This window comes from Pecten maximus, chromosome 3 (genome assembly GCF_902652985.1).
Source record: "Pecten maximus chromosome 3, xPecMax1.1, whole genome shotgun sequence".
NCBI lineage: Eukaryota > Metazoa > Mollusca > Bivalvia > Pectinida > Pectinidae > Pecten > Pecten maximus.
The window spans coordinates 6,212,194-6,342,230 of NC_047017.1; the positions used below are offsets into that span (position 1 = coordinate 6,212,194).

Consider the following 130,037-nt stretch of genomic DNA (forward strand, 5'->3'; position numbering starts at 1 on the left):
TACTCTCAATAACCAAGAGGCCAAGGGTCACGATTTTCGTTTGTTCAATCCACAAAAATACATGCCAAGGTCATAACTCGCAGTCATATGTCAGGTAAGTAGGCCTGTATGTCAGTGTCAGTTTTGTATCTTTTCACCGATAAACATTTTGTTGTGACATAATGAAGTAGAGTAATGTTGTTTGGAATGAAAGAAGGAGTCAACTCACCAAGGTCATAGGTCAAGGTTACACAGTGGAAAGTCAAGGTCACCCTTGTCACTTTTTTCCCATTGAGCATGTTGTAATGACATTGAAACAGAGTTAGTCTGAATTAAACATGAGTTAAGTGATTATAGGCCAAGGTCACTGGGTCAAATGTCAAATTTTGTATTTGTTTCACTGCTTTACTTTTTGTTATGACTTTTTGAAGCAAAATTAAAAGGAATTAAATAAGACGTCACCTGGCCAAAGATCCAGGTCACGGGTCAAAGGTCAAGGTCATTTGGATCGAAAGTTCAAGGATAAATCGGATTTCTGACAATTTTAACCCTGGCTGCTATTGGTATGAGGTTTGTAAGGATGGATTTGGAAAGACACAAGCTTCACATTAGCACATGTATATGCGATATACCATAAATGACAGTCTTAATGTTTATTGATGAATAGTTGGTACATTGACGGATTGTGATGATAATATGACTCAAACAATTCATGTCTTAGAAAGTTACACTCAAATGGCTTTAAGCTGATCTACTTTAAAGTCACAGGGATGAGATATGTTTAATGTTGGTTTAAAAGCAGAACGTCTATCCGTACGGGTACACGTCATATCTTATGTAACTATTAAAGGCCCCTGGGCCACTTGTTTACCATTGAACTTACTCCAACTTCTTGTCAAACAACCGATTACATACACTGGAGAAACTAACTACTATCCTGACTGGATTTACTCGACATTTTGATGTTAAGTGTTAAACGCTTGAGTACGTGCTAACTGCAATCACTGACGTTATTTCGAAGAAAAGTAAATTCGTACTTTACAAGACAAGACCACTGAGTCAATACACAACAACATCTAAGACCTCAAAATCAATATAAAAAGAAGCTCGAACAAACTAGTAACGATCCCAGAGTGATTGGTATTATATGGGACCGACGAAAACATCCAGATAAGGACGTTGGACACCTAACATTAAAATTCGGTCGAGAAAACAAACAGAACTGACGGGGAAATTATTGAATAGTGAATTTGTTTTTTTAAACATAGCGATTTGACGAGCATGAATCTTAGTGTTGGAGGTCGTATAGGCAATGAATGTAAAACTGCATCGCCGGTTTGTAAATTTTAGAGACATTGGTGTGAATCTTGACGTGGATAAAAACTAAATCGGTTCTTTATAACATGTAGCTATCAGTGTCAACCCGTGAACCTGCAAACATTTAGAAAATGGGGCAGTTCGTAATAACTAATATCTAAGAAGCGATAAAATCAGCGATCAGATACCATTGTTCTGATTCCTTAAGTGGGTATAGGACTTTCTTCAAATCCTATTCTGTAAGCATGTATGACAAAACAAAATCCTATATCTGAATATAAACTGTAAGAGATACACAAGATATAGTTGTTGTTTGAAAATGATGTGCCGAAACGAAACTTTTTTGGAAATATATAGATAAGTCCAGTGATCCCTTTTATTGTAGAACAAACTGCAAATACATGTAAAGGAATCGCAAAACTTAAAAGCACAGTCTGAAAAAAATCTCTCTAATTTTGTTATGCAATGATGTTTCTCTTTGGCGTTTTGCATTAATAAATTATGTAATATCGTATTGTTATACGTTCCACGACACTCCAGGTATATTTGGTCCATGCTGCCGCCATCATCGACTGTCTTATCGATTCAATTAATTTTATTTCCGTCCATTTCCAACACGATCCAATACGGGTACATATACGTGTTTACGCTAGTAAGGGGATTTCCCTACGCGGATCATGTTTATTTATAGATTTACCGAGCTATGACTCAAGATCGAAACTCGACGCTGTAAGTTCCATGTCATCAGATCTAGAGGTGTGCATACATGTATATTAACACTGGAAAATCATGTTAACGTTTATTACCAATTAGGACGAGACAGAAACGATCATTTCACAACAACAGCGACATGGACAACGAGTAAGTACCCAATAGTAGTCATGATTGATGTTTATTAACGTATTATTTGCTCATAAAATAGTTTTGTTTTGAAATGTATTGTTTCGTTGTACAGATACTTTTCGACTCAGAAAACATCATTTTGATTATACTAAAGTGCTTGAATACAACTTTATAATAAACCACATGCGTCTGCATGCATATCTGGTTATTATTTATAGAAAAACATTAACGTTACGATATTGATATTTTTTTCTGAAAATACTAACCAAATGCCGACGCGTGTGCTAATACTAATCAAATCACAATTGAATAACGAATATAAGGATAAGGACGTCATTTGTTGTTTAAGTTATTTATATTTATTGTTTAACTTAACATAATCATCATGTACGTTCACTGACTTTACATTGTATTTAATTTGTTTGTTTCCATACTTCAAAATGTATTTTCTTTTCAGTCATTATGACTATCTATTCAAGTATCTGCTGATAGGGGACTCCGGTGTGGGCAAATCTTCCCTGTTACTGAGATTCGCGGTAAGTTCTGACGTCAACAACAAACAACAACAAACACACAATCAAACACACAAATAAAAGTAAATAAAGTTATGAGGTGCACTAATTACATTTTCGATTATTCATATATGGAATCACATTTCACGGTATTTTCTATGGAAGTACATATAGCGTGTTCTAAAAAGCAGTGACATCAGTTTTGTACATTCACATATTAAAGGGATTATTACCTTATATTTCAACCTCAGGAATTGTAGAATTGTAATTTTTGTAATTAACAGAAAGTGTTAGTTTTGTAACATACTCATAGAAAATATAACGTTTTATATCCTTTTCTTAGTGTATTTTAACCATATAGACCCTTTAATGTTATTCACATGCTTCAATCAATGTAGTATACACAATATTGTGTTACTACTTCATTACACTGTACGCTTGAAATTACCATATCATTAATATTTACAGCGAGATGTCATAGATATTTATAGACTACAATTAAGGATTAACATCAATTATTTTTTCTGTTATACAGTCATAACAGAAAAAAACAGGAGTGTACTCTAAATAAACCGCGAAGCGGTTTATGAAGAAAGTACACTCCAGTTTTTTATGTTATGACTGTATAACAGAAAAAATAATTTATGTTAATTCTTATAATTTAATTTCGTCTTATACACACCAAGATATTTCACTTTCTTTGGCGAACTCTTTTCTGTGATAAATTATTACGCAACGTCATCAGCCAATCAAAAATGACGTTACATTTCGCAACGTCAAACATTTTGTTATGGAGGTATAACAAAATTATTTCAGCCAATGAACATGCGTGTTTTATACAAAATTAAATTATTACATCGTAACTCTATTATAATGTACCCTGTCTTCCATATCTATTGTTTTCTTTGATTGACCTATTGAAGCACACGTACATAAACGTCTACGTGTACCCAGGCAGTAATAAAGAACCTTTCTTTGATATTTTTCTACATCAAATAACATATCGATTTTCAAAAAATGAAATGATTATATTTGAGTATCACTAATTCTGCTGTGCCTTTTCCCTACAGGATGACGTATTCTCGGACACGTATATCTATACGATAGGAGTAGACTTCGTAAGTACAAAACATCTTTGAATCTTTATTTTAAACAGTATATATAGCTTTCATTCCAATGAAATATTGATTTGGGATTTTTTATCCATAATTTGATGTTTGAATTCTTTGTTTAGATTAATAAATAATAGATTAATAGGTAGATTAATAAGAACGTGCAAAAACGCTGTACAAAATATTTTAAAAGAATATGTCTAATGCCAATCAGTCTACAAATTATGTATAAATAATATTAAATTTGTAATAAATATTGTGAGATTGATGACCTAGGGTATATCTTAAAATTTACATAAACAGTAGAAAGTGTGGAAAGATGATTGTCTTTTTTTAAATAATTCTTTCTTTTGCAGAAAATCCGGACAGTTGAAATTGACAGCAGCATAGTGCGACTACAAATTGTAAGTATATTTACGTTTTCTAAACTTTAGGTCCAATATGATTGGGACTATATACTATACACTGGTAGCTGATAACACTGTGATACTATTTCGCAGTTGTCCCAGTCAGAAGAAGTTCACGGGTTTTATATTTCGCGCAAAATTTAGGCTTTGTAAATAATTATCAGTTATAGACCTTTGGTGAGGTCAGTGTGGTGTTATATCAACCTTGTGGAAACATATTAACCGAGGGCGAAGCCGAAATCAAAGGTCCTTAATTTTATACTTTGTATTTCATTGGTGTGTATTCATCAGTAATTCAATAATTATCTTATATGAATAGATACTATTTTAAATTTAAATTACTAAACGAAATACCTTATAATAATTAATTGTCTATCTCAAAAAAAAAAAAAAAAAAATCATATAAAATTTTTTTCAATTAGAATTTCACAAAGTATCTCAGACAAATATACCATCATAACCCGCCATTCAGGGATTATCAATATACATGATTTGATATGAAAATGTAGCCCGGGGTCCATTTGGTCCATTGCTCTTGATTTAGAAATATGGAGTCCATGTATGTGGCTGTTTGTAATTTAGAAACATGATGGATTTTATCTCGCAATGTTTCCTTTCACAAATTAATATAACGCAAAAAAAAAAAAAAAAACCCAATAAATAAATGAATGAATGAACAAATAAAAAATTAAAATAAAAAAGATAAATAAATAAATAAATGTCAGAAGTGTTTACTGCAGCATGTTTAAAATGTTGCGCGAAGTCTAGGTCCAATTAGGACAACCGCGAAATATAAACCCCGTGAAATTGAACAACTTTACAGTAAGGAATCCAGAAAATGTATCTAGTTAATGAAAAATTATTAATCATAATAGCGAATACATTAAGTCAGGGGGAAATGACGCAGAAATACATTTGATAGTCCTACGTACTGATCAATTTTCGTACAGTCATATATAGTAACATTACAATACTCACAGGGTTTTCTTCTTCAACGGAATTCCATTTTGGTGACAGGCATTACAACAACACGCCCTTATACTCCTGGGCGGAAAGTTGATCCCCTCGTTTTAGATCATCGTTTTTTTCTGTATGAATACATATATCACATCCTGTTTCATTTTCCGTTCTAATGTTGGGGTGTTTATCTATCATCCATACAACAATAGTTTTTTACCGATGCCCCTTTCCTGCTCTAATTTCCTTCCCGCTTATATATAACACAGAACATTATCATATATTCCTTTATACTCCTGAATGTTGAACTCATATGAGTTTTATTTCATTTCATATGCTATTTCTTTTAATGAAGAATTTAATTCATTCATTAAAATATTTTCTATTTGACAGTGGGATACGGCCGGACAAGAGCGATTCAAAACCATTACGTCATCTTTTTACCGTGGATCACATGGTATAATGATTGTTTATGACGTCACTGATATGGTAAGAGACCATAATAAAATCACCATTCCCTAATTGTTTACCAGCTTTTCCTGACGGTTACTAGGTATAGTTCTATGACGTAATACTATATTTCTACACACGAATCAATTAAAGGGATATGTCCTTCGTTTGAATTAAGTTAAGGTCGTCAAAATTAAACTCACTGGAAAATATATATTTTTCCAAGTAGTAAAAGTTATAATTTTTACATAAACAAGGCAGTTTTACGCTCGAGATAGGCCAAAGTTTTTCGAGTATTAAGTCCTGAAAGTTCGACCCGAAGCATTAAAGATATACGGTATTTGTATACGATACGCCCTTTTCTTGTACATTTTGACGTTGCATTACCTGTAGGTACAAACACTCATATAATCATCGTTCGGACATAGATTTCATCAATAGAAATTGTGCATGTTTCTGATGTTCGAACGAAGGAATTCCCTTCAAGTGTCTGTATATATACTAAAAACAGCTCAATTCACCCAACTTCAAAAGAAATTTATAATTACGGACGATTTTCTTCTTTTTTTTTATCTGTTATGAGCACAGCAATACTGAACATATTCTCAACAACTGTTGTTTTTGTTAAATTAGGAATCATTCCAGAACGTGGAATCATGGATCCAAGAGGTTGACAAATACGGCAGTTGCAACAGCTCAATGATTCTTGTGGGGAATAAGTCGGATATGACAGGCAAACGGGTGGTGACGTACGCCATGGGCAAGGTATGAGAGTCTGTTAATCTAGTTTCAACTGATCCGGTTATTGCAAAGTCCTTAATTGGTTTGTTACACTCGACAAATTTGCGTTTTTTTTTTAACCAATATCGTTCTTAAAATACCAAACATCTTAAAATTCCAAACCACCGCACGAGAAGAATTAGGCTTACGAAGCACTGTTATAAAGATATATAGTGTATCGAACTATCAATAAAGAACAGCTGATACAACAAAATTATCGGAAGATTTGTTAAAGTTAAAACTTGTCTTATTGACATAGTCAGCATTCATCAAGTGCTGGACGATTTGTAAGTACAGCACGCTGGATTAAAAAAGAAAATAAATAAAACTAGATCAATATTTCATGATGATGCATGATTTTGAAGTATTAATCATGACAAATATAAAATAACATTAATAATATAGTATGAAATATAAGGTGTTATATAAATGACATTTTGTATGATTGTTATTTCGAATGCTTTGGTTTTATTCATACATCATACATATATAAGAAAATAAATATTAGTTTATTTCTGCATGTTGAATATCATTTCTCCTTTTCAGGAATATGCTGACAGATTAGGTATTCCGTTCGTGGAAACCAGTGCCAAACGTTCTACCAACGTCGAAACGTCATTCATGACAATGGCATCCGAACTAAAAACAAAAATGGTCGACGGTAAATTAGAGACGACTGGCGTTGGAAATGTAAATGTCCGCAACAGTACACCGGTCACCACAAACTCATATGGGCCATGTACGTGTTGAAAATTAATGTTGGGATTTATATAATATAGATATAATGTGCAATAATCTATACTGAAGATATGTAGGAAGTTTTGACGAACGTGAATATTTACATGTACAATGCACTATATATGCATTGAAATGTTCGTCGTGTGTATTCATAGGGCGGTTTTTATTAGTATTGTAAACGGTTTTAACGACGAAACAACTACAACAGGAAATTCAAATCTTTATCTTCGGATCACCAACACAGAGTGTATATGATACATTGTGCTAATTATTTGTTATATAACATAGTAACACAAATGACGAAAGAAGACAACTTTATGACTCGTGCCCTGACCGGGCCTCGAACTCACGATCTATACGGCATCCGTCTACATATATATACAAAAATGTATATAATAGATTTTATTGGATTCGTGTCATCGATATTAGTGTTACTAAAACACATTCCTTTGTTATAAACACAACAGATTGACATATATAGGTTGTGATATGGTATACAACAATTGTTCTAAGAATCGACATCAATACCAACCCAGGGTACTGATAATGACATTCTGTACAAAAGGCCCGTATTGAAATTGACATCACTTCCAATCCAAGTTACTGGAAATGACATTTCGTGATATACATATATATATAAATATGATATATGTACAAAAGACGTGATTTTTGTCTAGCTTATTGCTTGTTTGATAAAGGATGTGAATTAAGTGTATATTCATGCAGTATATTTCATGCATAATGAAAATGACAACCGAGAATGCTGTAGTCTACATTTGTATTTATATAATGTATATGGATATACGGTTATCTTGATATACAATATACATGGATACATGTATATTACGCTATACTGAGGATCGATCGATATCAAGATCAGCTATTTACCAATGGTAGATGAGTTAATGAGTATACACTGTATCTTATTTATGATAATGATATATACATGTATATTATACTCTACGGTATCTGTGATAAGGACTTTTCAGGAACGAATGTTTGTGAAAGTAGTTTATTATAGAGATTATTATATATGAAGAATTCATATAAAATGTCTACATTTCTTAATGTAAACTGAATAAATTTGTACATACAACTTTATTTTTTAAAAAAATATTACGAAAAGTTATTTAATTATAGATTACAATATATAAAGAATTCAGATAAAATGTCTACATTTTCATGTAAAATCATATTTGATAATTTTGTACATATACATTTTGTACATGTAACATTGTTATGAAGAGAAATGTTACAAAAAGTTATTTGATTATAACGATTATTATGTATAAAGAATTCAGATAAAATGTCTACATTTTTTAATGTAAAATCATATTTGATAATTTTGTACGAACAACTTTGTTATTAAAAGAAATGTTACGAAAAGTTATTTCTTTCTATCTATCTATTTCTAATGCGGACGTAACATATACACCCCACCCTATCAATGTCTCAATGTAAATACAGAAGTCGTATTTTTAGCCCTCTTTTGTCTTTACAACCCAAATAATCGTAAAATCAACATATCTTTAAAAATGAGCAAGAGCCAAAATTAAAAAAAGTGTTTCCGTTAAACGATTCTGTACGATACAACGTCCGTCTTCCTACTAGTAGTCACACAAAAAAGCGGGATGAGGGATAATCTGTACGGATAATCCATGGGGATAATCCCACACTCCGAATATGAAATTATATTTCAACAACGCAGAGCTAATGAATTCGTGTAGGAAAACATATCAACGAAATCAAAATTAAAGCTCAAAACTGATCATACGAGGGCAAAATATAAGCAAAAATATAGAGTTGTATGGAGACTCCTGAACGAGTACAAGGAGGAATGCTCCGGAAGAGAAAGCGTCTCCTGCTTCATTGACGACACTAGCTATACAAATGGAGATCAAATCCGGGTTAAGTCACAATATGAAATTAGTTACAGGGTGGTGAGAACGGAACCATCAGGCATATCAACATCGAATACGCCTGACTTCATATCGCATAACTAAACAAGATATTTCCAAATCGGGTCATGTCGACCATGGGTATGCCAACAGTCCATTGGAAGATCTGGTTACCAAACTCCACAAAGATTTTGTTGATAAGATATTCAATCATTATCTTTGAACCCTAGTCGTATGTTTTATGAAATACTCTTCCGTATAATTTACAACTTCACGTATATTCCTATAAAGCCATTCGCCTTTTTTGGAAATGAAAACACTCATCACTAGAGAACGAAGGCGTTCCTTATGTTAATGGAGAATGGTAGTGTAAAGAGTAGAAAAATCTAAATCAATTATTTTGATGGAATAAAGGTTTTGTAAGAGCGGATATTCAATGTTTTATTCTTTCGAGTTCAAATCCGTGGAGTAAACAGTATCCCAATAGGACTGCAGCCCGATTTAAATGTACTAAATTGATAGTAAGACGTTTAGATAAAGGCTTAGTTGAACCAATTTTACACAGAATGTTTGACAGACCCATCGTATTCAATACGTCAATGAATTGCATGAGGTGGTATAGATGATAACGAATTAAGAAATAACAAAGATTTTAGAAGGTGAAATCAGAAGTCTCATGCAAGTGAACCCATGCCGCCTGAGTAACAAGTTCCGAACATTTTTCTTTGACGAAGGCCAAAAATAAAAACATTGGTCAGAGTGGCCTTCTTCTGTAGCATGACACATCGCCTAGAAGAGCCCTTGGTTGAAATATGAAGTTCCACTGACAGTAGTGTATAAGATAGATCCCGGGCAAGTGGCATTGAGGGAGGACGAATGGACACCACTCAAACTGTAACCCCCTCCCGATTTACGATGGGGGACTAATAATGCAGCGAACAAACACAAGTTCGAGGCTCTATATATGATGAGAGTACGTGTGCCATAATATTACTAGATTTGTTAATGCAGGCGAAATGATGGGACAGACATTCTGTCAACAAACTTTGAAGTAAGAAATGAAATGTGGTTGCCGTGATATATCCCATCAAAGAGAGAAATAGAGGATATTGAATGATTTGATATTTCGCACTCGTGAAAAATATCGAAATATTCTGTCATACGAGTTCGATGAGGTGAATACAAAGGTAAGCTCTGATTGGTCAAAAACGGAAAACTTACGTTTTCACTGCAAAACTTATATAAGTTTTGTTATTTTGATAAATTTCTATATTTCATTGGCAAAAATGCAATAAATACAAATATTAAACAAAATCATTTATCTGAAAGAGACAAAATCTTCTTCATACTAATACTGGCAATTATGGGGTGCAATTCCTTGAAAACTTTGTGTTGATAAGGAGTAAGATGGTACTAGTATTGGAATACTACGAATAAACAAATCCAACATAGCCAACCAGTGTAATATTTTGCTTTTGCAACATGATGAATGTTCATGTTAGTTTGTTGAGTACAATGGTAGGACTAATTTTAGAAAATCGATCAACTATGATAATAAGTTGAATCGACCTGAAATAGGATATGTTTATGGTCATGATAACACTACCATGGCCTGACCAATTTTGAGAGGTGAACATATCTCCACCAGTCAGCTAATGGGTAGTCTTCACTAGTTGAATCACATGAAAAATAAACAACGCTTTGTCAAGAATGTGAGGAATGAAGTATGAAGTGTTAATAGGACTGCTGGAAATGTAGTAACGGTAAAATAAAAATCAAATTAAAACAAATCATGTGAAACAAGGTCCGTTATTTGATCTCAGCTCTTACAAGTAGTCATAGGGTAACCTGTAGAAATAAAGGGATATTGAAATCATCACCTTAAAGAATAAAGTAATACAAAGGTAATACCGGTTATCAGTTCTTACAGAAATACAGGGGCAGTGAAATAAACATCTCGATGAATAAAGTTACATGCAGGTAATACCGGTAATCAGTTCTTACAGAAATACAAGGGCAGTGAAATAAACATCTCAAGGAATAAAATCACACGCATGGAATACCGGTTACAGTTCTTACTGAAATACAAGGGCAGTGAAATAAACACCTCATGGAATTAAGTCAAACGCAGGTAATACCGGTAATCAGCTCTCACAGAAATACAGGGGTACTGAAATCAAGGAATAAGATATCCCAGAGGGATCATATGGTGCCAGCCATCGAATGGCCTTCATCAGATCTCTGTAAAACTGACCGTTTCTCTGCTTTTGTCTTCTTCCTCTGACTAATTTGGGAATAAAAAGAACAAGAACCTTCATAATCAATTCGAGAAAAAACAACCAAGAACTCTCTGAGAAATAGGAATAACACACTTCATCTAATACAAAAGGAATCCAAATGAAATTCAAGAAATATCCACCAATACCATGCACAACTAAGCACAACCGGGAACCTACAGGTTCAAGGAAGAACTTTCTGAGAAATAGCGATAATAAATTTCAACTGTAAAAATCAAAAATGGCCGCCTATCGGTCAACTTGTTTTCCGATCAGTCGCAAAATGGAACATGCACGACTGGGGACCAAGGGGAACCTACATATGAATTTCAAGAAAGACCCATGGAGAAATAACATTACAAAAATGTTTAAAGGACGGATGGACAGACGCCGGACGAAGAACGATTTGAATAGACCACAATTTGATGAGTTGGCTAATAAAATGTCACACAAAAGAAAATGTCACACAAAAGAAATACTTATTTCATCACCATGTCCTTCGCCAGTTATCTCTTAAATCATTGTCTCCTCTCATCAGACGGACTTTCACCTAACAGAATTGATGATCTGCTCTGAATAAAATAAACATTTTCTATTTACTAGCATAACTGTATATACAATTAATATACCACAGTTGTTTTCTTGGCCAGAATCTTTATGGTATTTTTTTTTCATATTTAAGAGTTCAGAACATTTGACTCTTGATATGATGTACAATTCAATAATCTATTTTCCTATTTCCATCTTAGACGTACTTGGTTTGATGAATTTATTCCTATTTTGTAATTTTGTTGACAGGCTCTTTATCTTTTAAAAACGAACTGCTGATGTAACTCCTAATAGTGTGTTATTTTGTTTTTATTTACACACACCGAGACTGTATACTGTTATCTCATAGACGCCGGAAGAGATGTGTTCTAAACCTAAGGAGACATTTCCTGATCTTGTTACATGCATGTACAATATAATTTAAGTTAAGATGGATTAAGTGGAGTATTAGAAAAGGCTACATGTCCACACTGTCAACACGTAATTACTATATATAGATTTAAAAAATAACACCCAGCATATATTGACTTGATCGATATTTCGGACTATCATATTGTTATCAGTCATATATACCATATATACTACTTATCAACAAACACGGATGTCCCCCATATATCTATATACACCTATGTGGCTATTTTGGACTATTATGTCGATATTAGTCATTTAAATCCATATACCAGTTATCAACAAACAGGGGTGCTCTCCATATCTATATATACACCTATAGATTACCTCTGGTATACTATAGTGTATGTACTAGTATTCAAAGGGGGGAATCCCCTGTACGAATAATGTATATATATAGGTATAACGGTATGACTCACAATCAAAACCCAACGCTGTAAGTTCCATGTCATCGCTCTAGAGGTCTACATATAAACACTGCCAAATCGTGTATAGGTCATAACACAGAAACATAGGCACAGAAGTAGACGGACACCCCACGGAAATTAACAACATTATCATGGAAAATCAGTAAGTGTGTGGTCATTTGACAATAACTTAATTGATCTAATTGGATATTAAAATAACTAGTGAGGATTTGTCTCACATGGATACGTTTAGCATTAAAAATATACAGAATTAACAAATCATGTCACATATTAATTAATTAGATTGTATACTAGACTACTCCTTAGTCCCTAGTTTGAAATATCATTTGATTAGATTGAAAGTGTTATATAAAGTCTAGTAATATATTATAATAATTTATTTTTATATTATCATTCATAATTTTATTCTTTATTTAAAAGAATACCGAATACAGCATTCATACAGGTTCTTACGACTATTATTTTTCTATCTTGGATTTCCTTACTTATTTAAATGTATTCTCTGTTTCAGCGACTATCTATTTAAGTATCTGTTGATAGGGGACTCGGGTGTAGGAAAATCTTCCTTGTTACTCCGGTTCGCGGTAAGTTTTATGTCACCACGTTTCGTTATTTAATAATGTATATTTAATAGGAAGGCACATGGTGATATTTGTTTAATGATTACCAGCATGTCTGTACTCTTACAGTGATCAGCAAAATATGTTTAATATACATAAATATATGCAAGAAAGTACAATGAAAGTGATTTAAAGAAAACACACATCACAAGAGTGCAGTATATTACCATTCAATAATAAAAATAAATCCAAAACTTCTAAACATTTCAGTCAAATTATCAGGAAATGAAATAATATTTCTGAATTATTTTGTAGTACATGTAAACAGTTAGTGAACAATAGAAATAATTCTTTGATACATAGGTATTGTTTTTATGTTATTTCGTGAATATATATATATAATATATTTCTACATACATATGTAGTAAAAGAGTACAAATAAACTAAATTAATAGATAGGAGAATTTTTATAATACAGTTATACATGTTTCTATTTTTAATTACGTTTTCTAAAAGTGTAAAGATTGTTATCCATCAAATTAAAAATCACCACATGGATATTTTCATCTTTATTTTACAGGATGACGTATTCTCGGACACTTACATCTCTACTATTGGAGTAGACTTCGTAAGTACATAAGTATATTTATACATACATATTGACATTTAGTGTCATTCCTTCTATAGAGGTAGACCAGTTTTTATCTTTTTATTTATTGTACTACTAAATCCATAATTATCGGGACTTTCAATTGTGGCAACTTCTCCTACACATAATAAGGTTGTACAAAGTTATCTCAGTATTTAAACAAATTGCATGAGATTGTTATAGTGGCATTCCCTATTTTAAGAGAAGAATAGTATTTTGTACAAATTTTATAGAGTGAACCACTATTCGATTGTTTAATATTTCTCCTGTGTCCAATGGAAATCATTCATAATTTAAAAGCTGTGTCTGTCACAGAGCGAGATAAAAGTGAACAACACGACCACGATTTATGACCTAGAATATCTATTTGTTATTCTCTACATAACGTACTGATGAAAAGTTTATCCTTTCTTTTGCAGAAAATCCGAACGGTGAAAATTGAGGACAAAACAGTACGATTGCAAATAGTGAGTATATTTTACATATTTCAGCAAATAATCATTTCATTTTTGGCGAAAACATTTTGACATATATACTTAAAAACGCATTGATGCATTTACTTGTGTTGAACATTGAATACGATAAAGTTTTTACTTTTGCCAAGTGAATTCAAACAAATTCATCGTATGAATTTTTGAAATAGTCAATTCACATCTCGTGAATTACAAACGAAAGAATACGTATTTTCTCAGTTTAGAGTACATATAATACAAATGTACGTGGTCAATAAAGACAGGAAAGAAACTCTTATTCTTATAATTATGACCTTCAAATATCTATAATATTCCAGTGTTATTTCAAGGGTTTATCTATATGACGTCGCTTAATAGCACCGATAACATGGTACTTGAAATCTTTATCAAGTATTAGCTTTAAAATCCAATCGTAAACGCTTTAAAATCTTGCCTACTTGACAGTGGGACACAGCAGGACAAGATCGCTTCAAAACCATTACGTCATCTTTCTATCGCGGAGCTCATGGTATTATGCTGGTCTATGACGTCACTGATATGGTAAGTAAATTGTACCTTTTACGGTGTATAAATGTACGCGGCTCTTGCAACAAATACACGGGGGTTGCTTAATGAAGCCAAATACATCAGCTATTATTAGAAATATATTGTTGTACACCTTGGTAATCCATGAGTATACTGTAAATCACCTGGTTATTTTTTTACGATTATATTTAAGTTTTCTAAATGTATGGTAACTTTTTTTTCGTGTTTTTGTTTCAAGTCTGAAGATGATAATACTCCCAATTTAAAATGAATAATTGATAAAATGTATAGTAAACATCCTTTTTTTTTTTTAAAACTATTAACGATTGTTAATTGTTTAATTAGGAATCATTCCGGCACGTGGAGACTTGGATTCAAGAGGTTGAAAAATACGGAGGTTGTGACAGTTCCATGATTCTTGTGGGGAACAAATCGGACATGACAGGCAAACGGGTAGTGACATACACCATGGGCAAGGTAGGAATATAATCAACTTGTTGGTCAAGGTTCCACTAATTCTGACTTTCGTCAATCAATGATTTGTATATTTTACCTCTATATTTTATCTATATAAATCTATTGAGAATACAATTTGTATAACGTTGGGAAATATTGACATACACAAAATTCAGTTGTTCCGTTGTTGTAAGATGGCGGCTGGAAACTTAAGTTCCACTTATATAGAAAAGGTGTCATATCCATTACAATACATACTACACACTTAAAATGTCTAAAAGTAAGAGACAAAAAAAATATTTAAAAAACTTGAAGGCAATTTCGTCTCGAAAACTAAGCATAATATAATACCAATTTTCTTCACTTTCAGGAATATGCTGAAAGACTAGGTATCACGTTCTTGGAAACCAGTGCCAAAAGTACTACCAACGTTGAAACGTTATTCTTGTCACTGACATCCGAAGTCAAAAGCAAAGTTGTCGAGGGCAAATTAAATACTACTGGTGGCGGTACAGTGATTGTCCGCAACAGTTCGCCGGTCAACAAGAAATCGTCCTGGTTATGTTGCTGAAGACATGGAAACAGGAGTTAACTATAACGGGTCATACATATAATTAGAGGCTACTTGTCACAACCCACCTGATTCTGTATTAATACAGATAGTGCCTTTATATAAGTGGTGCCAAAATGAGCCGATTGACTTTGAAGTTACTAGGGCACACATTTCTTCATATGACATCAACATGTTGTAATTGACAATGTTCACGTGATTTTTAAAAGGAAAAATAGTTCAATTATGTTATAAAGAATCCCCAACTTGTAGACAAGATAATGAACCTCGGTCGATATTACTTAATCTGTTATCACATACTGCAGATATTTAAGGCGGATTGTACATCAGTGTAGAGTGCATGCTAAGAATCGACATCAGTTTCAATCCAAGTTACTGGTAATGACATTCGGAGATGCTGCTCTCAATTATAGCGATCAAATTATAAAAAAATTGTTGGGATGAAAATGAGGTACATATACTATATTTAGAGAATCGATATCAGTTCTATATACAAGTCACTGATAATGACATTCGTCAATACTTTATTGTACATCATTATCTTTTTCAATGTGATAGAGATATGATCATACTCGGAATCGACACCAGTTTCAATCCAAGTTACTGGTAATGACATTCGGAGATGCTGCGATCAAAATATAAAAAATCTGTTGGGATGAAAATGAGGTACATATACTATGTTTAGAGAATCGACATCAGTTCTATATACAGGTCACTGATAATGACATTCGTCAATTCTGTACTGTACATTGTTATCTTAACATTATGTGATAGAGATATTATCATACTCGGATTCGACACCAGTTTCAATCCAAGAGACTGATAATGACATTCGGAGATGCTGCCCACGAATAGGAGCTCAAGAATCTTCAGCATGGAAACGAGATAAATATATATACATACACAGTATATATATTTTACAGAGATATTCAACATCAGTCAGTGGTAATGATATTTAGTGTATAATAAATGTATAAAAATATATGTACAGTATATTAAAGATGTAAATTTAACATTTGTACAGAAGTAAAATGGATTTTTAGCAAAGTTGTTCAGAACAAAGGTGTTTAGCACTCTAATTACATTTGATATACATTATATATGTTAGTACACGAGTAATGCTGATTGATATTTAATAATTATCTAATCAAACACCGATAGATATTTACACTACTCATGTGATATTTTAAACAAAGAAGTGTTAGCATAATTTACCATACTGCAATTTTACAAAACACTAAGTTTTCTAGTAAAATAATTTTTGCATAAATTCTTGGTAGCCACATGGTACTATCTTAATGTATTTGCCAAAAATTAACGCAGGGCATTTGTCCTCGTTTAGTAGTTTCTGAATACATTTCTATGAGGTATTAAATCTTATAATCAATGTACTCGTGTGATCGCTTCTTGTCATGAAATGACACAAAAATACAGGTGGTCTTAATAGAGAGACTTCGCTGTAGTTATTACGCGAAACTTATGATGTAGATTATTTGCTTATCCAAATGTTAACTATTTTTGTATGTTTTGATAAATTGTTATCCATCGATTTGATCACAAGAATATGATGGGTTTTTTTTTTAAATGTTTATACTTTTGTAATTATACCATTGTTATAATAAAATGTTGCACAAAACTTGATGCTTTGATGTTTTTGTATAATGGCATTTGACTATTAAACAAATATATATTTACAAACTGATGGACAAAGGATATGGCAAATGACAAATAACTAGTAAGATTTTAGTACCGTTCGGTACTGAATCAGAAACAATGGAGTGAAAAATTCATTGAACTACACCATACAGCTGTTTTGTCCTTAATTCTTGGAGACGACTGAAAAAGCAATAGTCCATAATAAAATAAATGTCATAATTCTATATATTGGAATAAAAGGGAGGACAAGAACGCCGGTTAATTCAGAATCGTGTCAGTATTGAAATTAATTTAAACGTGACATACACATTATAGCGATTTGTCGATATACGTTCCAAATCAAGAAACATGTAGACCACGTGCTCGGGTTGTTCTAAATTTAGAAACCAAGCGTTCATATGGTATACCAGTATATCGACCAGCATGTGACCACCTCTAATACAATCAAAACAAGAAATACAGGCATATGTAATTATATTGTCCAGTAAACCAAAGGAAACTCGGACTGTTACAAATAGATATAATCAATAAACACCCAGCATATATTGACTTGATCAGGTCCATAAGATATTTCGGACTATTATATATACCACCTATATCTATATTACACCTATAGCTTACTATTGATATACTATAGTGTTCGTGAGAAGGGGTATCCCTGTGCGAGTAAAAACCCATCGCTCTAGAGGTCTACAGTTCACGACAGAAGTAGACGGACACCCCACGTACATTACCAACATTATCATGGAAAAGCAGTAAGTGTGTGGTCATTTGACAATAACTAATTAGATATATAATCGTTCTGTCGTTTAAAATATTTCCAATCCTTTGATTTAGCTGCAGCAGTGCAGGTGGCAGAGTCTCGATCGTATATAATGAAGGTAGATCTATTTGTACAAGACTGACCCAAAAAATGAACACAAATACGGGCTTTGGAATGATAATAAGACCAGTGATTAGTTTTCCTAGCCATTTTATGTTCGGCCTTGCCACTTAGTTACGCTCTTGTTTACCTGTGCCTGGTTCGTCAACAAGACAGCATATAGTAATGCAAGGGAGATAAATCAAACGAAAATAATTTTTCCGATTATAGCAAAAATACTATTAGGCCAGGAACGTCATGAACGGTTAACCGCTACCAACCCCAATAATGATTCATTATTTTTCATCATTCATATTTGTATTCCTAATCAAAAAGGGTTATGGATATAATGACCAGTTAATCCTCATATTGTATCTAAAAATATACAGAAATTATTTAGCCTTTGATGTAACAATTTATCTTTATATTTTAAACTTTATATTTCATCTTTATATTCGCATGTTCTAATGGGGGAGAATATTGCGCTGAAAGTGTTCATTACAAAATAGGCACGTTTGGAGTATAAAATGATAACTATATAAACTGGCATCGCTTTAATAAAGTACCCTTGTAAATCCTATTAGCAATAAAACATAAGTGAATAGAGAACATTCACGGACAACCGAACATAGTATTCATGTATGTAACTACAACTATTATTTTTTTCCATCGTGTATTTCCTAAAGCCTTTGAACTTATTCTCTTTTCAGCGACTATATATTCAAGTTGATAGTGATAGGGGACTCTGGTGTAGGGAAATCTTCCTTGTTACTCCGGTTCGCGGTAAGTTTTATGTCACCAGGTTTCGTTATTTGATAATGTTGATGAAATAGGAAGTCACATGGTGATATATGACTACCAGCATGTCTGTACTTTTAACTTGATCAACAAAGGATATTTAATATATAATCGCAAGAAGGTAATGGAATTAAAGAAAACAAGCACCATAAGCTTGAAATATATTCCCATTCAATGTTAAAAATAAATCCAAAACTTTTAAATATCTTAAATTATCAGAAAATGAAACAATATTTCTTAAATTATTAAGTAATACATGTAAACAGTTAGTGAACAATAGAAATAATTTTTTGATCAATAAGTATTATTTATGTAATCTCGTGAATATATATAAAATAATATTATGTTTCTTCATTGTAATAGAGTAGAAATAAAATGAATAAATAGGGGATGTTTATGATACAGTAATATACGTTTCCAGTTTTATTCACATTTCTTAAATTATAGTGTTATCTATCAAACTGATCACCACATGAATACCTCAATCTTTATTTTACAGGATGACGTATTCTCGGACACGTACATCGCTACTATTGGAGTAGACTTTGTAAGTTCTCTTATACATACAGATTATCATTTTGTGTCATTCCTTCTACAGCAGTAAAGATTGTTCGAGATATTTCCGGTGCCCAATGGAAACTATTCATAATTTTTAAATATGCATTGTCTGTCACTAATATGAATTAAAGTGTGTACTAATGTACTTATGAAGAGTTGATCCTTTATTTTACAGAAAAACCAAACACTGAAAATTGAGGACAAAACAGTACGACTTCAAATAGTGAGTCTATTTTACATATTTTAGATTGTTTTTTTGGGGGTTTTTTTCGGCAAAAACCTATGGACATATGTACTTAACAACGCACCGACACACCTCTTGTATTGAACGTTAAATATGATTAAATCTCACTTTCACCCAATGAATCACCAAAAATTAAGAAGAGCGGTTATTTCAAGTCTAACGGTAATGAGATTGACAAATTCACCTAGTTAATTTTGATAGTCAATTCACAACTCTTAATAAATACCGTATAAACGAAAGAATGCATATTTTCTCAGCCTGGAGTAATCATCATACAAATTTACTTGGTCAGCAAAGGTCGGAAAAAAACTCTTCTTACTATAATGAAGACCATCAGGGCTGATATTTATCTCGGTGTTATTTCAAGGTTATATCAATATGACGTCGCTTAATATCCAATCGTACATGGTATTAAATCTTGTCTATTTGACAGTGGGACACGGCGGGACAAGAGAGTTTAAAAACCATTACGTCGTCATTCTATCGCGGAGCTCATGGTATTATGCTGGTCTATGACGTCACTGATATGGTAAGTAACGGTAAATCACAATTACCATGCTTAAATAGAATGTGTAAATACAAAATACATGGTCAGTGTCTTGAAATATAAGCTGTATTTTGGCAAGGGTAAAGGAAGACAAAAGTGGCGAGCTTTGGCGAGCTTATATTTTAAGACACTGACCTTGCATTATATTTATCCTGCAACAGTCATCAAAAACAATCATTTTGAAGTGAAACGGTGTCAAAACCGATAGAAATATGTTCGCCTTTTAACGTTGTTTCACTTTGAAGTAGGTCAGTCGAATTAACGCACGTGCTAAGATTCCAAAAATACAGCTGTTTTCCGTCACTGCCGTATACAGCAAAAATATATTTGGTTGGTGTATTCCGAAAATGCGGTGGCAGTTGCAGGATAAAAATATTTATTAGTTGTATATTTTACGGTGGTGAAACGTACGCGGCTCCTAACGTTAGACCTAGTACACAGGGATTTGTTTAATTAAGCCAAATACAGGAGCTAAAATACAAATATATTGTTATACTGATACGTAATCCATTAGGACACTGTATATCACTATTTTAATTTCTTTACTTTTAGATAAAGATTTCCCTATAAATAATACATATTTTTTTCAGGCTTTGTTGCAAGTTTGAAGATAGTCCATTAAAACTGGAAAAGAATAAATTTTAAATACGTAGTGAACATTTAAAAAAATATTAACGATTGCTATTTGTTTAATTAGGAATAATGTATTTGTTTAATTAGGAATCATTCCGAAACTTGGAAACATGGATTCAGGAGGCTGACAAATACAGCACTTACGACAGCCCTATGATTCTTGTGGGGAACAAATCGGACATGACAGGCAAACGGGTAGTGACATACACCATGGGCAAGGTAGGAATATAATCAACTTGTTGGTCAAGGTTCCACTAATTCTGACTTTCGTCAATGAATAATTTATATATTTTACCTCTATACTTTATCTATATGAATTTATTGAGAATACAATTTGTATAATGTTGGGAAATATTGACATACACAAAATTCAGTTGTTCCGTTGTTGTAAGATGGCGGCTGGAAACTTAAGTTCCACTTATATAGAAAAGGTGTCATATCCATTACAATACATACTACACACTTAAAATGTCTAAAAGTAAGAGACAAAAAAATATTTAAAAAACTTGAAGGCAATTTCGTCTCGAAAACTAAGCATAATATAATACCAATTTTCTTCACTTTCAGGAATATGCTGAAAGACTAGGTATCACGTTCTTGGAAACCAGTGCCAAAAGTACTACCAACGTTGAAACGTTATTCTTGTCACTGACATCCGAAGTCAAAAGCAAAGTTGTCGAGGGCAAATTAAATACTACTGGTGGCGGTACAGTGATTGTCCGCAACAGTTCGCCGGTCAACAAGAAATCGTCCTGGTTATGTTGCTGAAGACATGGAAACAGGAGTTAACTATAACGGGTCATACATATAATTAGAGGCTACTTGTCACAACCCACCTGATTCTGTATAATTACAGATAGTGCCTTTATATAAGTGGTGCCGAAATGAGCCGATTGACTTAGAAGTTATACTAGGGCACACATTTCTTCATATGACATCAGCATGTTGAAATTGACAATGTTCACGTGATTTTTAAAAAGAAAATTAGCTCAATTATGTTATTAGGAATCCCCAACTTGTAGACAAGATAATGAACCTCGGTCGATATTACTTAATCTGTTATCACATACTGCAGATATTTAAGGCGGATTGTACATCAGTGTAGAGTGCATGCTAAGAATCGACATCAGTTTCAATCCAAGTTACTGTTAATGACATTCACAGATGCTGCTCTCAATTATAGCGATCAAATTATAAAAAAATTGTTGGGATGAAAATGAGGTACATATACTATATTTAGAGAATCGATATCAGTTCTATATACAAGTCACTGATAATGACATTCGTCAATACTATATTGTACATCATTATCTTTTTCAATGTGATAGAGATATGATCATACTCGGAATCGACACCAGTTTCAATCCAAGTTACTGGTAATGACATTCGGAGATGCTGCGATCAAAATATAAAAAATCTGTTGGGATGAAAATGAGGTACATATACTATGTTTAGAGAATCGACATCAGTTCTATATACAGGTCACTGATAATGACATTCGTCAATTCTGTACTGTACATTGTTATCTTAACATTATGTGATAGAGATATTATCATACTCGGAATCGACACCAGTTTCAATCCAAGTTACTGGTAATGACATTCGGAGATGCTGCCCACGAATAGGAGCTCAAGAATCTTCAGCATGGAAACGAGATAAATGTATATACATACACAGTATATATACTTTACAGAGATATTCAACATCAGTCAGTGATAATGATATTTGATGTATGATTAGTGTATATACAATATATGTACAGTACATCAAAGATGTAAATTTAACATTTGTAAAGAAGTAAAATGGATTTTTAGCAAAATTGCTCAGTACAAAGGTGTTTAGCACACTAATTACATTTGATATACATTATATATGTTATTAATTGTGACTGATGATTAATAATATTCTAATCACACCCTGATATATATTTACACTATTCGTGTGATAGTTCATACAAATTAGTGTTAGCATATTTACCATACTGTAATTTTACAAAACACTTAGTTTTCTTGTAAAATTATTTTCGCGGTAATTTCTTGGCAGCCACACGTTTTAAGAATTTATTTGCCAAAAAAATAACGCAGGGCATTTGTCCTCGTTTAGTAGTTTCTGAATACATTTCTATGGGGTATTAAATCTTATAATGAATGAATGTACTCGCTTCTGGTCATGAAATGACACAAAAATACAGGTCGTCTAAATAGAGAGACTTCGCTGTAGTTATTACGCCAAACGTATGATGTAGTGATCTACAGTATTTGCTTATCCAAATATTAATTATTTTTGTATGTTTTGATAAATTGTTATCCATCGATTTGATCACAAGAATATGATGGTTTTTTTTTTTAAATGTTTATACTTTTGTAATTATACCATTGTTATAATAAAATGTTGCACAAAACTTGATGCTTTGATGTTTTTGTATAATGGCATTTGACTATTAAACAAATATATATTTACAAACTGATGGACAAAGGATATGGCAAATGACAAACAACAAGTAAGATTTTAGCACCTTTCGGTACTGAATCAGAAACAATGGAGTGAAAAATTCATTGAACTACACCACACAGCTGTTTTGTCCTTAATTCTTGGAGACGACTGAAAAAGCAATAGTCCATAATAAAATAAATGTCATAATTATATATATTGGAATAAAAGGGAGGACAAGAACGCCGGTTAATTCAGAATCGTGTCAGTATTGAAATTAATTTAAACGTGACATACACATTATAGTGATTTGTCGATATACGTTCCAAATCAAGAAACATGTAGACCACGTGCTCGGGTTGTTCTAAATTTAGAAACAATGCGTTCATATGGTATACCAGTATATCGACCAGCATGTGACCACCTCTAATGCAATCAAAACAAGAAATACTGGCATATGTAATTATTGTCCGGTAAACCAAAGGAAACTCGGACTGTTACATATAGATATAATCAATAAACACCCAGCATATATTGACTTGATCAGGTCCATAAGATATTTCGGACTATTATACATGTATATACCACCTATATCTATATTACACCTATAGCTTAATTACTATTGATATACTATAGTGTTCGTGAGAAGGAGTATCCCTGTGCGGGTAAAAACCCATCGCTCTAGAGGTCTACAGTTCACGACAGAAGTAGACGGACACCCCACGTACATTAACAACATTATCATGGACAAGCAGTAAGTGTGTGGTCATTTGACAATAACTAATTAGATATATAATCGTTCTGTCGTTTAAAATATTCCCAATCCTTTGATTTAGCTGCAGCAGTGCAGGTGCGATCGTATATAATGAAGGTAGATCTATTTGTACAAGACTGACCCAAAAAATGAACACAAATGCGGGCTTTGGAATGATAATAAGACCAGTGATTAGTTTTCCTAGCCATTTTATTTTCGGCCATGCCACTTAGTTACGCTCTTGTTTACCTGTGCCTGGTTCGTCAACAAGACGGCGTATAGTAATGCAAGGGAGATAAATCAAACGAAAATTATTTTTCCGATTATAGCAAAAATACTATTAGGCCAAGGCTTCTGATTACGTTACAATCACCGATGGGTATAATGACCACTTAATCCCCATTGTATCTAAAAATATACACAAATTACTTAGCATTTGATGTAACAATTTATCTTTATATTTTATCTTTATAATTTATCTTTATATTCACATGTTATAATGGGGGAGAAAATAGCGCTAACATTGTTCATTACAAAATAGGCACATTTGGAGTTTAAATGTATCAAATGATAACTATAAAAACTGGCATCACTTTAATAATGTACGTACCCTAGTACATCCTTTTAGCAATAAAAAAGAAGTGGATAGAGAACATTCACGGACAACCGAATATTACTATTTTTTCTATCGTGTATTTCCTGAAGCATTTCAATTTATTCTCTTTTCAGCGACTATATTTTTAAGTTTATAGTGATAGGGGACTCGGGTGTAGGAAAATCTTCCCTGTTACTCCGGTTCGCGGTAAGTTTTATGTCATCAGATTTCGTTATTTAATAATGTTTATGAGATAGGAAGTCACGTGATGATATATGTTTAATTACTACCAGAATGTCTGTACTGTTAACTTGATCAACAAAGGATATTTAATATATATACGCAAGAAGGTAAGGGAATTAATGAAAACAAGCACCATAAGCTTGAAATAAATCCAAAACTTTTAAATATCTTAAATTATCAGAAAATGAAACAATTTTTCTGAATTATTAAGTAATACATGTAAACAGTTAGTGAACAATAGAAATAATTTTTTGATCAATAAGTATTGTTTATGTAATCTCGTGAATATATATAAAATATGTTTCTTTATTGTAATAGAGTAGAAATAAAATGAATAAATAGGGGATGTTTATGATACAGTAATATACGTTTCTAGTTTTATTCACATTTCTTAAATTATAGTGTTATCTATCAAACTGATCACCACATGAATACCTGAATCTTTATTTTACAGGATGACGTATTCTCAGACACATACATCTCTACTATTGGAGTAGACTTTGTAAGTTCTCTTATACATACAGATTATCATTTTGTGTCATTCCTTCTACAGCAGTAAAGATTGTTCGAGATATTTCCGGTGCCCAATGGAAACTATTCATAATTTTTAAATATGCATTGTCTGTCACTAATATGAATTAAAGTGTGTACTAATGTACTAATGAAGAGTTGATCCTTTATTTTACAGAAAAACCAAACACTGAAAATTGAGGACAAAACAGTACGACTTCAAATAGTGAGTCTATTTAACATATTTTAGATTGTTTTTGTTGGGGTTTTTTAGGCAAAAACCTATGGACATATGTACTTAACAACGCACTGACATATCCTCTTGTATTGAACGTTAAATATGATTAAATCTCACTTTCACCCAATGAATCACCAAAAATTAAGAAGAGCGGTTATTTCAAGTCTAACGGTAATGAGATTGACAAATTCACCTATTTAATTTTGATAGTCAATTCACAACTCTTAATAAATACCGTATAAACGAAAGAATGCATATTTTCTCAGCCTGGAGTAATCATCATACAAATTTACTTGGTCAGCAAAGGTCGGAAAAAAACTCTTCTTACTATAACGAAGACCATCAGGGCTGATATTTATCTCGGTGTTATTTCAAGGTTATATCAATATGACGTCGCTTAATATCCAATCGTACATGGTATTAAATCTTGTCTATTTGACAGTGGGACACGGCGGGACAAGAGAGTTTAAAAACCATTACGTCGTCATTCTATCGCGGAGCTCATGGTATTATGCTGGTCTATGACGTCACTGATATGGTAAGTAACGGTAAATCACAATTACCATGCTTAAATAGAATGTGTAAATACAAAATACATGGTCAGTGTCTTGAAATATAAGCTGTATTTTGGCAAGGGTAAAGGAAGACAAAAGTGGCGAGCTTTGGCGAGCTTATATTTTAAGACACTGACCTTGCATTCTATTTATCCTGCAACAGTCATCAAAAACAATCATTTTGAAGTGAAACGGTGTCAAAAACGATAGAAATATGTTCGCCTTTTAACGTTGTTTCACTTTGAAGTAGGTCAGTCGAATTAACGCACGTGCTAAGATTCCAAAAATACAGCTGTTTTCCGTCACTGCCGTATACAGCAAAAATATATTTGGTTGGTGTATTCCGAAAATGCGGTGGCAGTTGCACGATAAAAATATTTATTAGTTGTATATTTTACGGTGGTGAAACGTACGCGGCTCCTAACGTTAGACCTAGTACACAGGGATTTGTTTAATTAAGCCAAATACAGGAGCTAAAATACAAATATATTGTTATACTGATACGTAATCCATTAGGACACTGTATATCACTATTTTAATTTCTTTACTTTTAGATAAAGATTTCCCTATAAATAATACATATTTTTTTCAGGCTTTGTTGCAAGTTTGAAGATAGTCCATTAAAACTGGAAAAGAATAAATTTTAAATACGTAGTGAACATTAAAAAAAATATTAACGATTGCTATTTGTTTAATTAGGAATAATGTAATTTGTTTAATTAGGAATCATTCCGAAACTTGGAAACATGGATTCAGGAGGCTGACAAATACAGCACTTACGACAGCCCTATGATTCTTGTGGGGAACAAATCGGACATGACAGGCAAACGGGTAGTGACATACACCATGGGCAAGGTAGGAATATAATCAACTTGTTGGTCAAGGTTCCACTAATTCTGACTTTCGTCAATCAATAATTTATATATTTTACCTCTATACTTTATCTATATGAATTTATTGAGAATACAATTTGTATAATGTTGGGAAATATTGACATACACAAAATTCAGTTGTTCCGTTGTTGTAAGATGGCGGCTGGAAACTTAAGTTCCACTTATATAGAAAAGGTGTCATATCCATTACAATACATACTACACACTTAAAATGTCTAAAAGTAAGAGACAAAAAAAATATTTAAAAAACTTGAAGGCAATTTCGTCTCGAAAACTAAGCATAATATAATACCAATTTTCTTCACTTTCAGGAATATGCTGAAAGACTAGGTATCACGTTCTTGGAAACCAGTGCCAAAAGTACTACCAACGTTGAAACGTTATTCTTGTCACTGACATCCGAAGTCAAAAGCAAAGTTGTCGAGGGCAAATTAAATACTACTGGTGGCGGTACAGTGATTGTCCGCAACAGTTCGCCGGTCAACAAGAAATCGTCCTGGTTATGTTGCTGAAGACATGGAGACAGGAGTTAACTATAACGGGTCATACATATAATTAGAGGCTACTTGTCACAACCCACCTGATTCTGTATTAATACAGATAGTGCCTTTATATAAGTGGTGCCAAAATGAGCCGATTGACTTTGAAGTTACTAGGGCACACATTTCTTCATATGCCATCAACATGTTGAAATTGACAATGTTCACGTGATTTTTAAAAGGAAAAATAGTTCAGTTATGTTATAAAGAATCCCAACTTGCAGACAAGATAATGAACCTCGGTCGACATTTCTATATCTGCAATCCCATACTGGAGGTATTTAAGGCTGATTGTACATCAGTGTACAGTGCATGCTAAGAATCGATATCAGTTTCAATCCAAGTTACTGGTAATGACATTCACAGATGCTGCCCTCAATTACAACGATCAAAATATAAAAATCTGTTGGGATGAAAATGAGGTACATATTGTATGTTTACAAGTCACTGATAATAACATTCGTCGATGCTGTACTGTACGTCGCTATCGAATAATGTCCAGTGTAATAGAGATATTATCATACTCGAAATCGACATCAGTTTCAATCCAAGTAACTGGTAATGACATTCGGAGATGCTGCTCTCAATTATAGCGATCAAAATATAAAAACTATGTTGGGACGAAAATGAGGTACATATACTATATTTAGAGAATCGATATCAGTTCTATATACAAGTCACTGATAATGACATTCGTCAATACTATATTGTACATCATGATCTTTTTCAATGTGATAGAGATATGATCATGCTAGGAATCGACACCAGTTTCAAGCCAAGTTACTGGTAATGACATTCGGAGATGCTGCGATCAAAATATAAAAAATCTGTTGGGATGAAAATGAGGTACATATACTATGTTTAGAGAATCGACATCAGTTCTATATACAGGTCACTGATAATGACATTCGTCAATTCTGTACATTGTTATCTTAACATTATGTGATAGAGATATTATCATACTCGGATTCGACACCAGTTTCAATCCAAGAGACTGATAATGACATTCGGAGATGCTGCCCACGAATAGGAGCTCAAGAATCTTCAGCATGGAAACGAGATAAATGTATATACATACACAGTATATATATTTTACAGAGATATTCAACATCAGTCAGTGGTAATGATATTTAGTGTATAATAAATGAATAAAAATATATGTACAGTATATTAAAGATGTAAATTTAACATTTGTACAGAAGTAAAATGGATTTTTAGCAAAGTTGTTCAGAACAAAGGTGTTTAGCACTCTAATTACATTTGATATACATTATATATGTTAGTACACGAGTAATGGTGATTGATATTTAATAATTATCTAATCAAACACCGATAGATATTTACACTACTCATGTGATATTTTAAACAAAGAAGTGTTAGCATAATTTACCATACTGTAATTTTACAAAACACTTTAAGTTTTCTCGTAAAATAATTTTTGCATAAATTCTTGGTAGCCACATGGTACTATCTTAATGTATTTGCCAAAAATTAACGCAGGGCATTTGTCCTCGTTTATTAGTTTCTGAATACATTTCTATGAGGTATTAAATCTTATAATCAATGTACTCGTGTGATCGCTTCTTGTCATGAAATGACACAAAAATACAGGTGGTCTTAATAGAGAGACTTCGCTGTAGTTATTACGCGAAACTTATGATGTAGATTATTTGCTTATCCAAATGTTAACTATTTTTGTATGTTTTGATAAATTGTTATCCATCGATTTGATCGATCACAAGAATATGATTTTTTTTGTAAATGTTTATACTTTTGTAATTATACCATTGTTATAATAAAATGTTGCACAAAACTTGATGCTTTGATGTTTTTGTATAATGGCATTTGACTATTAAACAAATATATATTTACAAACTGATGGACAAAGGATATGGCAAATGACAAATAACTAGTAAGATTTTAGCACCGTTCGGTACTGAATCAGAAACAATGGAGTGAAAAATTCATTGAACTACACCATATAGCTGTTTTGTCCTTAATTCTTGGAGACGACTGAAGAAGCAATAGTCCATAATAAAATAAATGTCATAATTCTAAATATTGGAATAAAAGGGAGGACGAGAACGCCGGTTAATTCAGAATCGTGTCAGTATTGAAATTAATTAAAACGTGACATACACATTATAGCGATTTGTCGATATACGTTCCAAATCAAGAAACATGTAGACCACGTGCTCGGGTTGTTCTAAATTTAGAAACAAAGCGTTCATATGGTATACCAGTATATCGATCAAAACAAGAAATACTGGCATATGTAATTATTGTCCAGTAAACCAAAGGAAACTCGGACTGTTATATATAGATATAATCAATAAACACCCAGCATATATTGACTTGATCAGGTCCATAAGATATTTCGGACTATTATATATACCCCCTATATCTATATTACACCTATAGCTTAATATTGATATACTATAGTGTTGGTGAGAAGGGGTATCCCTGTGCGGGTAAAAACCCATCGCTCTAGAGGTCTACAGTTCACGACAGAAGTAGACGGACACCCCACGTACATTAACAACATAATCATGGACAAGCAGTAAGTGTGTGGTCATTTGACAATAACTAATTAGATATATAATCGTTCTGTCGTTTAAAATATTCCCAATCCTTTGATTTAGCTACAGCAGTGCAGGTGCGATCGTATATAATGAAGGTAGATCTATTTGTACAAGACTGACCCAAAAAATGAACACAAATGCGGGCTTTGGAATGATAATAAGACCAGTGATTAGTTTTCCTAGCCATGTTATTTTCGGCCTTGCCACTTAGTTACGCTCTTGTTTACCTGTGCCTGGTTCGTCAACAAGACGGCGTATAGTAATGCAAGGGAGATAAATCAAACGAAAATTATTTTTCCGATTATAGCAAAAATACTATTAGGCCAGTAACGTCATGAACGGTTAACCGCTACCAACCCCAATAATGATTCATTATTTTTCATCATTCATATTTGTATTCCTAATCAAAAAGTGTTATGGGTATAATGACCACTTAATCCTCATTGTATCTAAAAATATACACAAATTACTTAGCATTTGATGTAACAATTTATCTTTATATTTTTTCTTTATAATTTATCTTTATATTCACATGTTATAATGGGGGAGAAAATAGCGCTAACATTGTTCATTACAAAATAGGCACATTTGGAGTTTAAATGTATCAAATGATAACTATAAAAACTGGCATCACTTTAATAATGTACGTACCCTAGTACACCCTTTTAGCAATAAAAAAGAAGTGGATAGAGAACATTCACGGACAACCGAATATTACTATTTTTTCTATCGTGTATTTCCTGAAGCATTTCAATTTATTCTCTTTTCAGCGACTATATTTTTAAGTTTATAGTGATAGGGGACTCGGGTGTAGGAAAATCTTCCCTGTTACTCCGGTTCGCGGTAAGTTTTATGTCATCAGATTTCGTTATTTAATAATGTTTATGAAATAGGAAGTCACGTGATGATATATGTTTAATTACTACCAGCATGTCTGTACTGTTAACTTGATCAACAAAGGATATTTAATATATATACGCAAGAACGTAAGGGAATTAAAGAAAACAAGCACCATAAGCTTGAAATAAATCCAAAACTTTTAAATATCTTAAATTATCAGAAAATGAAACAATTTTTCTGAATTATTAAGTAATACATGTAAACAGTTAGTGAACAATAGAAATAATTTTTTGATCAATAAGTATTGTTTATGTAATCTCGTGAATATATATAAAATATGTTTCTTTATTGTAATAGAGTAGAAATAAAATGAATAAATAGGGGATGTTTATGATACAGTAATATACGTTTCTAGTTTTATTCACATTTCTTAAATTATAGTGTTATCTATCAAACTGATCACCACATGAATACCTGAATCTTTATTTTACAGGATGACGTATTCTCAGACACATACATCTCTACTATTGGAGTAGACTTTGTAAGTTCTCTTATACATACAGATTATCATTTTGTGTAATTCCTTCTACAGCAGTAAAGATTGTTCGAAATATTTCCGGTGCCCAATGGAAACTATTCATAATTCTTAAATATGCATTGTCTGTCACTAATATGAATTAAAGTGTGTACTAATGTACTAATGAAGAATTGATCCTTTATTTTACAGAAAAACCAAACACTGAAAATTGAGGACAAAACAGTACAACTTCAAATAGTGAGTCTATTTTATATATTTTAGATTGTTTTTGTTGGGGTTTTTTTTCGGCAAAAACCTATGGACATAATTATGTACCTAACAACGCACTGACATATCCTCTTGTATTGAACGTTAAATATGATTAAATCTCACTTTCACCCAATGAATCACCAAAAATTAAGAAGAGCGGTTATTTCAAGTCTAACGGTAATGAGATTGACAAATTCACCTAGTTAATTTTGATAGTCAATTCACAACACTTAATAAATACCGTATAAACGAAAGAATGCATATTTTCTCAGCCTGGAGTAATCATCATACAAATTTACTTGGTCAGCAAAGGTCGGAAAAAAACTCTTCTTACTATAATGAAGACCATCAGGGCTGATATTTATCTCGGTGTTATTTCAAGGTTACATCAATATGACGTCGCTTAATATCCAACCATGGTATTAAATCTTGTCTATTTGACAGTGGGACACGGCGGGACAAGAGAGTTTAAAAACCATTACGTCGTCATTCTATCGCGGAGCTCATGGTATTATGCTGGTCTATGACGTCACTGATATGGCAAGTAACGGTAAATCACAATTATCATGCTTAAATAAAATGTGTAAATACAGAATACATGGTCAGTGTCTTGAAATATAAGCTGTATTTTGGCAAGGGTAAAGGAAGACAAAAGTGGCGAGCTTTGGCGAGTAGCCAAAAATACAGCTTATATTTTAAGACACTGACCTTGTATTCTATTTATCCTGCAACAGTCATCAAAAACAATCATTTTGAAGTGAAACGGTGTCAAAAACGATAGAAATATGTTCGCCTTTTAACGTTGTTTCACTTTGAAGTAGGTCAGTCGAATTAACTCACGTGCTAAGATTCCAAAAATACAGCTGTTTTCCGTCACTGCCGTATACAGCAAAAATATATTTGGTTGGTGTATTCCGAAAATGCGGTGGCAGCTGCAGGATAACAATATTTATTGGTTGCATACTTTACGGTGGTGAAACGTACGCGGCTCCTAGACCTAGTACACAGGGATTTGTTTAATTAAGCCAAATACAGGAGCTAAAATACGAATATATTGTTATACTGATACGTAATCCATTAGGACACTGTATATCACTATTTTAATTTCTTTACTCTTAGATAAAGATTTCCCTATAAATAATACATATTTTTTCTGGCTTTGTTGCAAGTTTGAAGATAGTCCATTAAAACTGAAAATGAATAAATTTTAAATACGTAGTGAACATTTAAAAAAAATATTAACGATTGCTATTTGTTTAATTAGGAATAATGTAATTTGTTTAATTAGGAATCATTCCGAAACTTGGAAACATGGATTCAGGAGGTTGACAAATACAGCACTTACGACAGCCCTATGATTCTTGTGGGGAACAAATCGGACATGACACCCCAACGGGTAGTGACATACACCATGGGCAAGGTAGGAATATAATCGACTTATTGGATAAAGGTTCCACTAATATTGTCTTTCGCCAATCAATATTTGTATAATTTTATTTTACCTCTATATTTTATCTATATACATTTATTGAGAATACAACTTGAATAACGCTGGGAAATATTGACAATGTTCCGTTGTTGTTATTCAAGTTCCACATATGGACAAGGTGTTATATCAGATGCAATGCATAGCTATGAATTTTAAATGGCTAAAACTAAGAGACAAACGAGAATACAATGTGTATAACGTTGGGAAATATTGACATACACAAAATTCAGTTGTTCCGTTGTTGTTATGTGGCGGCTGGAATATTTAAGTTCCAATTATATAGAAAAGGTGTCATATCCATTACAATACAGACTAAACACTTAAAATGTCTAAATTAAGAGACCCAACGACGAATATAAAACTTGAAGGCGATTTCGTCTCGAAAATTAAGCATACTATAATACCTATTTTCTTCACTTTCAGGAATATGGTGAAAGACTAGGTATTACGTTCATGGAAACCAGTGCCAAAAGTTCTACCAACGTTGAAGCGTTATTTATGTCACTGACATCCGAAGTCAAAAGCAAAGTTGACAAAGGTGAATTAAATACCACTAGTGGCGATACAGTGATCGTCCACAGTTCGCCGAGGAACAAGGAATTGCTCTGGTTGTGCTGTTGAAGATCTGAACACATGCGTTAATTATAGCGGGGCACACAGGGGCTCGGTTTCGGGATTCTGAGTAACATATGACATCAGTTAACAACCACAACACTATAAATTAAGTATTCATATACATTCTGAAACCTTACCTGTTACATCGATAACCCCAATTTTCAGAATTCAGAATGTATATGAAAACTTGATTTATAGTGTTATGGTTTGAACAACCCCACCTGATTATGTATTTACACCGATAGTGGTTCCAAAATGATCCTGTTGTCTTGGAGGCAACTAAGGCACATTTTTTTTTCAAACGACATACATATGCACTGGATGGATATCGTAGTCGACAATTTTCACGATATTTTTAAAAGGAAGATTAGTTTAATGATGATTTTTACGGAATCAGCAAGTTGTAGACAAGATACTGAACCTCAGTCGATATGTCTACACCTCCAATCCAAAACTAGAGACATTCAAGGCGGATTGTACATCAGTGTACATGCATGCTAGGAATCGACACCAGTTTCAACCCAAGTTACTGATAATGACATTCGGACGTGCTGGTCTCAAAACCTTAGTATCGCAATCAAAATATAAAAACTGTTTGAAAATGAGGTACATATACTATGTTTAGAAAGTTGAAATCAGTTCTATATACAGGTCACCGATAATGACATTAGTCAATGCTGTACTGTACATCATTATCTTGTTCAATGTAATAGAGATATTATCATACTCGGAATCGACACCAGTTTCAATCCAAGTGACAGATACTGACATTCGGAGATACTACCCTCGAATCCATTTATATACAGTTTATCAAAAAAATGTCAATTCAACATTTAGAATAAAGTAAAATGTGCGGGCTTATAACAAAATTGCTTGGCACAATGATGTTTAGTACGCCCATTTGTCAAATATCTAATAGATCATTATATATGAATGCATTTGTATATGAGAAATTGTGATTGGTTATTCTAATCACACCCAATAGACATTAACACGACTCATTTCTGTGATAGTTTATTCAAAGTGTTAGCATATTAACCATACTGTAATTTTCAAAAACATCTAGTGTGGTAAGGCACATGGTCTTGTATGAGTTTATTTGTCAAAAAATAACACAGGACATACATTGTATTACCCTTGTTCAGTAGTCTCTGAGTATATGCCCATGCGGTATTGTATTTAATTTTAAAATGAATATGCCTGAGCGATCGCTTTTGGTCATGAAATGACACAAAAATACAGGTGGTCTTAATAAAGAGACTTCGCTGTAGTTAATACGCAAAACTTAAAGTGATCTACAGTATTGGCTTATCCAAATGTTAATTATTTACAAACGTTTTGATATAAATATATTTTTTTATGTTTTATACTTTTGTAATTATACCATTGTTATAATAAAATGTTGTACAAACCTTTAAGGCTTTGAAGTTTTTATAAAATCACATTTGACTATCAAACAAATTTCAACAAATTCATTGACAAAGGATTGTATCAATACTACACACGATATTAGCACCTTTTCATAATTTAGTGTCCAAAATAAACAAACAGTAGGATACAGCATTATCCTTCTAGGAGGCGACAGGGATAACTCAAAATAGAGCGAAAAAATGTCAAAATTTGGAAGGGGAGCGGCAGTAGCCCCATAATTCAATAAACCAATAATTTTCAATATTGGATTTCATCGTCAAGAACACAGGTATATTCTGAATCGTGTCACTATTCAAATGAATTAAAACCCGACATACACACAGATTATACAGCAAATATTGGGGATGAAAGTCCATCATTAGACTCAGTCTCAATACTTTATGCTACATCTTATCTAACCATATATCCAGTTTTATTGTTTGGTTTTACAAACGTTTACTTTTATTGTCAATTGTATTTATATATGTTCAAGAAGTTAAATAAAATACAATATTCACTAAAGGAAAAAGATAAAAAGAATGTAATATTTGATAAAGTCTGAGAACTTAATTATGGGTCTCTTACAAAATCAAACAGAGATATATCATAGACTTTTACCACTAGGCCCTTCTACCATCAAGGGCGTCTGCAGGTGGTTTCAACAAACATGATATTTAGTTCCATGTATGCACATATTTCCAATAGGGAAATTTCAATGGTATCAAATGTAGCAATCCATTCATACAAGGCCGTGATGTAAAGGAAAAGAGGTGTTTCATTAAACAGCATCATCCCAGTATCAGGATCATTTGTACTGTCTTAAACACTTACAATATGAGCTTGTCTTTTGCCATCAATTTCACAACTGTCTTTTAACGGTGGAAAAACTTTATATTTCTCACTTTCCCAATCCTCGGTTGTTCATTTCCATATCTGTCTGTATGCCACACACACAGAGAATTCTTCCTTTGTTCCTATTGCTTGGCATCATGTACCTACATCTAACAATCAGAGAATGGTTTCCCCAAGATCTCTTGATAAATTTCATGTTACACTCTGATAAACAGGACTGACGTCTCTGTGATTCTCTGCATGTAATATATTTTACCATCTGCTAACAGTTTCTGTGCGGTTTATTCCTTGATACCTTGGTAAACCCTCTCAAAACAGAACTGTTTTTCTTTTCTCTGATTTGTTGTTTACTATCTTGTTCCACATTCATTGTAAGCAGTGAATAGATTCTCTGCACTTTAACTGACAACCAGAATGTCAATGCGATCCCTTGCCTGTTATCACAATGGACTTAGATAACTAAATCTGTGGTACTATATATATCACTCGGTCTGACAATTAGAGAATGATTTCTGCGATATATAATTCCTGCTATCATGTGACTCAGTCTGACAATTAGAGAATGATTTCTGCGAGATATCATTCCTTGTATCATGTGACTCGGTCACAGAATAGTTAATACTTTATCATTGTATCTAAACAATAGTTCCTGGGAGATATCTTGTCTGATAGCACGTAACTTCGTCTGGCAATCGGAGAATACCGGTAGTTTCTGTGCGATCTCTTGCCTGGTATCACATTACTTGGTATGACAAGCCAAGAATGATTTATCCGTGATCTGCTCTTGGACATCAAGTAATTCCAGGAATATTGTTGACCTTATCGATTACATCATCCAATAGTTGATTCTGTTCTCCACTTAGAGTTTCTCTCATCCTCTGTACAAAATTATTTCCTGAAAAGAAAATGTGTGAAAATAGTATAAAAGTATAAAAAAAAAAAATGATCTTGAATACAATAACATTGTAGACGGTTGTGGATTGAACCATTAACTTCCTTTTTCAAAATTTGGTGATTTATGATTCAATAAGAACATAATAGGAAATGCATACAATATGTATAAACAAGGACATAGACATAACATAGCATTTAGAATTATTACATGTATTTGTGTTCAGCCATCAAGTTCTTGAGAAAGTAATCAACATGACTAGTATGAAGTCTAACAAGCAAGTTTCATCAAAATCCGATCATTCCTTCAAAGGATATTGTGTAGAAAGCAATCAGCAAATCAGATCACAGCAGCCTCATTAAATATATACAGGATATATCGATAATCAAACTTGAGCCAGGGATTTAGGTAATAAGTATACAAAGCAAGTTTCATCAAAATCCGATCATTCCTTCCAAAGATATCGTGCAGAAAGCAATCAGCCAATCAGATCACAGCAGCCTCATTAAATATGCACAGAATATGCTGTTATTCAAACTTGAGCAAGGGATTTTGGTAATAAGTCTACCATACAAGCTTCATCAAAATCTGAGCGAATCCAGAAGGACGGATGGAACCCATTTGTATATCCCTCCGCCAACTTTGTTGGGTGGGGGATAACAAGAAATGATTAAAATTGTTCATATGGTTTTTGTTGTTATTAGCAAATTCCCCAGATCATTCATTGTTAATAACACGTACACACCAAATCCTCAATAATACAAAATCAGCACAAGTCTGATGTGTAAATGGCCTTAAATGGACATTCTGAAGTTTTGATGCTATTTAAGCATTGAACGGCTTTCAGTTGGCATTCATAGTCAATATGAATGCCAACTGGACAGAGGCAAATTCCATGAAGCGCGCTATTGACTATGAATGCCAACTGAAAGCCGTTCAATGCTTATATTTACCATCTGCGATTTTTTATTTGTCGTGCGATTTTTTTTTTGAAATTTTCAGTTGGCAGTTCATAAGCTGGTGAACTCGCAACTGAATTGGTAGGGTTATATAGTGGCAGTGCCATACAATGGTAAATATAACAGAATAGACAGGTGTCACTCTATAGAAAGATGTCATGATTGCATGAACAAGCTCACCTGGTCCATTCAACAGAGCAGCACAGCAGACTCGATGCCACCACATCTCCTGGGTATCTGGACCCACATCCCTTTCAGCCACGCCCCTTTGGTTTTCAGCAGCACTCTCTGCAGTGTAGGTGAAGTGATATGAGGGCCACCATGATGCCCTCGGGTTCCAGTGCAGCTTGATCATGTCTTGATCACCACTGGAAAAAAACGTTTTAATTCTTAGCCATCATTTTATCATGAATCTAGTGCGTTTAACATTCCTCTCGACTGTAATGTGTAATATATGTTTTTCATGTTTGAACACCTTGCTCTCGGTCTAGTGATAATTTTTTGTTTAGCCTATTGGTAGGACGTCCGCTTTTAGATCGCGACATTTCGGTCTTCGCTCTCCATTGACAAAATTGTACTGTACAGGTTATTTCAGTTGGTTCAAATTTTCACATTTCTAACGCAAGTTTAAAGCAAAAATAGGCATTTTTTCATGGAAATTATGAAGCAGGCCATTTACCCAACTAACTTATTTTTTTTTTCAAATAAAAAAAAAAAAAAAATTCCCAGGATTACACCATCCCTGAAAATGATGTAATATACAACCCCCTGACATTTACAACATTTGCAGTATATTCAAAATGCCTAGCAACAACATCATTATTAGCATATTTCCTCACCTTCAAAATGAAGGGCGTCAGGTATGAGTTTCAAATAGTAAATGACGATCTATAAAAGTTAACATCAAATGCGACAAGATTTAAACTGTTGGATTGCAAACATGATATGATAAAAGAAAACAGGTTTTATGATAATGATATGTAAGTAGAGTGTACATAAAGCCATACTTGGCCATTGCCAGCTGTAGAGCCGTAGACAAAATTCTCCAGGACCTCGTGTCATTCTGCCAACATCTGTAATCCTTCAACTCAAATATGTAAAAGAGCAGATCATTGATGTTTCTGTCTGAAAAACAGAGAGTTTTATTTTGATATTAATTCAACTGAATGTGATTCAATGGTCCTCATTTCATATATCAACCTGATTACCCCCCAACACCTTCGATTAATCAGTCACCACTAAAAAGAATTTCCCAACCATCCAGCCAGCAACAGACAGGTACCCATTAACAACCCACTACCATGAAAGGGCCAGATGCATTTAATAGATATGATGATCAAAATGTTTCTCACTCATAATTTTTTGGAATCATGTTTTTTAGCATGGTTGTAATTCCCTGTATATGTCAGTTTTGTACTATGGCTTTAAAATAAGAAATGACATATTACACTTTTTTTTTACATTTGATTTTTGAATTGTTATTTATCAGTGGGTAATTCACATTTAATCACAGCAAGATTGGAGGTACACACATTTCACAAACATTCTCCTAAATAGTACTATATTACCTATTATAATATACTTATTTAAATCCAGCTACTTCACATTCATAACATTTAACAAATAAACAAAAGGGCTGAATTAACATGGCTCGACAGCAAGAAATAATTTAATTGACATATTTACAGTTTACATCCAATCATTTGTCCTTAATTTTTTACACCTGGCTGTTATAAACACAGTCAAGGGCAATAACTCTGCCATCAATCAGAGGATTTGTCATCTGTGAACGTTTGTGGAGTGTAACACAATCAGAAGCCTTGGCTAGCAAAGATAAGGATTTGTATGCTAGTACACATCCACAAATTCCAGAAAAATGGCTTTTTAAACTAAATGTATCATGTTTCTGAGGATTTCTTGAGGTCTATAGATATTCATTCCTGAAAGTGGAAGGGGATCTTTTGTCATTATAATAATGACACAACAACAAAAACACATTTAGCATGAAATATAAACAAAAGTGGATATATTTACCTTCAATAAATCTGTCACACAGGTCCATCACCAGTCTATCTGAGGGGACAGAATCTGATACTGCCTGTTTTGTCAAAAAAAATTTAAAAAAAAAAAGGTTTTGGTTTGTTTTTGTTTTACGTCCTATTAACAGCCAGGGTCATTTAAGGACGTGCCAGATTTTGGAGGTGGAGGAAAGTACCCGGAGAAAAACCACCGGCCTACAGTCAGTACCTGACAACTGCCCCACGTAGGTTTCGAACTCGCAACCCAGAGGTGGGGGGCTAGTGATAAAGTGTCGGGACACATTAACCAGAAATAAATAAATAAATAATCAACATTAATCGACATTTGCATACTTTTGTGTATGTTTAGTGACATTTTAGGAATTTAGTTTTATATAATATTTAATCATATATCCTTATTTAACATGTATTTTTCATAAACTTTCTCATAGAATTATTTTGTTAAATGTACATATTAAATGCCTGCTATGATCATTCTAAATTTGTGTTTATCCCAATTCAAAATTGTTCTGAGAGTATAAAATTATAATTTCCAAAACAAGCGTTTATCAAATACTTTTATTTTTCAAATGTACATGGATGTTACCAATTAATATATTTAACTCATTTGGTAGTGAGGTAGTATTGTAAGAAAGCAACATACACCCTTAACAAATCAAGAAGTATAGTAACGACACAGGTACAATTCTTGTCAAATAATCTTTTTAGCAAAAATTGTGTCTGAATGTCACATTTTTCAGAAAGAACCATTTGTTAGAAAGAATCTGGAAACAAGTACCTTGAGAAGTTGTGTGAGGTCCTCTCTGTTTAAAAGTTTGTGTTTTTCACAGAATGTGTAGAGATATTTGTGAGTGTTTGGATTGTCTCTGTTTTTATCCCTGTACTTTTCCAGTATTGTTTTTGCCTCCTCCAGTCGGTAATGATGCTCCAGAATCTGTAACGAAATTCAGGATTTTACTGTGACCTCTGAGATAAAGCTGCGAGGATATTCAAAATGTGTGTTTTTTAACTAATATATGCTATTAGTATTAATATGGGTATAGCTTATATTATATTTAATTAGTAAGTACAGTCAAACCTGTGTATAAAAGCTGCTCAAGGGTAGACAGAAAAATGGTCACTATATAGACAGCTTGTCTTTATAGACAGGTAATAACATATCTTTGACTAACTTGTTCATTTTTACCCCAATAAAAGAAGGAAGAAGAAATCATTGTCTGACATACTTTGTATTCCAGATTTGGTTGAAATAGTACTGGCATTTCAAGTTCTGAAACTGAGCTAAAATACATTTTTTCTAAAAGTCCAGTTTACCAGCATCCCTTGACCACAAAATCTGACTGATATTCTACAAAGGACTGGTGTAATGAGCTATCTAATTTGTGACCTAACAGTATACTATGTTTGGTTAAAGTTGGATGTATATACTATGAGGAACAGATGTAAACACGAATCTTAATGTTCTTGAGTTACTGTTCTCATACTGTAAACATGGTTATTTTTGCGAGGGGTTAATTTCGCGATTTCGATATGTAAACTATACGCGTTCAGGTAATTTCCACGATCAATCCACATTCGTTTGTAGTTCGAGATTACGCAAATTGATAGCAAAATAATACGCGTGGGGGACATTTTTGCGATCAAAAGGACTACGTGTAATAGGCGTAAATTTCCCCTTTGCATAAATTTCCACGTTAACAGTAGTTACCGCCATATATCCCTTCAATACAATAATGTGCATAACACAACATTTTTTCTTTTTGCAACTTTTTCATATACAGACAGATTGGACAAGTGTGCAATATGTGTTCGGACATTTTTCAGAAATGAAATAGTTTGATCAAAGTCACTTCACAGAATATGAATTTCAATGTTTTTCCTCTCTGGACAGAACCTGAGTCTGAAGCTATTTGTAAAACGCGATCCTAATATCCTTTGCACTATGCCTACCTCTACGTGTTTCGTGATGAAAATGTCCCACACTCCCAGGTAATTGTAGAGGTGCGAGAAACAGGAGAGAGCTCGCTCTGCGCTATTCTGCAAGGTGTCCGTCTCAGTGTCGGAATAATACAGGCCTTGTCGGAATTCATCCCCTACAGGCATTCAAACAAATACTTCATCAAAAAGAGAATTTGACTGATCCTGAAAAAATCAGTTTAGCCTTTTCGCAGGATAATATAAGGAACTTTACAGTCAGAGCCATATTATCTGCTTGAGGCTATTTTTCTATGTAAACACATAATCTTATGAGTGAATTTTGTTCTATTTTTACATACATGTATACAGTATCTATCTATTCTGTTTAAATAGTCCCTCAACAGAAACACAGCCATGTAAACAAATTTTTGTTTAAATAGTCCCTCAACAGAAACACAGCCATGTAAACAAATTTTGAATTCTTTCAAAATATTCAAAATATAAGTCTATCATCACACTAATGACAAGTTGGAATACATTGAATATACACACTAGAAGAGAAACAAGATAAAATTGTATGTCTTGTAATATGACATGAGACAGTCTCTTTACCGTCCATCTGTGTGGCGATGGAGGCTAGACGCTGTTTGTCCAGGTTCCATCGCGTATAATACAGAAGTCCCTGGTAGGCCTGAAACACCAGGTCCTGGTACGGACTATTCCTTCTGTGTAACTTCTTCACCCCTCTGATCTTAGTCGTGTCCTAGAGGGCAAAGGTCAAATCATAATTTGTTTTGCTTCTGTCAATCAATTTAGCTCATTATGTGAGTTATCTCCCTTCCCCGTGATGCTTTGGGCTATTCTAGTCAAACATCTATCCCTACCCCAGGACTCCAGGTTTTTTAAGGGGTACCACCTATAGAATTTTTTAATTTTAAATTTTAAGGAAAGCAATCCAACCATGAATAGAAGTGATTTGTTTTGGAGTCAGGTAGATATTCAAATGTAATAGCCCTTATTCAGACAGCAGTTCCCTTATGATATGTGAGGTTATCTCCCATCTCATCACTTCTCACTCTCAATCTCTGTTTTGATTTGCCTGACTTGTTTGCGATTCTATTGTATTTGTATAAGCTAAATAAAGATGGCGTTGTTCCAGTTCAGTTAACATTGTTGACCCCTATATATATATAGTTTTCTTGGCCCAAACAGATCACTAGTATCTTCCTACCATACTTGTCTAGATCTAACTTCCTGATGAGGCTATTCTTTTACCAGTACAATTTCATCAATTATTAAATCTTAAACAAGTTATCTCCCTTAACAGCATAACTTGTTAAGCCAAATCTAGTTCCCCTCAAATAAGTTAGACATTTCTCTTGTAATAATGGTTCATTTTGCCAGATATAGCTTCCATATTAGCTTTCTTCCTAAATGGTATACAGTAGCTTGTTTGGCCAGACCTTATTAGCTCAAATGAGCTACCTCCCCTTCCTACAATGGTTCATTAGAACTTTATCTTACTAGCATAAAATCTAACTCTCTTACACCAAATTAGTTACCTCCCTTGCTACAATGGTTCATTAAAACTTCATTTTGCTAGATCTAGCTCCCCTGCTCCAAATGAGTTATCTCCCTTATCAGAAGAGATCTAGCTCCCATTCCCAGTTGTCTCCCTTACCAGCAAGGCTTGTCGGGCCTCATCCAGTTCTCCCATGTGTAGTAGATACATCACAAACTCCAGAATTACTTCTTTGAAATCTAAATCACTCATTTCTTTCAATTTTCTGAAGGAAAAATAGATTTCATACAATAAATAATAGCAAAATCAAACACAAAATATAGTTTTAACAATAACTTGTCTGTCGAAATTAAGAATTCTTGTCCGTGTTAGAAAATTTAACTATGCCAAATATCTCTTGAACAACACATTTGGAATAAATCTGTGGTACTGAAAATTATATTGCCATCAACTAAGAAATGTTCTCAGTATTGAATTTCAGACAGAGAATACCCTAGGACGTAGAAATATATTATATTATATATAATATTCTTTTTCCTGATTTTTTAGGGTTAATACATTAGGTACTTACCTAACATAATGTTCTATAAGGCCTTTGTTCTTCTCTGGATTGGAATACATGATCTCCATTCCTACCTACACATCAAAAAGATCAAAGGCCTGAAATACCCACTTAAATGACCCTGGCTGTTAATATAATAGGACATTAAACAAAATAAACCAATCCAAATAAACTAAATTACCCACTAGTGGTGTTTTAACACTGATAAAGAAAGTGTTAGGAATAATCGAATACCAAAACAGAATCTCAAATTCTATTTTTCATGCTTATGCATATAATCAATGTATATTAAATAGATATTTCATTGTTTTTTTCCCTTAATACTCTTCCATATTAGAGATAGAATAAAAGTATGAGTTGTATATATCCTCCAATAAATCCTGCCCTTGTGTATAAATTTAGTACCACATTTATCCTCAAATTTTAAAAAGCCCCATCTCCTGGTGTTAAAGTTTGGGAAGGGTTTATTTTTTAATCACTTTTAACTTTAATCATATGTACTTACTAAATCTAAAAATTGATGATTCTTCAAAAAAATGAAATTTGTGGGTGGGGGCTTATTTGTGGATACAAATATAAGCCGTTTGACATTCATTTAAAGTTTGTAGATCAATATGATACAATTATGGAAACTCGTCTCAGTTTCTGGAGACATGTTGAGAGATTAAAGCCTTCTGTCTGTTATCAACACACTGATCTGATGTAAGGCCACCATTTCATTAAAATTGATTTACATTTATTTGACTTGTGACCTTTGGTGACCTCTATATTGAGCTTTGGCATAATTTGAGCTTGATGATAGGTACAAATGATGGAAAGTACATTGATTATTTAAGTAAACACAACAAGACAATCCAGCAAATTACAGTCCCCAATCGAATGCGAAACTGTACGCTAAGAATGCGCATATAATGATTTCATGTTTGAACTAATTCTAAACACTGAATGTTTGACATGGACACCACATTCATTAATTCAAAAATTGTATTCGGTGGAATCAATGTGAATAAATTCAGTGGAATCAATGTGAATAAATTCAAGAAGACACTAATTTCATGCCACAAGTTTGAAATTCCAGCGAAAAAATGGTGTAGAAGATACAGCCCAGACAAACGTTTTCTTTGACGTAGGTCAAAGATCACTATGTAGGTCATAGTGACTTATTTCTGATGCATAACTCACCATCTCACTTAGGTAAACATAGGTCCCAAGGTGAAGTTTCATTTATTAGCAATGTTGGAGATACAACATGGACAAACTTTTTCTTTGATATAGGTCAAAGATCAAAATGTAGGTCAGAGTGACCTACTTTTGAAACATGACACACTGCTTAACCAAGGTGAACCCAAGTATGATGTTCAAGTGACAAGTAGTGTAGGTGATAGAGCCCAGACAAGATAAAGTGCAGAAGGATGGACAGAAAGACACAACACAAAACTATAGTCCCCCCCTCCATCATGGTTCCCAAATGAGGGACTAACTGAAATTGTCCCGACAACCAAATGAAATAATAGTGAATGAGTACACGTACCTTCCACAGAGAAACGGCAGAGTGATTGGGGTCATCGCCGAGGAGACGGAGCACAGTTAGACTGTCCGTCCATGCATGTGTCAGAAGATAGTTTCTTAGAACAGTCACCAGGTACGGCTGTAGTAAACTACCTACAATTACAAAACCAGCAATTCATTTGATTAAAACAAATCATTGCCAAATGAAAAATAAATTAGATGAAAGAAATTTGGTATTTGGTCAGTAAATGTGCTGTCTTTACAACAACAGACCCCGGAGGGATCTTGTCATCCATCAATGAATGATCTTTATTGGTTCTACCTGTGGTATTATAAACACTGATCTACTTTCCCCTTCTTTTCATCTTAATCATTTGATAACAAGGAAAATGTCTATATGAAATCTAAGAAAAATGTAAGAAGAACTTCTTTAGAAACAGTGACAACAATCTTCAACTGTCAAAATCAAAGATGGACACCTGGGCCCAGTTGTTCGAAAGGTGATTAGGCTAATCACATTTTAACAACGTTTTTCAAATCCCGATATAATAATTTCTGGTAGAACTAACTTGACAAAACTTAATGAAATTCTGTAATTCTTAGTTCTCTTCCAATTGGCATAATTTAAAGATGATATACTCACAGGTTTTGCAACAAATGAGAAATGAATTTTTCACTAATCAAGTGATTAAGCTAATCACCTTTTGAACAACTGGGCCCTGGTGGCCATTTTATTTTCTGCATCAGACTCAAATGAGCACAATAAGGGACTAAGGGGAACCGACATATGATGTTTGAGTTTGAGAAAAATTCTTCCAATAGTAGCAAATAGCAATAACAAGGATTGTTTATTTTACAGATGGATGGAGGGTGATTTCAATATTTCACCATCTGATGACTGAGCTAAAAATCAAAATCAGTTCTGGAACATTAGTTATTCAAATCTATTCATCATTCACTAACAAATAAAAGAAGAAGCATCAATAACGATAATAGAATAGTGTGCTATACACAAAATATTTATGCAGGACTTCTATAAGTATGCAATCCTTAGTCCTTGTTTATTAAATAAGAAACTGTCATCTTGATTTGAAAATGACGTTGATAGCTCAGATCTTGACTTCTTGTGTTTTTGACGTTGAGAGCTCAGATTTTGACTTCTTGTGTTTTTGACGTTGAGAGCTCAGATCTTGACGTCTTGTGTTTTTGACATTGATAGCTCAGATCTTGACTTCTTGTGTTTAAGTATTTTCTAAAAGAACAAATGTTTTGTATAAATCTTGACTCTGACGACTCCAGTGCTGGATGATAATGACCCAGGTCTCCAATTGATATGTATGTGGATTTAAGACAAATACAAAGCCTAATTACTCTGATCATTCTGATGTTGGATGGTGATAGCCCAGTTCCTGAACCAGTCCACTGCTGCTGATTCTGTCTGGTCTGTGGTCTCCAGTGTCATGCTCTCTCCCATCAATAGTTCACACACATCCTTCTGTAGAGAAACACAAACAACAATACACATTAATTACAATATGATCAGGGTAATCAGAATAAATTGTTACAGGACAGACCCTGGAAGTTGAACTACAATCACTACACAAACACGTCATATAAGCTCACCTGGCCCAGAATATAAGCTCACTTGGCCCTCTGGGCCAGGTGAGCTATTAAAAAACCCTGATAGCCTTGATAATTGGACGTGGTAAAAATTATTAAACAAACAGTTACTTCATAGAATCTGATTTAATAGCATGCACACTTCATTACAACTTCTGTACGAATAAAAAACATGACCCATGCAGCTTGCCTAGCATTTCAGAATTCATTAGAATTACATGTAGTTAATTTTCAAACACATTGGACACACACCCATTTTCTTAAAATATACTGGTACATTATTTGACTATATTGAGTTATGTGTTGGGAACAGAATAAAGTGAAAAGTTGTAGAACATTTATTTCAATATTTTTATTCTCTTTAAAAAATATGTACTTTTATGTTCTATAGAAGTGGTTGATTGAATCATTGATTTATCAGCAATGATAGGTCAGTTATTGGTTGAAGGGAGATAACTCGTGCTTCAAAGACGTGGTATTTTTTGTTGTTCGTCAAGAAATTACGGATCTAACAGTTTTACTCTCTGGGCTTTGACCTGCAGGTCAGTTGAGCTTTTAAAATCAACGAAACATTTCGTCCCCATAAATCACAGATTATACTCTTGGGTGTACTGTAAGACATGTAATGACAGAATGACAGGCACAGTTGTACATTCATTTGTGAATTTATAAAAGAAAATGCACTGGGGAAATAATCTTGTACAGATTCCTTGAAAAAAATCTTTACCATCAACTCACTGTCATCAATGACAGTGTTTTGCTGATTTTGATGCTCCATATATAGCCCCCCACCTAACGCTCCTCTAAAAGTTGTACGAGTTTCACGTGCCGTTTATTGTCCGCCACTTCCTGTTTACTTTTTTACGTCCGGCAGGTGTCAGGCCAATCGATGAAGTTCTTGTAAACGCTTAACAACAAAGAACTCTCCATAGTCGATTGTTTAAGCGCTTTGTTGAGAAGACCGTCGAAAATAACTGGTACACGTGTAACAGCTGATCGAGGTAAATATGCATTGATATTGAAAATATTTGACGTTATTTCCAATGATCAATGCACTTTATATGATCAATAGCATGCATTAGATGTCTATTCTCAATGCTGTTGTATTTTGAGATGATCATGGACATGTATCTGGGTCAGTTTCTTCCATAAGGAAACTATCTAGTTTCAGATATAATTTCACCATATGCCGGTTACAGGGCAACTGGGTAATGTAATGATGATCATGATGAGCAGTAAACTTTAAAAATCGTATTAATGATTGATAATAGAAATAGCGAATACCGAATACATGTAGAATAAAACAAAACATAATGTATATATATGTTGTTGTATGCACAGGTACTTGGGGTCAGGAACTAAAGTCATTATGGAATTGTCTAATTTTAATTTGTAACATCATTTAATTTCATGTCTATTTAATCACCGATACAACATTGGAATCGATTATAAAGCGCTTTTTAAAAAAAAAACACCCGTTTCTGGTTGTTATAAACGGGCGTTTTTTTTAAAGCGCTTTGTGATCAATTCCAATGTTGTATCGGTGATTAAATAGACATGAAATTAAATGATGTTACAAATTAAAATTAGACAATTCCATAATGACTTTAGTTCCTGACCCCAAGTACATATGGTTGTATGCACTAGAAGAGTAAGGGAAAACTTGTGCACTGATTTTGACAAGCAATGTAAAGTGTAGATCATGTAAGCCCCTCTCCTCAGCAGCAACATTTAGATTAAATATGGTAAATTTATGCATGATGAAAGTCTACTTAATTGCAAATCATGAATAAAATATACTGGAAATAGGTTTTATAATGTGGATCTGAATTTAGTACATGTACATGATATATCTGCTACTATGATCATTACTGTATACATCACTTATACATTTACTCATATATTATATTATGAGCCGCTTATAATTCGCTGATGTATGACCTATTGACCTCAGTGAAAGTCTAATTTTATTACTTCCTTACACCTTCTCAATTCATTTTATTAATGTTGACACTTTGAATCAATGTCAAACATAATTATCCCCTTAATCATCGTCATCGGTCTGAAATCATATGAGGCAATGATGCCCTCTCAACATAATAGATAAAAAGGTCACATGGACTTTGTGCAACTAGTTATATCCAGTTATACTTACAAAATTATCAGGAAAAAATAATATAATATATCTTTGCTTTCAGAATTGATAATGTTTGTGAGGTGTCTCTGTCTGATTTTGAGCATATGTGTTGGACATGTGACTTTACATGAGAGTTACCCACCAGGAATACCTCCACCCAATAGTCAACAAGCACATCAACACCAGGCCCCACCAGGCCATCAGCAAGCTAACCAGGGTCAACAAATTCATCAAAACCAGGGTCAACAGATTAATCAAGACCAGGGTCAACAGATTCATCAAAACCAAGGTCAGCAAGGTCAGAACCTTCAGTTCCAGGCTGGCCAGCAGCAGCAGCAGCAGCAGCAGCAGCAACAGCAGCAGCAGAATATACAGGCCAGTGGTCACTATCAAGATGTCAACGTCCAGAACATGCAGCAGGCCAATCAACAACCAGGTGGTCATGGACATCAACCTGGTGGATTCAGGCAGAAAGAACAGGTTCACAATGCTGAGTAAGTTACGCCAAGTTATATATAGTATCTGCTCCTTTTGAGAAAGGTATTCTTGCAGTTATTTCTCAAAATTATCACAATAAATCAAATAATTGTGAAAATTAAGTTGATTTATCATGATACAAGACTTCTACTTCAAAGCTGAAAGAGATACTGTAATAAAGTTAACTGGTTGTTAATTAATTTGCCTAAAATTGTATCCTCTTCCAACTTAGCTTCGTCCATGGACCCGCATTTCAACTTGCCCATGGTATTGCCTAAATGATTAGCTGCATGTTGTCTAAAGACATGGGAGTTATCTCCCCTTAGACCAGAATTGTTAAAATAACTGCTGAAATAACCAAGTAGTTCACAGTCACTAGACAATTTCTAGTACAAACCAAATTCCTAAATAAGTGAAAAAACTTAAATGGACCCAACTTTTTCACAATTATGACACCTTTTTGATATATGCAACACAATCATTGACTAGTTCTTTATGTTAAAAATCGCTGTAGAGGATAGGGAAGTATTTTCGATGATTTGATGATACAAGAATTACATGATTGTATTACAGACATATTAGGGAACATTTGAAGGAAGTGATTGACAAACCCAAGGAAGAGATGACGGAGGAGGAGTTAGAATTCCACTACTTCAAATTACACGATTACGATAGCAATAACAAGCTCGACGGCACGGAAATCACAAAGGCCATCACACATTTTCATGGTAAGTTGGCAGGCAACTGTAAAAGGATATGCATTGTGAATTTTTTAATAAAAGATAAAAATCAAGATAGTAATATACATATATGTTATCTTTTCTGTCAATAAAATCTGTTTTACATCTTGTTCATCTCCAAAAATATCAAAGTTATCAAAAACCAACAGATGAACTTTACAGAATCATGAAAATTAAACAAAAAATGAAAAGAAAAAATAAGAAAAAAAATGTCTTTCAACTTACATAATGCTCATAACTTGTTGTTTATGTCATAATGAAGAATGAAAAATGATTCACCAAATCATCGCAACACATAAACCAAGGGCTATTGTATTTATTGTGAAAATTCTGCTCTGTAATAATTCCAGTTAAGTTAATTCAAAATACAAACATATTCTGGTGACATGTGGTCGATAATAATACAAACAATGGATTGGATAGTGTGTTCAATGCTTTGCTGGGATAAAATGATTTAATTGAAAGTCAGATACATTTTGTACGGTAGGAAAGTGGCAATAGAATAATAAAGTTGAAAGTCAGACACATTTTGTAGCTGAAAAATGGGGATAAAGTTATATATTTGAAAGTGATAATTTTGTAACTGTAAAAAAATGGTGATAGAATGATGAAGTTGAAAGTCAGATACATTTTGTAGGTGTAAAAAATAGGAATAAAATTATGTATTTTCAAATACATTTTGTAACTGAAAAATGAGGATAAAATTATGCATTTGAAAGTCAGATACATTTTGTAACTGAAAATCTATAATACAACTATCTTAAGGTATTTGATGATTCTGATTGTTTAAAATTATTTTGAGACAGTATCTTCAAATTTGAAACTAATCCATTACTTTAATTATGGTGATGTTGTACAAGAACCAGAAATAAGGCAAATTGACTTTGGAATTATCACTTAAATAACACTATCATGGTGTTGGTATTGTGTGAAATGTACTCATACTTAAACACAAATGTACATTACATTACTAGCATAGATAATGTAACATTGGGATTTATAAGTCATGAATATTCATGACAATACCAGACAGATACAGAGTCATGAATATTCATGATAATAGCAGATTGATACAGAGTCATGAATATTTATGACAATACCAGATAGATAGAGTCATGAATATTTATGACAATACCAGATTGATACAGAGTTATGAATATTCATGACAATACCAGATAGATTTTACCTGTATAGAGAGATGATAATCATGTTCTAGTAATTACCGTATTTATCAACAAATATATAAGCCAGTGCCAATAAAAAGCCCCCTTCTTTGTTTTTGCAGAATTATCAATTTTAAAATAGTAAAGTAAAAGTGGTTCACAAACAAATTCTACTCCATCTCTAAACTGTAATTACTAAACTTTAACACTAAGGGTTTATTTGAGGATAAATACGGTACTTGACTTGAACACTAGGGGAGAGGCTTACTTGAGGATAAATATGGTACTTGACTTTAACATTTGGGGAGGGGGCTTATTTGTGGATAAATACGGTACTTGACTTATAAATACGGTACTTTACTTGAACACTAGGGGAGGGCGCTTGTTTGAGGATAAATACGGTATTTGACTTTAACACTAGGGAGGGGGCTTATTTGAAGATAAATATGGTACTTGACTTTTACAGAAGGGGAGGGGGTTTATTTCAGGATAAGGATGGTATAAGAATAATCTTGTTTGAAGGGGTTAGTACCAAATCATGCACATGATGGTTGTGTAGAGGGGAAAGCATGTGAAGTTTTATCACACTGAAGGTAGATCCCTATATATACATGTGCATAGAATTGCTCGGCATGGGAGCGCAATAAAATGTGATTTTATGTGCCAAGAGAGACTCAAAATTAAATGGAATAATCACCAGAAATAGGAAGTGCCTACCTTGTTAAATATTTACTTAGTTAATAAAGAAAGCTGAGCAATGGAAACTCTACACTATATGGTCATTCTGTCTGTCCCATAAGTACTATGTACATGTACATGTAGCACTAAAATTGATTTTTACAAAAATGTAAATGTTTGACCTTCAAAGACACATGGTCTTGGTAAAAAAATCCAAAACCAGGGTCCGTAGATGTTTTATATAAAATGTACTTAGACCATGGTCACTGGTTGGATTTGTGCCAAATCCATGTGCTCCAATACAACACAATACATGAAAGCTTGTATGTCAACTCGCTAAAGCCCTGTGACCATGGAAAAGTGTTTTGATTATTTGATCAAGTCAAAATTTCTATAATTTCTATAAACCAGTTTTGGATTATTGCATTTGGAAACCAGTTTTGATGCATAATTATTTATAACAGTATCTATATAAGTAGATACATTTTCAGCGTGATGCAAATAAAAAAAAATAGGAAACAAAAAATGGACAGACAGTTTCCTGATTTCCTGAGTCTGAGTTTTCCTCAGATGTGATTTTTGTTCTCGAATGTCTGTAGTGATAAAATAAAATGGAAATCACGGATTTGGGGCACAGATACATTATTTTTGTACTTTCCTTTGTATTCCAAAATTGTCTGGGAAGGTTACACACCCCTTGGTTGACAGAGCAGCCACTGTTTTATATAAATATATTAACAAGAAACAAAAATCATTATCCTGTATGTGAATATAGTGTGATTAAAATACGACCATTGTTTGTTGAAATGTAAAGGTAAATACGGGAAGTCTAAGCTGAAGGCTTCCTCGTTTGGTAAGTTCAGATGTATTCGTAGTTGTTTTGGAACCCTTCAATCCTTCACTGGCTGGAAGTACTGGAATTATTGGAAAGGTCCTTTTATATGCATGCTTTTGCCCAGTTTTGGTTTACAATTTTTTTTAAATTATTACTCCCCGTCTTATTTTATAATCCAATATATTTTGTTTTTGACTTTTTTTTATTCTAAGTATGTGTATGATATTCAGGTAATATTCAACGAGAAAATAACACTTTAAATCTGTGTTATTTTGTACATAATGACAGGGTGGTTGTCTGTTCAACGAAGAGGGGAAGGGTCGGGCAGGGTGTCACTGTCGATTGTTTTCAGATGATTCCATTTTCTGACTCAATATTCTTGTCTACACTTTAACTTATTTCAAAAAAATCTTTTGAAATTTTCTGTGTGGTATGTATTAAGGCTTAATAAAATTTCAGTTGGTTGAATTGTTAGGACCTTTTACATATTTAAATCAATTTGAACAGGTCACTGAAGGTGTCATAAATACATCAGTATACACTGGTGTGACTGAAGGTGTAATGAATACATCAGTGTAGACTGTGGTGTGACTGAAGGTGTAATGAATACATCGGTATAGACTGGTGTGACTGAAGGTGTAATGAATACATCAGTGTAGACTGGTGTGACTGAAGGTGTAATGAATACATCAGTATAGACTGGTGTGAGTGAAGGTGTAATGAATACATCAGTGTAGACTGGTGTGACTGAAGGTGTAATGAATACATCAGTATAGACTGGTGTGACTGAATGTATAATGAATACATCAGTATATACTGTGATGTGACTGAAGGTGTAATGAATACATCAGTATAGACTGGTGTGACTGAATGTGTAATGAATACATCAGTATAGACTGGTGTGACTGAATGTGTAATGAATACATCAGTGTAGACTGATGTGACTGAATGTGTAATGAATACATCAGTATATACTGTGATGTGACTGAATGTGTAATGAATACATCAGTATAGACTGGTGTGACTGAAGGTGTAATGAATACATCAGTATAGACTGATGTGACTGAAGGTGTAATGAATACATCAGTATAAACGGGTGTGACTGAAGGTGTAATGAATACATCAGTATAGACTGGTGTGACTGAATACAAAAGGGTGTACTGTTGTGACTGAAGGTGTAATGAATACATCAGTATAGACTGGTGTGACTGAAGGTGTAATGAATACATCAGTATATACTGTGATGTGACTGAATGTGTAATGAATACATCAGTATAAACTGATGTGACTGAAGGTGTGACTGAATACATCAGTATAGACTGGTGTGACTGAATGTGTAATGAATACATCAGTATATACTGTGATGTGACTGAATGTGTAATGAATACATCAGTATAGACTGGTGTGACTGAAGGTGTAATGAATACATCAGTATAGACTGATGTGACTGAAGGTGTAATGAATACATCAGTATAAACGAGTGTGACTGAAGGTGTAATGAATACATCAGTATAGACTGGTGTGACTGAATACAAAAGGGTGTACTGGTGTGACTGAAGGTGTAATGAATACATCAGTATAGACTGGTGTGACTGAAGGTGTAATGAATACATCAGTATAGACTGGTGTGACTGAAGGTTTAATGAATACATCAGTATAGACTGGTGTGACTGAAGGTGTAATGGATACATCAGTATAGACTGGTGTGACTGAAGGTGTAATGAATACATCAGTATAGACGGGTGTGACTGAAGGTGTAATGAATACACCAGTAGAGACTGGTGTGACTGAAGGTGTCATGAATACATCCGTATAGACTGGTGTGACTGAAGGTGTAATGAATACATCAGTATAGACTGTTGTGTGACTAAAGGTGTAATGAATACATCCGTATAGACTGGTGTGACTGAAGGTGTCAGTATACATCAGTATAGACTGTGATGTGACTGAAGGTGTAATGAATACATCAGTATAGACTGGTGTGAGTGAAGGTGTAATGAATACGTCAGTATAGGCTGGTGTGAGTGAAGGTGTAATGAATACGTCAGTATAGACTGTGATGTGAGTGAAGGTGTAATGACTACATCAGTATAGACGGGTGTGACTGATTGTGTAATGAATACATCAGTATAGACTGGTGTGACTGAAGGTGTAATGAATACATCAGTATAGACTGGTGTGACTGAAGATGTAATGAATGCATCGGTATAGACTGTGATGTGACTGAAGGTATCTCGTGTTATGAATAGATTACTATAGACTCCGGTGTGGGCTCCTCCCGTTGTAACCAAACCTGCCAATCACATGTCAGATGGCTGTGGTCTCCTGTTTGACGACCGTACGTGAGCCGTCAGATGACAATGATAAAATGTCACCCTCTACCCGTCATCCTGCTTGTCCTGTTTCTTCGGTCCTGCTCAGGTCGTCCCACGTCTTATAGCTAACGGCAATACGACATATTTTATCCCCTTTTATTGGACGTTACGTATTGATTTTTATGCGATCTTCATTCACTTTCCTCTTGGTAGTTTTGCTTTCAACACCCAAATACCCCAACTAACACTGATTTGTACAAGTCCCTGGTGTCCACAGTGCCACGCCTCCGTCGTAGAAACTGCCAGGTGGCAGGCTTTTAATTATTGACAATTGTGCGTTGGTTGAGTAAATACCGGTGAGCTTACAAGCCACTCGGGACTAGGCCTAGGTATGCAAATTACTCAGCATGATAATTTGTGCTGAGAGAAGTGGGAATAATGAAGTAACGAGTACGGACAATGCACCCCCAGTCGTGGGCCCGGCCTCAGCAGCTATCAGAATCAATTACAGCTATCGAGGGCTCTCTTGAGGAAATATTGTGACAAGCTTGGATCGAGATCTGCATAGCTGTGCTCGTCGGTCTCTGAACACGGGCTTTTCTAGTCTTTTTGTAAAGTGTTTCTTAGTCGACCATCAAAAGATTACAACTAGTTTTTAGTTCTTCCACTTGAAGGATAATGGTATTTGACACGTTCTTTTTCATTGGAACGGTCTTACGCTGAAAGAGCGTTTTCAACGGTCAGGGTTATGTTCTTATTGTTTTTGAAATAACAATAAAGATACATTGTAGTTCGTAACTACCATAATCTCATGAGAACTAATATATACGACACATGCATGTTAGTAGTCACATTCCCAGACTCATAGGATATAGTAATATTTTAATCAGAGTAACGAGCTCATCAGTGTTTTTAATTTTTGTTTATTTTATTGGGGACTTCATCAGTAGAAGGCTTTCTTTCTGTTTCGTAGTTCTATGTAAATTCATTTTTTATCGGAAAAGAAATGTTTTTCTCTTGATATTTTTGCTTTTAGTTTTACATGAGACAAGAATTTAATTGTATTGTTGCCATATTATTTTTCAGTAATGAAATTTTTTTTTTTTTTTTTTTAATTTATTTACACTTTTTTTGTCAGTATATGTTAACAAATGTATTGTTTATATTTAGTATATGTGCATACTTCTGTTTTAGTATTTTTTTATTTTGTCCCTTTCTACACGTGATGACGTTTTGGTATGTTTTGTCCATATGTACTGAATTTCGGAATAATTTTGTCCATGTATACTGGTGTTTTGATTTATTTTGTCTTTTCACTTGAAAGAACGTTTATATTATTTCTACTGATTGACGTGGCGATAATAATAAAACAACTTACTGTACTTAACAGATGATCACGAGCAAGGGAGTCCAGCCGAACAGGAAGCTAACAAGAAGGTGTTCAGTGACGACGAACTCAGTAACATAGTAGAAATGGTACTTAAAGAAGATGATCTGGACATGGATGGGTATATCACATACGCCGAGTTCGTTAAGGCTCAGAGGAAAGCACAGGCAACAGACAAATCGCAGCCATAGAGGTCACACAGAGAATAGGTCAGCGTTAAAATTCTCAATGAATAATCAGCAGGATTTGTTGGACGTTATTTATCATTTAAACACTGATATTTTTATCATCAATATTTTTCCATCACTCTTGTCATTTTAAAAATCTTTATTCCGATAACTTTTAAATTATATATATATATATATACAAGTTATTCGTATATTGATTATTGTTCTAGTTTTTTCAGATGTCTTCAATATATGTGTCTAGAAATGTTGTTGACAAGCTTAACTTAAAATGTTAATTTGTTTTCTTTAAGGAATATTACACTAGGCTGCAGATGGAATCCAATACAGATACTATGTAGTCAACACTTAAGACTTTTTAGCTGGGCATTTGATATTTTAGTATGCTAGTATTATAACAAACAACAGTATTCTAAAAGAAAACGAAATGAGTATTTTTCTGCTGAAATATTCTATAGTCTCCATTTAAGACGTATTTCTATCTAAAACTTCACTGCCCTCCAAAAGTTCTGTTACACTTGCACATCTTAAATAGAATGGCTAGCCAACAGAATTTGAGAAAAAGTGTTGTAATATCCGTAAGATAGTCCATTTGTTAGTGACGATTGCAAATTATTTGAAAAATACCTCACTTCTTTGAAGTTTCAGGGAGAGGGAATGGAGGGTCCTATTTTCCATAATGTTCAAAATGATAAAAAAAAAAATTCTGACACAAATAAAAGTAATTGTTTAACTGATTAACAGTAAAAAATGTAAGAAATGCATTTTTGAAATTTATATTAAACAAAGAGGGAAATTTCCAGAATGTTGCATTTTGAGGATTTCCATTGTAACAAAACATATGCACTGTTGAAAAATGAACATGAACATTTGAAATTATCAACAAAAACATCCTAAGAAGTTATGATTATAACAAATTGTAATAAAGACTTCGAGATTAACTTGGTTGTGTTTTAATTGTGACAGGACGTTTGGAGGGCAGTGTTGTTCATAACCATGTACCATGACTAAAAGACATCTTTGTATTATTTTGTCCCTAAATGTGGGCATTTAAATTAATATAGATATCTGCAATGCGCTTAAATGTATAAGTTGTACTATTAAAAATTAGGGAATCTTGGTGGAATATTACAATATAATTTTTATTTATTCCATTTTAAACAAATTGCTTTACTCCCAGATAGCTTTACAGATTATGACTTTATACAAGGTAAGGGATATATTACTTATTTCAATATGTTAAATTTTAATCAATTTTAATCTCTTTTCATATTTATTTTGTCAAAGTAATGTTTTGTAGAAATTGTATGTTTTTTGTAATTTAATGAATATTTCGTTCGCCTTAATATTTAAAGCCAAATAACTTAACTCGAACTCATTTACTTAATACAGGGCGATATGAAAGAAATCCATGGCAATATTCAGCGTAATGTATCATGTATAAATGCTTATTTTTTCAAGGTCACCTAGTGCTTTATATAGCATGCTATCTAAGTTTCAGGTATATTCGTTTTCGCGAGTGTTTTAAAAATCGCAAAAAAATCAATTTCCTGAAATGAACGAAATAGCCTAAGTATGTTTTCTTTTACATTCAATGTCTCCGAATGAATTTCCTAGAAATTGTGTTGCCAATTTCAAGGTCACAGTGTGAAGCACAAAGGTCAGCATTGTTTCCTATTTTATCATGGCACAAATTTACTGTTACGCTAAAATAAATATATCGCAAATATTAGTGTTTCAAAATGGTTAGTATTTTTGTAATGCAACTAGACCTAGTCAATCAGATATATAGAAAATAGCATCATTCGTAGTCTTTTCAAGAGTTTTGTGCTTGATGATTATAAAATGATGAAATATTTAGATGCCTAACTTATCCTCCGAATTATAGAAATAGCATTTTGATAATTTTTTATTTATAAATATTCTTTGTTAGTAGATGAATACATTGTAACAGTGAGTGTTTTCCTTATTTTCACGACAGCATCATGAGAATGATTCATTTAATAAAATCTGAGGTGTTGTAGTGTGATCTGTTTTTTATGTATGGACGTTTGTATTCATAAGTGAAATTTATTATCTGTTATGGAGATAATTATTTAATCAGAGAAGTATATATTTTATTTATAGCTTTCATGCTTCAAAAAGTGCTGGGTCTCCGGGAAAAAAATGATTTGAAAATTTACAGTGATATACATGGATATACATTAACACACTGTGTGTATATCTGATTACTCCGATCTGTATTCAGCGGAATCTCGTCAGACTGTTCGACCGTTCTAGGCAATAAATAATTAAAATCGTGAAAATGACATTACCTGTTGCGAGTTAATTTCCGGAAGCGACAGTGTTGGTGCTGTTTTACGAATTAGAATATTTCTCTCAGTATTCAGACCTACAAAGAAGTTTCCCTGTCTCCCCGTGTCACATTCCATGTCTGGACGTATGTATGTGTGTTTGTGATGGTGGTAGCTATTGTATACAAGTATGTGAATGAAGGAAATAAATTCGAAATATATGGTTTGATTTTGTTGTTATTGTTTCAGCTTTACCTAATTTAATACTTTTAATGTTACGCCTTTTGGGGCATATTTTTTTATTTTGGTGAAATAAGCAAGGAATACCGTCTTTACATAAAGATATACATACTGTTGATTTAGTAAGGCCGATTAAAATTTATCTTTTTTTTTCAAAAGATGAAAAACAAATATTTCACACAATATAAGTATTTACATATCACGAAAAAATAACAATCGTATGAAATGTGAATTTCGGTTTAGGCACACAACACCAAGAATCATTAAGACAATTGAGGCAGAGTCTGAGTAGAATATGTAGGTAGTGCATGTGTTGCGTTCAAGCAATTTGTACTTGCAAAACTTCTACACTTTCCTGCGACGAAAATGACATTTGATATATTTATTAATATAATGTCAGTGTGTTAGGTTTCCATTAATACCACACATAAAATGTACAAGGATAATAAAACCAGGTGTTATGGGAGGGTAATGTCTTCTGCTTCAATGCTATGTAAATCTAGGTCAAATCCAGGTAAAGCCATGTCCTCAATAAGAGAACCGGATTTATGGAAAAGCATTATCAGACATACAGCCTAAGATACGTAGCCATGGCTTTCCCATATAGAAACCAAAAACATAATACTGTCACTTTGACTTGAAATCAATTTCAGTTTAATACGTATGTCGGTTCATTCTACCACAATAAGTAGGTATTACTCAACTACCAAGGCATGAACTAATCATTACAACTACATGTATTACTATATCCGTTTATACCAGACGTGGAAAAAAATGCGGTTTGATAAGTTGACCGGGACTTTTTTAATAGCGTGTTTTAATGCGTTGTGATTGGCTTACACTTGAAGGTCGAGCTTCGCGAGGTCCCGGAAATAATTACGCACAAGAAGTAGTTTGCAATTGTTTTTGTCATATTTAAAAATATATATACATGTATATATTCGGAAAAAAACCCATACAACAAATCTTTGTGTAACATCTTTTTACCCTATTGACTGTACCTGGTTTTACACAATGTACAATTTACAAAGTACACTGTATTTAGGTCATATCGGAAGTTCAGAAATTTAGTGACAATAAGCATCACACCAATTCGTCTAGAAGAGTCTATTCCTAATTGAAGTACACTGATCATAGTGCATATTGCTATCATTTTTAAATTTCTGCGTTCGAAAGTACGCTAAGCATTTCATGTATATTGTCATTCCGGGATAAATGAAATAACATAGAGCGTTATCTTTGCGTGTCAATCTCTCAAAACGAATGCAAATGTAGGGTTGTTTTTTCAGTGATCAAATAAAATATCAAGCAGGTTTTGCACTATACTGTGTCAGGATGATTGGGTTGCACATTTATAACACACTTGCCTTTCACCTCGGTGGCTGAAAATCAGGACTCTATTCCTCGATCGTGAAAAGGTACAGGGGTTACCTGGCCGAACACGTAGATATTCTTCGGGTACTCCGGTTTCATCCTACAGTACGACCCCTCGCGCGCTTCCATATTGGCCAACGAGCAGGATTCACATAAAATGATATGACTTGCTTCGAAAGTGTTGTAAACTAATTTAAAAGTTTAAACTGTATTGCTAAAATACTACAAAATCATCACTTGTGAATATATTTCATTTTTGATATTCAATGTCAAATTTCAGACGAGGCAGTAATTTAAACAATGAATAGATAAAGCAATACATATGACGGATAGCAATATCATTGCGCAGATGTGTTAGATTTGCGATCCGACTCCAAATAAATCAACGCAGGAATCAGGCTGAATAGCAGAAAAGTAAAACAAAAGCCATTGATGTATTTCATCGTGTCTATTTCAAATGTCAATCTCCGTGATATGTACAATATATATTTGGCTGTTCACAAATGTACCAGCATGGCACACGTACGACACAGGATATCAACAAAGCCAGGAAATTTCCAGTTATACAATAATACCATTGTTACTGCTTATAGATACATACAAGTATTGATAAGAACGGGATTTTATTCATTGTTTTACGTAATTTTGAATCAAAATACAAACATCTTAATAACATGGCTTTACCGGATAGAAAATACCTTTTTGATAAACGTAATTTTGAATCAATTAATTTACCGGATAGAAAAGACCTTTTTGATAAACGTTGAATTTAATTTTAGGTGACTACATAGGTGACTATATAATTTGAATACTATCAATTTGATATGATATTAATGCCGGTGTCGAAAAAATAGATTATTGATTGTGTTCTGACGTATTAATGTATGATTTGGAAACTCTTGAATTATTCTTCAATAAAAACAGATAATGACAGAAATATTCAATATATTACAGTACGTGAATTATTGCTTTCATACACGTGGTATAAGAATTTTTACAATATCTATAATTGAACCATTTATACATATAATGTTATAATGATTATAATAATAATGATAAAATATGTAAATTATGTATATAATTCCCAACTATGCATCCACTTCATACGTATACAAAACAACAACTATATTGCATGTCATAAAATGAAGTCATACTGTATGTCAGTCGCCTTATGATTGTGATACATGCATATTAATTCATATTGATACAAACATTCATTTGGATACGAGGGTGTTCTATGTTCCATCAGAGTATCCGCATACTCTTTATCGCGACATTCAACTTCTGTAACAATATGGCACTTGTTTGCCACTATCTAAGGATGCATTGGCAGGGACATCAATTGTTTTCAAATATATACACAAGTCTTCCTCCTTCACTGGAAATATTGTCCGTGTCATTTTGGCAAGCACTGAAGTAAAGTAAATTTCTCCACTAACGATTCAAAATATAAAATTAATGTGTTATATCATCCAATTGTACAACTCCGGCGTTTCAATCGTTAGCAGAAATAGGTTTTTTTTCTTCGTAATACTGTTGAAGTAAGTTTTGATTGTCCACTAACGGTTGGAATCCGCGGCGCTAATGCGCCGATTGTCTATTGCTCACATAAATAAGTTGGCGCCCCGGCGCCGGGAGTCGCCGTGTCCGCCAGTCACGCTTGATACTGTAGAACGGAGTTAGACAAACCATGGTGAGCATTGTTCATCCGGAGTGCCGTCAAGCTTTTGTTGTACCAGTCATCTTCGTGAGATTCCTAAATTTAAACAAAATAAATACATATGAAAATGCATATTAACACGTGTTGTTGCAAACAAAATGGAGTTCATAAGTCAGTTGTTCACATCAATGTTTTGTTAACACAGCAACCCCCATCACCCAATTCCCCGTTTCATCAACGATCCTTAACTTAGGAAATTCATTAAGGGGAAAAAAAATCCACCGTAAAGCATTTTAGAATTTAAGGTTCATTAATTAAAATGTTCTACTTAAAACCAATATTAGTTTACTTTCGAAAATTTTGAGTTAATGAATTTCCTAGTTGAGAAAGATTGGTGAATCACAGCTTAATTTGGTTCAAACCAAGATAGATATTTTTTTATAAAATAGCTTTGTTAAATTAGCAGAGTCCAATAACTATACAAATGTATTAAAAGGTTCTATGTATGTGTGCATATAATTCGTTTTGATTCAAACATATCTTATTGTCATAACGTAAAAAGGGATTGGGCACAAGATTTTGCAACTTATCAACGCCCTTTCCCAACACAAATACAAAATTACAATATTTGACAAAATGTAGACTAAAATTAGTTCGTAGCAATAATATTTACTTATTTATTTGTCGATATTCTGAATCGTGGGGTGACTTTGCAGATACGTAAAATAAATATTAACATTTTCATAGAACACTTACCAAGTTGTAGTCTGACGTCATCTGGAACTGCTGCACCTGACGGGGCATCGACGCCATGTTTCCTGTGGGCATGCTACCCATACCTCCAAACTGGGCGACAGGTGGGTATGTTGTGTTCATCTGAGGGTAGCGTGTCATCGTGTTCATGTTTGTAGGGGTAGGGTAGGCCGCGTAGGGTCGAGATGTTGTGGGGTAGATGTTTCGCATCATACCGTTACAGGCAGGGTTGATGACCGGGGACAGGGACTTGGCCAGTTGTTTCTCCTGCTTCCGATATTTGGCTCTGCGGTTCTGGAACCACACCTGTACAGAGAGATAAATCACGTGAGATGGATTCAACGAGGTATTAACAACAACATGTCAACGAAAAATGTGAAGAGATAGATATGTTACAAAAAGAAGTATTCAAGCGTTTTTGTGAAAAGGGCAAAAAAACACCATTCAGTTAAAACCCAGACAGCAAGAAATATTAAAAAAACGATTTGCATGGAATAATGGACAAACGTTCAAAGCGTCAGGAACGTGCTGCTTTCTCTTGTTAAAGTCGATTGATTTTTTTTTTTTTTTTTTTTGAGAGAGAGAGATTCATTCATTTACAGTTCTCTTTTTATTTATTTATTTACAATTCTGTATTTATTTATTTATAAATTACGTCAATACAGAACCAAAAAAAAGAGATAAACAACATCTTACATAATGTATGTACTCTTCGTGTTTCTATATTGTATATCGTATAATTGTGTATACTGACAAAAAAATTAAAATGCAATACTTTATACGTCTAGGTTCAATTTACAAAGCTTATCGCGTTCTATATGTGTGTGAAATGACTGGAATCATAACCGAGTCGAGCTGCGGTAACGAGGTTAGTGTTGCTGCATCAATTCTGTCTGCATCGATAACGTAAAAGGTATTCCGAATGGGGCTAAACATTATATTCCTGCTAATGTTGTTGCTTACGTCAGCGTTGTGTCTGATTCAAAAATTCAAAGCGCATTTTAAATTGGTTTTCGAGCAAGAATTACTAAGCATTTCTTGAAGAGTGTTTTCAATTCAAATAGACTGTTCATTAAAAATGTCAACATGTATTTTTAAATTGATAAAAATACATAAAAAGCGTCTGTTGAGGTTTTTGTAATGTTTTGTCACTGGAATTACGACTGGTTCATTTAAACTACAGTCACATCTCGTACATTCGTGTCAGAAGAAATGTGGACAAAGCAACTTCGTGCAGTACGGAAGCGGAACCAGCTCCAGGATAGAGGGTTCTTTGCATACTTAATTGAAATCAAATAGACAGTGATGATACGTGTTATAAAAACATTCCATAGCGTTTAATGAAGCAGAAGGGTGCTTCTTGAAGCGCGCAGAACTGCCTACAACAATCGTCGTACGCAAACTCTGAGTATGCTTTCTAGAAAATTCCTTCCAAGAGTCAGTCCACATCACGCCAAGACGCTGAATTGATTTCAATTACCAGCCCGTCACAGAGAACGCAAGATTCATCAGTGCTGAGCTATAGTAATTGTGATTATAAAACCCGTACTTTCTATTCCAATACCACGCCACGAGATCTGGCATGCAAGGTTGGAAGTGACTATTTAGAGGTGCCTCGACAAGGGAGCTGTACAAGCACTCCCATCAGTCACAGAACACGCACGATAGACCACATGCTCATGCAAAGTGGGGCCTTTAAACAGACTCTACTCTCTCAGCCTTTTTCCAAATAACGGATATTCCGTAATTCAATTACTCTAGTAATGAATTCCTGTTCTGGCCACTAAGGTGGGCTTGTATTGGAGCAATTAGTGCGCTTTGTCATGTTTTCCGTCATCACTGTCCGTTTGTATGAAGAGCACCTGCTGACAAATCGATTGCAACTCCAGTCGCTTAGCTACTAGCCACTCCTCAAAATTTCTCGAATATCAGATGGTAGGAGCCGGACTATACACTTGCTTCTTCGTTATGCATTTTAAAATAATAAATCTTTCAGAATATGTATTTTGCTTTTTTTTCTATTAAATACATAATTTGGTAGAGTCATTGCAATTTGGCAGAACGTTGAAGATGTAACTAAATCGGCAATAATAGGTAGAAAAATCTCCTTGTAATACATGTAATTGGTGTAAAATATATTGATGATTTCAACAGGTTTTTAATTCAAAGCTGCTTAAAAGCGTTAATGTTCTAACTATTTTCATTGGGCTGATAACACGTGTTTGTCCTGTTCCGTAGGATACACGCGTTTAGAACATTAAATGGTGTTCCACTGGCACGTGTCGGACACGCTTCTAGCGTGTGCAGTGAGGTCATCCCGCACACTTCCATACAATCAGGACATTATCACCTCATAACTTGTCTGAATGCAGGCGGAATAGCAGACATACCACGACACACAGCTACCTTGATATTACGACATGTCACAAAGTGGGGGGAATTGAAGCGTACCTGTTGAACGTGGTCGCGGTATTCACACACAGAGGCTTTAACACTAACCTGACTTGTTTATGTGACTATGGGACATAGTAATTATGTTTAAGTACAAATTAATATAGTGATAAAATATTGCTACAATCCACAACTCTGATCTATCAACATTATAAATTGTTTAATGTATTAATGAAATACATAAATACCACGTGTATAAACGTTTACAGTTCGAAATTAGATCATTTATGACAAATATACAGTCAAACTTCGATGTTTCGAAGTTCAAGGGACTAACAGAAAAACTTCGATACAGCGGGACTTCGAATTATTCATGGTTGACAATAGATCGATGTTTTCTTGAAAATTAAACAGAATATGTATCGGTTACAAAACACTTATATCGCGTTTAACAGATAAAACAAAAGAAGTACAATGCACTCTTACGTAAGTCGTTAGGCTTTTCTGCTAAAGACACGTGCGTTTACGTTATGTGCATATAAAATACGGAATGCCGATCGGTTGGAGAATGCATGATTGAATGACAAATAATCGATTTACTTGGATATTTATGTATAAGTTTGAAACGTGACACTTTGAATATGAGTGAAGCCATCGCTAATTGTTTGTGTTTAAAAATGGTCCGGTTGTTTTACAGTTCCGTAAAATTTACTCACCGAACGCTGATTTCAATGGCGGCGGAGATTATCAGAGACGACTATTGAAATGTTTTACCGGAGTGATTAAATGTCATGGCTTCTAAATACACTTTTTATCTATCAATTTGATCTGATTATTAATAAACCCCATGACCGGGAGTGACAACACACGCTATCGTTATCCCTATTGTCAGTCAGGGCATTTGGGGGAGAGGTGTGAAATCTTGCCGCAGGGGTCACGACAAACACCTGTCCAGTGGTCAGTACAGGTAAATTTTTTGTTCGAATCATGAGATGTCAATTACCTATAATATCATAGCTAACGGGTCATGAAAAAAGTTCGATACATCGAAAACTTCGATTTATAAAAATTCGAATCATACATAGTTTCGTTAGTAATGTTATATAGTGAGAAAATTCGGGACCAAGCAAAAAGTTCGATACAGCGAGAAATTCGAATCAACGAAGTTCGAATCATCGAGGTTTGACTGTACCATGAAATGAAAATTAAAAACAGAAATTGAATCAATAGCTTAATTGCTTACAAGAAGTCCTGACTCATGAACGGTTTATATACTGCATAACATAAAATATCCGAGATAATTTTATTTTCTTGATTTCGAACTTGTGTAGTTCCTTAGTACAAACTTCATAAGCTAATTTGTCCAGTATATGTACTATAGTATTTCAATAAAATTTGTTGTGTTAATTTTCAAGATTCCGCGAATGTTCATACACCACGAATATTTCCTGTTACACAGTATATAGTTTTAAAGTGAAATTAACTGTTTCTACTTTCACACATTATCGTTCAGCATATTGGACTGATGGCATCATCTTATCCCGCAACAACATTCTACTAACAAGATTAACTGATCGCACGTGTCATTCATCCCTTAAATGGTGAAGATGGCCTTACTAAATAATATTAAGATAATAATGTCTCGATATTATCTAAGCTTTCGAGTGATTATATTATGGGGGGATGTCGGGGCCTCTAATGACAGTCTGCCGCTCTAGACTAACGACATGGCTTTATCGGGAACCAAAAGATTACTGAAAATTACCGCCGTATGTACACAGTCCATCTCTAATCTGTCCAGTCGGAAATTAATATATTCTATAACAAAATTATTAAAGAAACTGGCCGCTTCGATACTTAGGCACACTGCATAGACATTTCTCCTAAATTTAGTTTACTATTCACGATATTAGAGACTTGTTATTATACCAGAAGGCGAAAATTATTCAAAGAATCTGGCCGCTTCAATATTTAGGCAGACTGCATAGACATTTCCCCTAGACTTGTTATCATATACGGGGGCGAATTTTATGAAAGATTGACATAACGGTTTCATATATCATTTATTTTGATTTTTCTATGTTTACAGTATAGTATGTTAAGCAGGCTAAACGTTTTGGTACGCTTGTTCGAAGGTTTAGGAACTATAGGTCAGTACATACATATACATACATGTACGTATATTGTTTATATGTGTACTCTGTAAGACATTTTGGGTTGGTTAACAAAACATTGATAATTTATTTTTAAAATAAAAACAAGACAAAACAAGCAAAAAAAAAAAAAAAAAATTCAACTAAAATTTCATAAGTGGAAGAAAGTTGACGTTTTATAATCACAGTTATGACAGAAAACAGAGCAATTGTAATGCATTGTACTATAGAAACAAATTGAAGTGAATATATCCAAATGAATAATATATCATAAAACACATTGCTGTATAAAACTTCAGTGTTAAAAAAATAAACATACACCACATTATCTATTCAACTTATTATTATTATAAAATGTTCCCTAAATGAAAATGTCATTCTTTCTTGAAATGGTTTGCCACAGAAATGATGTTTTTCCCAACAATATTATTGTTGTGTTTTAGAATAGTTAATGTTACTACTTTCCTATAGCTATATACGTGGGTATAGGAAGATGACTGATCGACATCAAGCTAGTCAGAGGGATCAAGATGTTAATTTTTCTACATCAATGTTTAGAATAACTTGAGCGGCTCAGGGCCTGAGCGTAACCTCCTAACGATTTGGGTGCCAGCTTGGATTGCCTTTCGCCCGAATTCTTCTAAACTGAACACCGCGGAGACCAAACTGCGTCCTACAATGCTGAAACTCAACACTGCCTAAAGATACAAATTTGCAAGCTTTATGAGCCGTGAGACCAGAGCCAAATCAAGAGCATTTGCCGATCTTGCCGCACTGGCTGTTTGGCACTCAAAGTGTCTCTAGCTTGTTCTGGTAGCGTCTCCCAAGAGACCAGCGGCGTTTCTCGAGATTGACACGGCCGTTAATGGACTCTCCTCTCACAGTGGCCGCTCGCTGCATTAACAACACATAAAAATTCATCAAAGGAGATGCCGGGTTCAGAATCGCTTCTCGCCTGAATCATTTACGAAATTCAATTTCAAATCTTCCCCTAAGCTACTCCGTACGATAATGTTTTTACATAGCGAACATGACAACTTCGTTATATCAAAAATGGCTGCAAACACGTTTAAACATTTTGCAATTGGGCTGGGCGTATAGAAGCATTGGTGAATTAATATTGGTGTGAATAGTTAGGGTCGTATCTATAGAAATTGCTTTAGTTTCATTGCCATCTCCAAATGAGAACAAATGCGATTTACTATAGATACTAAATGCTGAAAATGCCTTACAGACCGGAAGCTGAATCTGTCGTTAGTTTGAACTTGTAAGTTCCGGTAAATGTAATAGATTTCACTAGTAATTCATTTGCAAGATGTCTTCAGGACGGTTTTCCATTTTATGTGTTTTTGGAAGGAACAAAGATAATATTGAACTCAATTTTTGCATGATAGGTTTTTTCTTTGTAGTACATGTACATGATTTGTTTTTAACTAGTTTCATTGCTTTTTCATATGAGCTGCAAAACCTAAAGCAAACTATTTTCATATTTTGAGAAGGAAATATATTGTACTTTAACAAGAGATTATTACTAACATGTTTTATTTTTGTTTTATTCCGTAGTTGTGAATAACTATTTCTAAGATTAGTAATGATGATATATTGTACAAAAAGTCGCGCAGTATTTTCACTGCTAATCGTGCATTATCTAGTTAATTAACTTGACGAAAGTAAGTTTTAATTAAAAATGTCTTTACTGGGACGATACGATATACATGTATCACCAACATATATAAAACAGTTACGATGGTTTGATAAATTGTTTTGCACTTCATTGATAATTATAGAAAGATTGTGGGTGTATATCGGAAACCAATGAAAAATATCTCCATGCAAACATATATGTATTTTTACCTGTTTTATATTTTTTCTTTGTTCACACGTGTACCATGTACCTACAGAGATTACAACATGAACACTTATGTTATTAAAGGCCATTTAAAGAGAAAAGTTTTAAATGAATACATAAAGGTTTCTTCGATTTTTATAGGAAACATTATACTTTAGAGCTATATTCGGTAGTTTTGAAATATTTTTAAAACGTTTTGTAAAATTGCTGTCTGTAATTTGAAAAAAAAAATCTTTCATTGATTTTTAAAGAGACGTTATAGTATTAAACTGTAACCTTCCTTTTGAAATTAAGGTAATAGAAAATATCATCGGAGATTGGTCTTTTAAAAACAATGAAACGATCGATTTGGTTGCGTTTTTGAAACCCTGGCAGTAATCGTCAATGGACAGATTTACGTAGCTTAAAAGTGAAATATATTTACTTCTTTATTTACTTATTTATTTAACGGGTTTTGGTTCTGCTATTACGGAAAAAAGGGAAAATGTTAATCCTCTTGATTTAAATGCAAATATGCTTATACTTTCTTCTCATTGTTTCCGCACAAAAAACTGAATGCAGTTATTACAACGTTTTTACAGCACTGTCGTATGATCATAATGCAACTAGTACATTTAGTATTCAAAGATGCTACATCGGCAATAGCGTAAAAATGGCTTCTAAGAGAAATGCATAAAATAGCACTTAGGACACAGAAATATATATAATTCAAGCTAAAAATTGGATGACAATACCAATGTCCTAAAATTATCACTTAATAAGACTGAAATCTACATACAAATTATTGAGAGGGGGCACGAAAGAATTTCATTGGGATATAATTCTTTTTCACTAAAAGTCCGTCAGATAAAACGAGAAGTTCACACTTGGATGGTAATAGGCATAAAGTAAGTAACGTATTGTGCTATATAAGAATACACAACAGCCTATTCTTGTTCTCAGTCAATTATGATTATTCTAGTTACTCTCTAGAATCTTTAATAGTTTATAAATCCGTGGAGTTGTGAGTTGTTTAATAATCCATACCGCATAGAAGAATACATTGGATTGATCTGTACTTATTTTATTGTTTAGACACAGTTGGATTGGGTACAAGTTTTTAACAACTTATAAAAGCCCTCTCCACAAATATATATTACAAAGATTGTGATAGCGACACAGTTTACTTATAGTGATTAATAAGAAAGAAAAGCAAAGAAGAATGACAGGAAGAAAGACAGATCTAGAGATCTAATAGTAAGATGAATATTGCTACATTAGGATATACTACAAATTAGGGTTAATAAACGATGTAAAGAAATATTCTAAATCTAAATTTGCTACAAACAACGTTTTACGTCTCTATTTACAAGGAGAAAGTCTGACCTCATCAAAGTCGACTTGAATTTACCACATAAAAACTAAAGGACAAGATATAAACAAAGAATGCACTTCAAATAGACATTGAATTATTCCAAAGTCACTCAATTTAAATAACAGGGTATCATATTTTCAATAACGAGAACACGGTCTGAAAAGATAGTCTATTAAACATTGGCCCGCATAATGTCAAAACTCAAAGACGAGGATTCAAAGTTACGACATCACGGGGGACATGGAAAAACAAAAATAAGAATAAAGACAACCAAACATTTTAATTAGGATTATCATCATGATTGTTATGACACAGACTACAGTTGTCATTTGTAAAGCAGATTATATCCTTGGGGTAAAACAGCTGACAGTGACAAAGATTGTATTATTGTAAACTGATTATGTCTGCGAGGAGATAAACGTATATCTAAATGTTCTCTGGACAAGCAAGTTGTAAATCGTGAGTTTAAAGAATCGAGCAAGAGCAATTTGTAATTGGTTTCAGGCTCAAAGGGGCATTCCTTCATTTGAATAAAAGTTTAGGTCTTCAAAATTAAACTTACCGGAAAATATGTATTTTTTTTCAAGTAATAAAAATTATCATCTTTATATTAATAATGCAGTTTTACTCTCAAGATAAACCAAAGTTCCTCGAGTATTAGGTCCTGAAAGTTCATAATTAATTCGACCCGAAGTATCACTAATTACCGCAAAGACATACGGTATTTGTATACGATACGTCCTTTTCTTGTACATTTAGGCGTTAGTTTCATTACATGTAGGCACAAACAATCATGTAATCATCATTTGGACATAGATTTCATCAATGGAAATTGTGCATGTTTCTGATGTCCGAACGAAGAAATGCCCCTTTGAATAACCATTGACCTTGAATGAAGGGTATATTTGTACTCAATGATTAAAACAGTATAACTCTATGTTTCATTCAGGCTACTGCATTTTGCTTCAAACCTATATAACTATTACTCTGTCAAAGTTGCCTTACGTTAGAATGGCTTGCCCTTAATTTACACGCAAACATTATCAAGCAAGCCTTAGAGGGAGATCTACGAAACATTTTTCTCTGATAATAAGCCATGCCTATAAATTCCTTTATTGATCCCTTTAGGGAAATTAAAAACATCACAGCTTCATCTCCAATGTGTGAAATTATTTTTCGGGGTATATTCAAATTTTTAATATTTGTGTCCTTGGGAGTCTTTGCGTTCCTAGAAAAATTATCATGTATCCAAAAATACATAAGATGTTTCAATTATGAATTTGCTGCCTCTCGCCTTTTATATCCAAACATTTAAGTCTCATTTTGTTTTCTCTAGCTTCCTTTTCGGATTCCCTTGCCTTTAAGAGTCATAAAGGGACGAAATGGCTGTGAGTGTACTTTTACATCCATTATTCGAAATATTCCGTGTCCAGTTTTATCATTCAAATGTGTGCATTTGGTATTTGTACAAACATTTCATATACAACTGCTATTATCAGACTATATTCATCAAAAGATTGTACGAAATATATTGGCACCTCTCAAAAGAAATTTAGACTTAGATATAGTAGATCCAAATGAATTACATTTTATCATACCTTTGTTTCGTCCTTCTAGGACAGGTTAGCAATGCTGAGAGCTTAAATTGGTCAAAGAAGGTGATCAAAACACTTTCTATGTCGAAAGAAAATGTCAAAATCTGGATGGGAGGGATCAAAAGACTCGAAGTTAAATATATCTTATAATGTTCAATATTAATTTCAAAAGAACGTTCAGTACATAGTTAATATAATTTAAGAATTGTTTTGATTATCATACTTATTATATTAGCTTGGTACATTTTTGTATAGTATGGACATAACTTTATCATTGTTTCCCATAACTATCTTCTTGTGTTTTTAGTTTTTAGGAAGATCATTGGCATTTAATTTGTTACCCAAATTATATTTGTAATAACGTATTTTTCATTTTTGTGCATCATATAGATATCTTCCGCAGATTGTTAGTGGGATGTTCCTAATATAATTATAAATATATTGAAATGCATGATGTAATGCAAACATGGTTATTTCCGCGGGAGGTTGATTTCGCGATTTCAATACTAGTAGTTAAATTATACGCGTGGAGGTTATTTCCGCGGGGGTTTAATTTCGCGATTTCGATAGGTAATCTATACGTATGGGGAGTCATTTCCATGATTTTTCTTCTGTGGTACCTGTTTCATAAATACCACACACATCACAAAATAGCACGCGTGGGCCGAATTTCCGCTCTCGTGAATTTCCATGTTTACAGTAACTTGTTTGACACATAAACTCGGTTTCAGTTTCTGCATTAGATTAAGTTTTGAAACTAATCACTTAACATTACAAACATGAATGATATATTTTATCCAGGCAGACTAAACAAATATTAATCATTTTTCATTTTAACTAAAATTGTGAGAATCTTATCCAGAATGTGGAAACTATATTACGTATGCACAGATGAAAATAATTTCAAAATAAAAACGTTCAGATGATTTTAAGATAATGTTAAAAAATATCTATTTCAGCTTAAACGAAATCAAGTGATATAACGCAAAATGAGTTAAACATATATACAAAATGCATGCATACTCATATTATTGATTTATTAATACAGAAAAAACTACTTTCACAGAAAATATAAATGCTATCTGCAAACTGTTAGATGTAAAATATTTTGATATATTCTGTAAATGTTTTTCTGTCTGACACAATGAAATGTTACCTAGCAGGAGCTTGATTATCAAAGGAGAACGATTAAGGAATGAGCATAAAAGGACAATGATAAGGTGAAGGAGCGTGCATATGTAGTTAGTTTGTTCCAGGCAGATATTATGTTATTGTGTGTAAATCAAATATTTTTGTTAGACATAAATTAATTATTGTATAATTATCTGTATTCCCTTCACTTTCCCTCTTTAGTCTTCCTTTTCTAATTTGTCAATCGTAAAATTAATGTAAATGTCCATTGTTTGTGTCACATTGTTGTAATAATGTTTGGAGGAGAGGGCTTTGATAAGTTGAATAACTTGTGCCCAATCCTCATGCTTATAGTTGAAGCAATAAAAATATGTTTAAACTTTTAAAAAAAAAAACTACTCATTCTTTTCAAAAACATTATCCGTCAAGTTCCATTTAAATGTCTTCCGTGTGCTCAAATACGTAGTTTTTATCTAAACTTATTTATAAGTAATTTAATGATATTAATATACTTGTTGGCTTCTATTTGTTTTCCTATTTTCTGTTGATGGTTTTAAACAAAATAAAGTCATTTACTGATAATAACTACAGAAGGTCGCCTTTACAAACTTTAAAGTTCGTTGTTATTGAAGTTTTTTAACGGAAATACTAAGCCGCGAATGAATGTTTTTCTCACTTTCTATTAGCTACAATATATTTAATTATTTGATCAAACAAATTCCAACTGATGTTTTCACATTAGACTCTATTGTCATTATGATACGATGTTGTGTTTTATCATGTCTATGCTGTTATGTAACGTCAATCAATCTATATATACAGGTGTCAGATTTATATAAGTGTCTTGACACTTGTGTCTGGTTGCTTTTTGTATAATATATAAGTTGTGTATATATTGTTAAATGGAAACTGACAAATAAAACACAGTTTAAATCATAATTCAACTCTATATTATGGAACACGTGTTTTTGTCTGTCTGACTAATTTCCCATCCATCGGATGTTGGTGTATACAAACGTAGTTGTTTGTAAGATATTTGAAAATGAAATTCTTTGAAGTTCAGCTTCAATTCTTGGGGTTTCTAATATCAAAATTATTTCGTAATCTTCTTAATGCATCCATCCACAAACAAACAAACAAACAAACAAACAAACAAAACCACAATACAACATATTTATATTATTCTAATGAAGAAGCTAACATACAATGATTTTCCCCCATTATTGCACACAAAAAAGATTTTATCATGATCATTAAATGTTAGTAATTGGGAAATATAATTTCCTTTAGCAAATATATTCAGGCAAATGTAGCTAATTTCAAAAACGTTCATTATTAGTTAATTATTTTGGAGGAAATCTTAAGATATCAATTTTCGCTAAATATGTAACCAACATGTTCCGGCATCTGGTACCAACATGAACTCGAGATATTTTCATCATTTATTATAAATATTTGATCATAGTACATCTACATATTATTAGTTTCTTTGCTAGAAATTAAAATAATTGTGTCCATTTATTGCATAGATAATTTTGTTCACTGTAACTTGCAGATTTAGACCGATTCGTCAAAATGTGAAATGACTTTGCCACGATTTTAATTTGGAAAATAGTTCAACAACTTATTTGCTTTCAGAGAATATAGAAATGTCCATGTCTTTTAAGTTTATTTCTCCAGGAATAAAGTCATGCTTCGCGTTTCCTCAGGAGCATATCCCTTCTACTTCAGCGAGGACAAGAGAAAAACAAAATCCTTTAAAAGGGGTGAACATCTTTTGTACGTTTGATGTGCGACATTCAGCCCTAAGATGCTGAATACATCTGTCAACATTTGATGTTATTTCTGGGTTTTAACTCTGAACTTGACGATGAGCTTTCATTTGCGACTCTTAACCACCATTTGTAACCTGGGGGTAAAGTGTTCCCGTTTCACTTGCGTTGAAAACAGCGTGATGCTGTGCTTTTATCTCTTCGTCTATCAACGACCTCGTCCTCTGCTTTCTGTAGAAGCCATAAAGGCCATTATTGTATCAAATATGGTTTAACTAGATAATGCATAGATAAAAAGAGGAAGTGTCAGATCCATTATGGAATCGCATATGCTTTTTATTCTCAGGCAGTTCGGAGACTGTAATTAATGTACATATACATGTTTGCACTTTCACATTAATTTTTTTCGTCATTTTCTCTTAAAAAGTTTTGATGTAAGGATTTACACGAGCTTTTAAGCCTGTTTGAGAAATTTTGTTTAAATTAACGCATGTAGAAGCTCTTCTCCCTTTTCCTATCAATCTTAATTATATCTTAATTTCTGTAATAGGTATGGTGTTATCTAGAGGTAAACATTTAAAATACCTAATTATGTTAGCGCTGTGTATCGAATATTAAGCTAAAGAGAAAATTCATCACTTTATTTTTTTCTAAAATTTAAATGTTCGGAATTGCTTTATGAAAAAAACTATATATGCATTCGAGTAATTTGTGTACGGAAATTTTGAATTGTATTGTCTATGTCAATGTACAAGACAATTTTAGAAAATTTTAAAAAAGATTAACTTTTAAGCAGTTTATCCTTTTCTTAAACTGAAGTGAATGATAAACTCCTGCAAACACTAGTACATTTGTATACATGTATGTTTGTCAACTCAGTGTACATTTGGGGGAGTATATACGGGCGCTAAACCCGTTAATAATAATAATTTAGAAAAAAACTGTGATGAATCAAATGTTAATGGATGAATCCATACGGTTTATTTTTATTTATTTATTTATTTATTTATTGCATTAAACTGAATAAAACTATCATACTATCTATTTGTACCATTGAATTACTTATTGGTATGACTGTAGATTGAGCAAACCAAAAATGAAAATATGGCGGAGGAACATGTCCCATAAGCTCACATATACACATGTCCTTCCGAAAGAAAAATAGTCCAAAGTAATAGTTTGATGAAAATGATCACATCTAGGTTTACCACACAATAAAAGTAATTGAACTAATCAAACATTAATTGACTAATTATATAAAGATATAACATTAATGTGTCGCAAGTTTGTTTGTTTGTTTTTGTTTGTTTGTTTGTTTGTTTGTTTGTTGTTTTTGTTTAAAGATGTCAAGGTGACGGATATTGGTCTCTACGTAAACTATAAATTTGTTTCTCAGTCAAATCTAAGTTATCCACAACACATGTTGAAACATAGGCAAATAACACAAGCATGAAGAGTGTAGAACATGTTTGTATTTTCTTGTATATAAGCGGCCTTGCATTTCGTTATTTTTAAAGAGCACACTAAAGTCAGGAGTGCATGCATCGCGGATAAACCATGACATAACATAAAGCTGGAAACATAAAATATGAACGTGACATAACATAACGCTGGAAACATAAACTATGAACGTGACTGCTTCTACCTATGTCACTCTTAAAGTCTACAATTTGTTGATATTGATATTGGGATTTGTTCATGTTTATTACGTATATCATTTATTTATAATTTGTAATAAACCTATAAAGTTCAGGAGTGACCCGATCAAGGATTTAAGGAATGTGTTTTTGTAGACAATGGATAAGTGATGTGTATTGGATGTGTAGCTAGAATGTGCCATGCATTAGTTGTTAATTAGTTTAAATTAAGTGTATTTAAAGATATTTATTGTGTACATCGTTTATGAACCCTGATTTGTAGTATATTCTAATATAGCAACATTCCTCTAACTCTTAGATCTCTAGATCTGTCTTTCTTCCTGTCATTCTTCTTTGCTTTCCTTTCTTTATAATCATTATAAGTATACTGTGTCGCTATCACAATCTTTGTAATATATGTATTTGAGGAGAGGGATTTTATAAGTTGTTAAAAAAATCAATTGTGTCTAAATAATAAAACACGTTCAAATCAAACCAACTGCTTCTAGTAGAACAATTATTATAACATGTCAACAAATATGCACGTGATACAGGCATGGATGTTATCAAAACGATCATATGTACAGATTGTAAAACGGCGTACACAAGAATATATTAATAGAAATGGTACCGTGATATTGTTTTATACAAATTAGTCAATAGAGAAGCCTGTCATTGAAAGTCAGATGAAAGTTATTCGGCACCAGTAAATCTCGTGCAGTATTCTCGCCAAGCTCGCTGAGGAACAAGACAAACAATTCAAAGAAATGTTTGAGTACCTTAAAGAATCGGTGGGTGATCATTAGCGGCGAAAAATCTGGCTTTTAACAAAACAGAAACAGTTCCGGGGTCAATGTAGCACGAAATATAACGGTACTGTTGTCTCGGTCCTGTTAAGGCGAGCTCTATCGACACCCCGTGGAGGCGATTTCACGCTGGAGAGTTCCATCTGTCTCCTAGAATCTGTTTGACGATTTCCTCGAACTTTCCCGATATCGTGCCGACAGACCGAGTTCGCGGGGGATCGGGGACAGTATTCTACTCAACATATACGTTAATTGGGCTATTGTTAAATTAACAAGACCTTTAATTGCTGTCGGTGGACGACAGGGAACTGTCACAACATCAGATGGACATAACGGTCCTATCTTACGGAGAGTCGATCGAACCTTTATATCAACATCGATATATTCCTAACAGATGTGGTCGAAAAGACGAAAGATAAGAAAATTAAGATTTTTAAAAGACGTTTAAAACTATATGAATGATTATGTTTAAATATATTAATTGATAAACCGGTGTATTTGACAACCATTTCTAGTCATAATTGGCAGGTTTTTGTTTTGTTTTTGTTTTCTTCAAAATGCATCTATTTCTTGGAAACTGACTCTCAAAGATTCAAACCATCGCTGGTTTGTAAAACAATACATAACTATCAAATTAATTTTAAATGATATTATGTTATGCTAACAATGCTGGTAAATGAAACCGAAGGATTAACTGACAGTATACAGGTAAGCGGAAAGCATGATCAGCTTAATGTGATATCAACTCGATGTGGCTGTGCAGTGTAAAGACACACGTATTTACCAAAAGGGTGACGAGTTTCAGTATTTTCGTAACAAGACATATTCTTCATATCATGAGGTTACTATTACCAGTCTCTATAAAACACCGGAACGTGCAAATAAATGCAACCGCTCGTACAAAAAAAACCTCCCAAAACAAATTGTGAATTAGGATAATGCCATTGTGATTGGGGAGGAGGGATGACATTGTGAATTAGGAGGAGGGGACATTGTGAATTAGGAGGAGGGATGACATTGTGAATTAGGAGGAGGGATGACATTGGGAATTAGGAGAGGGATGTCATTGTGAATTAGGAGGAGGGGACATTAATTGTGAATTAGGAGGGATGATATTGTGAATTAGGAGGAGGGATGACATTGTGAATTAGGAGGAGAGGTGACATTGTGAATTAGGAGGGATACCATTGTGAATTAGGAGGAAGGTACATTGTGAATTAGGAGGAGGGAGGACATTGTGAATTAGGAGGAGGGATGCCATTGTGAATTAGGAGAGGGATGACATTGTGAATTAGGAGGAGGGATGACATTGTGAATTAGGAGGAGGGATGACATTGTGAATTAGGAGAGGGATGACATTGTGAATTAGGAGGAGGGATGACATTGTGAATTAGGAGAGGGATGACATTGTGAATTAGGAGGAGGGATGACATTGCGAATTAGGAGGAGGGATGACATTGTGAATTAGGAGGAGGGGACATTAATTGTGAATTAGGAGGGATGACATTGTGAATTAGGAGGAGGGGTGACATTGTGAATTAGAAGGAGGGATGACATTGTGAATTAGGAGGAGGGGACATTGTGAATTAGGAGGAGTGATGCCATTGTGAATTAGGAGGAGGGGACATTGTGAATTAGGAGGAGGGGTGTCATTGTGAATAAGAAGGAGGGATGACATTGTGAATTAGGAGGTGACATTGTGAATTAGGAGAAGGGATGACATTGTGAATTAGGAGGAGGGATGACATTGTGAATTAGGAGGAGGGATGACATTTTGAATTAGGAGGAGGGATGACATTGTGAATAAGGAGAAGGGATGCCATTGTGAATTAGGAGGAGGGATGACATTGTGAATTAGGAGGAGGGATGACATTGGTTGAGAGACATTGTGACTGGGGAGAAATGAGGACATTGTGACTGGGATGAGGGGAGACATTGTGACTTTGGAACAGGGAGGACAGGGTGACTGCGGAAGAGGGAGAAAGAGGGGAGATAATGTAACAGAGAAGGAGGATAATGTGAAGGGAAGTGGCCAATGTGACATACGAGAAGGGGAATATTGTGACTGGGGAGGAGGTTGATATAATGACTGGGGAGGTAGGGGGTATTGTGACTCGGGAGGAGGGAGATAATGTGACAAGGGAGGATATTTTCATCGTTTTTTTTTTTAATTTTTTTTTATGAGAAAGAAAGGTATGTCACCTCACCTACTACGCAAGTTGTGTCCGTGTTCCAATGTACTGATCACTATAACATTACAATTCGTTATTTTCTATAAATAAAAAGGGGGGTTTAAGAAATAATAATAATGAAATTACATACCTGTATCCGAGCTTCGTTTAATTTGGTGATTCGTGCCAGTTCTTCTCGGCAGTAAATATCCGGATAATGAGATTTAGAAAAAGCAGCTTCTAATTCCTGTAGTTGTTCCTGTGTAAACGTTGTCCGGTGTCGTCTGCGCGCGGGGGTAGGGCAGGATGAGGGATTGTGTCCTGTCCCTGCCCCTGCCGACCCTACCCCTCCTATTGATGTTCCGGACCCGGATCCTGGTTCGTGCTTTATCTTTTTAAATGCCCCCTCCTGACCTGCAATCAAATTAATCATAAATGTGTAATTTATCAATGTCTATTTACACTGTATGTGTAAAGATAAATTTTACACGTCGCGGTTAAGTCAATATATATTGCCCTCTAAACAATATTCTTAGTTGGTGAAAATAAAGCACACCTATTAAATAAGTATTCGTTCGCGATATCATCAACCATTAATATCGCCTTTAAAATATTTCCCGCCAAGTTATGTCATTGCGGCGGACTCACCAAAACTGTCCATGTCAAAATCTATAAAGATTCCTTCGTCACCCTGATTGACATTACAATCCATAGCCGTCAATCACTTGTTAATTTCCTCCTAAGTAATACATTTCAGGATTTAGTTTTCCGTTCTAATTATTCCGCAATTTCAATATTTTTCATTAATGAATCATAATTTTAGAGGGTTTTTCTCCTTTTTTTTTCCTCTGCGAGAACTCCGGACACTGTTTATCAAATGTACCACATATGTCGGAGTCACCGAAACTTCTACTAGTTTCATATATAAAAATAGACCTTTTACACTGTTCTTATATAAACTAACAGATTGCGGGGTTTTTCGGCGGACAATTCCTAAATTATTTACGTTGACCACTGGTCAATGCGGTTGAGGTGTGAAGGTGATAACAGATGGCGAGAAAGATTGTGTCCGCTACACCTTCGGCCTGTGGTCAAACGAAACTGCTGTTTTGTCACCTGAGATCCAGTGTCCGGTAACTGGTCAGGTGGGCGACCTGTACGACCTTTGACCTCGAGTGTCCATGTTATAACAGCGATGCGGTAATCTAATTAATCGCACACACACACACATAAAAAAAAAATCTTGGCGGTCACTTTTTGACGTTTAGGCGCAAACCCCGGAAGACTGAAGGGCGATCTACAATTTTACACGGGAATAACAATCGAAATGTACCATATGTTTTATGTCATTATTTCGTTTGAAATTTTCACCCGAATGCCGAAATACATGTACTTCAGGTCATAGAAATCTTTATGTTGGTGTGAGCTATTTGTTTACGTTGTCTTGTTGTTTTTGTTTGTTTTTGTTTTTTTAACACACACAATATTACCAAAGAAGCTTACACAATAAGCAATAGTATGACCATGTATACTTCGATGATACAATAGTAAAATTTCACACATATATTTCAAGATCGGATAATCAATGAAATAAAATATTTTATTAGTAAGTTTAATATGAACTGAATTTATTTATTTATATATATTTAGAAATATAACATACACGCCAAAAACTAAAAGAATGAAATATATTCATGAAAGAGTTGTTTTAGAGGAAATAAACAGGGGATATATAGAAATCTTTAAAATATCTTTCTGATATATTTAACAAATATAAGAAATATATATATCAAAATGTGGCTTACCATATTTTTAGATTAAATATATATATATATATATATATATAGTATAAAAAAAACCCTCGATATTAGTGTCTAAATTATGAGATAATTAGTCTAACTTGCAATAAAACAAATATTCTCAAATATTCTCAATATAAAATCCACTGACATGTTTGTTGTTTTTAAATATAGATTGATACAAACATCAATTATCAAAAACTTGATGAATTATGTGTTTATGTAAATTTGAAAGTTGTAATCTGAGCACCTCAACATGTCATCGCATATTCATATTGATAGAGTAAATGACATTTAACCTATTAAAACACATACACGCAAAATCTGTAATTATTATTTACGGTACGGCCTACTCTTCTACTATTCATAAAAGTTCTTTTTGTGTTTAAAATATTTTTTCGTATTTAGTTCACGTGAGTAAACAACACACGTGCCATTTAACTATTCAGAGAAAATATGTCCGAGATAAAGGATTTCTCAAAGATGTTGTTTTACTAAATTTCATACCTGTACTTATTTAACGAACTTCTGTCATGCTAAATTGCGATACTATGACATACAATTGTACAGAATGTGTATTTGTTTAATTTCAATCATGTCGGAACAGCATATAAAGCCACCCGAAAAGTGCATACTATAAAAAATATTATTTAACGTTAAGATGTTTTTTTATACTTAAACGAATATCGTTTACAATTTTAGCATAACTCTTTATAAACGTATGTATGTAAGTAATTATTTATTGTTTCAAGAATTAAACAAACAAACACAAGCGATATAACTTTTTATAATTCTATAAGACATATGTTTTTAGATTTTAAGATTTCGATTTTGAATCTTGAAATTTTAGAAAAATATTGAATCTATAAGACATATGGTTTAAGTAATAATTATTTGAATAACAAAAACAACAATATAATATGTTAGCTGACTTATTAATAATAGATATATATATTACATGTATTTGCTAATATTACGCGTAAATTATTTCCAACATCAGAAATCGTTATGTATATATTCATAGTTTGATCAAGTTCCATCTTTTCTCGTCGTTACCAAGACTAATGAGTTAATGTTGTCGAAAAGGTTAACTTAAAGTATAATATCAACACATATAGAATATCAGTCTTTTCAAATAACATGTTATTATAAAAATATTAATAAAGATTCTTGTAAAATCAAATAGCTGGTATAACAGAATTATGTAATTGTTATTTAAAGTATAAAAACGCGAGTAAATTAAATTTGACAGATAATTGAATAATACAAACTATCTACAGTTATCGTAATAACGGCAGGTATGAAAGAAAATGTCTGAATTATGTTTGTTTTCCAGGATTAGAATTTTGTATAATTTTTCTCTACATCTATAAAAATCTAAAAAAAATTACGAAAAAAATAATACTCTTGCACCAATCGCCGTTTCCGATACATAAATTTAAACTTTTGTTGCAAACATTTATAATTCAAATAGAAAATCTGTTATCCTTATTTTTTATTATCATTATTTTATATACATTACAGCTACATGCTCAAAAAAATGCGTAATGCTATAGGTATATATAATCTACTCAGTATAGGAAAATATAATATAATTATAGATATAAATTTCTAAAATTTAAACGAGAGTTACAACTAAGCATTACGATCGTTTTAACTTACCGAAGCGGCGAAAACTGTGTTCAATGAAATAATATTGCACTTTAAGGAAATAATTTCCAGGGAATGCTGTATTTTTCCCGGAGAGAACATATATACAAATGCCGGAATCTGGAAGCGATGTTCCTGGTTTATATCCCGTTCTTGGTAATCCGACTGACCGATAAAATATACCCTTCAGAATGTTACGAACTTAAGACGGATTCCTAAAGCGAATATCTCCTCTACTTGACGATGTTAAAGCAGAGAGACGTTTCACTGAACGTGTCTTAATCTTGTTGGTTAGTTTTATTGTGAAAACTCTAGCCACTGAAAGCGTTCAGGAGAAGTAAATTTAGTTAGGGGAAAACAAAATTATGGCTTTAGTACAAATTACCTGTCCTGGTCGGAGGTGGTTAACGCCGGCAAATTGCTGACAATTGTATCAACGCACTTCTTAACATTATTTCATATTCTGTTGGTGTCCCTGATAACGAAGTCTTATTATAGTCATTTACTTAGAGCTATTGTAAACAAAATCACATTACTCTGGCAATAAGTAATAAAATTTGTTGTCTGTTCATTGTCTGCGGTTTACCTGATGATTCAATCATTAATCCATAATTTTTATTTCTATGCTTCCCTTCTATTAAGCGCCATGCTAGAAAATTGGGTTAATTGCTAAAATGAATTATTGTGTGAACAAATTTAATTTGCCTAGGGGTTTTATCTAATGAGTCTGTAAGAGTTTGTATACGTACCGTTGTCGACTAGACCCCGGGTCGACGAGGCAGCATCCAGGTTGTATAGAGCTGTGAAATCATCCACTTTCCTCTTGTCGCTTCTGTCATCTCCCAAAGAAACTCTTGTTTCATCTGTCATTTTGATGGGTTGGAAATTTGTGTAAAAAATAGTGTCGATTCTGAGAGATGATGTTCGAAAATTAAGTGACTAATATGATTTTCTTTCTCTATATTTATACCGATTCCGAGGACAAGTTCGTTCCTCGGTTTTCTTAACCAATCAGATTTGTTTTTATTGAAAATATTATGCATCGGTATCATATTATCTAGTCGCGTGCCACACTGCGTTCTGATTGGCTGCCGATGATCAGAAGCGACCGCCGTATGCATGAAGGCGTGACGATTTCTAGGCTTGCTGCCGTTTTTCGTCCTCTCGGTTGTTTTGACTTTCGTTCGATCCTTATTTATGATTCAGTTGATTCAGTTGATGAGTGAACGATCGATTTGGGCAGTGACGAGCTCGTGTCTGAATGTCGGATAATTACAGGAACAAATGAGATAGATAGATGTCGCTGATTATTATCTGAATGTGGAACGGAAACATGATAATGGTCGTGATCGTGTAAATAGATTTTACAGTCTACATAACCGTGTATCCTACCTATTCGTTTCATTGTATAAAATGTACATATATGACTATTGTTGCTGTCACATGGTTGAATTAAAGTTATGGAGGAGAGGGCCTCTATAAGTTGCCATAACTTGTCGGTCAATCCTCATGCTTGATTTTAAGAAGCAGTAAAATATGTTTAAACTAAATCCGTACATTAAATATATACTAGGTATTTACATACACATACAATTTTCCCTCTTATCAAAAACATTTTTTCTCAATAAAATTATTATAAATGTTAGAAACATTAACATGCATGAAGATATTGGACCGCCGATAATGTATATGCTGCTTCTCACAGAAATCCTTGAAATGGCATTCCATTGTTATCTAATTAATACCAACAAATGAAAATTAAATTAAATTAATAAATAAAATAACAACTTCATAAAATGACAACTTATGAGACCTAGAAATACGTACCCAATATAGAGGCATGGTACGATAGAAAGAACAGCTAAACATTTTGGACGATGATAATAGCGTAAAGTATGTAACATTTCATATTGTATGAAGTAAACAACAATCTGTTCTCTTTTTTTTCAGCCGATCATGGTTACTCTTTCTCGGAAGTGTGGCATCTATAAATTAATGAATTTCAAAAATAAGTAGAATTGTCCATATACATATATTTTGTTATTATCAACACAAGGCTTTCTATTTCGTTTCGTTCTTTCTATAACGCTTTAAATATGCATATACTGCAATATTGTTTTTTATTTGTGTTATCAAAAATAATACAATAGTTGAATTAAATGTTTCTATGCCGTGTTAAAGAATTAAAATGAATGGATAATTGTATTAATTCAGTGTATATAGCGGTATATCCTTGTCAAATTAAAATGAAAACATCGAACATATAACACAGCGTACCAATTATTGGGAGGGGCGGGGGACGACGATCGGGTCGGGGCGGGGTGGACGGCGGGGGATGGACGGGGCGGTCGGGCCGTGTGTTGACGGTGTGTATATAGAAGCGGACGGGACCGCGTGGTACTTGTGTACATAATGTAAACACAATCACTTCTTTGGTTCCGTTTGTTTTTTCGCGAAATCCGAAACATCTGTTAATAAAAGTGAGAAAAAAAAAAATCAAAGAAAATCATATTTTGAAAAAAGAAAATATTTTAATAAGGGGGAGAAAAATAAAAATGATTGATACGTGTGTTTTCCTATGTGTATACACAAACAAATTTAGTTATCTCACAATGAATGATACTGTAAATAGAAAATAATATGTAAATAAATATAATTATACAATACAATAGGATGGTAACGACAATTGACGATGAAATGTCATCCTAAATATTTCCATGTTCCTTTTGACCAATGATTGACAAGCGTATTTCATACGAATACGTACTCCACGAAGTAAGGGAGGTCCTAGCGCCTATTATGATTTATATATCAACTTCCGTAATTGGATTCCAGTTTGTGATTTATATTGCTCATCGAGCTGGTAACGAAGTGTTTATATCCATATCTATCCCCTTGAGTTTCTGATTAAACAAAATTTAATTACCACGAGTTGTATATTTTGTTTCTCTTCAAAATGACGTGACGTCACTCTTCTAGTAATATTCCTCAAACTTCTCTATCAAATTTAGGGGAGGTTATTCTGCTATAGAAACACAGGGACGTCCCTGTGTACTGAAATATTTTCGATAAAGACATACATGATTAAGATTGTTTTCTTTTGATTTCATATATGAAATTTCTACAGAGACACCAACAGATGAACACAGAATGAAAGAATGAAAAAAACAGATAAATATCCTTAGTCGTGCAATGAAGGCGGTATACTAGTTTTTGTGTTTCCATCAGCCCCTAATTGTTATCCGCCTCTTACAATCAATATGAAGTGTGCTAACACGGGACATCGACGAGAAACCAGCCCGATCCTGAGAGGTATACACATTTAGTCAATATTTCAAGATTTTTATAGACACCCAGACACATACAGGCACATGAATGATTTGCAAGTACAAGTATACTTGATAGCTGAGAGAATAGGTACTTCGTTTTACAGTCGGAAATCTAGTTGGTGATGTATATTAGTTTAAACTGTGTATTTTTTGTCAGTTTCCATTTATCAACATAATACAACATATAAATGATACAAAAAAGAATAAGGTTTCCATACGTATGTTTTTCCACAGACGTCTGCTACTAGTTAGTACTATAGTAGGAGCAGGGGCTAAACTTCTAACCAGATGCAGGCGCCTGAGATTATTCGAAAATTAAATAAAATACGTATTCTTGAATCTTACGGCGTGTACTGACGTAGAACAGACAAACTCACCGGCGTGGTTTGAACAGTGGAGAAAATAAGAAGGAATTTATGATAATGATTATCTATGTATATATTATACAGCATCTGTACACGATAAACGGCACAAAAATGTACTAAATATGTTGTCGTGACCAGGGGAGATAACTGACATTATGAATTCGGCTTTTGTTTTTTGCCCGAGTTTACTGGTAACCCTTTAACACGCAACAAAAACTTTTAGAATTTAGCTCTCGTAATCGCTCTGATCATATTTATAAAACACCATCGTTTAAACAAATTGTACACTGTCGTACCCGCGTCTTCATTTAGTCACGATATAAATATACTTATTACATTGTACCCAGCTGACAGAAAATAATATGCAAGAAACGGTCCTATCCTATATATACAATACTCGATGATTTAGGTAGAATTGTTTACATTTTGTATTTGCTGTTTTAAAGAATTGTCAGCTTATAAATTCCGGTTGAATTTAGAAAATCTTGGTAGCGGAGATGATGATAAAAAATTGTTTTATATAGATACGTATTTAGCCTTCAATCATCTGAACTGGTGACAGGCAGAGCTCGACTTCGCTTGTAGGGCCGTCCCCAACCCTTAGGAAACTCTGCCACACTGTGCCACATTGTCCAAATCCTGTCCCTTAAATCCATGTGATGTATAACTATTCATTCAAGTTGAAGCCCTTTACCTACAAAAAAAATATCATTATAATATCAATAAAATTCACCGAATTCGTAAGGAGAGCTATGGGTTTTAATAGTGTAAAATTTTTAGTTTTTATTTAAATGATGAATGTTTTGTCTAAAAATAATTATCAGATTCTTTTCTTTCAAACCTAAATCATAATCTTAATAGTAGCTAGGTTTCTGAGTATAGATGACAAATTATGAACTTTGATCTGATAATGTCATATACTTGTATGTTTTTTTTATGTTTTAATTTATTATGTAACTGTATATGTATTTTACTGTACGAGTCTGTTTTAGTTTAAACTGTGTTTTTGTCAATTTCCATTTAACGATATAATATTATATACAGCATGTAAATTATACAAAAAGGAATCCGAAACAAGTGTCAACACTCTTATATCAATCTGAGTCGGTTTTAATAGCTCAATAGAGCTAAAGTTGATTTGTTTTGACTATCAATAAAACTTTGAGAGAAAACAATAGACAAAACAAAACGAAAAATAATCTGAAATAACATGTCCATAATAAATTAATATTATTTGATAAAGACACATTCCGTGCCATCCTGCAATTTGTATACATGTGATGATATTTGTGTTTAAATTATAAATTAAAAATTGAAAAGTATACTGGCATTAACGGAGTTTAAAAATAAACAAATAATGAATTATGTGTGTATACAGCTAATGTTTGATGAAGTTCAATCACAGATGGTATTTGTTTGTTTAACGACCAATTAAAGTTGTTTAGGAATACTAGACAAACGGCACGCGCGCTAAACTCACACGAGCTATTGACGTGTGCCGTTCTGAACGGCCGGAGAACAGAATGTTTTGATTGTCAACAGTACGAATCTCATAACGTCACATCTTTGAAGATTCCGAAGAATCAGTAAATGGTAAATGAATCCCTAATTCGGTTGGAGAAAAATCAACAACAACAACAAGAAAAAAAAACCCAAAACAAACAAAAAGAAAAAAAATAAATAAAAAAGTTTTATTGCATAATTTCGAAAATTCCGAAAAACATGCATTCTTTGAAAACAGTAAACAATATCTGACTTTTTCTCTCTCAGATTTCGTTTTTTGCTTTATTATCATCTCAATAATGTAAATTCCAATTGAAGGAAGTGGACTAGTATAAGGTTTCAAGCTTGTTTCCATATCCTGTTTCTGTTTGTTGATACAAAATGTTGTCATATACTCTATCAAAAGAGACGAAATAAAAGTTTACATTAATATCTGATTCAGTCTTAAAATCAAAATCGTTTTAATTCTTTAAAAATGTGAGTTTTTGAAAATGAATATTTTGTTTTATCGGTGAATTGTTCAGCCAAAACATTGGCCAGACACTTTCCTCCCGGCAAAGATCCGTCTAATTAGCTTCTCTCAAGATCTAATTGGTGGTTGCTACCTCGGACAGGTCAGAAATAAATCTGGACACTGTCCAGTGTCCTGGGGCTGTAGAATGACCATCTGTAGAAGTGAAACAAGACTGAGAAAGTGTTTTAAGTATCGGGTACAACACATAACACGCAATGTTAAACAAATTCATCATTGTCCCAAATCTAGTGTTTTTTGGCTGTTTGTTTGTTTGTGTTTGTTTGGGTGTTTTTAATTGAAATATCTTGTCTAAGAATTATACGTTACACGATTTTAGGCAACTATGTATTTAGTTTAAACTGTGTTTTATTTGTCAATTTCCATTTAACAATATATATACAACATATAAGTTATTCAAAAGGAATCAGAAACAAGTGTCAAGACACTTATATAAATCTGACACCTATATTTATATATTGACATTACATAACAGCATAGACATGATAAAACACGACATAGTATCATAATGACAATAGAGTCTAATGTGAAAACATCAGTTGGAATGTGATAAAAAAATTCAAAGATCGAATTCTGTCCTAGACAGAAAAGCACAAATTGGACTAGCTGTCACTCGCTTCTTCGTCTTAAGGGTGTATGCCTCTTACACTTATCCAGATATGTTATATATAACGTATTAAGGCTATCTGTCCTGAGCTAAATTCTCATGATTTCATGGTATAGGACAAAAAATTAAATTTCTTGTATTTTGGATTTAAAGTCCGCAATCGCGAAGAATCGGAAGAATTATTCAACATGCCACGTGAATTTCTTATGAATAATACCACCGTGTCAGATTATGCTTACGTATCTCATACTTAAAAATTACCCAATTTTAGAATGATACGAAATTGGTTAAATTATCGGGCTATGTACCGCCCGGAATTTAAATCTTGATCCGTCCATTTTGATTTCCCCTGACTTTCTCTCTAGATTGCCACACTATTGGTCCCTGGTATCAGTGAGGAATCAGGCAGGGACGGACCACAGCTGTGTAATGTAGTTCTGTATACCATGTATACATACATATTCATCAATTTAATATAGCATTGTATCTTAAACGTTGTCTGTTGTAACAACATAAGTCATGAAAATGGCAGCGTATTGTGCTCGAAATGTAAATTTTCAAAAGAAGGATTTTAACAACAATTGGTTATTTTTTGTTGTTTTTTGTTGTTGTTGTTTATATACATCTAATTTACAGATATTTCTAAAATTAATATGGCATAAGAAAATAATAATGGGAATATTTCTACAACCGACTCCGTAACGTCAAGTTATATTGGAGATTACAAATCGTTTAAAATACGTCAGATTTCCCTTAAGTCCCCTGGATGGTTGTGTTTGGTTTTGCAAATTTTAACGCCTTATCAACAGTTATGGTCATTTAAGGACGAACTCTCACGTGGTTGGTGAGTGATGTGTGTGTTTTTGCGGTAAGCACGGAACTGGCGCTGACTTTATAGTGCTATCCCACTGAAGCATGCTGCCGAAGACACCCAGCAGTTCACCTGTCACTATGTACGTTAGTCATAGTTAGTTAAAAGGCAGAATCCTGCAATCAACGTCACTCAGTTGACGATGGCGCTAGATGAGGAATGGAACCGTATACCAATGAGGATGGTCAACATCCTGACCTATTTAATGAACAAAAAAGCCCGTGCAACCACTACATCTCATGAGGGACATACACGATATTGACCGACCCAGGACGCTGTCTTTTTTAGACGGGTACCCTAGATCAACCTGAAATAACACCTTTTTATTTCCCGTAGAAAAATGGGTAATTTCTAAGTGCGCTTCGTTTTCCTTTCAGTATACATATTTTATCGACATTTGTTAAAATTGGTCGGATAGACTGCAATCTGTGTTTTCGGAGTATGAACAAAATTCTTTTGAACCATCGACGGATTCGTATGAATGAAATATGTACAGTAAAATGTGAAATATCTGTACATTAAAAAAATCAGCTGATATACTCCAACAAAGCAGAACTTCTTTAAATATTCCTTCACAAACAGTGATACAGAGGACTAAATACAAATCTGACGTATTTTAAACGATTTTGGACATTCCAATAAAACATGACGTCACGGAGTCGGTTGTAGAAATACTCCACAATTCTTATTTTCTTATGCCAAGCATATATTGTTTGTGAATAAATGTATATTATCAATGTGATACTATTAATTGTGATAACGATAGCTGAACTCAAAATTATTTTGATTTTGAAACAGAAAATGCCGTCATTATTGACCTAAAATGGCAAGTGCATGTACTGGTTTGATTCTCCAGATTCCTTGATAAGACTAATTAAAACATTACTGTTAATTGTCAGTGTGTTTCAGACCACAACGTGTTATCTTACCTTAATAATGATTTGTTTAAAATATTGATATTTTAGATTCGTACGCCTTACCGCCCTTTAACATAAGCATTTTCGATTTGTTTTATCGTAAAGTAACCTAAACAGAGCATGTTCATTTCTTAACTCAAATGTAAATAACAATTAAAGGCGCCTCCTGAAATTTGACATAAATAAACCTGATTATATAACATGTAAATTTTATAACATACATACACACATCTGACTGACGGCGATAACGACACATTTTAGTTTTGTTAATATATATTTACATATGCGATAGCAGTCTTAGGAAATTCGATATTCTGGTTGGCTGAAATATCGACAACAGTTACAAAATTATTGGCGCAGAATACATAACTGATCCATACTCCTCAAATCAGTCTCTAAAAACGAGCCGAAATCTGAACTGATATTACAGATAATGTCATTTCAAACGCACATTATCTACAATTCCGATTCACGAGCGCCGACGTGGAGGTAATTTTCTGCCATTTGCGTTCAATTTCACGTTGAAATTAGATAAATTTCTCCATTGAATACTGCTATAGGACACCTATTGGAGCTGAAGAAGGGCTAGCTATTTTCATAATTTGTTCTAAACTCGGTAATAGGAATGTTTATTGGCGCTGGGTCTATTCCTGACTGGAGACAGACTGGCAGAGATTATGCCCCCTGGCAGAACTCTTCTGCGATTGATCTGATTTGGTTACGTGGCCAATTCGTCCGTCATAGCTCCATTAGAAGACCTGGCTAACGAGGGTCTCGGTCAAGTACCATGGCTTGTAATAACCCCCACCTCTCAAAAGGCCGAGGAAACCATAGATTTTAATAACCCTCACCTCTCTAAAGGCCGAGGTAACCATTGCTTGTAATAGCTCTTCTCCTCTCTGGATAGCCCGAGTTTTCTCTGGCCCTGTCACCATGTCTGGTGTAGGGCCAGAGCGCACTACTATATGAAAACGTGGAATTATCCGACACCGTTTGGTGTCGCTAAGAATTTGATGCAAAAACAATAAAATCGGGTGTGACATAACACCTTCCTTACATATATGGATAAATGAGATATTTATTTACCCCAAAACACCCATTTAGTCTCATCTAGGTGTTTTATTTCGTCCGTACAGGCCCTCGCTTTACGCTAGTCAAAATTTCATACTGTTGATCCGCCATTTTGTAAGTGACAGTACGACTAACCACCCAAATCGGAACGCAATGGACCGAAAAGACCACATATCATTTATTGTGTTTTTCTTCTTACAAAGTTTAAATTATGAAAACTAAGTTGATTATTTCCCAAAAGATGTTATATTCCATTAAAAAAAATCATTATTTATAAATTATAAGCGGTAAAATATATAAAAATAAATGTTGTATTTTTTTTTCTTTTCGCTCCATCGCGCACAGATTAGGGTAATTAGGCGGACCGCGACCTACATAGTTAGCAATATGGCGTCGAGTCAAGTATGAAATTTTGACTAGCGTAAAGCGAGGGTCTATACGGACGGAATAAAACACCTAGATGAGACTAAATGGGTGTTTTGGGGTAAATAAATATCTCATTTATCCATATATGTAAGGTAGGTGTTATGTCACACCCGATTTTATTGTTTTTGCATCAAATTCTTAGCGACACCAAACGGTGTCGGATAATTCCACGTTTTCATATAGTAGTGCGCTCTGGCCCTACACCAGACATGGTGACAGGGCCAGAGAAAACTCGGGCTACTCTCTGGAGGGCGAGGTAACTATGGCTTGAAATAACCCCTCATCTTTCTAAAGGCCGAGGCAACCAAGGCTTGCAATAGTCCCTCACCTCACTGAAGGCCGAAGTAACCATTGCTTGCAATAACCCCTCACCTCACTAAAGGCCGAGGTAACCATAGCTTGTAATGACCCTTCACCTCTCTAAAGGCCCAGGTAACCATAGCTTGTAATGACCCCTAACATATCTAAAGGCCGAGGAAACCAAGGCTTTTAATAACCCCTCACCTCTCTAAAGGCCGAGGTAACCATGTTTTGTAATGACCCCTCACCTCTCTAAAGGCCGAGGTAACCATAGCTTGTAATGACCCCTCACCTCTCTAAAGGCCGAGGTAACCATAGCTTGTAATGACCCCTAACATATCTAAAGGCCGAGGTAACCAAGGCTTTTAATAACCCCTCACCTCTCTAAAGGCCGAGGTAACCATGTTTTGTAATGACCCCTCACCTCTCTAAAGGCCGAGGTAACCATATCTTTTAATAACCCCTCACCTCTCTAAAGGCCGAGGTAACCATGTTTTGTAATAGCCCTTCACCTCTCTAAAGGCCGAGGTAACCATAGCTTGTAATGACCCCTAACATATCTAAAGGCCGAGGTAACCAAGGCTTTTAATAACCCCTCACCTCTCTAAAGGCCGAGGTAACCATGTTTTGTAATAGCCCCTCACCTCTCTAAAGGCCGAGGTAACCATGTTTTGTAATAGCCCCTCACCTCTCTAAAGGCCGAGGTAACCATGTTTTGTAATGACCCCTAACATATCTAAAGGCCCAGGTAACCATGTTTTGTAATAGCCCCTCACCTCTCTAAAGGCCGAGGTAACCATGTTTTGTAATGACCCCTCACCTCGCTAAAGGCCGAGGTAACCTCGGCTTGCAATAACCCCTCACCTCTCTAAAGGCCCAGGTAACCATGTTTTGTAATAACCCTTCACCCCTCTAAAGGCCGAGGTAACCATGACTTGTAATAACCCTTCACCTCTCTAAAGGCCGAGGTAACCATGACTTGTAATAACCCTCACCCCTCTAAAGGCCCAGGTAACCATGACTTGTAATAACCCTCACCCCTCTAAAGGCCGAGGAAACCATGGTTTGTAGTGACCCCTAACCTCTCTAAAGGCTGAGGTAACCACGGCTTGTTATAACCTCTCACATCGCTAAAGGTCAAGGTAACCAAAGGTTGCAATAACCATTTACGTCTCTAAACGATGAAGTAGCCATGTTCAAACGACCGAGGCTACCAACCATTTCAAAACTTCTCAGGTAACTTTACTTTCTATGTAACAAAAACTTGTTTTTACCTGTCCTTTAGTAAGTACAGAGACAACCAAAACCGTATACAGCAGCTCACGTGCCACTCTTTGAATTAAACAGGTTTTTTGTTTTCAAAGAACTCTCCTTAACGTTATTGCACTAAGATATACAGTGTATTTTCACATCAGTGGTGTCATATATTTACATCCATTCGCTGGAATGCGACAGGGTTCTTGCTTTTGGTCACGAGATTCACGTGTTTTAGGGAGTACGTGTATGTGTTTTTGTTTCATAGTTCTCTATACTAACTTATTGTTATTTTCTTGTTATTACATGTAATCGAGCTAATTAACATATTTCGACACATTTTAACAAGCAGACAACGCAAAACATCTATTTTCTAAAAAAAAAAAAACACCAAAAAACAAAACAAAACAAAAACAAAAACAAAAACAAAAAAAAAACTATAAAAAGGGCAAGATGAAAAATAAGGGAAGACATCATGCAAACCTTCATAGAAGCTGGATTTGAATTTGGATAATTAAACTGCGATCAAGTTTGACCGAGAAAATCCAGAATGATTTCTATGCTTGCCGGAATTGAACGTTACATGTCTGTTACATTCCTGTAGGCATGTTACAGTAATATGATTACACCGATGTCAATTGCAAATTATTGAATGTAAATGACAATCTGGGATACATTACACGGGCTCTACCGATCTCCGGTACACCGTTTTCTTACCCAATCCATATATATCTGTATTGATCAGAACTTTGGACCAATGAAATCAGATTATATAATACATACAAACAAATTGTACCTCATCTGTTCATTCCTTCCAAAACGTTCTTTTCGTCTTCCATTTTTAATTTCTTATTTTTATTCTCATAAATAGATAAGGTTTAGAACTAGAATTAATTCATCAAAGTTTTCATTCAAAACATAAGGTTGATTACGAATTTAGTTATCATCAAAACGTGATATCCGCCGTTATATTTTCCGGCGATAATACACATGTTCGAAAGCCTCTCCGGGAGCGGACGTAAACGTAACGTCAAAATTGTATAACGAAATGTCGTTGGCTTTATAATGCAGCTCTTGAAATTAAATAAATATTGATGTTTTAATTTGATTTCTTTTATTTCTTTACATTAACAATAGAAGTCAAACGGAAGAATTGGTCTGCAACGTTTAAACGAGACATGAATGCTCACTTAGCCTTTGGCACGATTGATCAGGCTACAAGGAAACTGAATATGTGTATTTTTGTATGTCTGTCAGTATATATTCATGTGTATGAGTATGTAGTATGATTATGTAGGATGATGATGATGATGATGATGATGATGATGATGATGATGATGATGTATGTTTGTTTAGGTGGTGTTATGTATTCATGCAATAAAATATCTTTGAAAATAATAAAAACAACAACAAAAAACAAGCCACAATTATTGCTGAAGTGGAAGTGGAAGCATGTATATAACCATATGTTTTTGTAAACCTAATCAAATGTAATTGTCAAATTTACTACAATGACAATGACAATTTGTTTACTACAACGGAAAAGTACAGATAATTCTATTCCTATACGCACCTCCGGTTTACATAAAATTTCAAAGATAGCTGGGTTACTATTAATTTACTGTAAAAAGTATCATTAAAAAATCACATAGAGTCTTTAACGAGTCAAATCTAATTGTCGAAGAGAGAATACTAAACGGTAAGCCTATATAGGACCAAGATAGGAAGTCTTGTCTGCAATCCCAGGTACGTACAGGACGGAAAAGAGACTCTGGCATTTAAATCAATTTTATTACTGACACTACACAAAAGGATTGGACGAAAGTTAGTACACCTTATCAATGTCCTCTCTGTAATATTATGGTGTTCCGTTAGGGCCAAATTTCCAATATGACTCCTTCGCTCCTTCGAAATAAACGCGAAGGAGCGAAAACACGATGACGAAGGAGCGAAAACACGATGACGAAAGAGCGAAAACACGATGACGAAGGAACGAAGGAGCGAAGAAGCGAAGGAGCGAAGGAGCGATATTGGAAATTTGGCTCTAACGGATCCCGAACACCATGTGTTTCCCGCGACTTATGTGATTTTCGGTAGCACTATGATTGATTTGGGGCATAGGGACCGAATTGTTTTAGCCTTTTCCCCGCATGGAACATTTTAACCGAAGTTAGGTTTAGTTTAGATATATTTAATTGCCATAAACATTGAGTAGAAGATTGAGCACAAGTTGTACCAAAATTATCCATTATCAGTTTTACAAATAATGACACAACTGGGTAGCTTGATTTAAACAATTTTATTGTAAACTCATGACAGAGAATTAAGCGAAAGTTACAATCTATTTACACCTTCTCAGATTAGTTATACAATGAAAACTTGCATCCTTCTACAATAATAAATATATGTTACTAGCGAAATTTGTTGCTTGACTTGATAAACGTTTGTCACATATTTTAAGACATTTGAATTCAGGATCATGGTAAGGTACAGGTCTCCAAACATAAGTTTTTCCAAACTGAATTCGACATTTAAGGAGTTAAGATTTGGGATAAGGATACCCTTATAAATAGGACGACATTGTATAGAGTAGTGAGAGACATTGTATAGAGTAGTGAGAGACATTGTATAGAGTAGTGAGAGACATTGTATAGAGTAGTGAGAGACATTGTATAGAGTAGTGAGAGACATTGTATAGAGTAGTGAGAGACATTGTATAGAGTAGTGAGAGACATTGTATAGAGTAGTGAGAGACATTGTATAGAGTAGTGAGAGACATTCTATAGAGTAGTGAGAGACATTCTATAGAGTAGTGAGAGGCATTCTATAGAGTAGTGAGAGACATTCTCATAAGGGTTACCACAAGTACATGCTGCATTATAAACTAAGTTCCCCCTAAAATACAATAAAGGGAACTACAATGGAGTTTAAGCCTGGTGTGCAAAATATTCACCCCAAAATATATAGGCCAGAGAGACTTATATATCAAATGTAGGTAGTGAACGAACTGACCATTTGAGGTATTTCATCTGTGAAGAGTAAAATGTATTATACAAATATATCATGGGTGTCTGTGCAATAGTCCAGAATATTTGACATGAGGTACCTCTGTTCTATTGCAAGAGGCCGAAGGTGTTCCATTAGTTCGCACGTGACCTAATTCTGAAGCGTCACAGGTGTTCAATAGTTCGCACGTGACTGTGCAATAGTCATTTTGGCAGTGCAATAGTACATAATAGACCTTATGCGTATAGTTAAGGAAAATCAAACGCATTATGTAATAAAAAAAAATAGATGGTAAGAGAAAGTCTTGATTAAAAAATTCTGTAGTTGCTGTGGAGCTCTCTACGTTTTCTACGGCTAACAAGAGTTTCTAAGTCTGTTTCATAATACAAGGCATCAATACCGGCATATGATAGAAGGCCCGTAACAATACGGATAGCCTCTCTTTGCGCGTTCCTATTCAATTCCATCCCGCAATTCGCAAACGTTTTATATACAGTAAAACTAGGATAAGTCGAAGTCGACGGGACCAAGCAAAATATTCGACTTATCCGATGGTTCGACTTATCCGTGTCCGTTTGTATACGGAGACAAAATATCATCGGTTGTATGCCGAACAAGTGCTTGATAACATGGTAGAAAATAAAAAAATAAATAATAACAAAGAAATTAATTGTACATAATAACAATTATATTGTTTATCTAATAAACAATATTAAAACAAAATTCATGGGTAAATTTATCTTTGCCATATACAGACACGCGATTTACACACGGAGTCGTACACATTATGTATGTATTCTCAAGAAAGCATCACGGCAAAGAATGTGTTTAATTTTCGTCAAAACAGAGGTATAAATTTCGTGGATATGATCTCACCATTTTGAATTAAAAGTTACACCTAAATGTTTATGATGATCAGTAGAGGTAAGGGGTTCACATCAAATATTAAATCTAAATCTTCAGCAATTATCACAGAATTACCGATACATAATACAGCGGTCTTATCAGGATTAAAAGTAACCAACCATATTTTATTCCATGCATTTAACTTATCTAGATCTCTATTCAAAGTTTCTTGAATTCCAAGACAAGACTATGATGACATTTAAAATGAAGTACCATCTGCAAATAGACAAGAGGCAAATATGTCACTATGCAATATCATTGATGTAAGTCAAAGCAAAACTGAGGCGAATTTAAACGTGAAACGAAAATAACGAACCGTGACAAATGATGAAATATAATGTATCAAAGGTTGAAACTTACCACAAAAAGTCCATTTTTCGAAACAAAAAATGTTACCATTGTTTATGTTTGGACAGAAATCTAGGAATACCACATAGTATGAATTTAAATGTATTTCCTTCGTTACTCAGATTTTGAAACAATTCACAACTCTACAATTAAAAAGAAATAGCTTGTAAGATTTAAGTCCTCTGCTCAGAGGAAAATGATTAATTGATTAAAGAAATTCTTGAAATAAACGTAAGAAAAAATGTATCCTAGTTATCTAGGTTTAGTAAGATTTCCATTTCTAATATTTTGATTGGTAAATATTCAAAAGTTTGGAAAAAAACAACAACACGACAACGTTTGTGGCGCCATGAGATCTTAGCACGTGATTCCAATGTTTCAACGGAACGTTATATCTACTCTGAAAGAAACAAGTTGATATTCAGCCTGTTTACGGCACATTTGTTGGTTTAATGCTTTAAATAACGAAAATCAAGTTCAGGTTTGCAGATAGGATTTCTAAAGTCGGGATTTTAATGTGTTTTTTAGGACAGTTATTTGCTAGGTAGGAATATTTGGAAAACTAGGATTATATAAGACGTCTATCTGAGATATGTCAGCTCTATACCTTCGGAGACGGAATGCCCCTTTAAAGACAATTTTTGTTTCCTAAATGTTTTCCCGTTTTGTTATTTTTGTTTTTGTTTTTGTTTTTTGTTATTTGTTTTTACGTTGTACTTAAGATTTTAGTCTAAACTGCCGTTTTATTGGTCAACTTTTTATTTAACGATATATATTAATAACATATAAATTATACAAAAAGAAATCAGAAACAAGTGTCAAGACATTTATATAAATCTGACACCTATATATATATAGATTGACGTTACATAACAGCATAGACATGATAAAACACAACATCGTATCATAATGACAATAGAGTCTAATGTGAAAACATCCGCTGGAATTTGATCAAATAATTAAATGCATTGCAGTTAATAAAAAAGGGAGAAAAACGTGAACGTGGGATTTGCTGCCTCCATCTGGTTGTAGATATATATTTAATGTGGTATTAATCTAAAATAATAGACGTACAAAACGTGTACATGATATGTTAACATTGAAAATCTGTTTGAATTTACCAGAAAAATTTTGCACAGCAAGGAATATCCTCGTGTTATCGTCGATGGAAAGAAAATCATCTCCAGCCAGTAATAAACTTACAGTTATGTTTTAAGGCTACATAAGTTTTTATGAGTATCTAATTTGAATTCTAATAATCACGAGAAATTTGTCTTTTTAAAACCGCACATTCAAGTTTTAAGTAAGAACCTCATCAAGAAAGGATCTTTATAACCGAGAAAGGTTGTCCGCATTTGACAGGAGATCTGGAGGCAGTGGAATTTGACAGCTGAAAGTGTTTTTGTAACATAACAACTTGTCATTGGAGTACCAGTATCATGTCTCCTTTTAGATATCACCGGTCATCTCTGGTCATCCCCGGTCACTTGCCGGACTCTTCACCCAGCAGTAGTTCCTCGCGGACAAGGGCGGACCACTTGACCAGCACTGGTCATCAGTTGCTGTGACGTAATTATCGCGTGCTCTTGATGACAATACAGCTAATGCCACGCCTTCTGAAATAGTCGCCCGACAGGGGGCGTGCGTGTCTCATGTTCTAATAAGGCCAAATAAAGATTACGGTCGACTTAACATCTGTCCAATGTTGATGTTGTCCACTTGTACCAGTGGCCTCAGCCGACACAAGGGGACATGTCGGAGCAGGGTAGTCTTAGGATGTAGTATAAAACGTGTTTAAAATTTCAATATTTATCAGTACATCTATATGATCCGTGTATAATTCTAAGGTATGGAGTTCCGAAAAGGTTATCAATTGATCGCACTGAGTTCCGAATGGGTTATGTTTTAATGGTATGGAGTTCCGAATAGGTTATGTTTTAATGGTTTTTAGTTCCGAATGGGTTCCGTTTGGTTATGTTTTGATAGTATGAAGTTCCGAATGGGTTCCGTTTGGTTATGTTTTGATGGTCTGGATTTCAGGAAAGGCTATGAATTGATCGCACTGAATTCCGAATGGGTTATGTTTGATTATGTTTTTTATGTTATGAAGTTCCGAATGGGTTATGTTTGGTTATGTTTTGATGGTATGGAGTTCCGAATGGGTTATGTTTTAATGGTATGGAGTTCCGAATAGGTTATCTTTTGATGGTATGGAGTTTCGAATGTGTTATGTATGAGTGTAGTGAATTAGGAATAGTTTATGTTTTGATCATATGCAGTTTTGAGTAATTTATGTTTTCAAGAAATTGATGCATGTAATTAATCAAGATTTAAATTGTTTGTACTCTTGAGAGGGACAGTAGCCAGGAACCCGTAATGCAGAATGATATTTAAATCTTTAAACTATATTTTTAAACTATAAATATTCATGTTTGACAAAAAATCATCTTAAATGCGCGATGTGAAATGAACAAAGTCGTTTTCACATTTTCTTCATTCATTATCAATTTGAGAACACTCGGCAACATACATTGCATATTTTCTGAATACCGATGTCACGTCAACAAAACCCGGACTAATTTGCTAGGATTTATTTTGTCGTACGACATATTAGGGGAACCATCCTAAACAATTATCCTCTTCAACACATAATTTCTTTTCCAGTATCGTTTATAGATACAAATTGCTAATAGTTTTCTCGTTTTATTTTCTCGTCCGGATTTATCGATTGGCTGGTTCGGTTTATTAGAATTCCGATTGACCTTTGCTGACCTCTGTAATTATCTCTCTGTGATGTTGACGGTCATGAATATTCACGGTTAATTAAGCTGACCTGTAATTCCAGCCAAGAATTGCTTGATATTATTCTTATTATTGTAGCGTTTAGCCCCATTACTGACTAAATATTCCGGATTTACAAAATGATTACCTTTTATACAGAAGCGTCGATTTTTATCATTAAACAATCAATGTTTGCACACTTGTATATTTCTGTTATCACTTCCCGTCGGCTAGAAAATCACTCTAAATACCAAGCAATTTTCATCACATGCCTAAAACACGCACTTTTACACGTTTTGACGAGGAGATTCAATTCTAAAGCATTACGCATTGAAAATCTGAGATTTTGGTCCAATTTGCCCAAGTCTGATAGCAATGGCTTACTGCCACAAATTGGTTCCTTAGATCCTCTGCATATATAGAAGAATTATTAAGGGTTATCTACATCGTCAAAACCTATTTTTTTTTATCTCGGAAAGTTAAACTATTATCTATCAATTCAGGATCAAGTTATGTAGCGGGAGACGTACTTACCGTTAAGAACAAAACATTACTTACCTAGTATATCTTATTACATAACTTTTCTAACCTGGCACTAAATCGCAGTCCTTCTCTTGTGTACATATCGTGCAATATTCGGCATTTGTTTGTTTGTTTTTTCTTCTTCAGATCTAATTATTTTTATAAGGCTCTATGTTTACTTTAACAAACGCATGAAAAGCAACCAAGCTATATGAGAAGTACTTGTCACAAGTAAATAATGTTACATGTATATTCATTGGAAAAGACTCGCGTGGATTGGCGTTTTCTAGTATACATTAACAAATATACATATATATTTAATGAAGTAAAACTTCTATTACTCGCTTGCATTCACAGGAACTTGGCACGACTTCCCAGCCCACGGTCCACAGGTATATATTATAGTTGGGAATTCGTGTCAAATCCCTGTGATTGTATCTCGTCAATAGACTCTCCACATTTCTAGAAAACGAGTGTCCAGTACATACATAGAGAATACATGGTCAGTGTCTTAAAATATAAACTGTATATTGGTGAGGGTAAAGAAAGACAAAAGTGGCGAGTCTTGGCGAGCCACCTTTGTCTTTCTGTCCCGAGCCAAAAATACAGCTTATATTTTAAGACACTGACCATGTATTCTATTTATCCTTCAACAGTTAGCCTATCAAAAATAATCATTTTGAAGTGAAACAGTATCAACAATGATCCAAATATGTTCGCCTTTTAAACTTTGTTTCGCTTGGAAGTAGGTCAGTCGAATTGACGCACGTGCTAAGATTCCAAAATACAGCTGTTTTCCGTCAATGCCGTATACAGCAAAAAATGCGGTGGCAGTTGCAGGATAAATAAATGATCACAATATATAATATATGTAAAACATCTATTTATGTAATGTGATATTATTGCGATTAAGTATGTACTTCGACGGCTGGTCAGGTGACACAGTGGTAACACGTTTCCCTTTCACCTAGGTGGCCGGGGTTCGATTTCCCGATCGGACGTGGAAAGGTATGGGGCCACCTGCCCGATCACGTGGGCTCTCCCCGGGTACTCCGGTTTCCTCCCACAGTAAGACCCTCGCGCGCTTCCATCCGGGCCAACAAGCGTGATTAATATAAGTTTATATAACTTGTTTCGTAATTGTTGTAAAATAAAACGTTTACATTCCTATGTATAACAACATTGTGATATTTGTCTTGGGTTCAATGTTTATTTCAGGAAATATAAATCAGTCAATTGCACAATGATCTGTAAGTCATTCTTCAGTTTATCATAATATGGTTACCAAGAAAAACTTCCTTTTTTCCATCTGTTATCCGACAGTCTATTCAATGCTGATTTACGTCGTCCGATAGAGCCTTCTTGTTACTGTCTATTTCAGCTAGCTAGATAAATGTCTCTGGCTAATTATTTGTTATATAACGCCAACCGATAAGGCGACCATCATAATTTTTTCGTCGTGTAATCTTTTCATGTTGTTGGAATAGCTGCTTTCAGACTTTTGGTATTGGCGGCCAAAAGGAAAGAAAGAAAGAAAGAAAAAAGAAAGAAAGAAAGAAAGAAAGAAAGAAAGAAAGAAAGACGTTATCACAAAACGAAAAATTGACATCTTGATATATAAATATATGTTGTATATATATCAATAAATGGAATTGACAAATAAACACAGTTTAAACTTAAATAAACAAAGCATTGTTTAGACAAGCATTAAAATGAACAGACTCGGATGCTAAACGAACGGTGAACAAGCGAATACATTGTACTGTGTTCAATTGTATTAACGATGTTTGTACATGTATGAATAAATCAACTTCGACAGAATTTCTTGCAAAAAAAAACCCAACAAAAAACAGTTAAAGTTTTGTTAAACTGGTGATGAAAAAGAAATGCGAGGAATTCGGCAGTTGCCTCCCTTGCTGTGTAAAACTTCAAATCTATCACACTGGTCGTTCATAAACCCCATCTCCTGCCAATCATTCAACGACATGACTTATTTCCCCCCTTTTTTTCGTTTGTGATTTACATTTCTAACTCACAAAGGTTTACACAATGACGTTTTCATATAAAATAAATATATACAATTTAATGCTTTATAATGTCTTTGTACTGTAAATGAAACAGGAAAACATGGAAAGATTCGAGTTACCTCCCTTCCATCGTTTTTCACTCCACCAGCCTACCAAAGCTGGTGGTCGCATAGCTATAGGCTTAAGGATTTGTAATATAGGGACATGGAACTTCGTTACGTTATTAGGGGTTAGATTAACATTGGATTAAAATAACATCCATCCGGTGTTCATTATATATCATGCTACACACACCTAGACTGTAACAAATGTTCAGGTCCCTGTGCCAAATACTTGTTGATATCAAATATTTTTATATATTAACACAAATGACGAGGGAAGACAATATTATGCCTTGTGCCCTGACCGGGCCTCGAACTCACGATCCATGGCACCTAATCGCCTAGCCAGAAATACCCGCAACTTATACCACAGCACTACATCCACGTTCTTTAAATAAGAACGTTTCAATGGCGCAGTGATGGTCGGCCTGATACCCCGACATGACCATGGCGACAAATCGTTTATTAGATTATATCAATACCTGGATTATAATGTATATACATACATGGATGCGAATTGTACTCATATAATATATATCAACCTCAGAACAAAGAAGGCAGGATATTATAGATATGAATATGTATTTATTATTGGTCGAAAAAGACAACAAACAAACAAACAAACAAAACGAAAATAAAAACACAAAATAATTCATAATGCTGTTAACACTTTTAATTTTTCTTGACGTTGTATGTTTAGTATAGAGATATAACGTCCACAATACTATCAGACTGAGCAAGGCTTGTCGGCCTAGATCCGGAGTCTTGGAGGATATGGGACAACGGCCATATATTTTCGTAACTGCATGCATATGGCGACACCTTAGCAATAGGTCCAAGTAGAGATTTGACAATTTAAAAAGTTCCAAGGACTAAAAACGTGACTAGATTTAAAAAAACCCAAACAACTCAAAACAATTTCCAAACCTCCTTAAAACTTAATTTACAGAGGACTTGTATCAAACGGATTCTATATATTTGGTATATTTAATAAAGGAGAATATCCTTGTCATAAACGTTCCAGAAACACATCAATACTGCTTGTCAGAAATTACAATATTTGTCTACAAATTCACACACGATTGAAAAATTATCTAAGTAAAGACTTTTTCGTCTAATGTGTACTGACTCCTTCAAAAAACACACCCTCTGATAAATTACAATAATAAAACATTCACCTCAAGTAGTTTGTCTCAAGTACGTGAGCTACTCAATACACAAACACCGTTTTTCATCTTTATAAAATCGTAATATTTTTATCAGAACTAGTTACATGTATGTACTTATGCTATACCTGTGTGTTGTACCTGTCTGACATACATATATGACATCAAATTACTCGCTGAATAACATACATGTATCGTGTTACATGTAGTTGGATTTTACGGTCCAAAATGCCGCTATTTTCAGTAACCCTTTCAATTCTATATTTTTGTGCTCAATCTGACGTTATTTGGTCATTTCCAAGTCAAAATTACTTATAAATATAAACTTAGTAAAAACTAACAACAACAAAAAAAAAATTAAAAAAAATGAATAAATGATTAGAATAAAAATGTTCCCGACATCCCTTCGCTGTTTTTCTGGTTTGTTAGCGAAACAAGTGTACTATTTTGTAGTTAGCGGGAACACGTGTATTATTTTGTAGTTAGCAGAAACACATGTTTAATTTTGTAGTTAGCGGAAACACATGTATTATTTTGTAGTTAGCAGAAACACATGTATTATTTTGTAGTTAGCGGAAACACATGTATTATTTTGTAGTTAGCGGAAACACGTGTATTATTTTGTAGCTAGCAGAAACACATGTAGTATTTTGTAGTTAGCAGAAACACATGTATTATTTTGTTGACCGTATATCTAGTATATGATTCCATGCAATTCAGTATAAGCCATGCCATTTTTGCCTTTGAATTCTCATATTGTGTCATCAGAAAATGACATTGAAATGACGTCATACCTTTACATGTTAAATCATGACGTCATAGTTTATATATAACGGTTTAAAAAAAAAACCCGATTTTTTTTTGAAATATTGAAACATGATTGTCAGAATAAATAATGTGCAAGGGGTTTGCTTGGCAAGGTTGTACCGCAAGTTCACAAAATAGCGTCATTTCAGGACAATGTCCATGGATGATCGAGAATCGAACGGACGCTCTTGTAGTGCTATCACACCGAAAAATCACAACTGGACATGGTGACGTCACAACCCACCTAGTGATATAAAAAAAAAAAAAAAAACTGACAACGGGCGAGGCGAGCATTCACTTTAAAGTTGAACTTAAAGCAAACAGTATCCATTTTATAGACTAGCTCTGGTATGTCTCGGACAGGGGGCAGAACCCATAAACTTCTCCACAGGGTCAAGGCCAAAAGTGAGGCACTGTCAATGTAGTCACAGGAAGAAAAACATATTGATGAAGAAGAGAAAAGAGATTCGCCTCTTACGAATCGTACAATTCTTACTTCATTCTTGAATGAAAAAAAAATACATGCAAGAATGTGGTGTTCAGCTTATGAACCCTTATCCTGTATAAATTACATTGTAATACGTCGTGTTTTGAAAAAATAAAATAAAAAATTAAACGATGTTTGTCTAGATCCCGGATTTGAGAAGATTATTGACAAGTGACGTAGTACATCCTTACGTGTTCTATCTGATTTATTTCAATAGTTTCGTTTTCGTTATCATATTGTGAGCTAAGGTTAAACATGATATTTTTGCGTTCCATATTCCGATTCTGCGGTCAAAGATTAAGGCTAGAAGGCAATAATACACAGAAAAGTTGATAAAAAGGGGAAACCAAAAAAAAAAGTTTTTTGTCAAACAGGCTCATTTCAGAACATGTTTAGCAAAGAAAACCACAGGGACTTGGGACGATCTCCCAACCCACGGTACAAATGTAGGTATTACATTTGTAATATAGTATGTGGACCACAAAGGCTAATAACAAAAATTATAATATAAAAAATAGAGTCGAGTTCTTTATAAAAGATGATAAGATTTTGACGATGTTTTTATATTATCATTTTATTACATGTGCAAGTCCCTGTGTGTAGATCGTCGGTAGGCAATTTGCGTCAAGTCTCTATGAAGAAAATAATAGATTTGACATGCCATCATCTAAATGCCTACCTTTTTCGGTTTGAAATATTTCTAGAATAATCGCAATATATGTTATAATTGTACACAACTGTGTCAAACCAATAAAAATCCTTTAAAAATCCCGACCAGTCACCTGAAGCAGACAACAAAGGGCAGCTAGACAGGGATATCAGTGGTTGGTATAACTTACGGATTACAAAAAGAGTCGGACAATCAGATGCAAAGAGGGCTCCATATGTCGACGTCGGGCCATGTTACTCTCTGAAATGGGCCAGGTTCACTGACAAACAATCTAATTGTTTACTCATGTTTTTGCGACAACAAAAAATACAATGTTATCCGAAAATGCCAAACAACCGTGTACCGTTAGCTTAATAGCGTGAACTTTCAAGTATATTGTAATTCAAACTACCCCGATAGTAATTCCCTGATATTTGTTTTCTCTGCTACCCGCTTAGCGGTTTCCCCATTTTCAAGACGACATTTCAATCCCAGGGACAATTTTATTTAAGTGTCTGTGCAGGTGCGGTATTTGTTGTTATGTCACAGGTAAGAGGCCAATTTTTGGAACTATGGAATTTGAAGTGGAATTACTTTTTGTCTTTAAATGTGTACACACTATCGACGAGCGTTCGTTCTTTTTACTGTGATTGCCTGTATTTGCTAAATTGAAATAGTGTATGTCAGAGGACAATCGAGATTTTAAAAGGGATGTTAGAAGAAGAAAAAACCATAAAGGAATAATTAAGTTTTATCGAGCCTAAAAGAAAACAATTCAGGCGAGAATGATAAATATCTGAAAGAAATGGATACACACCGAAAATAACTTTCGGTATAAGCTATCCCTGTGCCAAGATCGTATCAATATATTCATGTATTGTACACGGTTTTGTATTGCTACTTGTATTTTCATGTTTTGTTTTGTTTAATTTTTCAAATTAATGTCACAAGGACGTGACGTCAAGTCTTTTGCAGTTGAAAGGAGGCGATGCTTATAATGGTAGCATACATCATTAAGTATCAAGACCCATGCCACTGTAAATCAGCTTACAACCATTTCTTCATACAGCATTAAGGTTCCTTGTCACAGTAAGGTAACATAAAACCTTAAGTCTCAATATAACAGTAATGTAACATACATCTTTAAGATTCCTTGTCACAGTAAGGTAACATACAGCCTTAAGTCTCAATATAACAGTAAAGTAACATACAGTCTAAAGGTTCCTTGTCACAGTAAGGTAACATATAGCCTTAAGTTTCCTTGTCACAGTAAGGTAGCATACATCCTTAAGGTTCCTTGTCACAGTAAGGTAACATACTGCCTTAAGGTTCCTTGTCACAGTAAGGTAACATATAGCCTTAAGTTTCCTTGTCACAGTAAGGTAGCATACTGCCTTAACTTTCCTTGTCACAGTAAGGTAACAAAATATAGCCTTAAGTTTCCTTGTCACAGTAAGGAAGCATACAGCCTGACATCTCCTTGTCACAGTAAAAGTAACATACAGCCTTAAGTCTCAATATAAAAGTAACATACAGCCTTAAGGTTCCTTGTCACAGTAAGGTAACATACAGCCTTAAGGTTCCTTGTCACAGTAAAAGTAACATACAGCCTTAAGTCTCAATATAAAAGTAACATACAGCCTTAAGTCTCAATATAAAGGTAACATACAGCATTAAGTCTCAATATAAAAGTAACATACAGCCTTAAGGTTCCTTGTCACAGTAAGGTTTGCATACAATCTTATGTTTCAATATAACAGTTAGTGACCATACAGCTTTAAGTCACTTTATCACAATAAGTTAGCATACTGCCTTAAGTCTCCTTGTCACAGTGAGATAGCATACAACCGTCAGTTTCCTTGTCACAGTAAGGTAACATACTGCCTTAAGTTTATATGTCACAGTAAGTTAGCATATAGCATAAGGTCTATATGTCACAGTAAGGTAACATACTGCCTTAAGTCTATATGTCATAGTAAGGTAGCATATAGCCTTAAGTCTATATGTCAATTGCTCTTCTCACCTCACTCTCCATGCTCTCTCTTTTATTTTCTCGTCCCCCTGGTTGTTTTTTGATGCTTACCATCTCAACACCTGTGCTATTTAAATTGCCTACCTTTTTATACCTGCTGTGCTTTTAACACATACGACATTATTCAGCACAAATCATTGTCGGGAGGATTTCTCTGACAAATAAAAGAACAAAGTCAAAGCTTGCACTATGAAATTGATTTAAAAGTGACCCCCTTGAACCTTGTAATTTTATCCCATTTGTCTTAGAATGGCTAAGATGTTTAACAAACAAACAGATAAAGATCTTCTCCCCCGCCATCGCCACCTAGCGGTAATATCGCCATTGTTTTTGCACATGTTTTTGCAACTATAATGACAAAGAATTTTACCCGAATTGAACCTACATAATTTCCAACTTTTGATACTTTGTTCATTTTTTATTAGATGTAATTTTACCACGGTAACTATCACTAAAATACTATTGACCTTTTGACCCCCAAATGAGCCAAACACGTGCATAAATTCCTACTTGTCAATGGGAGGTCGGTCAGGTGGCGGTAATCGAATATTGATAAAACGATACACACTTGACATTTTTGCAGACAACACCCGTTACGCAAATGTTGATATTATCTCATAATTTGCACCAGTCACAAACAAACTTTTGACCTTACATGACAGTAATTTGTTTGATGGTAACTGTACGCGCTGACACACAGATATTTTTAAATTCGTAACGATCTTGTTAGCGGCGCATGCGTGGTAGTATTGTGAAGCATGACACGGCAGTTTTTTTGGTTTGCATGGAAATGCACGAAGGACAGGCCAAGCAAGTATGTACATATTTATATGTGCAAAGCTTGCTAGTCATCGTGAAGATATCGTATTAAAGGGCCATTCCTTCGTTTGAATAAGGATTAGATCGTCAAAATTAAACTTAATGCAACGTATTTTTTCCAAATAGTAAAAGTTATAATCATTACATCAATAGGACAGTTTCACTCTCAAGATAAAACAAAGTTCTTCGAGTATTAGGTCCTGAAAATTTTTAATTCGACCCGAAGTATCACTAATTACCGCAAAGACATACGGTATTTGTATATGTTACGTCTTTTTCCTGTACATTTTGGTGTTAATTCCATTACATGTAGGCACAGACACTCATATAATCATCGTTCGGACATAGATTTCAACAATAAAAATTGTGCATGTTTCTGATGTCCGAACGAAGGAATGCCACTTTAAGGGTTTGTTTGTTTGTTTATAGCACTATTGAATGGAAAACTGTTAAAAAAACAAACAGATATCGCTATGCAAAAGAAATTTTGTCTTCAAGTGGAAAGAATGATGGACAAAATGTCAAATTAGAGAACACTGTAACAAAAGCTCGAAGGATCCACAATAAAAAAAATTGATGTGTATAGAGACTATCGGAAAAGACGGGATATTAACCGTCGGCTGTTTCTCGGTTATTTGCAGAAAATACAAGCAACGTTCTGAAAAACAGAATCTGGAGAATGTTCCCTGTTATTGATTTTTGGTTGATACATAACTCATTTTGAAATAACGAGAGGCTTGTTTTACATTTTTATAACCAATCCAGAAATAGCGATACTTTACGTAAAAGAGGAGAATTCCCGTATACGGAAAAAGCCGGAAATTCCCGATTGACTTTGTTTTAATCCTTTGTCAAATAACGACAATGGCAGAACATAATCGGAATACCTCTACCATTTCATTAACGTTCTATAGGAACACCTCGCCTTCGTCTGTGAACGTAGGTTAAAAATGACGAGGGGTTCCGATTGATTAAAGTTATCACTATACAAACGCAGTCGTCCGAGGTGCTCCTAATGATCCCACCGGAAACCACTGCTATCTGTCGAGTCTTTCCCGAAGATGCTATCAATCTCAGGCTTTTTGAGTCTTACATAATATTTAGGTTATCGATGACGGACGCACGTTCTGGACATGGTTTGGTAGCCACTGTTAATTAAAGTTGGATACTGATACAAACACGAACCACAGGGATAAGAACGCTTTAAGGCAATGTATATTGGTTTTCCGTGTAATTCTTATCAAATAATAAAGATAAATTTAAACGCCTCGATAATTTTGCAGAAAGTAATTTATAGCTGTTGAAATATTGATTTTCCTGTACATCATGTTTCCTGTGACTTATCACTCCTGGTGGTGCTACACTGTCATTGTTAAATTAATTTATCTGGCTCATATTCTCATTCACTTTGATTGCAAAGAAACGCAGCTTTGATAATTTTATTTATGACAACTTTCAAACCAACCTTTAATGTTTTCTTTATATTTTGTTTATTAAAAACTAACCATTCGGGTTTTATTTATTTATTTTCAATAATATTTAAGTTTGAAAAATGAAATATGTATTTTTAATATTTTTTTATGATTCTTAAAAGAATTTTATATTTCAAGATAAATCATTATTCGAATTTTTACCACGCGATATTGTATTTTATGGGAGTGACAGGTCCTAGATTTATGGGGCTCCGGTAGGACATTTCGGAGTATGGAATAAACAATCGTCACGTGATGTTGGAATACAGTGTCGAACGAGTTTAATTTCTTTAGGTTTGGTTAAGTATTATTTAACGTCCTATCAACGACAATTGGTCATTTAAGGACGGCCTCCCCGTGTATTCAATGTAAGTAAGTGTGTTTTCGTGGTCTGCGATAAGTGCGTGCGAGTCTCCTGGTGATGTTTGGTGCTATTTTCCTAAAGTTTTTCCCTACGACTGATTTATGAAACAGTTAACATAAAAGCTACCAAAGAAAATCCCTAGAGCATAAAACAGAATGAAATCTCACTTTATTTAATATTCATATAATTTCCTTGCAGGAACTCTTTACCGACACTTAGGTAAATGTCCATATTGGAACGTGACAAGAGGAAATCTTATATAGATTGCCTCGTAATAACGTAATAATAATAATCTCACAATCCAGCCTGTTTTATTGTATACAAAGACGGCCGGTTTGTAGAGTGTCCACACTAATGTAAGTATCCGCCTACTAAAGTCCCAGAACTGAAGTAGAAACTGTGATGTCATTGACGTGCGTGCATTGCAAATCACAGCAGACTACACCGAATCCACCCTTTGTTTAAAGGGCATTGGACGATAAAACGAAAATCATAAAAAAATTGAACAAGCAGATATATTGCTATCTGTTGTTCCAAGGTAGTGGTGGTTTACGACGAGGCGTAAACACTACAGTTGTCGACGACAAACCTTTATGATATGCTTGACGTCACCTTTGATCTCGGCTAGGGTATACGGTGCTGGGCTATCCATAAATATCCTTCATTGCTGTTTTATCAAATTTATAGCTTATTCAAAGATTTTCTCAGCATACAAAGTGTGAATGATTGCTTATCGCTTTAAACGTATAAATGTCAGGCCGTCAATAAAGTTCTACCATGGTAGCCTTCTCATATGTACGGACTCTACGATAAAAGCTGAAGTTAACCTCAGTACGGCATCAATATTCTGTTCGATAAAATGTCGAGGATCAAACAGACACTAGACAAAGGGGAAGACACTGTAGAGGGATTCTGGTCCGGGGTACTACACTAGTCATAGTGCATGTTTAATGCCCTGTAATTGTTTGTCTTGTGCAAGTGAAACGTACGTACAAATCTATCTGTGGCTTAGAAGGGGAAACTGGTATAAGAGAAAGCTAGTTAAAGGTCATGTTTTGTATTTTGGAAGCGGAGATCAAAATATCTCTGGTCCAGAAGAGAAAGCTGGATTGCAGTCATGTTTCCTATTCTGGAAACATATATCAAGATATCGTCGTGTTCTAGAAGAGAAAGTTGATTTAGGAATAAGCTTGTTCGTGGTCATGTTTTTGTATTCCTGAAGCAGATATTAAGATATCTAGGTATCTGCTTGGTCTAAGAGAAAGCTGGTTGGTATTTTTTTTGTGTCATGGAAGCAGAGATCAAGACATCGTTGTGTTCTAGAAGAGAAAGTTGTTTTAAGAAAAAAGCTTGTTCGTGGTCATGTTTTGTATTCCTGTAGCAGATATTAAGATATCTAGGTATCTATTTGGTCTAAGAGAAAGCTGGTTGGTATTTTTTGTGTGTCATGGAAGCAGAGATCAAGACATCGTTGTGTTCTAGAAGAGAAAGTTGTTTTAGGAAAAAGCTTGTTCGTGGTCATGTTTTGTATTCTTGAAGCAGATATTATGATATCTAGATATCTGTTGGGTCTAAAAGACAGCTGGTTGGTGTTGTTTTGTGTCCTGGAAGCAGATATCAAGATATCTGTGTGGTCTAGAAGAGAAAAATCGTTTATGTTGCTTTGTATTCTGGAAGCATATATCACTATATCTTTGAGGTCTAGAAGAGAAAGGTAGTTAAAGAGGAAAAAGGTTGTCTTGTGTTCTGGAAGTAATGGTCGAGATATCTGTGTGGTCTAAAAGAGGAAGTTTGTTTGTAAGTGTGATTTGTATTCAAGAGGCGTATGTCTAGATATATATTCGAAAACATATCTTGAAATATGTCTTTGGTCTAGAAGAGAAAGTTAATTTTTGGCTAAGACTTGTACTCCGGAAAGCACAGATCAAGGTCTGTCCGTGTCCTACAACCCGGTGACATGTTTAGTATGCTTGGAACTTTGTGTTTATGGCGTTCTTGGTTGGGTGTTCTGTCTGTTTTGTTGCCATGCTTATAGAAAAGTGTATTTCTGGTTATCTGAAGAATAGATATATAACGTTGTTCAGTCACTCCTTCATGCATTGCTTCGGGTATATACAAGTAGCAGTATATTCAAGTGTCAAGAATGTGTCAGTAAATATAACAGATATACCACTTAGCTGCTAAGCCAGGGTTTCCTACCAGACTAAACTCAACCTACATCGAAAACTTTACGGTCGTCAGAAACACTGGTTGTTAACTACATATATTAGAAATCCATGATTTAGCAAATCTTTTGATTTTTCAATTTTGATATCGAACATCAAATTTGTCGGAGCAAAATGTTGTGAAGAAATGCTACAATTTGTATTCTACATTTAAAAAAAAAGACACAAATTGCGTTTCATAATGTTTTATGTATGCGAAAAAGTTGTCTGAAATTGACATCGGCAATGAAAACCGTGAAACGAACAAGGAAGTATCTAGAGAAAAAACACTTGGGTCAAAAAGGCTACTGTCCAAATATAACCATATTTAGGAGACGAATTCTGTCATTGAACATCAAAATGCGGTGAAATCTTTCGGTAGGTGGATCTTCACTGACTAGACAGGATAATTACTCGGTGGCGTCAGAAAGTTAAAAAAGTGATACCGTGTCAACTGTTAACTTTCCACCTTAAGTAAACAGTAAACATTACAGTGTTTTGTTAACCCAATAATAGCCGACACTACGCGGGTCTTCCTTCTAATGTAACCAAAAATTGTCTACGTAATTATGACCTTGACAGCATAGTGCTGTAATGTTATAAAAACCTTAGGCGCAATCTTGAATTTGCTGGTAATTACCTATGCATGAGACATAATTAGACATATATTTGACATATATTACATTCTAATGATATCATTTGTAAACAAATTCCTTAACAGTGTGTATCTTATGAGTATATGATTGATTATGATATACAATGATCTTCGAACGGCTCGCTGATGCGAAGTGACATTAAATTAACTAAGTCTATTGAACGGGAAGAGAAACCTTGCCACGGAGTTTATTTTGAACCGAGTTATTTATTCATGTACAATCCTATCTCATTTTTTGCTTTATCTATATTTAAACTTTCGATATCAAGTTTCTAACTAAATGCGAAAATAAACGTTCAATTGACGTGGGAATTTCAGTGAAAGTTCCTCCATTTATGATTGCGCGTTTAAATGAAGACTAATGGTGTTATTTGAACCTGGCGTCTTCTCATTTGTGTTAATTATACACCTAATGACCATTGTTACACTATTTTCTCGTTGTTTTCGGTAAACAATTATTTCACGCTACCCCACAAATCATCGCATTGTCGTAACATTGACAGTTGTTACTATATGTTGTCAAGGCAACACATGACAGTGCCGGGTACGCCTGCTATCGTTAAGGAATTGATGACGTCACTTTTACTCGGTGACATTTTTGTAACAAAAGATCAAAGTATTGGTAGCTTGGCAATTGTTTACCTTAAATATTTCAAATTCTAAATTACTAAATGTCAAATCTACGTTTTATTTTTCCTTTCTGCTAGATATATCTTTATGAATTTTTACTGCTAATGTTAATGTTATTTATTTTATTTTAAAGAAAAAGTCTATTTTTGAAAATATTCCAAATATACAAATATAAGATAGCTCGGAATCTGTAGATCAAGCTTTGACCGTACCTGTTGACACAACAGTATGCTGAGCCATGCATCCCAAGCTTTGATAACAACGATCAGTGTTTTAGACCGCAGAACCATTGAATTATCTTAAAAGTGAAACCATAATTAATATTTTAATACACATGAGTATGGATACGATCTAGATGACCATCCAACCAGATATAATTGAATATGATTGACATCAAAGTAAACTGGGCCATTAAATCAGGTTAATTATCAAGAGTACATCAGTACATTTGGGGTTAAGTAGGACAAAACTAATTTTAGGTCAGATCATCCCGTCCTCTCCATACAACCCTGACGTGAACGCTGAATAAAACATGAGCAGGTAAACTTCCATTAAATTGTACAAAATATGTATTACAATCAGAACCCTGATTTGTTACAATATTTAAATATTGTAAGAATATTGGCTTTGTCCAAATTAATCTAAATAATTTTACCAAGCTCAGACGACATTCATATGGACCATGAAATATCATGATCCGTTTCAAACATTATCTTTATGTTATACCTGTATTGGTATTCCTGAAATATCACATTAATTAACAAGCATACCTGATGCATACACTTTTGACTTAATAACAAAAGTTTAATAATTGATTAATGTTATATTTGATTAATACATATAACAAGATAAGATAAAATAGTGGGTAAGCTTATGCCGTTCATATGCATGCAAAATGTCTTCATGTCAGGTCAGGTCAGGTCAAATTTAGGTCAATTTCATATGAAAATGCTCAGGCCAGTGTGACCCGAAATTGACATGAAGATTTCTTAATGTGAAATTAACCTCAAATTCAGGTCAATACTTTTTCAGGTCAAATTTACCTAAGGACATTTTGCAAGTGTATGCCTTATGTTGATAAAAAGAATTAAAAGAAGTGTATTGAAAGGTTTCCAGATGTTATTTATATAAATTATGAATAATAATCATCAATTAAAATCATTTTCAAATAAACAGGACTTGTTTTACACAGACAAAACAAGAAAACAACAACAAAAACAGGTGTGTATGCAACCATGCGCCTATAAGGAGCAACCGTTTCCCGTACCACAGATAATTATCTAATAAGATATAAAACAAAGTATCTGTAGGTAAGGTAGGTAAGTCATCAGGTCACATAAAACAATAAGCACATTCTAAGTAGGGTAGATGCTAATATCATAAACTGCCATTGTTACTCTCTGCTTTGTCAGACCGTAATAACATCTACGTAGTATACCAGTTTGCTAAACTGTTCTAGAACGTTTTGACAACTGCTTGTTTTCATTTGTTTTAAGAGTGCACGGCTAAATAAGAGACCGTAATAAATATCTTTATCTATGACACTTTCAAAGTGTTGTATTTCAGAATCTCAAGTTTGTTAAAATGAGTGGACCAATGATATAATATTCATACACACCCCCTATTAACCTTGTGTTTTTTTTTTTATTATTGTTGTATTTTCAAAGATAGTCACTGACAGACGTGCTTTCTTTGAGTTTCGGAAGAATGACTGGTGTGTCATGTGACGAAAACAACTGTACATTGGGTTTTCATTATCTGTATGGTGTTTTCCCTGTTTGTTTTGATGTCTCTTTGGTTACCGACATTGTGGAAATTAATTGGGTTTTATCCATATATATGTATGTTGTCGTTATGGTACATTTTTCTTTATTATATCTTATTTATTTAACAAAAACATCAAATTCAAGATTATGCGACTTCGTCACCATATTTGAATCTAAATTGAAGTAAGAAATGTCCTCCGTCTTATTTTAAGAAAATATCGTTTAGTCTGTTGTTGCTATTCGTATTTGCTTGTTTTGTAAGAGTTAAATGACCTCGTATCAGCAGATCATATAAAGACGGATGGTTAGAGAGATATCACAAAAAAACATCCGTTGATAGAGCCTAAAATAGTTACAAAGTATTGGAGTGTAGTGACGCCTGTTGTTTACAGTGGCAATGTAAACAAGCACGCACAGTCAACGCCCTAGATACTCTGTTTATTAAGTTTGATATTAAGATTTAAAACTACTAGTTTATCTACATGTATACAACGTAGTCAACACCGGAAGTAAACAATGAAAGACAAATAAACAAAAAGTAAAAAGTAAAAGGAGATGATACAATATACGTTAAAATAAGTTTTAAAAAATCACTTAATAAAAGATAAACACAACGGTAACAGAAAAAAATATAATTAAAAAAAATCCATCTATGAAATGAAAATTAATTGATAAAATAAGGTTTCATCATGTTTGTCAGATAACTATTTTAGCTCCAATTGGATATAAAAAACAATAAAAGCTTGACCGATATATTAGTTAAAATATTGTTTTCATCATAAATTGATATGAAACGCAATTATATTTACAGGCAATATATATAAATATTTTTTATAATTTACTTTTTACAGATAATATTTGACCAGCTACTTCCCTGTCACTTGTTTGCGGACTAGTGATCCGTGCTGAAAGGGTAAGTGATAATATTGTATACCTGATTATATTAAACAGAATTATTAACGAAGATTACGTAGATACCAGTCTTAAATCCCAAGTGTCACATGTACACTGATAAAGTCCTGATAAATACGTAGATTACAATATCTATTGTAGAGAATACGTGTTCTGGTGCCCCTACTGTTGTATCGTCTTGGGTAAAGCATGGTATGCTTAATAATTAGATTTGTATAAATCACTCTCTAATTATCAAAATTAATAACATGAACTGTATCTATTACTAAGATATAAAAGTCGTATGATGTCCTTAAGAAATAATTCATCTTTTTATGCTAGATAATTTAAACACCATCGTCGTTTTTGAAGATTTGACTGATTATTCATCAAGCTGACAATGCTTTGGATTTCAGCATATTGTTGGTTTTGTGAGAGATACGCATACCTAGTCAACACGTCAATGGATCTTATTGATATTCACGACGCCTTTCATTGTTGCTAATTTTAGGTTTAGAGATCTTATCCATGCAGATTACTTGTTGATTATTAATTTGTCAATGATGGAAAAAGATACCATGGATTTTTTCAAGGATAAATTTCAGAGAGAATTTTCTTTCTGTAAATTTGACGATTAAGCTAATGAGATATTCAAAAAACGTTGAAAGGGATTTGTTTGTGTACCGTTTGTTAATGTGCCCTGTTTGTATTAAATCTTCTAAAACTGTGTTTTGCAGTGTTTTGGTTTTCCTCGAGTATGCCAAATTGTTTTATTTTTTTTTTATTTTTTTTTTATAAATATTATAATTGTATGGTCGATATCATTATCTCATTTCGAAATAATGTTTCAGTGGTATCCATGTAAATGTACATTTTGATGATACTTTGCCATGTTAAATTGATTTTTAATTAGAATTAGGATTTCGTTTACATGCCATTTTTTCAGTATTCGGAATTAATCAATTCAATCAAAATTTAAGTGATTGGTTTATCGTTTCCTCTTAATTACAATAACTAACTAATTATTTTTACGAAAACGAAATAGTCACTTTACCTACATTGTATGATGCTAAATATTGATAAATGCTATTCAGATAACACACAACAACAATAACGAAATAGAAGGGGGAACACCAAATTGAAAATGAAAGACAAAGGTAGCACGCACAAATTACCAGAAGGGAGGAAAATATACTATGAACGATTGGAACGACTTGACAAAATGGAAGACATTCAGGAACTCAAAATCAGAGCTCAACATTGGGTAGCTGAAATGTCATACTAAATCTTAATGGAATTATTCAGGAAGATTCATAAACGAGTTACTAGGAAGGAAGTGCACATGTCGTGAACTCATACTGGAAGTCTGGAAACACCCTTTAACTCACAAAAGAGGAGAGCTCCATGAGATACGGGTAAAAAGTCCCTGACGAAGGAGATGTAATTTTCCAGGAAACCCTTAAAGAGGAAAACTGGTGTAGTAGGAAAGTCCTGAACGGAGAGGATACCAAATTATCATGGAATTCTCCTCCAGGAACACCCTAAAGTAGGAAAAAGTCCTAAACGGAGAGGGTACCAAATTCTCATGGGATTCTCCATGAACACCATAAAAGAGGAAAGCTGGTGTAGTAGGAAAGTTGAATTTTCAGGTGAAATACACAAGAGAGCGTGATGTACATGTAGGCAGGTCCAGGGCGAAGAAGATACCAAATCATTATGTAAGTCTCCAGGCACAAATAAAGCAAGAGTAAGCCAGTGGATAGCTAAGAATGGCCCGCTAACTATACTATGTGTCTCCCAATAGGTAGTATTTTGTTAGGTTAATACCATATATAAGCGAAATCGATTTTTGGGGATAATCGTACTTTGAATAACTGGACCAGGTACTGAAATTGTTCGGTGTATGTGTTTCGTTGGTAATCTGCTTTATTTCACAATCCAATGATCTTTTTTTATTTGAATGTGTATTTAAACTTTATCCTACATTAAATCGCCAATATTAATAACGAACACTATGGATAGAATACACACATACAATCCTTATGACGTATTATTAGAATCAATATCATACTTTGAAAGGTAAATCAGGTTATTCAATGTACAAATAAAACAGAGTGCAACACTATTATTAAGTATAAATGATTTCGATTATGGCGTTCAAATCAATCGAAATAGTACGCTCAACAATTTGATTGATGTTTAACAATATCTTAAAGCGCAACATTAAATGATCTACACGGGTTATGTTATGAGGAGATAGGACTAAGGTCCGCCTTATGAATAGTTAGATCAATGATAAAACAAAATGCGTGTATGTATAAAAAAATACATCAGTTTTTTTAGAGCAATCTACTTATTTATAGACAATTCAAATGTCAATCACATCTTATGTGTCGTCAATATAAATGTACATAGACTGTTAAGTGCCACTCCTAACGTCAGTGCAATTTAATGTTCGTTGACTAATTACACATTATATTTTAATTGAATGCATGTTAGTTATTTTGCCAGTAAAAAGATAGTTATTCATTTTCTATATAACATGACAAATAAGAAATACCTCAATCTGATAAATGACAAACTTTTTGACGAAAACATCTCGAATCCCACCACTGAGTGTTGAAGACAAAGACAACTGTATCATTTCTGTTTATACATTGCTGTAGATAATTGTTGACCTTCGTAGGCCCAAAATTCCAAGAATGGTTTACTAGCATGCATCAGCTATGTTTCTACAAAACATTATTATCAAGGAATCGTTTGATGTTCAGATTAAAGGCAAATTTCATTAATGCTATAAAAGAACGGAATTGAAATATATGTTTTTGCAGATTACGAATTCGGTTGTAGATATCAATGTAAATTTCCTTATCGCAACAGAAAGCCAGCGACTATGGATAGCAAAACCAGCTGCTACCTAGCATGTCTCGTCAGACGAATGGCCAACAATTGATTGCTTACTAATGGCTCAGTGTTTAAAGTATCAAATCAGGACGCACTTATTCATCTATAAACCAACGCCGACATTCAAGATTTGAATGAAAAACAGGAAAGGAAATAGCTGTACATGTGTATAGTCTCTGTTTGATATGTTTTAAAAGAGAATAAGCCAGAAAAAAACAACATTCAATCAATTTTGATCGATTTCCTGGTTGATGTTATCCGGGATGAACCGTTCGCTGCGTCTTATCCGTTCACCTGGTGAGGATGTGTTGTGTTAATGCAAAAGGTTTTTCATATATTTGTCTATATCAGTTGGATTAAGTGCAATGTTTATGCTCTAGCCATATCAACGACGGATCTTGGTGAGGTAACTGTCATTTTGTTTAATAGGACAGCGTTAAGATAGATACCTACGAAGCATGTCTTTTCTGATATAGGTCATCGCGTGATATCGATTTCAGCTAGAACTTTAATTATTTGAATGTAAGATATATAGCAATCCTTATTGCTTATTTGGCACAAAACGCTTTTATAACGTTGACAAAATATGAACAAACGATGAATTTTAACTGAAAACTTTCCAATCAAAATACCAGGAGGTCACATATAGGCAATGTCAAGTTCTCAAAATGTGAACTAGGGTAGTATTCGTGGAGTCATGTGACATGATAAAGAGGATAGACTACGTCATTTACCACATAAAACAATATAGTGATTCCCATATTATCTGGCGACAAATGAAATGCTTTCCTAGAAATCAAAATTATATGTCAAAGAATATTTCATTATATAAAATCTTAAGATTTGACAGACATATTGCTTTTTATTTCTTCCAACAATTGTCGACTTATTAAATATTAAATTTTAATTCATTGCAAAGATGAACGTAAATATGTCTATAAAAAATTCAATTTCACCAATCTAAAACGAAATAATTTTCAACATTCACTCTTCTGAGAGATATATCAATTATAGATGAGACAAACATATTGATTAGTAAAATGTAGTTTTTAAAAATGCTATGTCACTTTATCCATCAGTGATTTCTCCAGTGAGTTCCGCAGACATAGGCAAGGTTTTCCCGACATCATTAGCTATTTTTGCACAGTCATACACAAAGGCAGGTGCTTCTGAACTGTGTGTTCAAGACACGCTGGGATGCCTCCAGATAGTGTCAACACGACCCTAGGGTAAAGTGCATCGACAGACATCGATCGCAGCTTTCATGTTCTGTAGATGCGTGGAGTATGGAACAAGGCACTTTGCTCGGTCGATATGCCTTATCTTCAAAGTGCAGTAATGCATTTTGCATCGCAACAAAAACAGTCTGCCATTAATGGATGATTGGCTGGTGTATGCAGCGCTTTGATAAATACACCGCCGATATTTTCTCTTGTCGATGACATTTTTGTTGTTAGGTGTACCGTTCTGAAATATGCACGTAGTCACCATTATCGAGTGCCTTCAGTTTGACATTTTTAATTTTTTTTTTATTTAAACCAATATTGAGAATTATGAAATAATGGACCTAATACATCATTGAGGGGCGGTAACAGACATATTATTGACATTGCATCTTCCCACCTAGATTGAGTTTTTTTTTAAAGTCACGTGCGTGTCCTCGGTAGCCTCTTAGGTAGCAACGCGTTAGGTCCCTGGCATCCAGATGAGTCCTGGAAAGACAAAACAGATGAATGATAGAGTTTAATTCTGCTTTTCTCAACTATATCTATCTCTGAAATTTATGTTTAAAGGTTCTACTATCTTGTTCTTATAATATCTTAATATTTCTTTTGTAAAATCTTTTATTTGTCTGGAGACCCTTATCTTCCTGTTGTTGATAATAATACCAGATCTATCTACATTAACAGTACATAACACCTACACATATCATGAAACGGACGAAGGTCAAAGAAGTGCTCATGACTCTCTGACGTCATCACAGCAACACAAACAGCAAGAAGAATTTATTATTAATACCAATTTAACGTAGTTACTGCCCTAGACTGGGGTATTGTGACCTTTGAACTCAAGTATTATGATGACTTAATATATGTATGACATTATTGAGATACAGTTACTGCCCTTGATAATTTTGCTATGAGCTATTACAGACCAAATAGAGGCTAGGGAATTCAAAGCAAACACACCACAGCAAACAAAATGAAAGTGACCAACCCAATATTTGTCCTGTGACGTCAGTTCCGTATATTGTTGCGAGCAAAATGGCCTCTCCTTGCGTAAAGGTAGAATTGTGTCTATACACACACAGTGTCTCAACAACGAACTGATAAAGTTGGTAAACAAAGCTTACTTCAATAAAATAAACTGGCAGGGAAGGGTTTATATCTGCCACGTTTTAAATATTACATAACGTTTCACATTAAATCGAACATGTTTACTTATGATATTGACAAAACTGTCTACCAGGTCATGCTAACCAAGCATGATTAACTTTATAGCACAATCAATTTTCGACAGTTTTTCACGAAACGGGGAAGGTAAAATTTTAATCATTTTCTACCTCAACGGTGATCAATGTGAGTACCATATTTGATTTTTTAAATTTAATGGTTTTGGAAACGTCGGTTATTGAAATAGAATTATATATGATAAAGTAAGCTTATAGATCTCGAGGAAGTCTGGTACATATATCTGTCAATACCTAATCGACTATCTTGACCATTTCGTTTTGTTTGCGTCTTGGACCATGTTACGTTATTTGTATTAAATAAACCTATACCATACACATAACATAATCAAATATTAAAATGTTTGCCAAACAATCGTTACTAAGCAGTGCATAGCAAAACATCATCAAGCCGCGTACATCTTAGCAAATTATCTTCCGTGAACTAAAAGCAGAACGTGTTCCATGTATGATAACAAGTCATTTATGCAAAATCGGGTAGGCAACATCATGCATTCACTGATTATACATCAACATAAAAAGACAAACAACATCAAAAACTTACAATACACTGGTACAAAATGACAAACAACATCAGGAACTCACGATACACCGGTACAAAATGACAAACAGCATCAGGAAGTCACGATACACCCGTGCAAAATAACAAACAGCATCAGGAAATGATACACCGGTACAAAATGACAAGCAACATCAGGAACTAACGATACGCCGGTTCAAAATAACAAACAACAACGGAAACTAACGATACACCGGTACAAAATAACAAACAACAACGGAAACTAACGATACACCGGTACAAAAGGACAAAAAAAAACATCAGGAAGTAACGATACACCGGTGCAAACTGACAAACAGCATCGAAAACTAACGATACACCAGTAGAAAATGACAAACAACATCAGAAACTCACGATATACCGGTACAAAAAACGAACAACATCAGAAACTCAAGATACACCGGTACGAAAGGACAAACAACGTTAGAAACTCACGACATACCGGTACAAAAGGACAGCAAACAATATGAACTGATAAACTGACAAAAAGACAGCTGCAGATACCAAAAAAGGACAAAATACATAGAAACAGATGTTTTAGTTATGACGAGCAGCAAATTGGACTATCATCTATCGCGTCTGGTTTTGTAGGGAAATTATTTTCCTTTCTTTTGACGTCTTTTACTTTCAATTGTATCCATGTTGCATTTCGATTATATCTTCAGGAAGTTGACGTTTTGGACTGTTATCTTGTATAATCATTCACTTTTGTTTACATTTTAAAATAACATTCTTAATGAGTTAATTATATTGTCAAAATATGAAACATGCTATTGCTCAGAATAATGTTTGACAAAAATATTATACGTTTAAATAAGTGCACAAACAAACATTCTATGTACAGTAATTCACGTAACTGCCCAATAATGAAAGACGGGAATTAGACAAAACAATATTTTAAGCACCATTGATTTAAAAATCTAAACTATCAAATTAAACCATTAGAGAAATAGACACCTGCAGTAGTATTGTCTTAAAACTTATTGTTTTCGTGTTTGCTGCATTTCTTGTTTTATTGTTCGAAATACCATTGAGTTATCTATTGCAACCTTTGATGTGTTACCTAATATCAATTGTTTGGGGATGACAGGTGTGATGCAATGGTAGAATAAATAGCTCAATAATAATAAATTTTACTTGTCACTTGTTCATTTAACTCTGAAAGGTAACTGCTGATTGGCGGAGCAAACATCACGTGATCAAAAGGTATTAAATCAAACCCTCGGTCGGTCCATGATATAATTACTTTGATAATGCAATAATTTTCTTTGAAAATTCAATAATGATTATTACCTTGTCAATACATTATGACACGCCCAGCTGTATTCACCTTTTTAATTCCATTTCAGTTGAAAGGTTTACGGGGCGTGGCACAAGGCACTTTTACTATGAAAGTTTATTGTGTTGTCACGAATGTTATTTAACTTCAAATATTTCCTTTGGAAAGAAATCCTTAATATAGTTTGATATTTTGAAGAATTATCATGTAACAATTGAGGCTTAAAAAGGAATTTCAAACGAACCCAGTGTCACCTTCGCAACACTCTTACGTAATAAATGTTTTATTTTTTCGTTATAATTGTAAATCCCGTCAAATTCAAAGGAATTTTAGATTGCTCAATGTACACCATACATGCAACACAGTGCGTGTGTCGTGTACGTGGTATTGCAGGTAATGAATCATATTGAGATTTTATCTCGATAATATCATAATTACCTATTTTGAAGTGCATATACATGCATGTCTCCAAAGGCATTGAACTATTCATGTGTATGTGTCTTTTTTTTTATTTATTGTTTAATCACGTCCTTGAATTAAAGCAACACAGTAATTTATAAACAAGCTCAAAGGATGATTTTGACGTATGCGCTTTATTAGCAACAGCAATTGCAGGATAAAATGGGATTAGAAAGCTACATCATAGAATGTCTACAGCAAAATAATTAAGCAAGGAAATTATGTATGTATATATATCAGGGGACCTTCTTTCTATGTCTTAAAATGCCTCTGAGTAAAACTCAGCTAGGAAACTGTGTCAACGTAATATCTGGTCAGAGTTATTTTCCTCGATTTTTACAGGAAAAAACATAACAATGAAATAACGATATAATAATCCGATAGATTACTGCTGATGGATATTTGAATGTTTTGCCAAATACACTCTGTATTTAATTAACAATAAGCGCATTTTGCATTTAACTTAACTGAAGAATAAATGTATGATATATATATAATATACTTTTAGATAAGGAAATGTATTTCATACAAATATATGAAACATTTCAAAAATGCATTAAATATGTACCAACGTTAGCTTCAAGCTTCAAAATCAAAGCAAATCCAATAGAAAAAAGTTTGCTGATTTCGTATTTTGTGATTAACCATTCATATTTTGCCAACATGGAATTGATCAATGTATGCTTTATTCCTTGACCAAATATGGCATTCATTAAAATACAGTGTTTGCATATTTTATAGTTGTTTAATTTCGTCGGGCTATCATTTCGCGGTTGTCCTTCCAGGAACAATTTCATGGGTATAAAATTTCGTTGAACACGATCGGTTACTGCAGTAGACAGGGACCACGTCCATCCATACATTGGTGTTCATATATGACACATATCTATAATTCATTGTATATATATTTGTAACCATTTAGCGCTGTATTTTATGACCGTGAATACTGCGAAATTAAATCTCCCACGAATATTAAAAGCTACACAGTACATTGATTTCTACACATGGGAATCCTTAAGTCTGCAATTGTTTTTTGTTGTTTCTTCGGGTCACGAAAACAAAGACGATTAAGCTATTGTACTTACAGTATCTGGTGAGTGCTCGGGTACTCACCCCTCTCCAGAAGACAATTTGTTATTGTCGGACTCAAGTATTTGTTTGATCAAACTCTGACCAATACCTCTGCTAACAGGCACGGAATAGCACTTAGAAAATATTTACATATAGTGAAATACACATCCTATAGGACCAGGTCAATAGGCTTAGATAAACATCACATTTTTATTGGAATTGTTGTGGGTATTACTGGCATCGTAAACGTAAACAATTTGATCTCATGATAGTGACTTGTTTGGAAATAAAATATGTATATGATTTGAAGATGTGTCATCTCTAACAAAGAATAAGTATGGACCTTGGAAACAAGAACAGCTTTGTTATATATTTTATGTGTCACCAAAAAATCACATTCCTTACGCTGTTACTACACCTCAAAGGTTTAAGCTTCCAATCTTATCGATATTAAAGTGGCTTAATTACAAATTGCTTTGACTCTATATTTGGTGCGTAACTTTCAATTTTTATAAGCGGTCAATTTAAGACACCCTCATCATTGTTTTTCATTTGTTGGTGTGGGGTATATTATTTAACAGATTTGATGCATTTTTTGTGAGAAGCAGTGTGTACAATATCGGGGATGTAGCATCAGTAAATGAATATTTATATCGTAATTGATTACAAATTATATTAACACAGATTATATAGCCTTTAAGCACATACAGAAGCTTCTGGGCATTGGGAGTGATGACAAACATCAAAACAGGGTCAGACTTTGTCTGCATTTCATATATATATATTGTTATATCATTGATACTATGCGATACCCGGTTCGTTCAGATTAAGTGTCCATAATTGCCCATAACGTCGTTATCCCTTATTACATCATATATATTTAATATATTTGCAGGAATCAGGGTATTGATAAATGGTGTGGGGACAAGACAGTATGTCAACTATTCAACGCATCCGTTAATTGAAAACATACAAACAAACAAAACAAACATGGAAAGAAAAAAGTTTTAAACTAGGGTCACAACGAGGTTAAAGATGTCAAGTCAATTGAAATTCTCACTATTGAACAATATTTCACTCGATACACCGTCAATGGAAATCTTGAAGCAAATCTCGTTTGATGTACAGCTGATGGTATTAAAACTCACGAAGTGAAAGGATTTTTCCATTGGGTCAAAACTATGTGTGACACATTCACACTCCCTGGATTAAAATTCTGTAGTACTGGTGTACGCAGCTGTCCTGCAGTCATGCGGCAATGATATAATATTGAGTGAATTACACATGAAATATTCACGTGTATGGCCGCCACTAACGTCATGAATGTATCTGTAATATACCATTCAATATAAATGATTCACTTATGTTTGACTTCAAAGCGTGGCGTTCAATGGTTTGAAAAGCAATAAATTGCCTATATATTATTCGTTCGATAGCAAAATGAAAAGGATAAAATATATATGTTCTACCTTTTAAGATGATAGAAAACGCTACAGAAAGTGCGACTTATAGCATAAGGAACTGTAGCCTATTTTCTATGAATTGCATAGATTTTGGATTTATCGGTATGCTTAACTCGATTGCCAAACAAAATTCTATTGGTAAAGATCACAAATGAGTGAAAACGTGAATAAGACCATTTATTTCCTAGGTAGAATATAGTAGTCGCTTTTACTTGCATGTTCGTATGGAAGCAGTTTGAAAAAATTGAACTCAAAATATATATAAAAAAATATCACAACAGAAACAAATGCGACACCAAAACAAAAGGGGAGGCAACATCCAGTTTGGAGAAAATGTATATATTCAACAACGGCAAACGAGGAGATGCCAAATTTAAAAAAAAAAAAAGAAAAAAAAAGAGTAATCTGAAGAAGCTCTGAAATTTAATTCATGTCATATACGGGGGACAGCAGGGATGTAGAAACAGTCTATACACATCGTGCGCAGAGAGTTTAGGCGGAGGAGATTCCAATTCAAATTGAAATGCAAGTCAGACATCATTTAATATTATTTCGTTACATATGGCCTCACACCCTCTGCCTTAAATAATGTTGTAGTTGATGGATTTAGGTGCATAATCGTTAATGAAAGCTAGTTTTTATGAAATCACATTAGTACATGTAGGTTTCAATGCACTAACGACGTTAGTCGGTAACATAACACCCATAGCAGGTTCTTACCAATGATATAAGAAAAAAAAGTATTGATTTGACAAGCACAGTCGCTGTCAAATACACTGTCTGACAACACAATTACTAACGGACATAACACGCCACACACAGGAAGATTAACACTGATATTTAAACAGACACTTATAATTTACTTGTCATTTTTAATAAGATAATATGACAGTTGTTGTCAATGTTGTTGCGCATCACTGAAAAGCATCAATACTTATCAT

At 33.9% G+C, this 130,037-nt stretch overlaps 8 protein-coding genes across 11 annotated transcripts; 6 read left to right on the forward strand and 2 right to left on the reverse strand.

Moving 5' to 3' along the window:
* The first annotated feature begins 2,002 nt into the window (after positions 1–2,002).
* Positions 2,003–8,214, forward strand: LOC117323039 (ras-related protein Rab-1A-like). 2 transcript variants are annotated; one of them, XM_033878031.1, is made up of 7 exons: positions 2,003–2,157; positions 2,597–2,675; positions 3,722–3,769; positions 4,120–4,167; positions 5,521–5,616; positions 6,211–6,342; positions 6,904–8,209. In XM_033878031.1, exons 1-7 carry the CDS (start codon positions 2,147–2,149, stop codon positions 7,105–7,107), a joined length of 618 nt encoding a protein of 205 aa, XP_033733922.1. In that variant the 5' UTR covers positions 2,003–2,146; the 3' UTR covers positions 7,108–8,209. The 2 variants fall into 2 exon arrangements, with proteins under 2 accessions (XP_033733922.1, XP_033733921.1); XM_033878030.1 differs by lacking the exon at positions 2,003–2,157 and having other exon boundaries at positions 2,580–2,675; positions 6,904–8,214.
* A 4,369-nt stretch (positions 8,215–12,583) lies between these two features.
* LOC117323040 (GTP-binding protein YPTC1-like) lies at positions 12,584–17,533 on the forward strand. Its single transcript, XM_033878032.1, has 7 exons — positions 12,584–12,796; positions 13,166–13,238; positions 13,795–13,842; positions 14,283–14,330; positions 14,781–14,876; positions 15,207–15,338; positions 15,688–17,533. Exons 1-7 carry the CDS (start codon positions 12,786–12,788, stop codon positions 15,886–15,888), a joined length of 609 nt encoding a protein of 202 aa, XP_033733923.1. The 5' UTR covers positions 12,584–12,785; the 3' UTR covers positions 15,889–17,533.
* Positions 17,534–18,174: 641 nt separating this feature from the next.
* On the forward strand, positions 18,175–23,581 carry LOC117323041 (GTP-binding protein YPTC1-like). Its single transcript, XM_033878033.1, has 7 exons — positions 18,175–18,299; positions 19,117–19,189; positions 19,704–19,751; positions 19,938–19,985; positions 20,440–20,535; positions 21,274–21,405; positions 21,754–23,581. The coding sequence occupies exons 1-7, from the start codon at positions 18,289–18,291 to the stop codon at positions 21,952–21,954; spliced, it is 609 nt and encodes a 202-aa protein (XP_033733924.1). The 5' UTR covers positions 18,175–18,288; the 3' UTR covers positions 21,955–23,581.
* Positions 23,582–24,261: 680 nt separating this feature from the next.
* LOC117323042 (GTP-binding protein YPTC1-like) lies at positions 24,262–28,170 on the forward strand. Its single transcript, XM_033878034.1, has 7 exons — positions 24,262–24,370; positions 25,100–25,172; positions 25,663–25,710; positions 25,897–25,944; positions 26,399–26,494; positions 27,234–27,365; positions 27,715–28,170. Exons 1-7 carry the CDS (start codon positions 24,360–24,362, stop codon positions 27,913–27,915), a joined length of 609 nt encoding a protein of 202 aa, XP_033733925.1. The 5' UTR covers positions 24,262–24,359; the 3' UTR covers positions 27,916–28,170.
* A 2,321-nt stretch (positions 28,171–30,491) lies between these two features.
* LOC117324582 (ras-related protein Rab-1A-like) lies at positions 30,492–34,728 on the forward strand. Its single transcript, XM_033880502.1, has 7 exons — positions 30,492–30,502; positions 31,271–31,367; positions 31,858–31,905; positions 32,092–32,139; positions 32,596–32,691; positions 33,440–33,571; positions 34,064–34,728. The coding sequence occupies exons 1-7, from the start codon at positions 30,492–30,494 to the stop codon at positions 34,259–34,261; spliced, it is 630 nt and encodes a 209-aa protein (XP_033736393.1). The 3' UTR covers positions 34,262–34,728.
* Positions 34,729–35,253: 525 nt separating this feature from the next.
* Positions 35,254–48,379, reverse strand: LOC117323043 (TATA box-binding protein-associated factor RNA polymerase I subunit A-like). The gene is made up of 12 exons (XM_033878035.1): positions 48,265–48,379; positions 47,289–47,412; positions 45,940–46,070; positions 44,418–44,482; positions 44,006–44,111; positions 42,937–43,087; positions 42,358–42,500; positions 41,186–41,341; positions 40,403–40,466; positions 39,376–39,493; positions 38,549–38,736; positions 35,254–37,412 (listed from the first exon to the last, which is right to left on the reverse strand). The coding sequence occupies exons 1-12, from the start codon at positions 48,313–48,315 to the stop codon at positions 37,309–37,311; spliced, it is 1,401 nt and encodes a 466-aa protein (XP_033733926.1). The 5' UTR covers positions 48,316–48,379; the 3' UTR covers positions 35,254–37,308.
* A 57-nt stretch (positions 48,380–48,436) lies between these two features.
* On the forward strand, positions 48,437–59,974 carry LOC117323045 (serum response factor homolog A-like). 2 transcript variants are annotated; one of them, XM_033878037.1, is made up of 5 exons: positions 48,437–48,538; positions 49,736–50,168; positions 50,725–50,879; positions 57,273–57,478; positions 57,748–59,974. In XM_033878037.1, the coding sequence occupies exons 2-4, from the start codon at positions 49,744–49,746 to the stop codon at positions 57,458–57,460; spliced, it is 768 nt and encodes a 255-aa protein (XP_033733928.1). In that variant the 5' UTR covers positions 48,437–48,538; positions 49,736–49,743; the 3' UTR covers positions 57,461–57,478; positions 57,748–59,974. The 2 variants fall into 2 exon arrangements, with proteins under 2 accessions (XP_033733928.1, XP_033733927.1); XM_033878036.1 differs by having other exon boundaries at positions 57,273–59,974.
* Positions 59,975–61,795: 1,821 nt separating this feature from the next.
* LOC117323046 (homeobox protein prophet of Pit-1-like) lies at positions 61,796–85,072 on the reverse strand. 2 transcript variants are annotated; one of them, XM_033878038.1, is made up of 4 exons: positions 84,833–85,072; positions 80,786–81,048; positions 63,779–64,081; positions 61,796–63,118 (listed from the first exon to the last, which is right to left on the reverse strand). In XM_033878038.1, exons 1-4 carry the CDS (start codon positions 84,951–84,953, stop codon positions 63,017–63,019), a joined length of 789 nt encoding a protein of 262 aa, XP_033733929.1. In that variant the 5' UTR covers positions 84,954–85,072; the 3' UTR covers positions 61,796–63,016. The 2 variants fall into 2 exon arrangements, with proteins under 2 accessions (XP_033733929.1, XP_033733930.1); XM_033878039.1 differs by lacking the exon at positions 84,833–85,072 and adding an exon at positions 81,283–81,441 and having other exon boundaries at positions 63,005–63,118.
* Between the last annotated feature and the right edge of the window lie 44,965 nt (positions 85,073–130,037).

Excerpts from the sequence above, each read along its gene's own strand:
- LOC117323046 (XM_033878038.1), bottom strand. The coding sequence starts at position 84,953 with ATGACAGATGAAACAAGAGTTTCTTTGGGAGATGACAGAAGCGACAAG. Across the intron at positions 81,049-84,832 it reads CCGGGGTCTAGTCGACAACG|GTCAGGAGGGGGCATTTAAA; the intron begins GTACGTATACAA and ends ATTTGATTGCAG. Across the intron at positions 64,082-80,785 it reads TAAACGAAGCTCGGATACAG|GTGTGGTTCCAGAACCGCAG; the intron begins GTATGTAATTTC and ends CTCTCTGTACAG.
- LOC117323045 (XM_033878036.1), top strand. The coding sequence starts at position 49,744 with ATGTTTGTGAGGTGTCTCTGTCTGATTTTGAGCATATGTGTTGGACAT. Across the intron at positions 50,169-50,724 it reads GAACAGGTTCACAATGCTGA|ACATATTAGGGAACATTTGA; the intron begins GTAAGTTACGCC and ends ATTGTATTACAG. Across the intron at positions 50,880-57,272 it reads GGCCATCACACATTTTCATG|ATGATCACGAGCAAGGGAGT; the intron begins GTAAGTTGGCAG and ends TGTACTTAACAG.
- LOC117323039 (XM_033878030.1), top strand. The coding sequence starts at position 2,580 with ATGTATTTTCTTTTCAGTCATTATGACTATCTATTCAAGTATCTGCTG. Across the intron at positions 2,676-3,721 it reads CCCTGTTACTGAGATTCGCG|GATGACGTATTCTCGGACAC; the intron begins GTAAGTTCTGAC and ends TTTTCCCTACAG. Across the intron at positions 4,168-5,520 it reads GCATAGTGCGACTACAAATT|TGGGATACGGCCGGACAAGA; the intron begins GTAAGTATATTT and ends TCTATTTGACAG.
- LOC117324582 (XM_033880502.1), top strand. Across the intron at positions 31,368-31,857 it reads CCCTGTTACTCCGGTTCGCG|GATGACGTATTCTCAGACAC; the intron begins GTAAGTTTTATG and ends TTTATTTTACAG. Across the intron at positions 31,906-32,091 it reads CTACTATTGGAGTAGACTTT|AAAAACCAAACACTGAAAAT; the intron begins GTAAGTTCTCTT and ends TTTATTTTACAG.
- LOC117323042 (XM_033878034.1), top strand. Across the intron at positions 25,711-25,896 it reads CTACTATTGGAGTAGACTTT|AAAAACCAAACACTGAAAAT; the intron begins GTAAGTTCTCTT and ends TTTATTTTACAG. Across the intron at positions 26,495-27,233 it reads TCTATGACGTCACTGATATG|GAATCATTCCGAAACTTGGA; the intron begins GTAAGTAACGGT and ends TTGTTTAATTAG.
- LOC117323043 (XM_033878035.1), bottom strand. The coding sequence starts at position 48,315 with ATGGAGCATCAAAATCAGCAAAACACTGTCATTGATGACAGTGAGTTG. Across the intron at positions 43,088-44,005 it reads AGGCCCGACAAGCCTTGCTG|GACACGACTAAGATCAGAGG; the intron begins GTAAGGGAGACA and ends TTTGCCCTCTAG. Across the intron at positions 40,467-41,185 it reads ACCTCACACAACTTCTCAAG|GCAGTATCAGATTCTGTCCC; the intron begins GTACTTGTTTCC and ends TTGACAAAACAG.
- LOC117323040 (XM_033878032.1), top strand. Across the intron at positions 13,239-13,794 it reads CCTTGTTACTCCGGTTCGCG|GATGACGTATTCTCGGACAC; the intron begins GTAAGTTTTATG and ends TTTATTTTACAG. Across the intron at positions 14,877-15,206 it reads TCTATGACGTCACTGATATG|GAATCATTCCGGCACGTGGA; the intron begins GTAAGTAAATTG and ends TTGTTTAATTAG.
- LOC117323041 (XM_033878033.1), top strand. Across the intron at positions 19,986-20,439 it reads AAACAGTACGACTTCAAATA|TGGGACACGGCGGGACAAGA; the intron begins GTGAGTCTATTT and ends TCTATTTGACAG. Across the intron at positions 21,406-21,753 it reads TGACATACACCATGGGCAAG|GAATATGCTGAAAGACTAGG; the intron begins GTAGGAATATAA and ends CTTCACTTTCAG.